The 144,179-nt window shown below is 37.0% G+C and overlaps 1 protein-coding gene, 1 non-coding gene and 1 pseudogene across 2 annotated transcripts; all 3 read right to left on the bottom strand.

Moving 5' to 3' along the window:
• Positions 1 to 33,303: 33,303 nt before the first annotated feature.
• LOC147828793 (U6 spliceosomal RNA) lies at positions 33,304 to 33,405 on the bottom strand. Its single transcript, XR_015450122.1, has one exon. It is a non-coding gene; the product is annotated as a U6 spliceosomal RNA (small nuclear RNA).
• Positions 33,406 to 37,706: 4,301 nt separating this feature from the next.
• On the bottom strand, positions 37,707 to 99,862 carry Nbdy (negative regulator of P-body association). Its single transcript, XM_021251255.2, has 3 exons — positions 99,499 to 99,862; positions 97,668 to 97,804; positions 37,707 to 37,962 (listed from the first exon to the last, which is right to left on the bottom strand). Exon 1 carries the CDS (start codon positions 99,735 to 99,737, stop codon positions 99,531 to 99,533), a length of 207 nt encoding a protein of 68 aa, XP_021106914.1. The 5' UTR covers positions 99,738 to 99,862; the 3' UTR covers positions 37,707 to 37,962; positions 97,668 to 97,804; positions 99,499 to 99,530.
• Positions 99,863 to 115,698: 15,836 nt separating this feature from the next.
• Positions 115,699 to 116,907, bottom strand: LOC101712995 (phosphatidylinositol 3,4,5-trisphosphate 3-phosphatase and dual-specificity protein phosphatase PTEN pseudogene; annotated as a pseudogene).
• Positions 116,908 to 144,179: the final 27,272 nt, after the last annotated feature.

Here is a 144,179-nt window from a genome sequence, read left to right as displayed (position 1 = left end):
ATCATGTAAGCTGAAGAAGTTAGCAGAATATGACAGATAAAGAAATACAGAAAGACCTTGCTTTAGTTGAATTAGAAAACAGTAATGTAGGTTAATGTAAGTAAATGTTTGACTAGTCAAAATGCTACAAAATGGTCATGTATACCTGAACAATCCAATGTTAGAGCTAGGTCAGAAAAAGTTATTAGGTTCTTGCCATAGGTAAAAACTATTAGACAGAATGCCAACACTGTGATCCAGTGTTGGAAATTGTTTGTAATGGATGATATGCTACATGATGTTTCGAAGTATTCTACTAATAAAATACAAGTAAAACATTCTATATGCAACAATAGTAATACTCAAAAATATATTTATCATGACACCTCACTATCTGAACTAAAAGCCTTCATAGTGGTACTTTATCATTCTAATTTTCAGAATCTAAAGGATTTATGGAGAAGTGACGGATGTGGCATTGAGATTTTTAGAACAATAATCACACTCAAGAAATTTTGTTTCTTTTTGAAATAGGTGCAAATAGTCTGTTCACAAAACCAAAATGTCACATTTGACAATTGGTTCACTAGTTACCCATTGATGTGACATTTGCTAGAAGAACACTGATGACTGACACAGGAACTATTTGCAAGAACAAAGGAGAGATTATGCCCCAAAGTGTTGCAAGTTCACAATAGAAAAATATATTACAATTTTTGAATTTCAGAAAGTAGTAACATTGGCCTCCTATATGGGGAAGAAAAACAAAGTAGTATTGATGCTGTCAATATAACATCATGATGATAAGATTGATAGTGAAGCTAGGCATGATAATACATGCCTATAATCCCAGCACTTCAGAGGCTGAGGGAGGAGGATCCTGTGAGTTCAAGGTCAGCTTGTGCTACACAATGAGTTCCAGGGTAGCCTGGACTACATTATGGCAAAGAAAAATGAAATAATATTGATACTGTCAATGTTACACAATGATGATAAGATTGATAGTGAAGCTGGGGGTTGTGGTGCATTTCTGTGATCCCAGCACTCAAGAGCCTGAGGCAAGAGTGTATTTAAAGTCAACCTGTGCTACATAGTGACATCAAGGCTAGACTGGACTAGGTAGGGAGATCTTGTCTTAAAAAACAAACAGTGCTTGCTTCAGCAGCACATATACTAAACAAACAAACAAAAAAGATTGATAGTGAATTCCCAACACAAATGAAGTCAGAAATGATCACATTATACAATGAAACAAAAGGTGGAGTAGATGTTGATGAGTAATGCAACAACTATGATGTCACAAAGAATTGGTGAATGGTTGTGTTTTACTTGATCCTAAACATGTCAGGCATAAATAGTTTCATACTTTACAAAGAAAATAAGCACAAAATATCACGGAGAAATTTTCTTAGAGGATTGGGAATGGAATTGATAAATGATCAATAACAACAGAGGAAGGACAATATGAATCTGCCCAAAGAACTCCACAGATGAATTCTAGAACAAACTGGTGAACAGACAGGTGAAGCATCACAAGAACTTCCAAAGAAAACAGAAAGACTAGCAATATGTCAAGTATGTCCTACCAAAGAAGACAGGAAAACCAAACACATGCTATCAGTGTAAGTGATACTTGTGTATGGAAAATACCGTTCTCATGTGTGAAAACTGCCTTAGGTGTGATAACTGAAATGAAGATTATTTTGTGGTAGTTTTATTTATATTTTCATTGCAGTTCCAATAGGAATTTATTTCTGCTGTTATTTTTTAGAGTTATTAAGTAAACAAACAGCTGATATAGAAAATGTTGATGTTTGTTCTAAACACTGTATATATTTAATATTTTATATATCTCCTTTTCTATATATTTTATTTTATTGATATTTCATTTTTCTATTAAGTACATATCAATATAAAACTCATAAAATTAAAATTAATAAAATATACATAGAAATGCTTCTAAAAATAAACATGAGCATTATATACCCCCCCATAATGTGCCTTTCAAAAAAGTTCCCTTCCCTCAAGATGTCACGTTGATCCATTTTATTGATGACATTATACTGATTGGACCCTGTGAACCAGAAGTAGGAAACAAATCTGGATATATTTGCAGTAAGTGTACGTGTGGAAACTCTCTAATTGTGGATTAGATCTAGCAACATAACTGAGACGCACAGAGAATGTTCACCAGATTCTGCAGATACTCAGAAACTGGGGCAAATAAAAAACCTAAGCATGGAAAGACAACTTGAAGGAGAACCCCTCAGTTGATATCCAGTATCAGGGGTGTTTAGGGGGAAAAAGGATCACCCTTCAATCCTGGCACAGTTCAGAGATCAGTTATGGTGAATATGCTATGTTGGGAAAATATTTAAAACCCTGAGGGAAGCTGAAGGAAGAATCCAAGAAAAATAACATCAGGCAGATATCTGTGATCTGTCCCCACCTCAGCACTCACTGTCCAGTGTCCACTTTTCTTAGCTCTCTTTCCACTAGGAGACAGAGTCTAGTGACTGGAATATTTACCAGAGAGTGATCCCTTAGATTAGCACACTAAGGAAGGCTCTGACTAGAAAATCAGAGGGCAATGATTAAGTTAGTATCAATGAGCCTAGTACAGAAAGAAACAGCAGCTTGATCTAGATAGGTGTTATGGTTTATATCTAGATTTCCCCCCCAAAGAGTCATGTGCTTGAGCTTTTGGGACATAATTGAATGATGGTTCTATGATATTGGATCATGGGTGTGTGATACTGGATTATTCTACTGATTGGTTTAGCATAGTGATGGACGTGGATGATGGACTTATTGCAGAGGTAGACCCACCCTGGGTATGGGTGGCACCAACAAATAATCTTGTAGCCTGGTTGGAATAAAAGAAGGAAGCTCAATGTTTCCTGCCTCTCATGCCATAGACTGTGCTCCACCCTGCCTTGGAGCCAGCCAAATGTGAACTGAAACCTGTACAAACTGTGAGCCGAAATAAACCTTTTCTCCTTTAACTCATGGATGTTAGTTATTTTGGCTCCTAGATGCTACTGTGGTCCAAGCACAAGCGCTTTCCCCATGAGCTCTCAAGATACTGCTGAGGTCCAAGCAGATGAATCTTACCCTGAAGATCTCCAGACAATATTGAATTTCCATGTTGATTAGTGAATCTATGATAGGCACCAAAAGAGAGATTGGAACAAGTGGAATGACAGAAAGTAGTGGCTGAGTCAGAGAGAGATGCATGGTATTCTCTCCTGGAGTGAAACAGAGAGAGCAGACATAAACAGCTGCAAGCATTGCCATAGAGGGAAGGGAATAGGGATTGAAGAAACCTTTCCCCACTCCAGAAATCACTTGGAGAAGTGGGAGCTTGACAAATTCTACTTCAACCTCTGAAAAAATAGTGTCTGATCAAAGAAAGAAAAAAAGCACCTAACTAGTCAAACTCACAGGAGTGCAGCTGAAACCCACCCAAGCTCTGCCTCCAAAAGGAAATAGAAGCAGGCTCATCTGTCCAATGGAAGAAGACTCTGCCTTTGTGACTTGGTGTGTGGTTTTCTTTCTTTATCTTCTCTTTCTTTTTCTTTTCCTGTTCTTTCAGCCGTGAGATGTTTGCATATGTGAACTGTAGAATAGAAACTAATTAGTCCTTTACTTTAAATATTATTATTCATGGTCATAATATGTTTATGCCCACCAAACTTTGTGTATGAAGAATTCTTAGAGCATTTTCAAATCTACAATTATTCTTCCATTCCTCTTCTTCCTTTTTCTTACTCATGCAGAAACCCTCTCAAAACCACTCTCCCACCCTCAATCAAGATACAAAATTAACATCAACAAAGGCCTATCTTTTTCCTACTTTTATTTCTGTTAACTCTGTTTTCTTCTTTTCTTTCAGAATTATTTTCTTCCTTACTATTTCCTTCATCCTCTATCTCTCAATCAACTCTTCATCACTACTAATTTACTGTTTTCCTGGGTTATAGAAAACAAAAAAATATGAAACTGTTGAAAGAACTTTTAAATTACATGAATAGTACATGCTTGATTCTGTAGACTTTGATATAACAATAGTTGTTCTCTCCTTATAATGGAATGACATAGAGTGACCTTATTGTCTTGAGTAACTCAAAGAGGTATATAAACACCAAAACACAACCAAAGGGGTCATATAATAGGGAGACATACACTAACAGAAGAGATCACCAGAGTAGCAATAGAGCTTTTCTACTCTAAAGGATCTTTGACACTCAGTATGAAAACCACAGAAACGTGTAAAACAATGCTAATAGGTGCTTTCAAAATCCCTTAACTTCTCAAAAGCTGTTCTCTTGGGACTGCAGTGGAGGAAATTTCAGGCAAATATTTGAAAAACAAAATGTTTAAAATGATACAAGAGATAAAAAGAAACAAATAACTTCATAACAATTTAGTGAGCTTAAAGAAAATTAAATAAACAGATAAAAGAGTTAATAAAATGTTAAGCAGGTTTTAAAACTACAGAAGAAGCTGATAGTGATAAGAAAATACAAAAAATGACAGGAAAAATTGGAAATCATAGAAAGAAATTAAGCAGAAATACAGGATACAAGAAAATTCATTGAAAGTGTGGGTAGGAGGTATAAACCAATGTGAGGAGAATGTGTCAGAACTTGAAGACTAGATGGATGAAGTATGTCTTGTACTTACTGATACCCTAAAAACAAGACACAATGGAAGCTGGAAACAACAACTGTTATATGACTGAAAAAAAAAACCCAAGAATGACAGAAATAAAATTATAAGATTACTCAATAGGTATGAAAATTTATTCACCAAAATGAGAGCAGAAAATTTGTGAAATCTGGGGAAAACCCACTTTTCAGGTAAATGAGCAATATAAAATTTGAAATAGACATGATCAAAAAAGAGCATCTCCATAACTCAAAATCCCAGAAATTCAGGACAAAGAGAGAATGCTAAAAGCTGTTAATGGTGAAAACAAGCAATCTCTAAAGGTAAGCCTATATGAATAACAGCAGACTTCTCAGCACAAATCTTTTTTATTTATTTACTTTTTTTCCTTTTTTTTGCTTAAATTTTTTATTGGTACATTTCAGGTATACAATACATTTACATTTATCATTGAGTACTTGAAACTGTAAATGATGTATATTGGTTCTTATTTTCGCAGCATTCCCTGTGGTCCCTTCACCACCTCCACCCTTCCCTATTTACAATGACTTTGTTTCCATTTTTTCCTTTTCTCATAATTTTTCCTTTCCCTTCTTTCCTTTCCCCTTCCCCTGCCACTTCCCTTACCCCTTTGGACCCCTTCTTCCTATTTTAAATTTTCAATTATTTGTTTTAATCATTTTAATCCTTATTTACATCTTCAGTTTCTCACACTAGAGAAACTATTCAGTATTTACATGTGTTTCCTATTTATTTCACTTAAGAGTATGTCCTCAATATGCATCCATTTAGCTATAAATGTCTCTAGTTTCTCATTCCTCATGGCTGTGTAGTACTCCATTTTATAAAAAACCTACATCTTCTTTATCCAGTTTCCAGTAGATGGACACTTGGGCTGTTTCCAAGCTTTAGCTGTTATAGACTGTGCTGGTATAAACATGGGTGCACATATATCACTGTGGTATGATTCTTTTAATTCTTTTGGGAAGATACCCAGCAGAGGAATAGCTGGATCAAATGGGACCTCTAGCCCTAGTTTTTTGAGGTATCTCCATACTGATTTCCACAGTGGTTGCAGCAGTCTGCATTCCCACCAACAAGGGAGAAGGGTTCCTTTCTCTCCACACCCCAGCCAGCATTTGCTATTGGTTGATTTCTTGATAGCAGCAATTCTTTCTGGAGTGAGGTGATATCTCAGTGTTGTCTTCATTTGCAACTCTTGAATGACCAGTGATGTTGAACATTTTTTCATATTCTTATTTGCTGCTTTCACTTCTTTGTCTGAGAAATGTCTGTTCATTTCAGGTGCCCATTTTTGAATTGGGCCTTTGAATTTGGGAGATCTGATTTTTTCAGTTCTTTATATATTCTAGATAGTAGTCCTTTGTCTGAAGTACAGCTGCCAATTCTTTTTTCTTACATTGTAGGTTGTCTCTTAACTCTTTTGGTTACTCTTGCAATGCAGAAGCTTTTTATTTTTATTTTTATTTTTTTTTTGAAGGAAGGAAGGTTTATTTGGCTCACAGTTGGTAGAGGATTCAGTCCATAGTAGGCTGGCTCCAAGGCAGGATGGCTTGGTAGAGGGGCATTGCAGAGGGGAAATAGTCTATGGTAAGCAGGCAGGCTTGCATTGCATAAGCTTTTTAATAAGATGAGATCCCAGTTATTGATTCTTTGTGCTAGATCCCATGCTACTAAGGTTTTGTTCATAAAGTCTTTTCCTATGCCAATGTCTTCAAGAGCTCTACCTAACATAACTTCCAACAAGTTTAGGGTTTCTGTTTTAATATTTAGATCTTTAATCCACTTTGATCTTAGTTTAGTGCATGGTGTTAGATATGGGTATAGTTTTAATCTTTGGCAGATTGAAATCCAGTTTTTCCAACACCATTAATTAAATAGGCTATCTTTCCTCCAATGAGGGTGGTTGGCTCTTTTGTCAAAGATGAGGTGGCTGAGTATGTCTAGAGCTGTTTCTGCATCTTCTAATCTATTCCACTGATCCTCAAGTCTGTTTCTTTGCCAGTACCATGCTGTTTTTATCACAGTAACTTTGTAGTATAGTTTCAAGATAGGGATTGTGATACCCCCTGCTATGTCTCTGTTGCCTAGAATTGCTTTTACTATTCTATGTCTCTTCTGGTTCCAAATGAATTTTTGGATTGTTTTCTGTAGTTCTGTGAAATATATTGTTTGAATTTCAATCAGCATTGCATTAAACCTGTATAGCAGTTATGGAAGTCTGACCATTTTCATTATATTAGTTCTTCCTATGCAGGAACAAGGGATGGCTTTCCATGTTCTTATATCCTCTTGGATCTCTTTTTTCAGAATTCAGCACAAATCTTAAGGGCTAGGATCGCTTTTAGCAAAGATACTCAGGCACTAAAAGAAAAGAATTGTCATCCTGACTATTCCACCAGTCCCAGCCCAGAGAAATGGGCTTCAAGGCTGCCTTTGCACCACTCCCAGCCCATAGGAAGTGGCTTCTGGGCCACTGTTCCACTGCTTGCAGCCCAGAGGAAGGGGCTTCCAGGCCACCTTTCCACCTCTCCAAGCCCAGAAGTAGGGGCTTCTGGGTAACTGTTGCACTGCTCACAGCCCAGAGAGGGTTAGCCACGTGGGTGCCAATAGCACCACCCACCATGGTCAAAATAGGAAGACACGTAAACAAGTCTCAAAACCAGACTTCCAGATCACCTACAGGAACCCCAAAGAGAAACGAGACAGAACATTCTGATACTCAACCACCTGGACTCCCTGAACTGGCAACAAAAGAGGACTTGGAAAAAATAAAATAAATAATTTCTCAGATAACAGCAGAGATTTTTCCCATAGTGCAATACATGATTAATAAATCTAGAGAGCAGACAGATTTAAAAAAATGGAGTTGAGAACATGAAAGAATCCCAACATAGGAGACAAATGGAATCCATAAAACAGATACAAACAGATTTCCAAGAGATTAAAAACTCCATTGAAAGTCTATACAGCAGAATGAGTAAACATGAGGACAGAATTTCAGATATAGAAGATAAGATTGCAATTAGTGACCAGGAAAAGAAAAATTGCTTCAAAATTGTAAGGGACCATGAGAAATCAGTCCAGCAGCTCCTCGATGATGCAAAGAATAACATTAGACTGATTGGAGTCCACGAAGAAACAAGAGCGAGACAGATGACATAAAAAAATTGTTCACAGAAGTAATGGCAGAAAACTTTCCCAGCAGGGGAAAAGAATTTCACAAACAGATAAGTGAGGCATATAGGAACTCCAACTAGCCTTGATCAAAATAAATCTACAAACAGGCATATAATTGTTAAGATTCCAGTAACGCAACAGAAGAACAAAGTTCTAGAAGCAGTTAGAGGAAAGAAACAAATCACAAACAAAGCAAAGCCCATTAGAATCACAGCAGACTTCTCAACACAAACCCACAAGGCAAGAAGAGCTTGGAGTGAGGTATTTCATGCCCTAAAGGAAAACAGCCTCCCACCCAGATTGATGTACTCTGCAAAACTATCTTGCAAAATTGATGGAGAAATAAGATACTTTCATGACAAAGAGCACCTTAGGAACTTCGCCAATACCAAACCAGTACTCCAAAAAATTTTAAACAATATCCTAGGTAAGATAATGAGGATCACAACCCCAGGAAGCATAGCAGAATTAATCCATTGGGCATAACAAGAAATTAAATGTAAAGGGGGAGAATCCAATAAAAAGAATAAGTCATGACAAGGATAAGTCAATAGGTATCAGTTATAACCATCAATGTTAATGGTCTCAATTCACCAATCAAAAGAAATAGACTGGCAGAATGTGTGAAGAAGCAAGATCCAACAATATGCTGCATACAAGAAACACACTTAATTCAAAAAGAAACTCATAGATTGAAAGGTAATTGGTGGAAAACAATACTCTACATGATGGGAACCCGAATAAAAGCAAGAGTAGCTATGTTCTTTGGAGATCAAGTGGATTTCAAACCAACACTGATTAAGAGAGACAAAGAAGGACACTACATCCTTGTTAAGGGAAAAATCTATCAGGAAGAAATGAAAATCATAAACATATATGCACCATACACTAGTGCAGCCAATTATATAAAACAAATAATAATGGACATGAAAAGTCATATATGCACTAATACAATAGTAGTGGGGGATGTCAATACCCCACTGTCACAAATAGATGATCAACTTGACAAAAAATAATTATGGAAATACTAGAACTCAATCAAAACCTTGAACAAATGAACTTAACAGGTGTTTACAGAGTGTTTGACCCCACAAAATCAGAACACACATTATTTTCAGCTGCACATGGGCTGTCCTTCAAAATACACCACATACTCACTCATAGAACATGTTTAAGGAAGAATAAAGGAATTGCAGTTATTCCTTGTATATTATCAGCCAATAGTGCAATGAAATTGGAGATCAATAGCAAATGAAACTAGAAAAATTTCCTAAACACTTGGAAATTGAACAACACACTTCTGAATAACCAAGGGGTCACAGAGGAAATTAAAGAAGAAATCAGACAGTTCCTTCAATTAAATGACAGTGACAATGCAACATATTGGAATCTATGGGACACAATGAAACCAGTCTTATGATGGAAATTCATAGCAGTGAATACACATATTAGAAAAACAGAGCGAGCCCAATTAAACAACCTGATGCTGAACCTCAAGCTTCTAGAAAAAGAAGAGCAGGATAAACCCAAAGCTCACGCAAGGGAGGAAATTATAAAGATCAGAGTGGAAATCAATTCCATGGAGACTAAGAGAATGATACAAAAAATCAATGCAGCCAAGAGTTGGTTCTTCAAAAGAATCAACAAAATTGACAAACCTTTAGCCAACCTTGTCAGAAAAAGGAAAAAAAAAGCCCACATCCATGCAATTAGGAATAAAATGGGTGAAATTACAACAGCCCTACCAGAAATCCAGAGGATCATCAATACCTCCTTTGAGAACCTATATGCCAATAAGATGGAAAACACAGAAGAAATGGACAGATTCCTAGATATGTATGAATTACCAAAATTGAACGAAGAAGACCTAAAAATTCTGAAAAACCCAATATCAATCAAAGAAATTGGAAACGTAATTGAAAACTTACCATCTAAGAAAACCCCAGGTCCTGATGCCATCAATGCTGAATTCTTCAAGATATTTAGAGAGGAACTACTGCCATTCCTTTTTAATGCTTCAGTGAAATTGAAAGGGAAGCAATACTCCCAAATTCATTCCTGGAAGCAAGCATCACCTTGTTCCCCAAAGCAGAGAAAGACTCAGCCAAAAAAGAGAACTATAGGCCAATCTCACTAAGGAACATAGATGCAAAAATTCTTAATAAGATACTGGCAAATAGAATGCAGAAGATCAAAACGAAGATCATGTAACCTGAAGAAGTGGGATTCATCCTAGGGATGCAGGGATGGTTCAACATATGCAAATCAACAAATGTAGTACACTGTATTAATAGAACCAAGAACAAACACCATATGATCATGTCAGTAGATGCAGAAAAAGCATTTGACAAAATCCATCATGCCTTTATAATAAAAACCCTACATAAAATTGGAATAGATGGTCGCTAGATCAAAACACAAAAAAAGGTCAAAACACAAAAGTCAATACTTTTCCTCTACATGAACGACAGACTCACTGAGAGAGAAATAGGGCAAACAATTCCTTTCACAATAGCATCAAAGTACTGAAATACCTAGGAGTCAACCTAATGAAAGAAATCAAAGATCTCTTTTCTGAAATCTATAGCACTCTGAAAAGAAAGATTGAAGATGATATCAGAAAATGGAAAGACATCCCCTGCTCCTGGTTAGGAAGGATCAATATCGTGAAAATGGCCATATTTTCAAAACTGCTATATAGAGTCAATGCAATCCCAATTGAAAGCCCAGCAGCATACTTCATGGGCCTGGAGAAGACAATCCAACAATCATTTGGAACAAGAAGAGACCCAGAATAGCAAAAGCAGTACTAGGTAGCACAGTCATGGTAGGGGTATCACAACCCCCAACTTGAAACTATACTACAAAGCTACTGTGAAAGAAACAGCATGGTACTGGCAAAGAAACAGACCTGAGGACCAGTGGAACAGATTAGAAGATGCCGAAATAACTCCAGACACACTCAGTCATCTCATCTTCCATAAAGGAGTCAAACACCCTCAATGGAGGAAAGATAGCGTCTTCAATAAATGGTGCTGGAAAAATTGGGTTTCAACTTGCCAAAGGTTAAATCTAGACCTATATCTCTCACCCTGCACTAAACTGAAATGGAAATAGATTAAAAATCTAAATATTAAAATAGAAACTCTAAATCAGCTGGAAGAGAGGTTAGGTGGAACTCTTGAAGACATCGGTGTAGGAAAAGATTTTATGAACAAAACCTCAGTTGCCCATGAACTAGCACAAACAATCAATAAGTGGGATCTCTTTTTATTAAAAAGCTTCTGCACAGCCAGAGCAACCAACAGTGTGAAGAGACAACCCCAATGTGGGAAAAAAATCTTCACCTGCTGTTCCTCAGACAAAGGTTTACTATCTGGACTCTATAAAGAACTTTAAAAAAATCAGACCTCCCAAATTTAAAGACCCAGTCTGAAAATTGGCATCTGAAATGAGCAGACATTTCTTAGACAAAGAAGCAAAAATACAAATAAACATATGAAAAAGTGGTGACCATCACTGGTCATTCAAGAGATTCAAATGAAAACAATGCTGAGATTCCACCCCACTCCAGAAAGAATGGCTGTCACCATGAACTCAACCAATAACAAATGCTGGTGGGGCTGTGGGGAAAGAGGAACCCTGCTCCACTGCTGGTGGGAGTGTAGACTGGTGCAACCACTGTGGAAATCAGTATGGAGATAGCTCAAAGAACTAGGACTGGAGGTCCCATTTAACCTAGCTATTCCCCTGCTGGGTATCTTCCCCAAAGCATTAAAAGAATCATACCACAGTGATATATGTGCACCCATGTTCATAGCAGTACAATTTGTGATAGCTAAAACTTGGAAGCAGCCCAAATGCCGATCAACTGGAGACTGGATAAAGAAAATATGGGGTTTTTTTTAATAAAAGGGAGTACTACTCAGCCAATAAAAATGAGAAATTTGTTATTTATAGCTAAATGGATGCAAATTGAGGTGATACTCTTAAGTGAATTAAGTAGGACACACCTGTGTAAATACCAAATAGTTTCTCTAGTGTGAGAAACTGAAAGTGTAAATAAGGACTAAAAGGTATAATAGATAATGTGAAATAGGAAGAAAGGGGGCAAAGGGGAAGGAGAAGTGGAAGGGGTAGGGGAAAGGAAAGAAGGGAATGGAATTAATATGAGAAAATTTAAAAATGGAAACAAAGTCTTTGTAAATATAGAGGGATAGAGGGGTTGAAGGGAGGGCTGAGCAAGGGTGAAAAATAAGAAGCAAGAGAGATTATGTAAACGTGCAAATTTCCAATGATGAATGTCATTATATTGTAGACCTAAAATGTACTGTTAAAATAATATTAAAAAAAGAATAGTCATATTAAACTTTTGTATCCTAAAAAAAGATCCTTCAAAACTGAATGAAAATTACTTTTTATGACCATAAACATAATAATATTCATGATCAGCAAACTAATATTGGAGAAAATAGTTAAGCTGATTATAGACAGAAACAGAGAGAATACCATCACTAAAAAGCCCAAAGCAATGTACATTTCTAACTGGGAAAGTAGATAAAAGAAAAAGCAAAAAAATAAGCACTGAGAAGAATGATATTTTAAAATAATGACACTCAGTTCCATATTTTTCATTCTGTAATCAAGACACAGATGGGTGTGTTGTATAAAACATATCTTGCCTGCAAGGGATATGTTCCATTAGCAAAATCAAATAAAATCATATAGAATAAAAGTAGTAGAGAAAATCTAATAACTATGAATATTAAGAAGGACCAACAATATTAAGTTTAGGCAAAGCACACTTCAAAGCAAAACTTATCAGAAGAGATGAAGAAGACTGTATGTAACTAGTACAGAAGAGATAAATCTTTTAAATATATATGCACCAAATATTAGTGCATCCATTTTCTTAAAACAAAAACTATGAAACCGAAAAAAGATAGATACTTATATATTCATAACCAAGGTGTTCATTACACTTCTTTAATAGTGTTTAAAGAGACAAAAAATTAAATTAAAAAATCAGAGTTAAACAAACTCATTAAAAATGGTTCAAAATATAGCTATAAAATATTTCATCCATAAAGAATGGAACCGATTTGTGGGAAGGGGAAGAATTAGAAAAGATTTTGAGTTGCTGGCTTAAAAACTAGAGTTGGAATATCTTAAGCTGTACTCTATGTGAGATTCTAGACAGAGCTCAGAAAACCAGAAAGAGTAAATACCAGGCTCAGGAGGTTTCTGCTAGAAGAAGAACTGCATTGGATGCTAGACTACAGATGATGTGTGTTACACCTCAGCAGAAAGTTTTCACAGAAGAGCAAAATACCACCATGTTTCAGAATATTGGTGGCCTTGGGAATTTGTTTCTTAGGTTTGGGTTCAGAATGCTCAAGGATCAATGCACTAGACCTCCACAAGAGAAGGAAGCCTGACTATTCTTCTACCTGGCAGCAGACTTTGGCATCATCCATGTGGTGCTAGTGTTAGATGCATGCAGAATGCAAGAGTTGTGGATTCAGGAAGGCTTCCACCAAGATATAAGAAGTCCATGGATATCAGGCAGTGTCCTCTGGAAAGGACAGTTTGTGAAGCTATGAATGTGAAGCAGAAGTTGGAGTGGCGACCCCTAACATTTGCAGAAGCCAGGAACATGGATCATCTGAGGAAAGGAGCAAAGATTGAGCAAGACCAACTGAAGAGAGAAGCCATGGTGGCTAAAACCATCTGTAGTGCCACAGGTGTGGAGCCACAAAAACCGTTTGGAGTTCACATCTTGCCTTAGACTGCCATGGATGCTAGACATGAAACTATAGGATTTTTGACTTGCTTTAGTCACATTCCTTTCTGTTCTTCTATTTGGAATAGGAATATTTATCTTGTACCATTGTATGTTAGAAGTATTTAATTTTCTTTCTTTTTTCTTTTGTACAGGGGATTGCAGCTAAGAGTTTGGTTGAATCTCGAAAGAGAATTTAGAGTTGGACTTTTCAGCAATGCTAAAACTGTTCATATTTTGGCAACTCTTGGAGATGGACTAAATGTCTTTTGCATAAATGGATGTACATGAGTCTTTGGGGGCCCAGGGGAAGAATGTTATAGCTTGTGTCTAGATGGCACCAAAGCCTCATGCAGTCACAGTGTGTGTGTGTGTGTGGTCTTTTCACTGGTGGCTGGATCTACTGTGTAATGCTGGGATCAAGGGTGTGTGATTAGTAAATTAGACCACTGATTTGTTTCGCATTGTTCTGTGTGTGGATAATGGGAAGGCCCACCCTGGCTGTGAGTGCTACCTGCCCTAAATGTCTGTAGCCTGGATAGAGTATAAGGGACAGAAAGTGGGCTGCTGCCATCTGTTGCTGCTCATTGCTTTGCTACCTTCTGCCTGTCGTGAACTATTTATCCTCTGTGATGTCCCTGTGTCATGCCACCCTGCCTTTGAGCCAGCCAGCTATGAACTGAAATTTCTAAAACCTGTGGGCTACAATAAGCCTTGCCTCATTTAACTTTGAGTGTCAGGTATTTTGTCTCATGAGAGAAGTAACTAAGACACTCCCTATTATCTATTATCTATCTTTAATTTGGCTCTGTATTTATATTTTAAGTTACTCAAATAAAATAAACCATCTAATATTTAAGCTTATATGTCTGATTTATTTCATTTATTGTGTTTTCAAGGTGTATCCATTTTCCTAGAAATGATTCAAGTTTATCCTCCTTTATGGCAGAGTAGTACACCGTTGTGTAGAGATACCATGATTTCATTATCCATTCATCGATTGATGGACATATAAGCTACTTCCATTATTTAGGAATTATGAACAGTCCTGCAATAAAACATGGGTAAGCATATATCAATGAAATATGATGTCTTTAACTCTTTTGGGAAGATACCTAGAAAGTAGAAAGCTGGGTCAAATAGAATTTCTAAGTTAAGTTTTTGGAGGAATCTCGATACTGATTTCCATAATGGTTGTGCTAGTTTAGATTCTTATGAACAATATACAAGGGTTACTTTTTTCCTGTAGCTTCAGCAGAATTTTCTGCTTTTGATTTCTTTATATATATATATTTATATATATATTTATATATATATATTTATATATATATTTATATATATATATTTATATATATATTTATATATATATATGTATGTATTGGTACATTTTAGGTATACAATATGTTTGCATTCATCATTGGGTGCTTGTACCTGAACACGATGTATCTTAGTTCTATTTTTTTCCCCATTACCTGTGCAACCTTCACCCCCTCCACGCTTCCCTATTTACATAGACTTTGTTTCCATTTTTTTTCTTTCTCATAATTTTTCCTCTCCCTTCTTCCCTTTCCCCTTCACCTCCCACCACCCCTACACTTTGGACCTTTTTCTATTTCAAATTATCCATTATTCATTTTAATCATTTTCATCCTTATTTACACTTTCAGTTTCTCACACTAGAGAAACTATTCGGTATTTACACAGGTGTGTCCTATTTATTTCACTTAAGAGTATCGCCTCAATATGCATCCATTTAACTATAAATGTCTCTAGTTTCTCATTCCTTATGGCTGAGTAGTATTCCATTTTATAAAAAAACCACATCTTTTTTTTCCAGTTTCAATTTGATGGGCACTTGGGCTGTTTCCAAGCTTTAGATATTACAAACTGTGTTGCTATAAACATAGGTGCACATATATTGCTGTGGTATGATTCCTTTAATTCTTTGGGGAAGATACCCAGTAGGGGAATAGCTGGGTCAAATGGGACCTGCAGTCCTAGTTCTTTGAGGTAGCTCCATATTGATTTCCACAGTGGTTGCAGCAGTCTGCACTCCCACCAACAATGGAGAAGGGTTCCTTTCTCTCCACACCCCAGGCAGCATTTGTTATTGGTTGATTTCCTGATAGCAGCCTTTCTTTGTGGGGTAAGGTGGAATCTCAGTATTGTTTTCATCTGCATCTCACGAATGACCAGTGATCTTGAACATTTTTTCATATGTTTATTTCCTGCCTTTACTTCTTTGTCTGAGAAATGTCTGTTCATTTCAGATGCCCATTTTTGAATTGGGTCTTTGAATTTGGGGGTTCTAATTGTTTTCAATTCTTTATATATTCTCAATAGTAGACCTTTGTCTGAGGTACAGAAGCTAAAAATTTCTTCTCACATTGTAGGTTGTCTCTTAGCTCTGTTGGTACTTTTTCTTGCAGTGCAGACACTTTTCATTTTTTTAATTTAATTTAATTTAATTTTTTTGTATTAAATTCTTTTATTGGTACATTGTAGGTATACAACACAATTACATTTCTCATTGGGAATTGTACCTTTACATAATGCATCTTGGTTCTTATTTTTTCCCCATTCCTAGCCCTCCCTTCACCCCCTCCACCCTTCCCTATTTACAAAGACTTTATTTCCATTTTTTCCATTTCTCAGCATTTTTCCTTTCCCTACTTTCCTTTCCCTTGCCCCTCACACTAACCCTACCCCTTTGGACCTTTTCTTCCTATTTTACATTATTGATTATTCATTCTAATCATTGGTACATTTTAGGTATACAATACAATGACATTCTTCATTGGAAATTTGCACCTTTACATATTCTCTCTTGGTTTTTATTTTTCACCCTTGCCCAGCCCTCCCTTCAACCACTCCAGTGCTCCCTATTTACAAAGATTTTGATCCTATTTTTCCATTTTCTCATATTAATCCCATTCCCTTCTATCCTTTCCCCTAGCCCTCCGACTTTCTTCTCCTTTGCCCCTTTTCTTCCTATTTCACATGACCTATTATACATTTAGTCCTTATTTACACTTTCAGTTTCTCACACCAGAGAAACTATTCGGTATTTACACATGTTTGTCCTATTTATTTCACTTAAGAGTATTGCCTCAATGTGCATCCACTTAGCTATAAATGTCTCTAATTTCTCATTATTTATGGCTGAGTAGTACTCCATTTTATAAATAAACCATATTTTCTTTATCCAGTCTCCAATTGATGGGCATTTGGGCTGTTTCCAAGTTTTAGCTATTACAAACTGTGCTGCTATGAACATGGATGCACATATATCACTGGGGTATGATTCTTTTAATTTTGGGGGGAAGATTCCCAGCAGTGGAATAGCGGGATCAAATGGGAATTCCAGTCCTAGTTCTTTGAGGTATCTCCACACTGATTTCCACAGTGGTTGCACCAGTCTACACTCCCACCAGCAGTGGAGCAGGGTTCCTCTTTCCCCACAGCCCTGCCAGCATTTGTTATTGGTTCATTTCATGATAGCAGCCATTCTTTCTGGAGTGAAGTGGAATCTCAGTGTTGTTTTCATTTGCATCTCTCGAATGACCAGTGATGTTGAACATTTTTTCATGTATTCATTTGCTATTTCTACTTCTTTGTCTGAGAAATGTCTGTTCATTTCAGCTGCCTATTTTTCAATTGGGTCTTTAAATTTGGGAGGTCTGATATTTTTCAGATCTTTATAGATTCGAGATAGTAGACCTTTGTCTGAAGAAGAGCAAGTGAAGGTTTTTTCCCACATTGTGGATTGTCTCTTCACACTGCTGGTGGTTTCCCTTGCTGTGCAGAAGCCTTTTAGTAAGAAGAGATCCCATTTGTTGATTGTTTGTGCTAGATCACGAGCAACTGAGGTTTTGTTCATAAAATCTTTTCCTACACCGATGTCTTCAAGGGTTCTACCTAACCTCTGTTCCAACTGGTCAAGAGGTTCTATTTTAATATTTAGATCTTTAATCCATTTTGATTTTAGTTTAGTGCATGGTGAGAGATACAGGTCTAGTTTTAATCTTTGGCAAGTTAAAGCCCAATTTTTCCAGCACCATTTATTAAAGAGGCTATCTTTCCTCCAGTGAGGGTGTTTGGCTCCTTTGTCAAAGAGGAGATGGCTGAGTGTGTCTGGTGTTGTGTCTGCATCTTCGAATCTGTCCCACTGGTCCTCAAGTCTGTTCCTTTGCCAGTACCATGCTGTTTTTATCACAGTAGCTTTGTAGTAGAGTTGCAGGTTGGGGATTGTGATACCCCCTGCCATGTCTCTGTTACCTAGAATTGCTTTTGCTATTCTGGGTCTCTTCTTGTTCCAAATGAATTTTTGGATTGTTTTTTCGAGGTCTCTGAAGCATGCTGCTGGGATGTCAGTTGGAATTGCATTAAATCTATATAGCAGTTTTGGAAGTATTGGCCATTTTCACTATATTAATCCTTCCTACTCAGGAGCAGGGGATGTCTGTCCATTTTCTGATATCATCTTCAATCTCTCTTTTCAGAGGGCCATAGTTTTCAGAGAAGAGGTCTTTGAATTCTTTTGTTAGGATGATTCCTAGGTATTTCAGTTTTTTTGGAAGCTCTTGTGAAAGGAATTATTTGCCCTTTTTCTCTCTCAGTGAGTCTGTCATTGGTGTAGAGGAAAGCTATTGATTTTTGTGTGTTGACCTTGTAACCAGATAATTGACTGAATTTGGTTATTAAGTCTAGAAGACTTTTGGTGGAGGTCTTGGGGTCTTCTATATAGAATATCATGTCATCTGCAAATAATGACAATTTGACTTCTTCATTACCTATCTGTATTCCTTTTATTTCTTTCTCTTGTCTAATTGCCTTGGCTAAGGTTGCCAGAACTATATTGAACAAGAGTGGTGATAGCGGACATCCTTGTCTTGTTCCTGAATTTAGTGTGAAGGATTTCAGTTTTTGACCATTTAGTATGATATTGGCTGTTGGTTTTTCATAGATGGCTTCTATCAGCTTGAGGTAGAGACCATCTATTCCAATTTTTGTAGGGTTTTTATCATAAATGCATTTTGGATTTTGTCAAATGTTTTTTCTGCATCTATGGAGATAATCATATGGTTTTTGTCCTTGGCTCTATTGATATAGTGTATTATATTGACTGATTTGCATATATTGAACCATCCCTGCATCCCTGGGATGAATCCCACTTGATCAGGGTGTATGATCTTCTTGATCATCTTCTGCATTCTGTTTGCCAGTATCTTATTAAGGATTTTTGCATCTATGTTCATTAGTGAGATTGGTCTATAGTTCTCTTTTTCAGTTGGGTCTTTCTCTGCTTTGGGGATCAAGATGATGCTTGCTTCCAGGAATGAATTTGGGAGTATTGCTTCCCTTTCAATTTCATTGAAGAGTTTAAACAGTAGTGGCAGCAGTTCCTCTCTAAATGTCTTGTAGAATTCAGCAGTGAAGCCATCAGGGCCTGGGGTTTTCTTAGTTGATAAATATTTAATAACATTTTCAATTTCATTGGTTGATAGTGGGTTGTTCAGAATTTTTAGGTCATCTTCGTTCAACTTTGGTAATTCATATGTATCTAGGAATCTGTCCATTTCTTCTGTGTTGTCCATCTTATTGGTGTATAGGTTCTGGAAGTAGGTATTGATGATCATCTGGATTTCTGCTGGGTCTGTTGTAATTTCACCCTTTTCATTCCTAATTGCATGGATTTGGGCCTTTTCTTTCCTTTTTCTGACAAGGTTGGCTAAAGGTTTGTCAATTTTGTTGATTCTTTTGAAGAACCAACTCTTGGCTTCATTGATTTTTTGTATCATTCTCTTAGTCTCCATTGCATTGATTTCTCCTCTGATCTTTATAATTTTCTCCCTTCTATGAGCTTTGGGGTTGTCCTGCTTTTCTTTTTCTAGAAGCTTGAGGTTCAGCATCAGGTTGTTTAATTGGGCTCCTTCTGTTTTCCTAATATGCTTATTCACTGCTATGAATTTCCCTCATAAGACTGCTTTCATTGTATCCCATAGATTCCGATATGTTGTATTGTCATTCAATTGAAGGAACTGGCTGATTTCTCCTTCAATTTCCTCTGTGACCCATTGGTTATTCAGAAGTGTGTTGTTCAATTTTCTCGAGTTTATGAAATTTTTCAAGTTTCTTTTGCTATAGATCTCCAGTTTCATCGCACTATGGTCTGATAATACACAGGGGATAACTTCAATTCCTTTGCACTTACTTAAACATGTTCTAAGTGTGAGTATGTGGTCTATTTTTGAGAATGTCCCATGTGCAGCTGAAAAGAATGTGTATTCTGATTTTGTAGGGTGGAAGACTCTGTAAACATCTGTTAAGTTCATTTGTTCAAGAGTTTGATTGAGTTCTAGTATTTCATTACTTATTTTTAGTCTAGTTGATCTATCTATTTGTGACAGTGGGGTGTTGAGGTCCCCCACTACAATTGTATTAGTGCATATATGACTTTTCATGTCCGTTAGTATTTGTTTTATATAGTTGGGTGCACTAGTGTTTGGTGCATAGATATTTGTGATTGTCATCTCTTCCTCTTGGATTCTTCCCTTTACAAGGATGTAGTGTCCTTCTTCGTCTCTTTTAATCAGTGTTCGTTTGAAATCTACTTGATCTGCCAAGAGGATAGCTACTCCTGCTTTTTTTCGGGCTCCCATTGCATGGAGTATTGTTTTCCACCCTTTAACTTTCAGTCTATGAGTTTCCTTTTGAATTAAGTGTGTTTCTTGTATGAAGCATATTGTTGGATTTTGCTTCTTGATCCGTTCTGCCAGTCTATTTCTTTTGATTGTTGAATTGAGACCATTAACATTGATGGTTCTAACTGAAATGTATTGACTTGTCATTGCCATGACTTTTTCTTTTTGTTGGGTTCTCCCCCTTTACATTTAATTTCTTGTCATGCCAGATGGGTTCATTCTGCTTTGCTTCCTGGGGTTGTGATCCTCAATGTCTTTTCCTAGGATATTGTGTCAAATTCTTTGGAGTGCTGGTTTGGTATTCACAAAGTTCCTAAGGTGCTCTTTGTCATGAAAGTATCTTATTTCTCCATCCATTTTGAAAGATAGTTTTGCTGGGTACCTCAATCTGGATTGGAGGCTGTTTTCTTTTAGGGCTTGGAATATGTCACTCCAAGCTCTTCTTGCCTTGATGGTTTGTGTTGAGAAATGTGCTGTGATTCTGATGGGCTTTCCTTTGTATGTGATTTGTTTCTTTTCTCTGACTGCTTGCAGAACTTTGTTCTTCTGTTGTGTTTCTGGAATCTTAATAATTATATGCCTATGTGTAGATTTTTTTTTTATCAAGACTATTTAGAGTCCTATATGCCTCACTTATCTGTATGTCAAGCTGTTTTCTCATGATTGGGACATTTTCTTCCATTATTTCTGTGAAGAGATTTTTTTATGTCATCTGCACTCTCTCCTGTTTCTTCATTGAGCCCAATCAGTCTTATGTTATTCTCCTTTGCATCACCAATAGCTGCTGGATTGATTTCTCATGTTCTCTTATAATTTTGAACTAATTTTTCTTTTCCTGGTCACTAATTGCAATCTTATCTTCCATATCTGAAATTCTGTCCTCACATTGGCTCATTCTGCTGTGTAGACTTTCAATGGAGTTTTCATCTATTTGCATCTGTTTTATGGGTTCCATTTGTTTCTTATGTTGGGATTCCATCATGTTCCTGATCTCCTCTCTAGATTTATTAATCATGTCTTGCATTAGGGGCACAATTTCTCCTGTTATCTGAGAAATCATTTCTGATTTCATTTTTTCCAGATCCCCTTTTGTTGCCAGTTCAGTGGGTCCAGGTGTTTGAGTATCAGAGTGTTCCATCTCATTTCTCTTGGGGTTTCTGTAGGTGATCTGGAAGTCTGGATTGGAGACTTATTTACATGTTTTCTCATTTCAACTAGGGTGGGGGCTGTTAGCTCCTGGCCCAGGAGCAGTGGAATGGTGGCTCAGAAGCCCCTCCCTCTGGGCCGGGAGTGGTAGGAGGGATGATGGCCTGGAACCCCCTTCCTCTAGGCCAGGAGCAGCAGAACAGAAAGTGACCCAAAAGCCCTTTCCTCTGGGCTGGGAACAGCAGGAGGGATGGTGACCGGGGAGCCCCTTCCTCTGGATCAGGAGCAGTGAGACAACGGCTCAGAAGCCCTTACCTCTGGGCCAGGAACAGCGGGACTCAGTACCTTTTTCTGGTTGTCTGGTGTCCTCTGCATCTTTGTAGTGTGGAACCAGGTGGCTGCCTGTTTGCAGCAGGGTGATTCGGTGTCTTCTGCATGACTCAGGACCTCGGTAGGGGATGCACAGACCTTCCTGTGTGCAGCAGGCTCTACACTTTTTAATATGATGAGATCCCAGGTGTTGATTCTTTGTGGTACCTCCTGTGCTACTGAAGATTTGTTCATGAAGTCTTTTCCTATGCCAATGTCATTAAGAGTTCTACCTAACTTATCTTCCAGCAGGTTTAGTGTTTCTGTCTTAATATTTAGATATTTAATCCACTTCAGTCTTAGTTTAGTGCATGGTGATAGGTATGCATATAGTTTTAATCTTTGACAGCTTAAAATCCAGTTTTTCCAACACCATTTATTAAATAGGCTATCTTTTCTCCAATGAGGGTGGTTGGCACCTTTGTCAAAGATGAGGTTGCTGAATATGTCTGGAGTTGTTCTGCATCTTCTAATCTAGTCCACTTATCTTCAGGTCAGTTTCTTTGTCAGTACAATGCTGTTTTTATCATAGAAGTTTGCAGTATAGTTTCAAGTTGGGGATTGTGATACCCCCAGGCATGTCTCTGTTGCCTAGAAATGCTTTTGCTATTCTAGGTTTCTTCTGTTTCCAAATGAATTTTTGGATTGTTTTCTCTAGTTCTGTGAAGTATATTGATAGAATTTCAATTGGCATTGCATAACATCTATACAGTAGTTTTGGAAGTATGGCCATTTTCACTATATTGGTTCTTCCTACCCAGGAAGAAGGAATACCTTTCCATTTTCTTATATCCTCTTTGATCTCCTTTCTCAGAATGTTGTAGTTTTCAGTGTATAGGTCTTTTGCTTCCTTTGATAGATTGATTCCTAGATATTTCATTTTTTAGATGCTATTGTAAAAGGAATTATTTCCTGAATTTCCCTCTCAATGGGTCTGCTATTTGTGTATGAGAAGGCTGTTGTTTTCTGAGTGTTGACTTTGTATCCAGCTACTCTACTGAATCTTTCAATTAGGTCTAGAAGGCTTTTGGCTGAGTTATTTGGATCTTCAATGTAAAGCTTCATATCACCAGCAAATAATGACCATTTCAATTCTTCCTTTCCTATCTTTATTTCTTTTATTTCTTTCTCTTGTCTAATTTCTATGGCTAATGTTTCCAGAACAATATTGAACAGGAGTATTGATAGTGGGCATCCTTGTCTTGTTCCTGATTTTAGCATGAAAGTTTTCAGTTTTTGACCATTTGGTATGATGTTGGCTGTTGTTTTTTCATAGATAGCCTTAATCAGGTTGACATAAAGAACTTCTATTCCAATTTTCTGCAGATTTTTTATCATGAATGAGTGTTGGATTTTGTCAAATGCCTTTTCTGCATCTATTGAGATGACCATATGGTTTTTGTCCTTGACTCTGTTAATATAGTGTATTACATTTATTGATTTATGGATGTCGAACCATCCTTGCAACCCTGGGATAAACCTGATTTGGTCAGGGTGTATGATCTTCTTGATCACCCTCTGTATTGTTTGCCAGTATCTTGTTGAGGATTTTTGCATCTATGTTCATTAGGGAGATTGATCTGTAGTTCTCTTTTTGGTTGGGTCTTTCCCTGGTTTTGGAATGAAAGTAACACTTGCTTCCAGGAATGAATTTGGAAGCCTTGCTTCCCTTTCAATTTCCTTGATGAGTTTAAAGAGTAATGGCAATAGTTCTTCTTTGAATGTCTTGCAGAATTCTGCCATGAAGCCATAAGGACCTGGTCTTTTTTTGTTGGTAAATTTTTTATTACATTTTCAATTTCACTCATTGTTATTGGGGTGTGTAGAATTTCTATATCTTCTTTTTCTAGGAGCTTGAGGTTCTGCATTAGTTTATTTAACTGAGTTCTCTCTGTTTTCCTAATATGGGCATTCACTGCTTTGAATTTCCCATGTAGAACTGCTTTCATTGTGTCCCACAGATTCCTGTATGTTGTACTGGCATTATCATTTACTTATAGAAACTGTCTTATTTCTTCTTTAATTTCCTCTGTGACCTGTTGGTTATTTGGGAGATTGTTATTCAATTTCCATGTGTTTGTCAGAGTTTTGCAGTTTCTTATGTTATTGATCTCCAATTTTATTGCACTACGGTCTGATAATATACAGGGGATAACTTCAATTCTTTTACATTTACTTCGATATGTCCTATGAGCTAGCATGTGATCTATTTTGGTGAATGACCCGTATGCAGCTGAAAAGAATGTGCATTCCAATTTTGTGGTGTGGAACACTCTGTAAACATCTATTAAGTCCATTTGTTCAGTAGCTGGGTTCAGTTCTAGAATTTCATTGTTAATTTTTTTTCTAGATGATCTATTTGTGATAGAGCGGTGTTGAGGTCCCCTGCTACAATTGTATTAGTGCTTATTTGGTTTTTCATGTCCAATAATATTTGTTTTGTATAATTGGGGGCATTCGTATTTGGTGCATATATATTTAGGATTGTCATCTCTTCCTCTTGGATTGTTCCCTTCACAGGGATGTAGTGCCCATCTTTATCTCTCTTAATTAGTTTTGGTTTGAAATCTACTTTGTCTGCAAATAAGATTGCTACACCTGCTTTTTTCTGGGTTCCTGTTACATGGAGAACTGTTTTCCATCCTTTTACTTTTAGTCTATGAATTTCCTTTTGGGTTTGGTGTGTTTCTTGTATACAGCATATTGCTGGATTTTGCTTCTTCATCTATTCTGTCAGTCTATTTCTTTTGATTGGTGAATTGAGGCCATTAACATTGATAGTTAAAATTGAAAGATATTGATTCATCCTTGTCATGATGTTTTACTGTTGTTGGCTCTTTTATTTCTTATTTTCCCCCCTTTCCCTTTAGTGTCTTACCTTGTCTCTGTTGGGCCTCATGGAGTTGTGACCTTCATTGTCTTTTTTTAGGATATTGCTTAGAATTGTTTGGAGTGTTGGTTTGGTGTTCATGAAATTTCTCAGGTGTTCTTTGTCATGAAAGTATCTAATTTCCCCATTAATTTTGAAAGATAATTTTGCAGGATATGACAGTCTAGGTTGGAAGTTATTTTCTTTTAGGGCTTGAAATACTTCACTCAAGGCTCTCCTTGATTTGAGGGTTTGTGTTGAGAAATCTGCCATGATTCTGATGGCCTTTCCTTTGTTTCTTTTCTCTCCCTGCCGGTAGAATTTTGTTCTTCTGTTGGGTTTCTGGGATCTTGACTATTATATGTCTTGGTGCAGGTTTTTTTGGTTATGGCTAGTTGGAATTCTATATGCCTCATTTATGTGTATGTCCAATTCTTTACCTCTGTCTCGGAAGTTTTCTGCTGTTACTTCTGTGAACAGTTTTTTATGTCAATTGTACTTTCTCCTGTTTTTTCTTGGACTCCTGTCAGTCTTATGTTATTCTTCTTTACATCATCTAGCAGCCGTTGGATTGATTTCTCATGCTCCCTTACTATCTTTAAGAAATCACTGTTTTCATGGTCCTTAACCACAAGCCTGTCTTCTATATCTGATATTCTGTCTTCAGATTCTCTTAGTCTGCTCTGCATGCTTTCAGTGGAGTTTTTAATCTCCTGAATATCTGTTTGAATCTGTTTCATGGATTCCATTTCTTTCTTATGTTGGGAGATCATAGTTTCCATTTCTTTCTTATGCTGGGCATTCATGACTTCCAGCATGTTTCTGATCTCATCTATTTTCTTACCTGTTTCTGATCTAGAGCCTCTAATGATGTCTTTCATTCTGCTCACCATGTCTGTATTTATCTGGCAGATTATTTCTGCTTTGAATTTTTCTAGAGCCTCATGCATGTGCTTTGTTACTTCCTGTGCTATGAATTCAGGGTGTCCAGGTGGCTGATTATCAATCTTTTCCACCTCATTTCTCCCAGAATTGCCCTTTTGTGGCACAGAAGCCTGCATTTGTGGCTTACTTAAATGTCTTCTCATTTTTTTTTGTTTGGTACTGTCCTTGGTTTAATTCTGGGTTGACATTTCAAAATTGCTTATTGTAGGTATCTTTTTTGCTTGTGTTTACAACCCTTGTGGAATGATTGCTTTTCAGAAATGTCTTCCAGATATAGCTTGTGTTTAGGTTTTGAGACTCAAATGACTCTGTCACTATTTTATTTTCCCTATACCAGGAAGAAAAGCTGATTAGATCAGTCACAACATGTTAGCCCAAATAATGCCATCAGCAATACCATAGCCTCAAGTACAGCTTAGAAAATGACAATTTGTGGTAGTTATTAATCTGTAACATTTAACTATGTGAATTAAATTAAAACCAAGGACTGACCCAACATTTGTGTATCATGAATAAACTCTTCAATATAGCATCTTTCCCCTTTGGGGTGGGGAGTTAGAAGGAGTTGTGGAGGGAGGGACAGGTGGAAAGGTCAGGAAAGATTAGCGGTAAGCCCAGAAGACACAGGAAAATCACACAAATTTTAAGAAGTTGTTAAAGGCAGGAGGAATAGGCAGAATGAACGAACAAAGATGTGAACAGAATCACCTAACAGCAACAGGGAGGCTAGATACCATATTTACTTTCCTTTAAAACTAATGATAATCAAGAGAAGGAAATAGAGAAGAAAAGAAAAATAAAGGAGAAATCTGAATTCAGTGTGGAAAGGCACAAATGGGGAGATGAAGAGCAATGTAGGACAGCAAGAGAATGAGAGAGTGAGTGAGAAAAAGTAAAGATAAAAGAAAGAAAAGAAAGAAAAGTAAAAATTTGAAAAGAGTAGAAAAAAGTAAAAATTAAGAATTAAAAATAAGAGAAAAAAAATTTTCTTCTTTTTTGCAAATAGCAAAAAATAAAAATGATGGGCCTCTTTCAGGATATGTCTCTGCTGTCACAGTAGGCAATGTAGGCATCCATGTGTATATACGAGTCAATGAGTCTCAGCAAGCCAGCAGCAGACCTGTGAGATTCAGGCAGATTTCTGACTGCTATTCCCAAGTTTAGCTCCCTGTCCTCCTGCAGGGTTGAACCCTGCAAAGTTCTAGTACAGGTTCCAGTTGCCCTTCCCCTGAAAATAGTGCAGGTTTTGATCGGAAGAAATGGTCCTAGGTGATGATCCCTCCAACTTACCAAATACGGTGGTCTGGTGTGCCTTTATTGTAGAGATTCTCTTTACTTTTCCTCTGAGCTTCAGTTTTCATTGAGGAGCCTGAGAAGCCCTCTTTCTGTTACTAACTTCTGCTCTATCTTGTGGCGCTCAGGACAAGGGCCTTCATAATCCCCTGTGCCTCTGTAGTGTGGGACCAGGTAGCAGAACAGCTGGAAGGCCAGAGGCAGGGGTGGCAGGGGGTGGGACTGGCACTGCTAGGTGGAGCATCGGATGGGAGCAGGGCTCCAAGCCGCACCTGGGAACTCACCATGGCATGGGCGGGGCCTGGAATGAAGCCGGGGAGCTTCACACTGCTTGTGTCACCTGCTTATGCTGGCGCCCCTGGCTAGTCACACAGAGAAGTGCTTATGATTTCTTGATAGCCATACTTTCTAGATTAAGTTTGAATCTCAGTTTTGTTTTAATTTACATTTCTCTAATTGTCAGAGATGGTGAACTTTCTTTCATCCATACTTCCTCTTCTGAGAAGTGTGTATTCATTTCCGTCGTCAATTTTTAAATGTTGTCTTTAATGTTAGCAGGTCTAATTTTTCTGAGTTCTTTATATATTCTAGATATTAGTTCTCTATTCATGTAATAGCTGGCAAAACATTGTTCCCATTCTATACATATTCTCTTCACTCTGCTGATTGTTTCATTTGCTTTGCAGAAGCTTTTGCCTTTGATATGATAACATTGGTCAATTCTTTATGTCATTTATTGTAGAATTGGGATTTTTTTTCCAGAAAGGCCATGCTTATGCCAGTGTCTTAAAGAGTTTTATGTAATTTATCTCCCAGTAGAATGTTTCTTTTAATATTTATATATTTGATGCATTTTAGTTTTACTTTAGTATATGTTGACAATTATAGGTCTAGATATGTTCTTTGCAGATGCTTAGCCCATTTTCCCAGCACAATTTGCTAAAGAGGCTATCTTCTCCAGCATATGTTTTTGTCCCTTTTGTCAAATATAAGATAGCCAAATGTATTTGGGCTTTTTTTCTGCATTCTCTATTCTATTTCATTGACCCACATGTCTGTTTTTGTGATAGTACCACGCTGTTTTTATTGCCAGAACTTTATAGTATAAATTGAAGTCTGTGATTGTGATGTCTCCTGCTTTGCTCTTATTTACCAGGATTGCTTTTATTATTCTGCGTTTCTTGTTGTTCCATATAAATTTTAGGTTTGTTTCATCTAGTTCTCTGAGGAAGGAAACTGGTATTTGGATTGGGATTGTGCTAAATTTGTGGACAAATTTTGGCAATATGATCATTTGTCAGTATTGGTCCTACATATCCAGGAACAGAATGTATCTTTTTGTTTTCTAATGTCCTTTTCTATCTCCTTTCTCAGAGCATCATAGTTTTTATTGTAGAGGTCTTTTTAATCTCTTGGGTTGGTTAATTACTAGGTATTTAGTTTTTCTTAGTTGTATTGTGAATAGTATTATTTACCTAATTCCTTTCTTGGTGATTTCATTATTGGTGTACAGGAATGCTATTGATTTTTATGTGTTGATTTCATATCCTGCTATAGTACTGAATTTGTTTATTAATTAAAGTGATCTTTTGGTTGAATTTTTTGGTTCTTTTATGTAGAAGATCATATCTTCTGCAAATGATGATAATTTGTTTTCTTCCTTTCCTACACATATCCCTTCTATTTTTTCCCTTTCCTGATTGCTCTGCCTAATTATTTGAATACTGTATTGAACAGGAGTAGTGACAGTGGAAATCATGCTTTGTTCCCAATTTTAGAGGGAAAGTTTTTAGTTTTGCACCATTTAATATGATGTTTGCTATAAATGGCCTTTATCAGATTGAGATAAAGTTCCTATTTTCTTCAGAATTTTTATCTTGAATTGACATTAGCTTTTATCAAAGACCTTTTCTGCAACTATTGAGATGATCCTTTGATTTGTATCATTGCTCTTATTTATGTGATGTATTGCATTGATTGATTTGCATAGGTTAAACTATACTTGCATCCCTGGGAAAAAGCACACTTGGTCTTGAAGTATGATCTTTTGGGTGATATTTTTGCATTCTGTTTGTTACTATTTTATTGAGGATTTTTGTGTCTATGTTCAATAAAGAGATTGGCCTATAGTTTTCTTCTTTATTTTTCCTCTGATTTTGAAATCAGGGTACTGCTAGCATCCAGGAATCAATTTAGGAATATTCCTGTTGGGAGCAATGCTACATAATTCTAGGGAAAAATCATTTGAGTAGGCCTAGTTCTCCTGCCTACAGCCCAGCTAGGACATTCCAGACATAACTGCATTTTGGCCTCTGGTCACAACTGAGACCTCAGTGATCCCCGGATGCTGTAATCTCCAGGACAAGACCACACCTTCGGGAGATGCCAGGGAGGAACCAAATCTCCATCTGCATAGTTCCTCATTGTTCTTAGATTTCCACTGCCCCCCAGGCTTTTGTTACACCTTGTTTATCCCAATGTGAACTATTGAACTCTATATTTCACTTGTTACATTTGTTTCCCCATGTACTGAATAAAAGGTGCTGCAAGCTAGGGGGGCATTCTTCTTTGCTGCCCAGAGCAGCACTGATCAGACCCAAAGCTCAGCTTCTTCTCAGTCTCATTTTTCTACCTTTCCTGTAATTCACTGTGTGCTGCTGTGGCTCGCAGGAGACCAGGACTCACTGCAGAGGTTCTGATAATGTCCCCTTCCCCTGTTCCCTACATATTCCTTCCTACTGAATTTAATTAAAGAGTTGAGGAATATTGGTATTAGATTTTCCTTGAAGTTCTTGTACTGTAAGACCAAGGGCCTTACCAAACACTCTGAGGAGCTGACTGCAGCGACGAACACCCGGCAAGGAACACACTGGACAAGTTGGAAAATAAAACAGACCTTTATTAGTCTGGCCAGATGGCACTCCCAAAGCAAAGTAGCTAAGAGAGGCAACTGGCTCAGAGTCCGAGGCTGTTTTATAGGAGGTTGAGGGGGAGTTTAACATGTAGATGTACGAGAAAAAAGGAACAAAGGTTAGTGGTCGACTGTCACGTACTGATGGTCAGCAGACATATTGATGGATTGCTCTACTGACAGTGGGTCCGGGAACATTCGTTCTCTGGACAAACTAGGGGTTGAATAATTTACTTAGGGACTTTGTTTTGCTACAGATTTTATCTACTATCCCAGAACTAACAAGCACATTTTAACCATTAATTTTTAAACACAACAGAGGCTAGGGGAGTAATTGAATTTTGAATCATACAGTCCCACAGTACAATTCAGTGATGAATCAGTTAGGGCCTGGACTTGTCTTAGTTGGCAGGCTTTTTATTTCTGCTTCAATTTCATTGTCTGTTATTGATTTATTCATTGTTTTCATGGCTTCTTGGTTCAGTTTTGGTAATTCATGTGTATCTAGGAATCTGTTTATTTCTTCTTGATTCTCCATCTTATTGGAGTACAGGTTTTCAAAGTAGTTACAAATAATCCTAATTTCCTCAGTGTCTTCTTGGATTTTTCTCTTTTGCATTTTTAATTGCATTGGTATAGATGTGTTCTTTCATTTTTTTGTAAGTTTGGCTAGGGTTTATCTACTTTGTTCAGTCTTTCAAAAACCCAGCTCTATGATTCTTTGTTTCTTTGTATTGCTAATTTAGCCTCAATTTCATTAACTTTTGTTCAGATGTTTATAATTTCTTCCTTTGTACTAACTTGGATTTGTATTGCTCTTTTTATTCTAGGATCTTGAAGTACATCATTAGGGTATTTATTTGTACACACTCTTTTTCTGATGTGGGCATTCAAAGCCACAATCTTCTCTCATAAGGCTGCCTTAATTGTGTCCCACAGGTACTAGTGTGCTAAATTAGTATTATCATTTGATTCAAGGGACTGTAAGACCGAGGGCCTTACCAAATGCTCCAAGGAGCTGACTGCAGCGACGAACACCCGGGAAGGAACACACCGGACAAGTTGGAAAATAAAACAGACCTTTATTAGTCTGGCCAGATGGCACTCCCAAAGCAAAGTAGCTAAGAGAGGCAACTGGCTCAGAGTCCGAGGCTGTTTTTATAGGGGGTTGAGGGGGAGGTTAACATGTAGATTCATGGAAAAAAAGGAACAAAGGTTGGTGGTCGACTGTCACGTACTGATGGTCAGCAGACACACACAGTAATGGTCACGACCATATGGTCACGATCGTCACGTACTGATGGTCAGCAGACTCAGTGATGGATTGTTCTACTGATAGTGGGTCCGGGAATTTTCATTCTCCGGACAAACAAGGGGTTGAATGATTTACTTAGGAACTTTGCTTTGTTACAGATTTTATCTACTATCTCAAGACTAACAAGCACATTCTAACCATTAAATTTTAAACACAACAGAGGCTAGGGGAATAATTGAATTTTGAATCATACAGTCCCACAGGACTATCTAATTTCTTTATTGATTTCTTCTGTTATGCACTGATTATTAAGGAGTGTATTTATTTTCATAATTTTTATTATTTCTTTTGCCATATTTCTAGTTTACTCATGCTATATTTTGATAACATCCACAGGACAATTTCAATTGTTTTGCATTTATTAATACATGCCTTGGGATTACTATGGGGTCTATTCTGGAGCAAGTTCCATATGCTACTGAGAACAACACATATTCTGTGGTTGCTTGGTGGGACAAGATATTAAGTTCATTTTTTAAAAATGTTTTGTTCAAAATCTTCAGTAGCATGGGAGCTAGCACAAAGAATCAACAACTGGGATCTCATCTTATTAAAAAGCTTCCGGACTGCAAGAGAAACTACCAACAGAGCTAAGAGACAACCTACAATGTGGGAAGAAATTTTTAGCAGCTGCACTTTAGACAAAGGTCTACTATCAAGAATATATAAAGAACTGAAAAAAAATCAGACCCCCCAAATTCAAAGACCCAATTCAAAAATGGGCATCCAAAATGAACAGACATTTCTCAGACAAAGAAGTAAAAACAGCAAATAAATATATGAAAAAATGTTCAAGATCACTGGTCATTCGTGAGATGCAGATGAAAACAATACTGAGATTCCACCTCACCCCACAAAGAATGGCTGCTATCAAGAAATCAACCAGTAACAAATGCTGGCTGGGGTGTGGAGAGAAAGGAACCCTTCTCCATTGTTGATGGGAATGTATATTGGTGCAACCACTGTGGAAATCAGTATGGAGATACCTCAAAGAACTAGGACTGCAGGTCCCATTTGACCCAGCTATTCCCCTACTGGGAATCTTCCCCAAAGAATTAAAAAGAATCATGTCACAGTGATATATGTGCACCTACATTTATAGCGACACAGTTTGTAATAGCTAAAGCTTGGAAACAGCCTAAGTGCCCATCAACTGGAAACTGGATAAAGAAGATGTGGTTTTTTTATAAAATGGATTAAAGAATGAGAAACTAGAGACATTTATAGCTAAATGGATGCATATTGAGGCCATACTCTTAAGTGAAATAAATAGGACACACCTGTGTAAATACTGAATAGTTTCTCTAGTGTGAGAAATTGAAAGTGTATATAAGGATGAAAATGATTAAAATGAATAATTGATAATTTGATATAAGAAAAGGTCCAAGGGTTTGTGTATGGTGGGAGGTGAAGGGGAAAGGGAAGAAGAGAAAGGAAAACTTATGAGAAAGAAAAAAAAATGGAATCAAACTCTGTAAATAGGAAAGCGTGGAGTGAGTGAAGGGTGCACAGGTAATGGGAGAAAAAATAAGAACTAAGATACATCATGTTCTGGTACAAACACCCAATGATAAATGTAAATGTATTTTATACCTAAAATGTACCAATAAATATATATAAATAAAAAATGTTTTGTTCAGCTCTGATATTTCTTTGTTGATTTTTTTCTAGATAGGGTCTTGCTATGTAGTTCAGGCTGGCCTCAAACTCATGGCCATCCACTTGCCTCAAATTCCTGATGCTGGGATCACTGGTGTGAGCCACTACCCTTGGCCTCTTTGTTGATTTTTTGTCTAGTTTATCTCTGTATTTGTGGCTATGTGGTATTGAGTTACCTTACTATAATTGTTTTGATGTTTATCTGGTCTTTTTTGCCCAGTATGGTTTGTTTTATGAAGTTGAATGCAAACAGTGTATGGTGCATATGTTTATAATTGTTATCGCTTCCTATGAATTGTTCAGTTAGCCAATATGTAGTGAGCTTCTTTCCATCTTCTGATCAGTTTTTGGCTTGAAGTCCAATTTGTTTGAAAATAAAATAGCTATTGCTGTAAGTTTAGGGATTTCTGTTGCATGGAATATTGTTTTTATCCTTTGATTTTTAATGTATAAACATTTTAAAAAATGAAATGCTTCACAATTTGCATGTCATTCTTGCACAGAGGCCATGCAAATTTTCTCTGTATCATTCAAATTTTCATATATTTGCTGCTGAAGCAAACAAGAGTTTATAAATTTTTTGTGGGTTAAATGTGTTTCTTGCATACAGCATATATTTGGATTTTGTTTCATGATTCATTAGACCAATTTTTGTCTTTTGGTTGAAGAACTGAATTGATTCACATAGATAGTTATTACTGAAGTGCATTGTCTTAGTTACTTTTCTTCTTCCTGGGACAAAATACTCAAAACTCACAAGTTAAAGAAGAAAAGGTTTATTTTAGCTCACAGTTTGTAGAGATTTCAGTCCATAGTTGGCTAGCTCCAAGACAGGATGACATGGTGAGGGGCATCACAGAGGAGAAAGTCCACACCAGAGGAGGCAGGAGGCAGTGATGTGAAACAGGAGCAGCAAGCCTCCCTTTCTCTTTTATCTCATATAGTCAACAAGCCTTTTGTGTGCTGGAACTGACACTCAGGATGATGGTGTTATTATTCACATCCAGAACTATGATAAACCAATTACTGGACTAATACAGTACCACAAATCCTTAGTTTCAGTATCATACACCCATAATCTAGTCACGTTCCAAAAGCCTCATCTAAGAGCAAATGGGGATTTGGGGGGGCATCTTTATACGAGCCATAACATGTATTGACTTATTTCTGCCACTTAATTACTTTTCTGTTGCTGATTCTTTCTCCTCCTTCTGGTTAGCTGCTTTCTTGCCTGGTATACTGAGTCTACTATACATTCTGGGATTATTGAGTTCATTTTTTCTTTTTAGAATGCCCTTGGGAATATTTTCAAGTGCTGTCTTGGTGGTCATGAATTCCCTAAGATGTTCTTTATCTTGGAAATGTCCTTATTTTTCCATCAATTCTGAAGGATAGCTTTTCAGGATATATCAATCTGTGTTGGTAGTTGTGTTGTTGCTGTATTTGTTTGTTTTTTTTTAGAATTAGAAAGCTTTGGCTGCAAGCTTTAATGGTCTATAAGGTTTGTTTTGAGTATCTTTGTGATTCATTGCTTCATTCTAACAGCTTGTAAGATTCTGTCTTTGTATTGGATTTCTCAGATTTGATCTGTGATGCATTGTGTAGAGGTTCTATGGTTGTGTATGCCTCACTTAACTGCATGCTAAATTCTCCATATTTGGAAAGTTTTCTGATATTTCTCTAAACAGGTCTTTTACACCATTTGTGCTCTTTTTAAATTTTTCACTAATTCCAGTTAATCCTAGATTAGTTCTTTTTGGCATCATCTAGAAGCTATTGGATTTTTATGTTGTTTTCAAGATGTCTCCTAGTAATTGGTAACCATTAGCCTTACTTTTTAGTTGTAACTCTGTTCTCACATTGATCACTTCTGCTTCCCATACTTTCAACAGAATTTCAATTTCCTAGATTTCAATTTCATAGACTGCAATTCTTTGCTAAACTAGTCATTCATGTTTTGTACCTGATTTTTAAGCTCAGCTATCTTTTCAACTATTATCTTCTTTAAACTCAGTAAATAATTGTTTAAATTAATTAACTTTTAAGTTATGACTTCAAGCTCACCAATTATCTTAGTTACTTTTTTTTTTGTCAATGAGACATAGTACTAGACATCCACAATTTAAAGGAGGAAAGGCTTATTTTAGCTCACAGTTTGTATAGTTCAGTTCAGTCAGCTTGCTACAAAGCAGGGTGGCATGGCAGGGGGTCTCAAAGAGGAGAATCAAAAATTCATAGCATGGCAGATGGGAGGCAGCAAAAGCCATAGCCTACCTTCTTTCTATCCATTTACATTCCATCCAGGCTACAAGCTTATTGATTGGTGCTACTCACACACAGGGTAGGTCTCCATTATCCACAACCTTACTCCCAGTATCACATTCTTAATCTACATTCACACACCCTGAATACAGCCACTTCTGAAAAGCCCTGCCTATGAGTCCAAGAAATTGTGGGGGGATATCTAGATACAAGCCATAACACCAGATCATGTCATTGATCCATTTTTAATCTCTTTTATTATTTAAGTGATTCAGCATGTGGGTTTTTTTTTTTATTTGGTACTGGGGATCAAACTCTGGTCCTTGTGCTTACACAGCAGGCAGTGAGACCACTGAGCTAAATCCCCAGCTGCAGACTGCTTTTTAAGGGGATTTTTAAAATTAGGAATCAAACTCAGAGACTCATGCTTTCTAGGTAGGTGCTGCACTGCTGAGCTATATCCTTGGCCTCACACACTGTTTTTGTAGTTTACAATAACCATGGGCTTTTCTTCAGACTAGCATGCTGGTCCAATCTATTGTTTCTCAATGGAGCTGCCAACCATCTGGACTTACCTTCTGTCCTTAGGCCCTGGACTCATTCATTTGTACTTCTTGTGGGCAAATTAATATTAGATATTATTAATATATATTTTGTTTTTCATTTATCAATTGATGGGTACTTGGATTATATCCACACTTGGCTGTATGAATGTCAGTATAAACACCCCTGTGCAGTTGCTCTTTGACTCTTATTTTTTTTGGGGGGGGGGGTATACATCAGATTGTGGTTTCAACTTGCATTTCCCTAATGATTAAGGGTCTTGAATATCTTTTAGTATTTTACATATGCAAGTCTTTTCAGTATAAGTCTATTTAGATTCTCTCATTATTTTTAAATTGGGTTATTTTCCTTTTCATTATTAAGATATAAATATTCTTTATATATTCTATATGTAAGTCCTTCATGAGATATATTACTTGAAAAAATATTCTTACATTCCATGTGTTTTTTCATTATTTTGGTGGAGTTGTTTGAAGTAAAATGTTTCATTTCAATCAAGTCCAATTTATCTATTTTTTTCTTTTTTTCACTTGTGCCTTTGGAGTCATTTCTGAAAAGACAGTGACTTACTTGAGCTCACTAAGATTTATTCTTGTGTTTCCTTTTAAGATTTTTATACTTCTTATATGTAGGTCTTTGATAAATTTTTCAGTTCCTTTTTGTATTTTGTGTGAAGGAGTCTAATGTCATTTGCATTTGGATATCTAGTTGTCCTGACACCATTTGTTGGAAATATTGCTCTCTTTCCCCATCAATCTCAACTCACTTCTCAAAAATTTTCTATAAGAAGTGGTTTATTTCTAGATTTTTAATTCTACTTAACTAATGTCTATTGTTATGATAGTACCCCACAATTTTGTTCCTTGTACCTCAGTCATGAGTGTTGAAATTTGGAAATATAAGTTCTCCAATTTTGTATAGTTCAAAATTATTTTGGCTATTTTGCCCCTACTGCCTTACTATATGACTTTTCAAACCAGCTTGAAAATTTCTACAATGAAAGTAACTTGAATTTGCAAAGGAACTGCAATGAATATTTAGGGGACTTGTCATCTTTACAATGTTGAGACTTCTGATCTAAGAAATCACTTTCACCAAATGTCATTTTGAGCAAGAAATCTGTGATTACTTTTTATGATGTTTGGGTGGGCTCAATAGTCTTAAAACAGTGAAGTGTAACTATAGTATCATGCTATCTTTAAAGTAATTGATTACAACATATTAATTATGTATAATATTATTTTGGAATATACATGATTGTCATATGTCAGTTTATGATTTTCCAGATCCTTTGATTCTAAGGCCAGTAATGAAATTCTGTGAATTGAGTCAAATATTTACATTTTACCACCTATCTAAATATTTATTTTATAAAGTCAGATTTAGTTATTTGAACAAATCACATATTTATTTTGTATTTTAATATGTAGGCCCATTATACGACATTTTCAGATGCACTATATGCTTATGAAACATTTATCTTTTATTGTCATTCACAAGTAAAAGTTCTTTTTTAAAGTCATTGACAGGCAGTTAATATAGCTTATATGCAATTTTCTTATAAATCTCTTAATTTCTGTACAATTCATGAACTATGTGTAATGTTAAAAAATTGACTAAATTTTTAGCATTCTTATAGTTTTTCACTGTAATTATTATAAATGATTTAATTAGGGTACTGAATTTAATATTGAGCATTTTAGATGGAAGGTAGAAAGTTTTAAGAAAACAACACACAAAACCATCTGGACCAGGAAAATTATTAAGATGTAAATAAATGAGATGAAGATTATAATAGGATGTAGATAACAGAAAAATTAAAGTGAATTAAAGAAAATGTATAGAAAATTTAATTTAATTCCTTTTAAAAGAATTTATCTCTACCTTTTCTTATATGTTCACACTACAATGAATGAGTAGATGGTCATGTGTACAAAGGTCATATTTTGATACTAAGTTTAGTAATGTTTGGTATATGGAAATCTTAAGAAATTTTTACTTAAAATTCACAATTTACAAGAAAATAGTCATATACATCTAACACAGCAATGAGAGACACAATTTATTGGGAAGTTAATGGATTTATGGAATCTTAAATTATACAGCAAGGACTTGGTGTCACCGAGAAATATCACTGGTTGGCTGCTGCAGGACCATCACATGAACACTATTTGCTTTGGTGAGCTCACCATGATACAGGTCATGGCCTTCAATCTTAGAAGTCTACAACCTGATCTGCCCATGTCCTAGAATTCATCCAAATTCAGAAGAAGAAATCATGCTGATTAGAACCTAAGATGAAAAGATATAAAAATAGGACAACTTATTAATTTATAATGAAAATGCAATTATCTTACAAGATATGAAAGCAACTTTTTTATTCAATTAAGAAATTATTTTCATATCAAAATATTTTAACTTCATCTCAAAATATTAGATTATATGAGAGCTTGATATTAAATCATTTCTCTGTTGCATTGAGAATGACTCAACTTTTCTTGAAAATGAAAAATTAACTTGCTTATATGTAAGACTATTCTTAAATTCTAAAAATGGTATACAACTCAAAAAGCATGCATTAAAATTTTTTTATTGGTAAAAGAAAGCAAAATTCTGCAATTTTACAGAGAATGTGTATTTCACACTATCATTTATGAAACTAGAGATTATGGAGACTTCATTGAAAATATGATTGCTCAGTAATGCAGTCAAGCAAACTTACTGCTATCAGCCATGTATAATTCATATTTTCTGATCTGCCTGTTATTTAATCACTTCAATTTAATCCCTATTAAGTTGGATTACAATACGTACAGTAACTTACATACTGCTTTGCTTAAAATGCACAATAACAGACAATATTTATTCTATAGTAAGATTAGAATAGAAAAGGAACTTTTTTGTCAGATGGACAAATTCACTGAAGTTGGCCTATGAGCAGGCCTGACTTACAGAGGGGCTGATGTAGACCACCAACCATTTTAGAGATTTGTGGTCTCTTGGTAGAGAGCTCTCTACTATGTTCCTACTCCAACTAAGGGTTCTCTCCTTATCCAGGGTTTTGCAGGATTCTACTTTCAAAATTGTTCCTTGGGCCTACCCCATACCAAACTTACTCTTTTCATTTTCAAGAGGGCAGAGTTGTCAAATTAGTTAGGTGGTGGCCAAGACTTGGAAGAATCACAGAACAGTTGCCTTACTCTTTATTATACCAGGTTGGGAGACTGGGCCTAATAAGGTGTGTGCAGGGTACATATGCCAGTGGAGAGGGAGAGACAAGAAGAGTGGAGTGCCTGAGCTTTAGTTTTTCTATGTGTCCTTATGGGTATGTGTCTCAGTGTACAAGATGGAATCTGTGGAGGTTCAGTCACTGCTGGTGTATGTGTGGGTATCTGCTTCTGTGGTACCTACCAGTGTGAGTTAAGTCATGCAGAAATGGTAGTGACAGAACGCACATACATACACATGGTACTCCATACTGTCTTGTGTACACAACTGGATGGGAGAAAAAGACACAAGGACATCTTCAAAAAGTGCTTCCTGAACAGGGTGTGGTGGCACATGCCTGTTATTCCAGTTCTATAGGAGGCAGAGGAGGGAGAATTGCAAGTTTGAGGCGACCTATACAAATTAGTGACTTACAAAGACCCTATGTCTAAATAAAAATAACAAAAGTGCTAGGGATGTAGCTCTATCTAAAGTTCCATATCTTATTCCCCACTACCAAAAAAAGTACTCTTTGTTGAACTTTGAAAATGTTCTGCTTGCACAGGGAACTTTCCACTTGTACTGAATGGAAGGCCTTGAGGTCTTTTTGGCTTTAAATTTTTATTTATTAGTACATGTTGGGCTAGGGATAAAGCTCAATGGTAGAGTGCTTGCCTATTATGTGCAAGGTTCTGGGTTCTCCAGTTTAGCCAAGAAAAAAAAAAGATAAAGTAAAGATTACCTGGGAGTGGTGGCACATGTCTGTAATCACCATGAGTTTGAGGCCATTCTGGGATACATAGCAAGTTCAAGGCCAGCCTGAGCTACACATCTAGAAAGACCCTATCTCAAAAAACAAACAAAAAAGTATATGCTTGCAATATATGATTACATTCCTCATGGGAAATCAGTACATGTACATAATACATCTTAATTCTTTTTTAAATTCCTTTCCCTTTATCTCCTTTCCCCCTCCCTCCATCTCCTCCTCCCCTTTCCCTTTGGAAAAGATCTATCTCATCTCCTTATTTCCTATTATTTAGCTTCTTTTGCTCCTGGTTTATATTTTGGGTTTCTCATATAAGAGAATCTGTGGTACTTAAACTTGTGTGGCAATTTATTTCACTTAATATTATGATCTCAAAGTGAATTCATTTGGAGTCACTGCATTCATGATCACAACTAATTCACAACTAACATTTGGCTAGACTTTGGGAACATTAAAAGAACTCTACTGATGACCCTCAACAGTACTCAACTATAGAAAAGGATGGAGAGGCCTCCATGGCCTTGTACTACAAATATGATCTCCTAAAACCAAGATGAGGAAGGAGCTATGTCCATAGAACATGGTCATTCTAGCAGCTAAAAGAAAAATTAAAAAGTGGAATTGGATGGATAGGTGGAGAAGGAAGGAGGAAGATAAAAATAGAGGATGGAGGGGCAGGAGTTCCAGGATAAACAAGAGAAAGAGAAAAAAGGGAAAAATAGGCACCCTCATGCTACTAAGGATGCTTTTTATGGTTGTAATAAAGGGATCCTTCACAGAGTGTTAGCCTAAACAAACAGCGAGAGGACCACACAAGGACTTTGGGAAAGGATACAAACCCGAGAAGCCTCTTTTGCATGATTATCTCTTAAGTGCAATCAGGATCCTAATCTACCTTAAGTAGGAACTATAGATGGTAAAGGCACTGTCTGAACCATAATATTGCAAAGTCATCAGCATACTCAAACGAACATGTGTGCCTCTCTCACAAACACAGAAACACATAGAAACACACACACACACACACACACACACACACACACACCAGTTTGTGGAGCAAGAAAAGGATGAAAGCAGTGTTGTGAAGTGGAGGTAAAATATGAACTGGACAAGAAAGGGATGAAAATGACTCAGATGGTCCTTAAGGCTAGTAGTCATGGGATGGTTCTTCATTTTTCCAGTTCACAGAGATCATTTTAATTCCCACAGATATAAATTCACCCCCTGTACAGATCCTCCTACATACCCCCAAACCCCTGATTACCAAAAAGCAAGAGTTAGAAGGAAAGTAGTGACAGGAAGTTAAAGATTAAAGATAGTGTTGCTTTCTAGATATGAGGTGTACTCTAAAAGCCTCATGTGTTTGGAAGGTCATTGGATCATGAGGACACTGTGTTCAATGTATGAATCCACTGATGAGTTTATAACCAAATGTGCTGTTAGGAGTCAGTCTGGTTGGAAGATTGTGGTTACTGGGAGGTGTAACCTGGAAGTGTGTATCTCCCTCCCCAAATATGTCTAACTCTCTGCTTTCTGAAGCCATGATATGAGCAGCTTTTCTTTGGCCATTTCCCTTAGCCATGTTATTTCTGACTTGGAGCTAGCCAATCATGATCTGAGGCTGGGAGCCAAAATAAACCTCTCCTCCTTTATGTTGGTTGTGTCAGATATTTGCCACAGTAATGAGAAAGTAACTAAGACAGATTTTGGTAGCAGAGGTGTGGGGCAATTGCCATGACTATACCTGACTGACCATGTGGCTGAGAATATTTGGAATTGGCTTGTGGGTGGAATTTGTAAATGTTTGGTTATGCTGGCTAGAAAAGTCATAGAAGGCTGTAAGCAGAGTGACCAGATGGATGTGAGATTCTGGTTGGAGCTCAGATCAGAATGGTGACAGAAATGTGCACAGGTTTCAGTTGTGAACAAGGACTTCATTCACAGTTGTATCAAAGGCCATGTGTGTTATGTTCTACAAGAAAATGTATCTACACTTTCTGCTAGGAGACACTGAAGGAGACTAAAATTCAGGGAGGTGAACTAATTTATGTGGCATTTAAAATTTCTTAGAAGCCCAGTGTTCAACCTGTGGCATAGACACTTCTGGCTGCTTTCAGCCAGTGAGAATCAGAAGCAAAACACCCATTTGAAGAATTTGGAGTTTCCCAAGAAAGGAAGCACTTGAAAGTTGAGCAAAGGAAAGTAAGATTGTTAAAAAGACTAGCATTAATAAGACGAGTACTTTGTATCAGGATAATAGGAGACATGGCTTGAAGACATGTCATGAATCAGCAAAACATCCATTCACTGGTCAAAGCATGTAAAAAGGTAAAGGCAACTCCTTTGGAAGATATTGCTTTGAGAAGAGAGTTCCAGAGTACCCTACTCTAGAAGATCCACCAAGGGAATTTGTTCCCTGGGAATGTTTTTCACTGTGTTTGGCAATCTGAGCACTGAAAAAACCTTGTAGCCTGATACAATGGGGGCTGGCTGATGCTCAAGCTGATGGCAGACTTTGAAATTAACCACATAGTTCTGGACATGCAGAAAAATGTAAGAATTGTTGGGGTAGGGAGACTTCCACCAAATTTCATAAGGTCTGGCAGACTAAGTAGTGTGCCTCTGAGAGAGCAGTTTATGAAACTGTGAAAATAAAACTGAAAGTGCACTCTAAGGACTCTAGGAAGTTGCAGATGCCAGGAATGTGGAATATTAGTGTTGATTAAAAATCACAGGCCATGATTGGAGCCAACCCAAGATAGAAGGCGTGAGGGATTCAACAAGCAATGCTGTAGTGGTCAGGCAACACAAGCACTTGGTAGCTCATATATCACCACAATTTGCCTCAGATGCTGGACATGGAACTACAAGATTCAACATTTCCTCTGTTGAGTTTTGGTCTTGCTTTGATGCCATTCCTATCTCCCTATTTTTCTCTTCTGCAATGAGAATGTTTACCCTGTGTCGTTGTATGTTGGCAGTGTTTAATTTTCTTTTTTATTTAAACAGGAACTCACAGATAAAGAGTTTGCTTTAGTCTCAGAGGACACTTTGGACTTAGGATTTTTAAGCACTAATGAAACTGGTAAGATTTTGGTGACTCAGAGAATAAAACAAATTATTGTAAAGATATACATCAATCGTTTGGGGATCTAAGGGCAGGAAGTTATGGAAATCTGGTATGCTAACCAAAAGCTTCATGTGTTTGGTAAGTGTTTGGATCCTAGAAAACTCTACCTATCAGTAAATTGATCCTCTCTTGTATTTATAACTAAATGTACTTAGGAGATGGGACCTGGTTGGAAGAAGCAAGTCATAGAGAACATGATATGGAAGGGTATTATTTCCTTTCCTGGTTCCTCACTTTGGTCTCTGAGTCTTGGCTATCATGAAACAGGCAAACTTCCTTTGCCAGATCATTATACCATGATCTTCCTGGCTTGGAGCTACTTATTGAATCCTCCAAAAACCATAAGCCTAAATAAACCTATCTTCCATTAAGTTGTGGGTGTCCAGTACTGTATCTCAGCAACTTCACAGTGACTAAAAAGGAAAGGTAGTGAAAGCAAAAAGAGGAACATGTACAAAACAATAAATTTATTGGAGTGAAGCAGAAAGCAGGAGTGAAACCTGGAGTGTATTCTGTCCCATGCAGACAGATGGAACACTAAATGGCATCCTGTCCCCTGACAGGGACAAATGAAAAGCCAGGACAAAGTTGTCAGCACTGGAAAGCAGGGTTAAACCTTGTCTACACTGAAGGCTGCTGTGCCAGAACTGCTACTGCCTAAGGATATAACCCTCAGACTGGGAAATCCAGAAAGCAAACAGACAGGAGCAATGGGGGATGTTGGAAGGAATAAGAAAGGAAGTAGTAAAGTGAGCATCAGGCCCACTAAACTTCGTGTATTACACATACACGATGTGGAAGTGTGAAATGTGCATGCACAGATGTGCTTCCATCAGTATAAATGGGCATTCATGAGCCTTAAGGACATGGCATCCCAAGACAGAATGCCAGAAAAGGTGAGAAATAAAAGCAGCCTGCATTAAAGGCTCTATTCTTTGAATCACCCTATGTACAGCAAAACACTTACATAAAAGGGACTAATTTGTCCTTCAATTTCTTTATTATTTTTCCAGTGTGGTTATCCCATAGCGTACTCATCAGGATTCCTGATGTCTTAGTTAATTTTCTCCTTGCAGAGACAAAATAACTGACACCCAAAGTTAAAGGAGGAAAGGTTTGTATGGCTCAGTTTGTAGAAGTTTCAGTCCATAATTGACTGGCTCCAAGGCAGGGTGGCATGGCAGACAGGCAGCACAGAGGAGAAACAGTTCATGACAGGCAGAAGGGAGCAAAACAAGTAAGGGGGATGACAACATTTCTCCCCATCCCTCATATCTTATCTAGGCTACTTAGGGTGGGTAGCACCCAGACCCTTAATCCTAGTGCCCTTGATCTTAGCATTACAACTTAATTCCAGTGTCACACATTTTAGATCCAGCCACCTCTGAAAAAGTCCCACTTATGACTGCATGAGGCTTTGGGGTGACATCTAGACACAAGCCATAACACTTGCATTTCTTTCTTCCCAACTCTTTAAACAATGCTGGAGGTGGTCTTGTGGTTAATGAAGATCTTGCAAAGTTCTACAATACTTGATATATGAAAGAGTGACAGGACTTGGGTGTCTCTGGTTTACTAGCCTGTGGTTTCAGGTTTCTTTTCTGTTTTCTCACCAGATTTAAATGTAAGCATAAAGTGGAAAAAGTGATGAATTACTGATTCATCACTTGGAAGAGTTCATAAAATAGTTCCAAGTGCTGCCATGCAAGAAGGAAAACTATTCTCCAAATACTGAATGGTGATGTATGACATGGAACTCATAGCAAGGTGAGGACCAATTTCCATTAGAATCATCCTTGATGCTTTAGTTGGTCTGTGTACAGGGGTATATTTTCAGTGGTTGGCCTAACTTGTATTCAAAATTGGGACTTTAATTTTCAGGGTGAATAATGAGCAAGCGCCAGGGCTAAGGTTGAGAAAAAGATGAATGTAATCCACTAACTCAATACCCATTTTTCTCAACATACCACTTACAAAGCAATAGGCTGTTTCTTCTGGTCTCTGCCTGCAACCCCACACAAAGGCTAACAACATAGAGTGGATCTGGAAACCTGAACATCTTAGAACCTGGTGCCTCCTGGTATTGAAGTGAAGCCTGCCAGCCTGGCTATTAATGGCTGTGAAGAGGGAGACAAACATCTCAACTTGTGAAGCAATTCATTTTCTAGTGAGCACACCAGTGGTCATACTTAGGGAACCCTTTGGGAAACACATCCCTTGAGACCAACACACATTGGCGGAAACAAGTGTCCTAGGCTCTGTAAGTAAGGTGACAGGAGGACTTGTCAGTCTTTCCTGACCTCCATGGACTGCTTCTTTCTGCAGGAAGCTGAAAACATTTCTGCAGGCTTGTTACAACTGAATGCTTTGGTACCTTCACAAGAAGGAAGTTTCCTGTTCAGAGACAAGTGAAGCCACTCAGACCAGATGTTTAGGTTCTACTCAAGGAAACAAATGGCATTGTAAAGGAATGTGCAAGACCTCCACCTTTACCCATCAGGGGGATGAGACTGCTTGCAGGGTCTATGTGGTCTGTATTCACAAAGACCCACATGAAAAGAATCCAGCAGCAAGTGGAATGGGGAGAGCCTGAAGAGGTTTTATGCATGTCACCAATGTTATCTATTGGGTGGAAAAATCTATCTGAAGACAAGATAAATGACTAATGTTTGGTTTTTTTGAAGCCACAAAAGGAGGTATGAGAAAGATATGATTGTTGTTTGTGTCTGAAAGGGTAATGCAGCAAGGAAAAATGCCACTTTTAGTTTTTAGTACGTTTGATGTAGATATTAAATACATTCATCATGGTCATTGTTACATGTAGGTAATATATTTTACCTTTTTTACATCTCCTTGACTGCCCTTCACTCTCCCGTTGCTCCATCTCTAGATGCAGTTCCTTTGAAGGAGATCTTTCTATCTTGTGTTATCTCTCTTCTGTTGTCCTCTTTATTTTTTCTCAAATTTCACAAGTATATATTTGTAGTACATAATGTTAACACTCAGAAAGTAGGGATATGTACTTAACATATCTTAGTTCTATTTATGACTCCTCTACTCATCTCCCCCAGCCTTGTCCATCTTGAAATACCCTTCCCATTTGTGAAAGGTCTATATCCCTGCTTCCTATTGACTAGCTTTCCTTTTTATTGTTTTTCATATAAAAAAGTCATGCTATATTGAAGCTTATGTGTCTGATTATTTCAGACCATATATTATAGTTTCAAGGTGTATCCACTTCCTCAAAAATGGCTCAAATTTATCCTTTAGGGCAGAGGCACAACATTATGTATAGTTACCACATCTTCAGTCTGAACTCATCTTTTGATGGATAGTACATTGCTTCTAAGATTTAGCTATTATGTGTTATGCTGCTGCAGACACGAATATAAATGTATCATTGTGGTATGAAGATGCTAGTATTCCTGAAGATACTTATAAAGAGAATAGCTGAGCTGAATGTGGGCATTATAATTTAGTTTTCTGAAGAATCTCTGTATTGATTTACCAAATAGTTTCTAAGTGGTACTAGTTTCTATTCTCACAAAAAATATATAAATTTCATTTTTCTCAGCAGCCTTGCTGACATCTGTTATTTGATTTTTTGATGGTAGCTATTCTTTCTGGAGTAACACGGAATCTCAGTGCTGTTTTAAGTCACAATTCTTGGATGATCAACAATGTTGAGCATTTCTTTATGTATTTATTGGTCACCTGTCTTTCTTCTTCTGAGAAGTGTGTATACATTTCAGATGCACATTTCTTTATTCAGTCTTTTATACTAGGGAACCCAATTTTCTTGAATTCTTTGTAAATTCTAGATATTAGTCCTTTGTCAGATGAGTAAGTTAGGAAATACTTTTCTTGTTCTGTATGCAGTCTATTTATTCCATTTATTGTTTATTCTCCTGTGGAAAAGCTTTTAAGTAGATAAAATCTCATTTTTTTTTTATTCCTGATGCTATTTCTTGTGAAATTGGGGTTCTGTTCAGAAAATCGTCTTCTGTGCCTAAGTCTTCAAGTACTGTGTCTATTTTATCTTCAGGCAGATCAAGCATGTCTGTTTTAATATTTATGTCTTTGAGTCACTTTGACTTTTTCTGGTGCACAGTGATACATATGGGTCTAGATTCAATTTTATGCATGTGGATAGCCACTTTTCCCAGAACCACTTATTAAAGAGGCCTTCTTTCAACATGATTATTCTTTCCTTCTTCAAAGATCAGAAGACAATGTGCCGAGGTGTTTTCAACTTCTGTTGTTTTCCTTTGATGGATAAGTCTGTCTTTGTGCCAGTTCTATGCTGTCTTTATCACTCTAGCTTTGTACTGTAACTTGAAATCCAAGATTGTAATGTCTGTGCTTTGTTTTTGTTGCCCAGGATTGCATTTCTTATTCTGGCCCTCTTCTGGTACCATATAAATCATAAAACTGTTTTGTTCTAGTTCTGCAAGGAATGCTGTTTGTGCTTATATTGCTATTGCATCACATCTACATATCAGTTTTGGTAGTGTGACTGTTTTGACAATATTAGTTTTACTATCCAGGAACAGGGAATATCTTTCCATTTTCTGATGTCACTAATTTTTTTCAGAGTATGATAATTTCATTATAGAATTCTCTCATATCCTGTTATGTTAATTTCTAAGTATTTAATTTTTTATGGTATTGTGAATAGTAGTTTTCCTTATTTCTTTTTCAGCAAGTTCATTACTGGTGTACAGGAAAGCTGTTTACTTGTGAGTGTTGTATTTCCATCCTGCTATGTTGCTAAATTTAGTTATTAGTTCTAGGTGTCTTTTTGAATTTCCTGAGTCTTCTATATGCAAATATAGTATTTTTATGCAAATAATGACAATTTGACTTCCTCTTTTCCTATGTATATCCATTTTTTCCTTTCTCTTTCCTGTTCTGGCTAATATTTCAAGTACTATAGTGGGCAGGACTGATGATAGGACTATTGAAAACTCTTGTTTTTTTGATTCTAAAGGAAAAGCTTTTTGCTTTTCCTCAATCAATATGATATAGGCAGTAGGTCTGTGATCAATGTCTTTTATCACATTGAGAAAAGGTCTTTCTATATTTTCTTCAGGGTTTTTATCAGTGGATATTGGAATTTTCTCAAAAGCTTTTTTCTGCATGTATTAAAATGATCATATGAATTTCATTCCTCCTTCTGTCTATGAGATGCATTATTTGTTGATACATAAGCCTAGTTGGTCATGATGTGTGATCTTTTTGTGATTTATTGCATTTTTTTGTTAAAATCTTGTTGAGGATTTTATACAAAAATCTATGTTCATTAAAAATATTGGCCTACTGTTTTCTTTATTATTGAAGTCCTTTCCTCATTTAGAAACTAGGGTAATGCTAACTTTCTGCAGTGAGTTTTGAAGCACTCCCCTTTCAACCTCATTAAAGAAATTAAGGAGTACTGGTGCTAGGTCTTCCCTGAATTTGTTATGGATTTCTGTGGTCAGTCCATCAGGCCCAACAATTTCCTTATTTGGTAGGTTATTACTGCCTCAGTTTCATTGCCTGTTGTGGAATTGTTCAGTGATTTTATGTCTTCTTGGTACAGTTTTGGTAATTCATATATGTCTAGAAATCTGTCCATTTCTTCTAGTTATTCTAGTATGTTGGAGTACAATTTTTCATAATAGTTACTAATGACATTTTAGATTTTTGTCAGTGTCTGTCATCATATTGCCTTTTTAATATCTAATTGCATTGATATGAATCTTTTCTTTCTTCCTTTGGTAAGTTCTACTAAGATTATATTTTGTTTATTTTTTCAAAAATCAATTTGTTGACAGTATTTTTTTCAGTCTGGATTTCATTAGTATTCTCTTTGCTCTTTATGATTACCTTCTATGTACTGTTTGGGTTTAGACTGTTCTTATTTTTCTATGATGTTGGGGTTGTATGATTGTGTCATTTATTTGATCTTGTTCTTTCTAGTGTGAATATTCACCTTCTGATTCCAAGCCATAAACTTCCCTCTTAGGACAACTTTCATTGGGTCCCACAGCTTCTGATATGCTGTACTGGCATTATCATTTGACTTTAGGAATTGCTAAATATCTTCCTTGATTTCTTCTACATCACATTGAGTATTCAGGAATGTGTTATTTAATGTCCAGTTGTTTCCAAAATTTCTGTGATTTCTTTCACAACTGATATCTAGTATCAATGTACTATGATCTGATACGAGTATATATGAGGTACTTTTGATTTTTTTGTATTTATTTAAGCAAGTTTTATGGGTCAGAACTGATCAATTTTGAAAAAAGTTCCATGTGCTGCTGAGAATGTATTCTTTGGTAGTAGGGTGGAATAATCTGTTGATATCCTTTAAATCAAAGGTTTGGTACAGCTTTCATATCTCTTTGCTGACTTTTTGTCTAGTTTATCTACTAGTGAATATTGGGTGTTGAGTTCACCCATGAGAACTGTACATTGTACCCATCTTCATAAAACACACTACTAGACCTAAAAGATCAAATGAGCAGCAACACTATATATATATATATATATATATATATATATATATATATATATATATTTATTTACAATTATTATCCCTTCCTGTTGAATTGTTCCATTAATATGTAGTGACCTCCTTTGCCCTTTGTCCTTGATTTTACCTTGAAGTCCACTTTTCTGAGAATAAGATTGTTACACTTGGTTGGTTTAGGTGTGCTCATGCATGGAATATTGTTTTCTATCTCTTGATTTTTAATGTTTGAATTTCTCTTTGGATTTGATATAATCTGTTGAATGCAGCAAATCATCAGTTTTGTGTGATGCAGTCTTTCAGTATGTATATTTTATTTTTATTTTTTATTTTTTAATTTTTTTGGTACTGGGGATCAAACTCGGGTTCTTGTGCTTGCGCAGCAGGCAGCAAAACCACTGAGCTAAATCCCCAGGCTCATTATGTATATTTTAATTTTAGAGTTGAGGCCTTTTAGTTTGAGAGTTATTTCTGAAAGGTATAGATTTATTCTTTTCACCATGTTATTTTTCAATTGTTGTCTCCTATATTTTTCATTTACTAACTTCTCATCCTTCTTTGTATTCATTAAGTTTATTGGTACATTTTGGGTACACAATAGTTACATTCATCATTGGGATCTTGTACCTTTACATGATGTATCTTAGTTCTTATTTTTTCCCCATTCCCCTGCCCTCCCTTTCACCCCCTCCACCCTTCCCTATTACTTCTCATCCTTCTTGATGTATTCCATCAGATAATTTAGCTTTATTGGCTTCATTGTCTCTGTCCAGGATATTCTTCAGAACTTTTTAGAGTGCTCGTCTGATGATCATAAATTTCTTATGGTGTTATTCCTCATGGAATGCCCTTATTTCTCCATCAATTTTGAGAAATAGTTTTGAAAATATATTATTCTGGGTTGAATTTTTTTTTTTTTTTTTTTTTTTGCTTTTGGGGCTTTGCAGGAGGGCCTGAAACACTTCAGGCTCATCTGGCATTTAAAATTTGTGTTGATAACTCTGGTTTAATGTTAAAGGGTTTACCTGTATAGGTAATTTTTTTTATTTTTTTAATGAGAGCTTTTAACATTTTGTCCAGATGTTGGAATTTTGGAATTTTTCTCTTTATAATTATTTGAGGTTCTATAAGCCTAGCTTACCTGTGTGTTGATTTATTTACCCATGTCTTGAATGTTTTCTGCTATGATTTCTGTAACTAAATTCTTTTTATTCCATGTGTGCTCAATTCTAATATTTCTTTAACTCCAATTGGTCTTAAGTAGGTCTTCTTTGCATCATCCAGTAGGTGCTGGATCAATTTTTCTTTCTTTTATGCTGTTTGTAAAGTATCTCTGAGTATATCTATACTCAACGTCTTAACATTCTCTTCTTACATTTTTCATTTTTTCAGTTTATATTTCCTAAAGAAATTTTAATTTCCAGATTTTCTATTTGACAATATTTGTGACTCTGTTTCTTTGATAAATCTGTCATTCATATTTTTAATGGTTTTGATCAGATCTCATTTTTTAATTTGAATCAACTATACTGGTCAATCTTTTAATTCCTCTATCTGGTTATGCCTCTTTCAGTTCACTGAGTTTCTTTGCTTCTTCAAATTCATACACCTCAATTATTTTGTGTTTTTGTCTTCAATAGGGCCCCTTTGATCTGCCAACTTCTATCGACTTCTGCCAGTGGTCTCCCAGTCCCTTTCACCTTTCTGCAGGGGAAATCCCATGGGTGTTTCCAACCTCTACCTCTAGAGGCCTTCTGCCTCGTAATCACTAGAATCCCTCTGCCCCAGGATACTTTTACTATACCTTACCACTCTGACCTTTAACAGAGTGTGCTTTGCTTCCTGCATTGCTCTTATTGCACATAAATGGTTTCCTTATTCTGGTTCTCTTCCAGTTCAATGTAAATTTAAGAATTTTTTCTTTGCTAGTTTTGTGAAGAGTATCATTGTTAGATTGGTTTTGCATTAAATCTATATCAGTTTTCAGAGTTTGGAAATTTTGGCAGTATTGATTCTGCTATTTGGGCTTCTATATATCTTGTTTTCCTGCTTTATTTTTTCCCATAGTTCAAAAATTTTTTGCTATGGTTTCTGTAAGTCTTCTACATCCTTCATGCTCTCTTGTGACTTTTCTCTAATTTCAATTAGTTTTCTTTGTGTCATCTAGCAGCTGTTGGATACATTTTCCTTACTCTCATTTTTAATGTATTTAGTAAATGGTTATATGCATCCAACTGATATTCTAGTTCTGACATTCTCTCTTCACATTTGTTATTTCTGCTGTCCATACTTTCAATGGAGTTCTTCATCTCCTGGATTTCTATGTAGAGTCTTTTCATGAATTCTAATTCTTTGCTAAATTTTTCATTAATTTTGTTTCATTAATTTTGGTTAGTTATTCTAATTGTTTTTATTTTAATCTTCTTTAAGCTCACTGATCATTTAGTTTAAATCCACCATCTGCTTAGCTACTGCATCTTTGAGGTGGTCAAGTTTCAGCATCCTCTTTGATCATTTTGTACAATTCAACCATTCATTTTTTAAAATTTCCTATTAATGCTCACTCACTGTATCAGCTTTGGGAGAGGTAGGAGTTTTGGGAGGCATTTTGTTCCTTTGTTTTCTTATAATTTCTATTGGGTTTGTGTGGGTACTGACATAGGAGATTGGGGTGTGGCAAAGCTGGCTGGGGAAGTATGCATGACCTGTCAATTACAAGACCTCAGAATACATGCACAGAACAGTTTCCAAAGCCTTGCACATGGATTTCTCCTAAGAACTCTAGAAGGTTTTCAATAGGATGGCTTAGACTTTACATAAGCTTGAGATGTGGCATTGCAACATCAGGTCTCGAGCTGTATGTAGAAGTTCTTATGGCTTTTCTTGAGATTTGGACATTATAAAAGGAAACAAATGCCAAAAAATACTTCCTATAGTAGCTTTCCTCAGGATAGCCTGGACTGCTTTCTCCAGTGTACTTTTATCTTGCTTTTTCCTCTTCTACTCTGCCCAAGCTCACTCTGCAGAGCCAGTTTCTCTCTCACTGTTCACTTTTACTTTCTCAAATAAACTTTGCCACTGCTTTTTGCTCATTTCATTCAATTCTTTGTTTGAGATGAGAAGAACTTGGAATAAAACTCCAGAAGGAGAGGTGAGCAACCCAGAATGCAGTAATGTTTATTTGTTAAGCCACTTTTAAAGGAGCTACCCAATAACATTTTGGTGTAGCCAGCCAGGAGATTCTGCTAACAGTACATGAGTCAGTGTGCTGAAGACTGGAGATATCAATTAGAGTAGAGCAATTCTGTTGCTAGTATGAAGATCTCTTTAATGTCTGCTTTCCAATGATGTGTTTTTGGCTTTGGTTTCTTTCTGTTGTTCATCTACCTGTCTTCTTTTTTTCTCAATTTAGCTATCTCTGTGTTGTAAGGAAGAGCCCTATAGATTATATCAACTTCAACAGATCTATATGCATTAAAACTTGGTTTAACTATTTCATCTTTTTACCTATGACCCATACAGGTTGTAGTATACCACAACCTGTAAAACAAAAAGATAGAAACTAGAGGTTTGAAGTTGGGCTAGTTATCTTTTGCTGTTACAGGCCACTGGCAGTGGCAGCCATCCTGGGCTGGCACTGCCCCAAGTTTCTTTCCAATGTGTGTACCCAGAATAGGACTCATTGGTCTTAATAATGAACACAGAGGAAGTGTCAGCAAGGAGGTAGCTCTATGGCTTCAAGATCTGAACAGGGTGGGTGTATGGAAAGGGCGTGCCACTACTTGCCACTGTCCACTGGCCCAGCTCTTGTGGTCAGCTAACTCTCTTCAAAAGAAAGACTTTATACTTGATGGCAGTATACCTCCAGAAATGGCAACTACAATGCTCTCCTTGCCCCTCCATTGCTTTGTCTTCCATACAGTCCATCAAAAAAAAAATGAAAAAGAAAAAAGTCACAAATCTGCAAAAAGAAAAACAAAGCAAAAATACCTAAAACCAATTTAGGCTACCAAATCACAGGAACATCTAGCACTGGCCAAGGAAGAGGAGGTCAGAGAACCTGCAAGACCAATGCATAGGTGGCAGCTTGCCTGGATTTCACTTTGGTTCAGCCCTCTACATTTCTCTGAGCTCCTGCCTTGCAATAAGAAAAAAACAAAACACAAGTCATTATGGTCAGTGTGACTCCACTGGGAGAATTAAATCACAGGCATGATGGAAACAGTGTTTAAAATGATGATCTCCATGTCTGGTTAAGTCAGTGGTATACAACTGTACTTCCTGACAAGGCCTGGGGATTCACATGGGAATCACTCAAACTTGTACTCACATAAAAAGGGCCCACATAAGGTCAGCCCAACCAATACACATAATGTGGTAACAAGAAATATCAATCAGTAGAGGTGCCAAAATACACATTCAAATAGCCTCTATGTATATGGCTTTCAGAAGGGGGCTTACAGGCTCGTGGTCTCCAACAAGGGTGTCCTTCTTCATCCAGAGTTCTGCATAACTCTCCACTGTCAACACTATTTCTTTGCCTGTCCCACAAGAGAATCACTTCTTACATGTTCAAGAGGCCAGAGTTGTCACATTAGTTAGCTGGTGGCCAATATTTGGATGAATCAAGGAATAGTTGTCTAACTTTGACATTCAGGTTTTAAGAATCTGTGGGCCTAATCAAATGTGTATAAAAGAGGCATATGTGCTTGTTTGTGGTGGATGGAGGTAGGTGATTGGGGAGCATAGAGACTGTGTTTTCTGCTCCCATATGCTGTTGAATGTGTACTTAACAGAGTATGAGAGAAATTCTGGGAATGTGAGTCTATTCTTGCCCTGGTATATCTGGGGGCAATCTGCTACTGTGGTAGCTCCCCATGTGAGTGGGATAGGATAGGTCATGCACAAAAGTTACAAACAGCATGCATATATGTGCACATTGAAACACATAATGCCTTTGTGCTCATGATTGGACTGGAAGAGAAGGCCATGTGGAACAAGTACAAACAATGCTTCCTGAGCAAGGTGAGGTGAGGTGGTTCACTCCTGTAACCCCAGAAGTGTAGGAGGCAGAGGGAGAAAAATCCCAAATTTGAGCCCAACCTGGGTAACTTAGCAAATAAGGAAAGCCTTGTCACAAAACAAAAGCAAAAGGGCTAGGCATGTAGCTCACTGCAAAGCCTAAGGGTTCAATCCTTAGGGGGAAAAAACTAAAAATAAAACTAAAACAAAACAAAGCAGAAGCAGCAACAACAAAGTGTTCCTGTCTTGACTGTGAAATTTTCCTGCTTCCATAGGCCAATGATCTGTAAGGAATGGAAAGCTTGGTGGTCATCTGTAGCAATTTCCTCATGATTATAATTCATTCACATGTAACCTTGGGATGGAAATTGGGAGTCCCCTAGTGACTCTACTGGTAACTATTTATTATAGAAAATAGGGAAAACTGTTATCACTGAGTCACACAGAACACGCCGAACCAGCCCACTGCCAACAGGCAGGTCTGTGCACGTGCTACCGAGATCCAGAGTCGTGTGGAAGACTCTGAATAACCCCAGTGCAGACAGGCAGGTTTGCACAAGCCCTACCGAGGTCTGAGTCATGCAGGAAATGCCGAATCACCCCGCTGCAGACAGGCAGGTCTGCCCATGCCCTACTGAGGTCCTGAGTCCCAGGGAACATGTTGAATCAGCTTGCTGCAGATAGGCAGGTCTGTGCAAGCCCTACCGAGGTCCCCAGTCTAGTGGAACACGCCGAATCACCCCACTGAAGACAGGCAGGTCTGCCCATGCCCTACCGAGGTCCCTAGTGGCACAAAACATGCTGAATCAGCCCGCTGCAGACAAGCAGGGCTGTGCACACCCTACCGAGGTCCCGAGTCCTGCAGAAGAGGTCAAATCACCCCGCTACAGACAGGCAGCCATGTGGTTACACACTACAAAGGCACAGAGGACACCAGACCACCAGACCAAGGTACTGAGTCCTGCTGCTCCCGGCCCAGAGGGAGGGGCTTCTGAGCCACCGTCCCACTGCTCCTGGTCCAGAGGAAGGGTCTTCCCAGTCACCAACCCTCCCACTGCTCCCAGCCCAGAGGAAAGGGCTTTTGGGCTACCTTCTGTCCTGCTGCTCCTGGCCCAGAGGAGGGGGCTTCTGAGCTGCCATCACACTGCTCCTGGTCCAGAGGAAGGGGCTTCCTGGGACCATCCCTCCCACTGCTCCCAGCCCACAGGAAAGGGCTTTTGGGTCACCATCCCTACCTCTGCTCCAGGGCCCTGTCCCACCTCTCCAAGCTCAGAGGAGGTAATCCGTGCAGGTGCTAACAGCCCCCCGCCCAGGTTGAAATGAGAAAACACGGAAATAAGTCTGAAAAACCAGACTTCCAGATCATCTACAGCAACCCCAAAGGGAAATGAGATGGAACACTCTGATACTCAACCACCTGGACCCACTGAACTGGCAACAAAAGGGGATCTGGAAAAAATGAAATCAGAAATAATTTCTCAGATAAAAGGAGAAATTGTGCCCCTAGTGCAAGACATGATTAATAAATCTAGAGAGGAGCTGAGGAACATGACGGAATCCCAACATAAGAAACAAATGGAATCCATAAAACAGGTGCAGATACATTCTGAGGACATGAAAAACTCCATTAAAAGTCTACACAGCAGAATAAGCGAATGTGAGGACAGAATTTCAGATATAGAAGATAAGATTGCAATTAGTGACCAGGAAAAGAAAAATTGCTTCAAAATTATAAGGGAACATGAGAAATCAATCCAGCAGCTGCTAGATGATGCAAAGAAGAATAACATAAGACTGATTGGAGTCAATGAGGAAACAGGAGAGAGCGCAGATGACATAAAAAACCTCTTCACAGAAGTAATGGCAGAAAACTTCCCAAGCAGGGGAAAAGAGCTTGACATACAGATGAGTGAGGCATATAGGACTCCAAATAGCCTTGATCAAAAAAAAATCTACACATAGGCATATAATTGTTAAGATTCCAGGAACTCAACAGAAGAACAAAGTTCTACAAGCAGTCAGAGAAAAGAAATCACATACGAAGGAAAGCCCATCAGAATCACAGCACACTTCTCAACACAAACCTTCAAGGCAAGAAGAGCTTGGAATGACATATTCCAAGCCCTAAAGGAAAACAGCCTCCAACCCAGATTGATGTAGCCTGCAAAACAATCTTTGAAAATTGATGGAGAAATAAGATATTTTCATGACAAAGAGCACCTTAGGAACTTCGTGAATGCCAAACCAGCACTCCAAAGAATTTTACACAGTAGCCTAGGAACAGACATTGAGGATCACAACCCCAGGAAGCAAAGCAGAATGAACCCATCTAGCATGACAAGAAATTAAATGTAAAGGGGGAAAACCCAACAAAAACAAAAAGTCATGGCAATGACAAGTCAATACATTTCAGTTATAACCATCAATGTTAATGGTCTCAATTCACCAATCAAAAGAAATAGACTGGCAGAATGGGTCAAGAAGCAAAATCCAACAATATGCTTCATACAAGAAACACACTTAATTCAAAAGGAAACTCATAGACTGAAAGTTAAAGGGTGGAAAACAATACTGCATGTGACAGGAACCCGAAAAAAAGCAGGAGTAGCTATCCTCTTTGCAGATCAAGTAGATTTCAAACCATCACTGATGAAGAGAGATGAAGAAGGACACTACATTCTTGTAAAGGGAGCAATCCAAGAGACAGAGATGACAATCACAAATATCTATGCACCAAACACTGGTGCACCCAACTATATAAAACAAATACTAACGGACATGAAAAGTCATATATGCACTAATACAATTGTAGTGGGGGACCTCAACACCCCACTGTCACAAATAGACAGATCAAGTAGACTAAAAATGAATAATGCAATATTAGAACTCAATCGAACTCCTGAACAAATGAACTTAACAGATGTTTACAGAGTCTTCCACCCCACAAAATCAGAATACACATTCTTCTCAGCTGCCCATGGGTCATTCTCCAAAATAGACCACATACTCACACACAGAACATGTTTAAGTAAGTGCAAAGGAATTGAAGTTATCCCCTGTATAGTATCAGATCATAGTGTGATGAAATTGGAGATCCATAGCAAATGAAACTCAAAAAATTTCATAAACATGTGGAAATTGAACAACACACTTCTGAATAACCAATGGGTCACGGAGGAAATTAAAGAAGAAATCAGACAGTTCCTTCAATTAAATGACAATGACAATACAACATATCGGAAACTATAGGACACAAGGAAAGTAGTCTTACGAGGGAAATTCATAGCAGTGAATACGCATATTAGGAAAACAGAATGAGCCCAATTAAACAACCTGATGCTGAACCTCAAGCTTCTAGAAGAAGAAGAGCAGGACAACCCCAAAGCTCATACAAGGGAGGAAATTACAAAGATCAGAGGAGAAATCAATGCAATGGAGAGTAAGAGAACAATACAAAAAAAATCAATGAAGCCAAGAGTTGGTTCTTCAAAAGAATCAACAAAATTGACAAACCTTTAGCCAACCTTGTCAGAAAAAGGAAAGAAAAGGCCCAAATCCATGCAATTAGGAATGAAAAGGGTGAAATTACAACAGACCCAGCAGAAATCCAGAGGATCATCAATACCTACTTCCAGAACCTATACACCAATAAGATGGACAATACAGAAGAAATGGACAGATTCTTAGATATAAATGAATTACCAAAGTTGAACGAAGAAGACCTAAAAATTCTGAACAACCCAATATCAACCAATGAAATTGAAAATGTAATTAAAAACTTATCAAGTAAGAAAAGCACGGGCCCTGATGGCTTCACTGCTGAATTCTACAAGACATTTAGAGAGGAACTGCTGCCACTACTGTTTAAACTCTTCAAAGAAATTGAAAGGGAAGCAATACTCCCAAATTCATTCCTGCAAGCAAGCATCACCTTGATCCCCAAAGCAGAGAAAGACCCAACTGAAAAGGAGAACTATAGGCCAATCTCACTAATGAACATAGATGCAAAAATCCTTAATAAGATACTGTCAAACAGAATGCAGAAGATCATCAAGAACATCATACACCCTGATCAAGTGGGATTCATCCCAGGGATGCAGGGATGATTCAATATATGCAAATCAATCAATGTAATACATTATATCAATAGAGCCAAGGACAAAAACCATATGATTATCTCCATAGACACAGAAAAAGCATTTGACAAAATCCAACATGCATTTATGATAAAAACCCTACAAAAAATTGGAATAGATGGTCTCTACCTCCAACTGATAGAGGTCATCTATGAAAAACCAACAGCCAATATCATACTAAATGGTCAAAATCTGAAATCCTTCACACTAAAATCAGGAACAGGACAAGGATGGCCACTATCACTACTCTTGTTCAATATAGTTCTGGAAACATTAGCCACGGCAATTAGACAAGAGAAAGAAATAAAAGGAATACAGATAGGTAATGAAGAAGTCAAATTGTCATTATTTGCAGATGACATGATACTCTATATAGAAGACCACAAGACCTCCACCAAAAGTATTCTAGACTTAATAACCAAGTTCAGTCAAGTAGCTGGTTCCAAGGTCAACACACAAAAATCAATAGCTTTCCTCTACACAAATGACAGACTCACTGAGAGAGAAATAGGGCAAATAATTCCTTTCACAAGAGCATCCAAAAAAACTGAACTACCTAGGAATCATCCTAACGAAAGAAATCAAAGACCTCTTCTCTGAAAACTATGGCACTCTGAAAAGAGAGATTGAAGATGATATCAGAAAATGGACAGACATCCCCTGCTCCAGAGTAGGAAGGATTAATATAGGGAAAATGGCTATACTTCCAAAACTGCTACATAGATTTAATGCAATTCCAATTGAGATCCCAGCAGCACACTTCATGGACCTTGAGAAAACAATCCAAAAATTCATTTGGAACAAGAAGAGACCCAGAATAGCAAAAGCAATTCTAGGTAACAGAGACATGGCAGGGGGTATCACAATCCCCAACCTGCAACTCTACTACAAAGGTACTGTGATAAAAACAGCATGGTACTGGCAAAGGAACAGACTTGAGGACCAGTGGAACAGATTAGACGATACAGAAACAACGCCAGACATACTCAGCCATCACATCTTCGATAAAGGAGCCAAACACCCTCACTGGAGGAAAGATAGCTTCTTTAATAACTGGTGCTGGAAAAATTGGGTTTTATCTTTCCAAAGATTAAAACTAGCCCTGTATCTCTCACCATGCACTAAACTAAAATCAAAATGGATTAAAGATCTAAATATTAAAATAGAAACTCTGAACCAGTTGGAACAGAGGTTGGGTAGAACCCTTGAAGACATCAGTGTAGGAAAAGATTTTATGAACAAAACCTCAGTTGTCCATGAACTAGCACAAACAATCAACAAGTGGGATCTCTTCTTATTAAAAGGCTTCTGCACGGCAAGAGAAACCACCAGCAGTGTGAAGAGACAACCCACAATGTGGGAAAAAATCTTCACCTGCTCTTCCTCAGACAAAGGTCTGCTATCTCGAATCTATAAAGAACTTAAAAATATCAGACCTCCCAAATTTGAAGACCCAATCCAAAAATGGTCATCTGAAATGAACAGACATTTCTCAGACAAAGAAGTAGAAATAGCAAATAAATACATGAAAAAATGTCCAACATCACTGGTCATTCGAGAGATGTAAATGAAAACACTGCTGAGATTCCACTTCACTCCAGAAAGAATGGCTGCTATCATGAAATCAACCAATAACAAATGATGGCGGGGATGTGGGGAAAGAGGAACCCTACTCCACTGCTGGTGGGAGTGTAGACTGCTGCGAGCACTGTGGGAATCAGTATGGAGATACCTCAAAGAAGTAGGACTGGAAGTCCCATTTGACCCTGCTATTCCACTGCTGGGGATCTCCCCCAAAGAATTAAAAGAATCATACCACAGTGATATATGTGCACCCATGTTCATAGCAGCACAGATTGTAATAGCTAAAACTTGGAAACAGCCCAAATGCCCATCAACTGGAGACTGGATAAAATAAATGTGTGTGTGTTTTTTTTTATAAAATGGAGTACTACTCAGCCATAAAAAATTATAAATTAGAGACATTTATAGCTAAGTGGATGCACAGTGAGGCGATACTCTTTAAGTGAAATAAATAGGACACACATGAATAAATACTGAATAGTTTCTCTGGTGTGAGAAACTGAAAGTGTAAATAAGGATGAAATGTATAATAGGTAATGTGAAATAGGAAGAAAAGGGGCAAAGGGGAAGGAAGTGGGAGGGCTAGGAGAAAGGATAGAAGGGCATGGGATTAATATGAGAAAATGAAAAATTAGGTACAAAATCTTTGTAAATAGGGAGGAATGGAGGGGTTGAAGGGAGGGCTGGGCAAGGGTGAAAAATAAGAACCAAGAGAGACTATGTAAAGGTGCAAATTTCCAATGATGAATGTCATTATATTGTATACCTAAAATGTACCAATTATTAGAATGAATAATTGATAATGTAAAATAGGACGAAAAGGTCCAAAGGGGTAGAGGTAGTGGGAGGGGCAGGGGAAAGGAAAGAAGGGAAAGGAAAAATGATGAGAAATGGAAAAAATGGAAATAAAGTCTTTGTAAATAGGGAAGGGGGGGTGAAGGGAGGGCTAGGAATGGGCCAAAAATAAGAACCAAGATGCTTATGTAATGGTACAATTCCCAATGAGAAATGTAATTGTGTTGTATACCTACAATGTACCAATAAAACAATTTAACAAAAAGAAAAAAAAAAGAAAATAGAAGAGAGCCTCCCAAAGCCTTGTTCTATAAAAATGCATCCCAATAACCAACAAGCTGCAGAAGGAGCTGTGTTCACAGAACATGGGTCCCACTAAAAAATGAGTCAAGGTGAAAAGAAGTAAAAGTGGAGTGATAAGGTAGAAGAAAATTACCATGAAGTGGTGAATGACAACCACTTGACTTTTCTGAGATTTGGAATCCAGACTCGCAAAAAACAACTTGGAGAAGAAAAAAAGAGATGTAGTTCCCCAGGAAACAGAAGAGATCTGAAAGGAAAATTAAAAGTTCCAGAGAAATTGAAGAAATATAACACAATGTGTAGAAGGTAAGAGACCATTTCTGCACTTTCTCCAGGTTCCTGATTCATGGCTTGTGGCCCATGGTGTGGGATGGCAAGGGTATGGCAAACCTACAGAGACAAAATTAATGCCAGGATCTCCAGGGAGCCTCAGAGATAAATGAGCCAGCACAATAAAATGGACAGGTTGTTGCAGTGATCTTCAGGGAGAGCATGAGACATTGCACCCAATGAGTCTTTCTATAGGGGACAGCTGGTGAGGGACTAGTATAAGAACCTACCATATCCCAGGAGAAAGTGCTTGGTCAGACACCATTCTGGGGAAAGTTTGACCGTTTGAACCCGGGAGCCAGATAGCCACATGGCTGCACTTTAAAGCTCACAGTATTATGTTCCCAGAGTGCTTGGATGAGAGATAGACATAGGAGACAGCTGTAGTCAGGGTACAAGCAGGAAAGAGACACCATGAGGGGTATGATCTAAAGGACATAGGTCCTCCTCCTGTGGCCAGAGGGTAGGGCCTGCCTGAGTAGCTGTATATATGAAAGTAATAAAATTGGTGTCATTCCCCTACTGTTTGCTGATGCCTGCATCCAGCATAGATCTGGGGCCTAACTACCTTTTATAGCTACCACCATGAGCGGGAATATGTCTTGACTTGGACACTGCTCAAAAATTGTAGATTCTGGAAGAAAGCCATGTATTCAAAATGACAGAAAAAAATTTTTTTTTCTTTCACATTTTTTTTTGGTGAGTGTAGATTCTTTTTTCCATTCTCTTCCTCATTAGATTATTAAAGTATCAAGAATTTTCTTTTACTATTTTCCTTGCTTATTTCCCCTCTTTTTCTTTCTTCCCCCCCTTGTTTTATTTTTAATTTTGTCCCTCTTCTCCCTTTTAATTTTTCTTCCTTTAATTTTTTCTCTCTTATTTCTATTCTTTATACATTTTTTCTTCCTCTTGTTTTTATCATCTATTTTTCAACAGTGTTTTTTCTGTTACTTTTACTTAATTCTATAAACATGTTTCTACTCCAATAGGATCCTTTGCCCAACTTTACTGTTTTCCTTCTCATACCATATTATTCAAGATTTCATTTTTTTCTTCTTGCGTTACCCTATTCCCAATGTCCTATATCTTCAACAGAATAATCATAAAGCATTATTGGTATTTAGATAATTGACTCTACAAAATTACTGTTGAAATCTTTTCTACCATTAGTGGACATATACCTGTCACATATAGTGCATACAGCTGTGGGTTAATACCTGGGTTTTCTTGATATTTGCACCAAAAATGTGTAGTTCTTCTCTAGGGATAAGGGTGGTACATAATTGTTTCTTATGGTGTATTAATATCCAGTTTGTCTTGGATGATAGTACTGTAGTTGACTTGCTTGATTTTATCTGTGTCCTGGGTCACATAATTGTTGCTATTAATGGGTTTTCTATGTAAGCTAATACATAGATTATATTTGTGACATTAAAATACACTTTCAGAGAAATCAACATTTGACCCATTACACTGCATCCTCCCCTACCAAATTAACTGAGGTGCTCAAATCCTGAGACAGAGGCCAAGAAGTATAGTTAACTACACCAAAATCCATCACTGAAAAGCAGCTAAAAGAGATCTCTAGTCTAATAAAAAAGTTTTTATACTATAAGCATTCACAAACCTCAGCACAAAACAAAACAAAACAATAGTAACATAAAAAGACAAGGTATGGCTGGGGATTTAGTTCAGTGGTTCTGCCATCTGCCTTGCAAGTGCAAGGTCCTGAGTTCGATCACCGGTACCAAAAAAACAACAAAAAAACCCCCCAAACCAACCAAACAAAAAACTTTAAAGCAGATATTTTGGACTGGAGATTTAGCTCAGTGGTTCCGCCACCTACCTCGGAAGCACAAGGTCCTGAGTTCAATCCCAGGTACCAAAAAAAAAGAAGAAGACAAAAAGACAAGTTAACAAATTACTTCACCAAACTCTAACTTCCACAAAGCCAATCCAGGGAAGATCAAAGGGAAAATAGCATAAACTACACATATGAATTACTGAAAATGATAACAAAGGAGCTTAGAAAACATATCAAAGAAGTACTCACCAGTATCACAGAAGACATAACAGGTAATGGAAGTAATAACCAAAATGATCCAGGAGCTTTCAGAAGACAGTAATAAAAAAGCTAGATGAACTAACAAAATGAAAACATGAATGACCAGTTTAGCAAAGAATTAAAAATGCATTAAAAAGTTTCAATCAGAAATTCAGTAGATTAAAAATGATACTGAAAGTGTCAGCATCAGAAGTGATGAATGTAAGAACAGAATTTTAGAACTAGAAGACAATGATTTCTGCAAAGACCAACTATTCAAAACCACCTTAAAGGCAATAAAAGAATAAGAAAAGTAGATCCAACAGCTGATAGATAATGCAAGGAAGACTAATCTAAGAGTAAATGGAATAAGTGAAAAATCAGAAGACAAGACAAATGGAATGAAAACTGTTCAAAGAAATAATGGCAGAAAATTTTCCATACTAGGGAAAACAGTAAAGATACAGATGAATGAGGCTTATAGACCTCAAATAGCCAAGATTAAAACTTCTCCACATCACATAATACTCAAAGTACCAGAAGTCCGTCACAGGGACAAAAGTCTTAAAAGTTGTTAGAGAAAGGCAAAGAATCACATATAAATTTAAACCCATGAGAATTATAGTAGACTTCTCAATGCAAATATTGAAGGCAAAGGTTAGGAGTAAAGTGTTTCAAGCCCTAAAAAGATAACAATTTTCAACCCCATGTAATGTAAGCTGCAAAACATTCCTCAAAAATTGGTGGAAAAATAAGGTATTTCCATGACAAGGAGCATGTCAAGAATTCCAAACCAGCATTCCAAAAATCTCAAGGACATCCTAGAAAGACAATGAAGCCAGCAATGCCAACAAATCAAAAAGAAGGAATACACCTGGTAGGACGAGCAAATCAGCAAAAGAAAAAAATGAGGGGAGCCAATCCCAGTGCCCAGGAGGAGGCTACCTGGCTGCCATTTCACTGCTCCCAGGGCAGAGGAGGTGAGCCAATCCCAGTGCCCAGGAAGAGGCTCCCCAGCCACCATTCCACTGCTCCCAGGGCAGAGGAGGTGAGCCATGCAGGCACCAGCAGCACCCCCCTCCCATCAGTCATTTTGAGGTGGGTCAATAAGCCACAGACTACTGACTGCAGGCACTAAGGCCATTCTTTCTGGTTTTCTCTGTGAGGCACTGCTGGTTGCCCCTACTTGAAGGGGTTGCCACTGTCATACAGGCACCAAAGGCCCATTTGCACACTGTAATATAGAAGCTAGAGGTTATCTAGACTGGGATATGTACCCTTGGCAGTTCCAGGTTACTGTCAATTGCAAAATTTTGGTCTATCCTTCCCTGACATTTCTTTCCCATTATTGCTCCCCAGTGTGGGAGTCTAGGTGCAATTTCTTCTCAAAATGACCATGAATAAAGTGTGAGCAAGCAAGCAGCTCTTCTACGCCATATTTAGGTATGGAGGGGTGTGTGGGTGGGGGAAGAGAGCTTCTTCTGTTTGCTACTCTTTGCTGGCCCCAGCTTTTGTGCATAGCTGTCTCCCCTCACCAGAAACACTTTATGCTTGATTGCTGTATGCCTCCACAAATGGCAAATAGAATGTTTTCAGTGCAGTTCCACAGCTTGGTTCTCCATCCTTTTTATTTAAAAAAGAGGGTGAGAAAAAGAAAGGTGTCACAAGCCACCAGAAAAGAAAAGAAAAGTAAAGAAACCTGTCACCAGACAGCTACCAAAACACAGGACCATCTGGCCAATTCAGAAGAGGAGCTGGAGACTGCAGAAAAAAATGTTTGATGGCAGCTTTCCTGACTTTCACTTTCCTTCAGCCCTTTCCATTTTTCTGGGCTTCTGTTCTTGCTTGAAGGAAAACTCAAAGCATGTAATTATCCTCACTTTGATTCTGCTGGGAGCATTCAAATTATAGGCTCCAACAGTGCAAAATGCAAAGTGCTATTCATAGTGCTGACTTGCTTGGTAGTTGCAGGACTATGGTTCATGATTCAGTTGGAGCCATGCCACATTGGGCTGGCCTAACAAACCAATAGGAAAGGCCAGCCCAACCTGAATCCAGTGTATTTGGTACCAGTGCTCTTTTGTGGAGGCCCTAAGCAACTCGTTCACTTCTGCCACTCTGCAGAAAACTTCATCTGTCTCTACTTAAAATACAAGGTCCTTCTTTATCCCAAACTACACAGAATCCTATACTTTAAACTCACCCCTTGTGCCTGTTCCATAGCCAACTCCTTTCATTATGAAGAGAAAGCCAAAGTTTCCATATCAGGTGATGCCCAAGACTCAGATGGAGAAGAAGATGGCAGCATAAAATCTAGCAGCATATCACATTCTCTCCAGGACCTAGAGTTGCAAAACCTGGAAAACAACAACTTAGGAAACAGAAAAGGACAAAAAGCTCCAGGAATTAAGAAAGAGACAATAGGAAAACCAGAAATCAAAAAAGAAGGAAAAGGAGGAGTAAGAAGAGGAATAGGAAGAGGAGGAGGAGGAAGAGGAGGAGGAGGAGGAGGAGGAGGAGGAGGAGGAGGAGGAGGAGGAGGAGGAGGAGGAGGCTGCAACACAGGAAAAGAAGGAAACATTCTTGAATGCTAACTCTGCCTCTTGGGGAGAGAGACCTCTCTGGAGAAGAAATCTATTACAGTGCTCAACATATTTGAAAGTGATTCATCAGTAGCCATTTGGGAAAAGGGGTTAATTATTTAAATGACAGAACTGCACTTTAAGATTTCTGAAGTCACTTTACCACAATGAATGTGTTGGAGATAGCCACAAAAGACATGCATGGTGAAGGTACAGACTACGTATAGACCTCCTGAAAGGTTTAAGCAGAGATGAGCTCAAGCCAGGAAGTACAGTGAATGGCTCCACCCTATATGATAAAAGTTCTGGTATTGAGTCCAGTGGACTGCTTGACTCCTTCTCACCCCCACTGCACTGCCTACATCCAGCACAGAGGTCATTGGTTTGCTTGCTTTCCCCATTTGCCAATGTGATCAGAGATCTGCCTCAGCTTGGATGATTGCCACAGCCTGGGGTACACAAAAAGAGGGACCTCTGGAACAGAGGAGGCACCTCACAAACCCACAAGCCATAAAGCTAACTACAGAAAGCAGTGAGCTGGTGTGCACAGAGGGACACAGAAATTGGGAACAGGTGGAATGAGTACAACCCTACGGCAGTAGGAAAGGCAGAGCATGATTCTATACTCATACACAAAAAATGAGTGTGTAAACAAAATAAGATTCAGAAGTGACTTTATCTCATCTCTCCCACATATCTTGTAAATTCCAATACTCCAGGTCCTGGAAATGACCCACTCATCCAAACACATGGAGGAATATTTTGGACTCATTTTTCTTTTTTTTCCATTGTTGGCTTTTTTTCTTGTTTTTTCTTCTTTTTATCTGTTCTTTTGCTCTTTCTTTTCTATTTCTTGTTGTTCTTTTCTGTGACATTTATGTAATTCTATTAATTTTCTTTTACTCTTTAATTGGATCTGTTATGTCACTTTTTCTCCTCCTGTAATATTTCTCTATTTTTATTTTCAAATTTCACTTCTATCATTTTCCCCTTCCCTACCTCTTTCACTTTTATTAGTACCACTATTAAGATTTCTTAATATTTTAGATATATAGCTAATTCTATGGTATTATTGTTAAATTCTTTCCTATTGTTAATGTTAGTATAGTCGTTGCATTTAGTAGATATTTACTGTATGTCGATATTTGGTTTGTCTTTGTGTATAAATTATTATCCCAGATTTCTTTTCTATTAAGGCAAGTACAGTTGTATCTTTTATAGGTTCTTATGGTATATTCATATCCATTTTGTTTTGAATCTATTATTTTTGCTGATTTCTTTGCTATTACCAGTGGTAACATAGTTGTTGCTATTATTTCATTTTTACTATATACCAACTGTCTTAGTTACTTTCTCATCACTGAGACACAATCCTGACACTCACAGTTTAAAGGAGGAAAGGTTTATTATGGCTGAAAGTTTGTTGACGTTTCAGTCTATAGTCATGTGTCTCCATCTGCATGGTAGATGGGCATGGCAGTGTAGAAGCAGTTCATAGCATGGCAGTGGAAAGTAGAGAGAATGAAGGAGGAACAGGGAAGAGATAAACCCTTCCAGGCCATCATCCAGTTACTCATCTCTTCTGATCAGATCCCATCTCCTAACAGAAACTCAGCTCTAAACTCAACAATGAACTGATCCATTTATGATTATCACACATCCATGATCCAATCAACTCCCCAAAGCCCACCTTAAGAGCACCTGAGGTTTTGGGGGGATATAAACCATAACACCAATATATTGTCTGCCTTTTGTGTCACCAAAATTACTCCGGTTCATTTTTGAAGAAATGGATGCTAGGCCAATTACACGACATCCTCCCCTACCCAGTAACTAAGGTATCTGTATCTTAGGACAGAGACAACAGCCTATAGTTTGCTACATGAAGAACACATTCCTAGAAAAGACACTAAATCATACTAGCAACAATGCCTGCTATAATTTGTGTAAACAGGTTTGGATGGTATTCATGTTCTTTTCTAATTTTTCACTAGTTTCAATTAATCTAGGTTAGTTTTGCATCATTTACCAAAGACTCTTAACTCTCAACACAGAAAAATAGAAACATGAGAAAATAATGCTACAGAATCCTTTCATAAATTCCCAAAGCTGATCCATGGGGCATTAATTAGGAGGAAATTAAAGGTAAAATTCCTGAATTATATGAAGTAATAAAAGAAGAAATAAAAGATCAATAAGATGCTCATAAAGCTCAAAGATAATGTAGATAATGGATTTACTAAGTAAATAAAATGATCAGTGAGATTAAAGAAGCCTAATAAAAAGCTAGGTGAGTTAAATAAAATGATAAAAAACATAAATGACCAGTTCAGCAAAGAATTAGAGTCCAGGAAAAGGTAAAAAACAGAAGTCCAGGAGGTAAAAAAAATTTACATTGAAACTATGAAGTGACGAATGTGAGAATACGTCAGAAGTAGAAGATAGAGCTGATATAGGTGACCGTACACTCATAAATAACTTAGAAACAATATGAAAGCAGAGTAAATGGATCCAACAGCTGCTAGAGGATGCAAATAACACAAACAAAATTAATTCAACTTAGTAAAAAATCAGAAAATGGCATTTAAAAAAATCTGCTTACACAAACTATAGTAGAAAACATTCCTATCATGGGAAATGAATTCAAGACACAGGTAAGCAAGACATGTGACACTCCAAATAGTCACTCTCAGAAAAAGGCTTCCCCATGAGGCATCATAGTCAAAATCCCAGAAATTCAACAGGAAGACAGACACTTAAAAGCTGTTATAGAAAAATAATAGTCATTTATAAAGGTAAACTCATTAGATTTACAGCAGACTTCTTAACACAAATATTAAGAGAGATTGAAACAAAGTGATTTAAGCTCTAAAAGAATACAACTTCCAACCCAGACTAATATATCCTGCAAAATTATTTATGAAAATTGAGACAGAAATAAGGTCTACGAAAAAGGGCAACTTATGAAGTTCATATTCACTGAGCAAGCTCTCCAAAAAATTCTTGAGGAGACAATGAATCTAACAATGCCAGAAAGTCTAGTGCTATGATACGCAGTTGAGCAGAAGTGGAAAAAAGGGAATCAACACCGAGAAAATAATGTAATGATGGGAATAAATCAGTATCTTTCAATAGTCACTCTCAGTGTGAATAGTCTCAATTGTCCCAACCAAAAGACATAGATTGGCAGAATAGATCAAAAATAAAACCCAATGGTACGACGTATACAAGAAACATATTTAACCCAAAAAGAAATCCATAAACTGATGATTAAAGAATGGAAAGCAATATACCATAGAGCAAGAGCCACAACCCCCCCCCCCCCAAAACAGGAGTAACTTTCCTATTTTCAGACAGAGAACTTCAAGCCAAAACTGGTAAGAAGCAGCAACGAGAGTCACTACATATTGGTTAAGGTAAAACCTTGAAGACATAGGTATAGGCAAGGACTTTCTGAGAAGAATTGCAATTGCAAATGAAATACAGAAAGAGTTAACAAATTAAATTATATCAAATTAAAAAGCTTCTTTACAAAAAAGGAAACAACCAAAAGTGTGAGACACAAGCTACAGAATGGGAAAAAATTTCCAGCTACTACTTGGACAGAGGACTAATATCTAGAATATGTAAAACTCAAAAACATTAGATGCCCCCAAGTGAAAGACCCAATCAAAAAATGGGCAACTGAAATGAGCAGACATTTATTGCAAGTATAAATGGCCAATAAATACATGAATACATGTTCAACATTTCTAGCCGTTAGAGAAATGCAAATTAAAACAACACTGATTTCTTCTTACTCCAGAAAGAATAGCTGTCACCAACAAGTCAAATAATAACAAGTTTTGGTGTGACTGAAGGAAAAAAGTAACACTTCTACATTGTTGGTGGAAGTGTAAACTAGTATAACCACTATGAAAATCAGTATGGAGAGTCCTCGACAAAACTTAAAATACAATTTCTACTCAACCCATCTAAGTATCTCCTTATAAGTATCTTTCCAAAACAGCTAAGGACATATTGCAGTGACAAGTGTATACCCATGTTTATAGCAGCACAACTCATAATAGCTAAATCTTGGAAGCAATCCCTATGTTCATCAACTGATGAATGGATAAAGAAAATGTGGCATTTATACACAACAGAGTACTACTCTGCCGTTAATAGAGATAAATTTGAGTCTTCCGTCAGAAAATGTATGCACACTGAGACAATGTTAAGTGAAATAAATCAGACACACAAGCTTAAATATTGCATGATTTCTCTTATATAAGAAACCCAATGTATAAATATAGAACAAAATAAAATATAACAAGTAACAAGGAGATAGATCTTTTACAAATAGGAAGAGAACCAAGAGATGGAGGAGGTAGAGGAGGAGAAGGGAAGTAAAAAGAATTAAGATGTGTTATGTACATGTTCCAACTCCTCATGATAAATGTAATCATGTACCATAAACATACAAAAATAAATAAAATGGAGTACTATTCAGCCATAAAGAATGAGAAACTAGAGACATTTATAGCGAAGTGGATGCACATTGAGGCCATACTCAAGTAAAATAAATAGGACACACATGTGTAAATACTGAATAATTTCTCTGGTGTGAAAAACTAAAAGTGTAAATAAGGTTAAAAATGTATAATTGATATTATGAAATAGTAAGAAAAGGTCTAAAAGAGTAGGAGAAGTGGGAGGGGTAGAGGAAAGGAAAGAAGAGAAAAGAAAAAATATGAGAAAAGGAAAAAAATGGAAGCAAAGTCTTTGCAAATAGGGAAGGGTAGGGGGGTGAAAGGAGGGCAGGGGAATGGGGAAAAATAAGAACCACAATATATCATGTAAAGGTACACGATCCCAATGATGATTGTAACTGTATTGTATACCTAAAATGCACCAATAAATGTAATGGAAGAAAAAAAAAGACCTGGAGGAAGCATGAAATTATTGCCTTACCCTTTTTCACATCCAGAATGAGAGACTATGTGGGTATTAATCCAGTGTGTGCAAGGGTGCTCCTCGGGGGTGAGAGGATTTCCTGGGGGTGGGGCCCCTGTGTTTTTGTGTTCATATGTCCTTGTGTGTATGCATGCTGGAATATGTGAGAGATGAGTCTTTCTGTGTATTGACTGATCTGTGGATGTCTGCTTCTGTGTTACCTGCCCATGAGTGGGACCAATCCTGAAGAAAATGGAAAGTGTCCATTTATTTACACACTGATATCCATACTGCCTTGTGCAGATGATTGGATGGGGAGAAAGGGGCACATGAGACCCACCAAAATGTGCCTCTTCATTTGACTTTGGAAATTTTGCTTTCCAGAGGGAGAAGTTTTGAAAGGAATGTCTTTCAGCCTTTTGGGATCAGTGAACTAGTGATCATAATTCATTCATAAGTAATGTAGGGATGGACTTTTAGAGCAGGAGACAGAGTCTCTTGGTGACTTCCAACTCTATTCAATTACAAGAAAGGGTAGAGAGGCTCCAGTAGCCTCGTGGTAGAAAAGTGCATGCCCTATAAAAAACAAGCTGAAGAAAGAGTTATCTGCATAGAACAGGGTCCTGCTAGTAGCAGTAAATGTAAGGGAAACTAAAAAAAGAAGCAGAAATAGTGTGAAAGGTAGGGAAAGAAGATGAGGTAAAGAGGATGCAGATGGGATTGTGCAGAGAATGAGGAGAGGAAGCAGAGAAGGAGCAAGAAGTCAAAGAAAACAGAAGGAGGAGGATAAAGAAAAGAGGTGGCACTCTTATGACATGGGGTATATTTTCTTTGATCTAGTTTAGGGATCCTTCACTGAGTGGTAGCCTACAAAAGGAACAAGTAGATGAAACAAACTGCTTCCTTTCATGGGGGAAGGCATACTGCCTGAACTCTTTTTGATGGAATGTCTCATGAGTGGTAGCAAGGAATTTGATCCAGCTATAGGTTTGTTTTAGGTATAGAGGAGGAGGTTGAAACCTTGTCCTTACTGTCATTAGCACACTGTAATGCACTGAACATATCAATATCCCCAACTATGTTCTTTCCTACACTCTATTTCTCTTTTGAATATTCATAATCAACCTGATGTAATTATGTTACACTAAGATTCCAATGTGCATCTACCTTTGTGTTATTTGATATGTGAAAATATAATCAAATTCCAGAAGAGAAATAAGGATTTTGTTGTTATTTACAGAGGCAGAAGAATATAAATGAAGAAAAAATTCTCAGTTTACAGGGGACAATCAGGAATTTTTAAAATGAAGTTCATGAGGTAGACAAAAGTCTAAACATTTCTGGAACCAAATATTGAAACAGGTATAAATATTAGCAAAAGAAAATTCCAGAAATATTTGAATAAAAATCTTATATACTCTTGAGATCATGTATATGGACTAATGGTAATATACAAGTCTTGAGATAAGAGACATGCCATAGAATATATTTTAGGTTATGCTAGAATTTATCATTGACAGAGGAAATGATTTTAAATTTTTAAGTAGAGAGGTGAAACTTCTGGGCTGCTGTAACACCTCCCTAGGGCCGAGGAGCAGAGCTGCCCCCATTGGAGAGGAGGTGAAACTTCTGGGCTACCATTTGACTGCCCCCAGCATGGAGAAGGTGAGCTGTGCAGGGGCCAGCAACACACATCCCTCACCCCACCACAATGAAAGGAGAAGACATGTAAACAAGTTTCAAAATCAGACTTCCAGATCATCTAAAACAACCCCAAAGGGAAATGAGATAAAATAATCTGATACTCAATCATCTGGACTCCTTGAACTGTCAATGACACGGGATCTGGAAAAAATGAAATCAGAAATAATTTCTCAGATAACAGCAGAGATTGTGCCCATAGTGCAAGACATGATTAATAACTCCAGAGCAGACACAGATTAAAAAAAAATAGAGGAGCCAAGGAAAATGATGGAATCCCAACATAGGGAACAAATGGAATCTATAAAACAGATGCAAAGAGATTTCCAAGAGATTAAAAACTTCATTGAAAGTTTATGCAACAGAATGAGCCAATGTGAGGACAGAATTTCAGATATAGAAGATAAGATTGCAATTAATGACCAGGAAAAGAAAAATTTCTTTAAAATAGTAAGGTACTATGAGAAATCAATCCAGCAACTGCTAGATGATGCAAAGAAAAATAACAAAAGCCTGATAGGAGTCAATGAAGAAACAGCAGACAGTGAAGATGACACAAAAAATTTGTTCAGAGAAGTGATGACAAAAAGCTTCCCAAGCAAGGGAAAAAACTTGACATACAGATAAGCGAGGCATATAGGACTTCAACTAGTCTTGATCAAAAAAATCTATACATAGGCATATTATAGCTGATTCCAGAAACCTAACAGAAGAACAAAATTCTGCAAGCAGTTAGAGAAAAGAAATCACATACAAAAGGAAGCCCATCAGAACCATAGCAGACTTCTCAATGCAAAAGCTCAAGGTAAACAGAGTTAGGAGTGACCAATTTCAAGCCCTAAAGGAAAACAGCCTCCAACCCAGACTGATGTACCCAGCAAAACTATCTTTCAAAATTGACGGAGAAATAAGATACTTTCATGACAAAGAGCACCTTAGGAACTTCACCAAAAACAAACTAGCACTCCAAAAATGTTTAAACAATATCATAGGAAAAGACAATTAGGATTACAAACCCAGGAAGCCCAGCAGAATTAATCCATTCGGCACAACAAGAAATTAAGCACAAAGGGGGAGAATTCAACAAAAAGAAAACGTCACGGCAATAAAATGTAAATACATATCATTTATAACCATCAACGTTAATGGTCTCAATTCACCAATCAAAAGAAATACATGGGCAGAATGTGTGAAGAAGCAAGATCCAACAATATACTACATAAAAGAAACATACTTAATTCAAAAAGAAACTCATAGACTGAAAGTTAATGGGTGGAAAGCAATACTCCACAGGAAAGGAACCTGAAAAGAAGCAGGAGTAGCGATTCTCTTTGCAGATCAAGTGGATTTCAAAACAAGACATTAAGAGAGACAAAGAAGGACACAATCTAAGAGGAAGAGATGACAATCATAAACATATATGCATCAAACAATAGCACACCCAACTATATAAAACAAATAATAACGGACATGAAAAATCAAATAAGCACTAATACAGTGGTAGTGGAGGACCTCAATACCCCACTCTCATATATAGATAGATCAACTAGACAAAAAATAAGCAATGAAATATTAGAACTCAATCAAACTCTTGGACAAATGAACTTAGATGTTTACTGAGTGTTCCATCCCACAAAATCAGAATACACATTCTTTTCAGCTGCATACCAGTCATACTCCAAAATACACCACAAACTCACTCATAGAACATGTTTAAGTAAGTTAGTGCAAAGGAATTGAAGTTATCACCTGTATATTATCAGACCATAGTATGATGAAATTGGAGATCAATAGCAAAAGAAACTGCAAAAATTTCATAAACACATGGAAATTGAACAACAAACTTCTGAATAACGAATGGGTCACAGAGGAAATTAAAGAAGAAAGCAGACAGTTCCTTCAAATAAATGACAAGGACAATACAACATATCAGTATATATGGGACACAATGAAAACAGTCTTACAAGGGAAATTCATAGCAGTGAATACTCATATTAGGAAAACAGAGAGAGTCTAATGAAACAACCTGATGCTGAATGTCAAGCTTCTAGAAAAAGAAGAGTAGGACAAACGTATAGGTCATACAAGGGAGGAAATTATAAAGATCAGAGGATAAATCAATGCAATGGAGACTAAGAGAACAATACAAAAAACCAATGAGAAAGGAGTTCATTGTTCGAAAGAATAAACAAAATTAACAAACCCTTCACCATACTTATCAAAAAAAGGAAACAAAAGGCCCAAATCCATGCAATTAGGAATGAAAAGGGTGAAATTATAATAGACCCAACAGAAATCCAGAGGATCACCAATACCTACTTCAAGAACCTATAAGCCAATAAGATGGAAAACACAAAAGAAATGGACAGATTCCTGGATACATATGAATTACCAAAGTTGAAGGAAGAAGATTAAAAATTCTACACAACCCAATATCAATCGATGAAATTAAAAACATAATTAAAAATTTACCAACTAAGAAAGCCCAGGTCCTGATGGCTTCACTGGTGAATTCTGCAAGTCGTTTAAAGAGGAACTACTGCCACTACTGTTTAAACTCTTCAATGAAATTGAAAGGGAAGCAATAACCCCAAATTCATTCCTGGAAGCAAGCACCATCTTGATCCCCAAAGCAGAGAAAGACCCAAATGAAAAAGAGAACTATAGGTCAATCACACTACTGAACATACATGCAAAAATATTTAATAAGATACTGGCATATAGAATGCAGAAGATCATCAAGAAGACCATACACCCTGACCAAGTGGGATTAATTTCAGGGATGCAGGGATGGTTCAACATATGGAAATCAATAAATATATTGCACTATATCAACAGAGGTAAGGACAAAAACCATATGATCATCTCCATAGATGCAGAAAAAGCATTTGACAAAATCCAACATGCATTTATGATAAAAACCCTACAAAAAATTGGAATAGATGGTCTCTACTTAATCTGATAAAAGCCATCTATGAAGAACCAAGAGCAGATAGCATATTAAATGGTCAAAAACTGAAAACCTTCAAAGGAAAATCAGGAACAAGACAAGAATGTCCACTATCACCACTCTTGTTCAATATAGTTTGGAAACATTAGCCATGGCAATTAGACAAGAGAAAGAAATAAAAGGAATAAAGATAGGAAATGAAGAAGTCAAATTCTCATTATTTGCAGATGACATGATACTCTATATAGAAGACACTAGGAATGCCAACAAAAGTCTTCTAGACTTAATAACCAAATTCAGTAGAGTAGCTGGATTCAAGATGAGCACACAAAAATCAATAGCTTTCCTCTCCATGAGCAATAGAGTCACTTAGACAGAAATAGGGCAAACAATTCCTTTCACAATAGCATCCAAAACACTGAAATACCTAGGAATCAACCTAAAAAAGGAAATCAAAGACCTCTTCTCTGAAAACAATAGCACTCTGAAAAGAGAGATTGAAGATGATATCAGAAAATGGAAAGACACCCCTTGCTCCTGGGTAGGCAGGATCAACATAGTGAAAATGGCCATAATTCCAAAACTGCTGTATAGATTCAAGGCAATCCGAACTGAAATCCCAGCACTGTACTCCATAGACCTGGAGAAAACAATCCAAAAATTCATTTGGAACAAGAAGAGACCCAGAATAGCAAAAGCAATTGTAAGTAACAGAGACATGGGCAGGGGGTATCAAAATCCCAAACTTGAAACTATACTACAAAGCTACTGTGATATAAATAGCATGGTCCTGGCAAAGAAACAGACCTGAGGACCAGTGGAACAGATTAGAAGATGCAGAACAACTCCAGATACACTCAGCCACCTCATCTCCAACAAAGGATCCAAACACCATCAATGAAGGAGAGATAGCCTCTTTAATTAATGATGCTGGAAAAATTAGGTTTCAACTTGCCAAAGATTAAAACTAGGCAATATCTCTCACCATGCACTGAACTAAAATCAAAATGGATTAAAGATCTAAATATTAAAACAGCAATGCTGAATTGGCTGGAACAGAGTTTAGGTAGAACTCTTGAAGACATTGGTAGGAAAAGATTTTATGAATAAAAGCTCAGTGGCCTGTGAACTAGTACAAACAATCAACAATTGGGATCTCTTCTTACTAAAAAGCTTCTGCACAGCAAGAGAAACCAGCAACAGTGAGAAGAGATGATCCACAATGTGGGAAAAGAATTTTCACCTGCTGTTCCTCAGATAAAGGTCTACTATCTCGAATCTATAAAGAAGTTAAAAAGATAAGACCTCCCAAATTTAAAGATGGAATCCCAAAATGGGCATCTGAAATGAACAGATATTTCTCAGACAAAGAAGTAGAAATAGCAAATGAACATATGAAAAAATATTCAACATCACTGGTCATTTGAGAGATGCAAATGAAAACAACACTGAGATTCCACCTCACCCCAGAAAGAATGGTTACTATCATGAAATCAACCAATAACAAATGTTTGCAGGGCTGTGGGTAAAGAGGAACTCTGCTCCACTGCTAGTGGGAGTGTAGACTGGTGCAACCACTGTGGAAATCAGTATGGAGATACCTCAAAGAATTAGGAATGGAAGTCCTATTTGACCCAGCTATTCTCCTGCTGGGTATCCTCCCAAAGGAATTAAAAGAATCATACTACAGTGATATATGTCCACCTATGTTCATAGCAGCACAATCTGTAATAGCTAGAACTTGGAACCAGCCCAATTGCCCATCAACTGGAGACTAGATAAATAAAATGTTTTTTAAAAAATGGAGTACTATTCAGCCATAAAAAATGAGAAATTAGTGCCATTTCTAGTGCTGTTTGGTGAAAACACTATCTCTTCCTCGGCTCTTGAATTGAGTCTATATTCTATAAAGTGGTTCTATTTCTAGATACTCTGTTTTATTCCAATGATCTATATGTCTTTTCTTACACCAACACTGCCTTGATTACTGTAGCTTTAGAAGAAGTCTTAAAATTAGGTACTAAACATCTTCCAATGCTGTTTTTTGTCTTTTTTTTTCTAACTTCTCTAGGTCCTTTGTACTCCTACATAACTTTTAAATTTCAATATCCAATTCCTCATTTATAGCAAGTATACACAGACCTGAATTTTTATATATACCTTGTGTTTTCTAATCCTGCTAAATTCAAATACAAGTTCTGGGGGCTCCTAGAGATTTCTTAGTATTTTCTCTGTAGATGATTATTTCATCTACATATAAAAATTTTACTTCTACCTTGCCAATCCTATCCTAATTGTGTCATTTTATTGCTAGACTATTTTGGTTGGGCCTAGGTTTCAAAGTTTAATGGACAGATAAAGAGTAAGCATATCTGCCCTTGTTCCCCACCTTACGGAAAAGCATTGTATCTTCTCCAATCATACAAGGTGTTCTCACTGGAAGTATGGAGTACATGTCTTTAACGTGTTGAGAAGGTTCTGTTCTACTTCTAGTCTCCTGATAGCTTTTACCATGAACAGCTGTAGAATTTAGTCCAATACTTTTTCTCCAACTAATGACAGGATCATATGGCTTTTTCCTTTCCTCTGTTAAAATGATGACTTTTGGGGGTGGATCTTCCAATGCTGAACCAACACTGCCATCCCTATAACAAAACCACTTTCTACATACTGGCAGATCTGATTTCTAATAGTTTGTTTTGTTAAACAAATTTCTATCTATGTTCATACTTTTTTCTTCTATTATCTTTATCCAGTTTTAGGATTAGCACAATGTTGAGTTCCTAAAATGAGGGAAGAAGTGTTCCTTCTTCTTTTCTGCTTTAATTGCTTGATATAATTTATCAGTTAAAATGTATATGAGCCTGCTCTTGTCATATAGGTAGGTTTTCAAGCTAGGAATATACTTTCTTTAATAGGTGCTATTCAAATTTTATATTTCCTCCAGAGTTAGTTTCATTAATTTGTCTTCCAAGGTACTTCTTAGAAGTTGTCAAATTTATTTCAAAACAGATTTTTGAAATATGCTTTCTATATCCTTTTAAATTCTGTAAAATCTGTGGTAATGTCTCCTAGATCTTGATATTGTAATTTAAAAAATGTATAATTGATATTGTGTAATATGAAGAAAAGGTCTGTAGGAGCAGGGGAAGTTGGAGGGGTAGGGGAAAGGGAAAAGAAAAAATATGAGAAAAGGAAAAAAATGGATACAAAGTCTTTGCAAATAGGGAAGGGTGGGCAGGGGAAGGGGAAAAAAAATAAGAATCAAGATACTCATGTAATGGTACAAGATCCCAATGATGAATGTAACTGTATTTTATACCTAAAATGTACCAATAAACAATGAGAGGAAAAAAATGAAAAATTAGAGACACTGATAGCTAAATGGATGCATACTGAGGCAATACTCAAGTGAAATAAATAGGACACACATGTGGAAATATGGAATAGTTTCTCTGGTGTGAGAAATGAAAGTATAAATAAGGATTAAATGGTGTAATAGATAATGTGAAATAGGAAGAAAAGGGGCAAAGAGGAAGGGGAAGTGGGAGGGATTGGGAAAAGGAAAAAAGGGAATGGAATTAATATGAGAAAATGAAAAAATGGAAATGAAATCTTTGTAAATAGGGAGGGATGGAGTGGTTGAAGGGAGGGCAGGGGAATGGGGAAAAAATAAGAACCAAGAGAGATTATGTAAAGGTGCAAATTTCCAATGATGAATGTCAATATATTGTATACCTAAAATGTACCAGTAAAGTTAAATTTTTTTAAGTAGAGAAACAAAAGAGTTAGGACATTTATTTGTAGAAGTAATTCTAGAAGCTGTAGTGGACAAGAGATCAGTTTAAAAACTATTATTGGATCGTGATGTTGAGGCAAATAAGCTACAATCAGAAAAAATATGTTTCTCAGGTTTTCCTTTAATATAAAGAGTCCAGAGCTTTGGGTTCATCCTGCTCTTCTTTTTCTAGAAGCTTGAGGTACAGCATCAGATTAGAAGATGCAGAAACAACTCCAGACTCACTTAGCCACCCCATCTTCGACAAAGGAGTCAAACCCCCTCACTGGAGGAAAGATAGCCTCTTTAATAAATGGTGCTGGCAAAACTGGGTTTCAACTTGCCAAAGATTTAAAACTAGACCTATATCTCTCACCATACACTAAACTAAAAATAAAATGGATCAAAGATATAAATATTAAAAGAGTAACACTAAGCTGGCTGGAAGTGAAGTTAGTTAGAACTCCTGAAGACACTGGTATAGGAAAAGATTTTATGAACAAAACCTCAGTTGCACATGAACTAGCACAAAGAACCAATGAGTGGGGGGCAATCCACTTTACAGTCCCCCTTCTGTCTCTCTTAAGTAGAAGCTTTCTTTCTCTCAATAAATTTTTCCTACTCTTACCCTCCATTTTTCCTAGAATTCATTCTTCAATTTTAGAGAACACAAACTTTCCTTTCGGATATCTAGTTGGTTTTAGAGTTACCTCTCTTCCCCCTATATCATTTTTGGAGGTCTTCCACCAAGATTACCAAGAGGTAAGAGTTTTCTTTCATAGGTTATAACTTTGGTCTTTTTGCTTTATAGATTATAACTTTTGGTTTCATAGGCTCTTGACATTTGTTTCATAGATTCTGGTTTTTGCTTCATATAAATTCTGGCCTTTGTTTTGGCTTTTGTTTCAAATGTGTCTTAATTTTAAATTGTGTGTTTTAAATGTTTGCATTTCTTCTTTTTCTTATGCATTGTCTTTTGTTAAAATTATGTCTTATTCTTGTTTTGTATATGTTGCATTTGGACTTAGTTGCTTAAAAATACTGTAAAATGTATCTCTTATGAAATTGTCTCAGATAAGACAGCTCAGGCTTTTATTTGTCCCTTGTAGAGTACCAAACAGTGGTTACTCTGCCAGCTAGTAATTGCCTTTAGGGCAGCTGCCACTCTCAAAGCAGAGGACAGGTTTCTCCAGTTGCCCTCTGGTGAATCCCCACTCCCATTGACACCAATGGTGGGTGGAACATTAACCAGATAGGCAATTGTGTTCCTTTCAGAGACAGACCTCTGATTATGTGGAAGTAGCAGAAACTGAGGTGACAACTGAGGAGTCATGGTTAGGGCCACTCTGTGGCAGATACCCAAAAGCCCCTCAGAAGAAAATAGCTCCTGACAGCCCATCTGGGTAATCAGCCGAAAATCTTCACATTTTGTCCCTATCTGGACTCCGCAGTGAGGTGAAAGGGGAACTCTGTTAGTGATCATCAGACATCCTCTGTCTCAGAGTGATCTGAAACGATGCCATCAGAGCCCTTTCTTAAGCCTCCATTAAGGGTTGAGCTACAGGTTTGGACTACTTTCTCTACTACTAGTAAGACAAACCTCTAGACAAATGTAAAAGAAAAAAACACAAATCTTTCATAGAGTAAAAACTACCTGAACCTTCTCTCCCACTCCTAGGCATGGTCTTCATCATTTAGGTGTATAGGGGAGAATAATACCTTTGCTGATAGGTTGTGGACTTTGGAACTTTCACTATGGAATTATAAAATGCTATATGATGATTTTTGGATGTTTAATCAGCTTGAGCTTTATTTGGACTTTTTGCCTCTGCTGGTGAGTTAAAAACTCCTCTTTTCTCCAACTTGTTGGGAGTTCATTTGAGAATTCCTTGTAGTCAGACCACTACTCCTTCCAGAAAGTCTGACTAAGGCAACTCGAAATAACTGTTTTGTCTTACACGTAGGGAAGATAGCAATCAGTAACTTGCATTTGTGTTTTTAGTTCTTAACTAGAATATGGGACTGTCTTAGCCAGCCTTTCTCTTCATTCATGTGTGAGTAGGAAGTTGATAAGAGTGCCTTTACTATGTAGATTGTGGCTGCAAGGAGGACCTATGAGTTTCAAATATTTAATTTAAAATGGACCTTAAAGGAGTAGCCTTGTCTTGCTGCTAATAAAAGTTGCCTAGATGACTGGATAGACAACAGAAATTTGTCAGAGTTTTCTCTACCCTAGGGCCCAGGGCAGAATCTCTGACTTACCATCTCTGGTGGTGATCTCTTTTCCAGGAAAAGTGCCCTAATTTGACTGTTGACCTATTTTCCTCTCTCTTTCAAGGAACTAGAAAGCAGTGGTTTAAATCTCTTGGTTTGCAAGCAATGCTTCCTTCTCTAAACATTATTGTTATGGCTGAAGTCAATTGTAACTTGCACTTTGAGAGTACCTACTGGAGTAAGGATATTAGTTACCTAAGGAAGAATAGATTGCATGCTGGTAAAGGGTAGATAGTCCAGTCTTGTTTTATTTTCTAGATCTCTCTCCAGATGGTAGCTACCTACCCTGGAGTGGTATAAACCTTGGAGCACATCCTGGGGAACCGTTAGGGGGCACAGGAATCAAGCAGACTTATGGGAAATCATATTTGTTTCTCTTGTTTCAGATTAGGAACTCTGTATCTGAACCTCTTACTAATTTGGAATACATTAAGGGGCAATTTAGCATTTCTCTACACCCACGCATGGTTTGCCTACCTCCTAAAGCCAACTACACAGAGGAAAGTACTATGATGCTATCTCACAATTAAAATTATACTGTAAAAGAGAGAAAATGGTCAAGTCATCTTATATTGAGATTTTCTTTACATTAAGAAGTAATTCTTGGGCCGGGGATTTAGCTCAGTGGTTTTGTTGCCTGCTGTGCAAGCGCAAGGACCCGAGTTCGATCCCCTGTACCAAAAAAAAAAGGAGAAGTAATTCTTGCTTGTGTTCAAATGTAAATGTGGGCAATAGAAAAATGAGAGACACCTCACCCTTAAGACATGCAGTACCTCTAAGACTGAGGCTACTCCTTGCCTTTTAGAACCTGAGAACAAAATTTCCAAGACAACTGTAAGCCCTGACCACCAGGTGCTGTGGGTGGAGTTTCTAGCCAGCCATAATTAATCTCTATGAGGTTATATTCATCCTTAGCTAAGTTGTACAGGCCCCTCAAAGACAATATCCCCTGCAGGAAATAAATGGCAAGTATGGGATTACCTGTGTTCATGTGTTTTTTTTCTCTCAGTGATCTAAGACAGATCAAATGAGACCTAAAAAAGTTTTCAGATGATCCTGATATGTACATTGAAGTCTTTGGAAAACTTACTCTGACCTATGGACTAGATTAGAAAGATATAATGTTGCTCTTAAATCAAACATTGATTTCTAATGAGAGACAAGTAGTATTACAAGATGCTACTACACATATGATAAATATTATCTTAATTTTGGAAGCTCAAAAGACAGGCAGCCAGGGGAATAACTGGTTCCTACTGGAACACAAGCAGTTCCTATACAAGATACCCATTGGCCTGCCAATCAGATAGGTGATTAAAATAGAAGACATTTTCAGGCATGTATTCTTAAAGGTCTAAGAAACATGAGAACTAAGCCCTTCAGTTATTTTAAATTGTCAACTATTTATCAGAAAAAAGATGAGGACATCCCTAGATCCTGATTTGATAAAAAAAAAAAACTATAGTTTTTCCCAAGTCACAGTCTTGCAATATGTGGATTGTATAGTGTTATGTGTCTCCTCAGAAGAGTTTTCTAGCCAAGACACCTGTGTTCTGCTAAATTTTCTAACGGGGGTAATAATGTTTCTAGATCTAAGGCACAACTTTGCAGCCTTGAGGTAAAATATTTAGGCCTTACTATAGCTAAGGGAACCCAAAGACTGGGGAAAGAAAAAATTAAAACAATTCTTTCCTTTCCACTGCCCATGACTCTGAAACAGCTAAGGACATTCCTAGAAATTATAGGCTTTTGTGGCCTTCACATAGCAGGATATAGTGAGATTGCATGACCCCTCTATGGAGAAACCCATTAGATGGACACCCATATTTTAACCTGGGAACCTGGTTCTGAAACCACATTCAAGAAGTTCAAGCAAGCTCTTCTAAGGGCCTACCTACAGGACACCATTTCAGTTTGTATGTTAATAAAGGGTGAGATATGGCTTTGGGAGTGTTTCGACAAGATCAGGGAGCTACTCAACAGCCTGTAGGGTATTTAAGTCATAAGTTAGATATTATAGAGTCAAAATAATTTATTTTTTAAAAAGAAACCTAAACAATATAGTTAGAACACTTTTATTCTCTTCCAAGGGGCAAAAACCAACAATTTGAGTTCTTTGATTATTGGTTTGATTTTCTGCTTGGCAGTACAGTTGGAGTCAATCATAGCTTTTGTGTCAAGAGACATGTTTTGCTAAGGATTACAGATCCACTCTGGAAAAGCTCCTGATCTTAATTGTCCTTCTACACCTGAGATGGTTAAGATTTTGTTCTTGTGCCATACTTAAAGGCTCTCTGTCCCTTCTCCACTACCCTGACCCTGAGAAATAATGCAGTTCTCAGCAGTGTTTGGTTCAAGGTAATTCTCTCCTCTGTGGCTGCTGGATTTCAAGTCAAAGCTTCCAGAATGGTGAGTTCCTCCTCCCCAGAACCCTTCTAGAGTAAAACTGACCTTCACTTATCTCTGGGCCACATGTAAAAATGGTCTAGGTTTAATCCTGAAACAAAAAATAAATGTAAAAGTTTTAGTTTAGATTTATCTGTCTTTCAGCCCTCAGGCAAAACTAGAGAAATGTAAGAACAGCTAACCTGGCTTTGGCCACTTCCTTGTACCTCTAGTCTGCCATGACTGGACAAGATAAAGGATAAGGGACACCTTAGATTGGGCACAGAACAAGAGGGGTAGATGGGGATGCTTTCTTTTCCTTTGTTTTTTTTTTTTCAAAATGGAAAAACTGTTATAGGTAGACATCTGCAGCACAGCGGTTGGAACCTCGACAGGCCTTCCTCCCTCACTGTTTAAAATTCATACTAAGCTCCAGAGTGTCATCTAGTCCCTTCTACATGCAAACCTGGCCTGAGCAGAACCCCCTAGAGATAGTTAAAATTACCTTCAACAGTCTGTCCCTTTAGAGGAAATAATTAAGTGTGGCTATCGAACAACTATGGCTATCAAGCAACAATGAGAAGCTCATATAGCTGCGTATTCCATTCAGAGAAACCATCAGCTTAAGGCCCATTTTAAAATGGTCTTTGCTTTCCCAGGTGTAGAAGATTTTTATTCCTTTTGATTCTTATTACAAGAGATCTCTGTTAATTGATCTACAAAGTTCTGACTAGTCTTTTTTATAATTATAAAATTATTATAATTCAACTTGGCCAAATACATCTGAGTACACTCTGGTTTATAAAAAAGTTGTCTTATGTGTGTGTGTCTGTCGGTTCAATTTGTTACAACACATACAGCTGTTGTGTTTGAGCTTTTTCTTTTTGCATTTTGGATTTTTTAAGGTGTTTACCTATAACTATAGATAAATATCACTAAAAACTACTTCTCTCAGGTTGCCAGATTATCCAAATAATCCAACTGGTTTTAAAAATACAGTACATATTGTTGTCTATATATATCTCGGGAATTTTTCATTGGTCAAAAGTAATGTGTTAATTGTTATGATCTGGCTCTCACAGGTCATCTAAAGATTTCTTAAGATAATTAAAGACTCTTGGGCTTAGGAAAACCATTGGACAGGACTCCCCTTGGTAAATAAAGGAGTGGCTGCCTGGAAAAAAATTATTACAGCCTTTGTTCACAAAGGGAACCCCAATAATTTCCATAGCCTTGTGGGAAATACATTGCTAAACATATTAATTATGATATGTACACATTGGTCATGGTCAAATGGCTAAGATTTCTGTGGGAAGACAATAAAGTTTTATTTAAAATGCTCTTGGTACAAAACAAAATTAAATGACAAGGGGTTTCACGTAATTGATACTCATTGCTATTTTATGGTGTACTAAATATCATTCATGACTTTTGGGTGTACAGGTCTTCTAAGATATTGTTTATGGTAATGATCTTTTTTGACTCAGGTATCTGCCTTTTTCTTGTGCTCTAGCTACTTGTGATAAGAGGTACCTATCAAGCCAACATGAAGTAACCAATAAAATGATAACTTTTTCTTAAGAACTTATGTGATAGATATGTTATATGTCACCACACTTTAGGATGCTCAGATGCCAAACAATCCAAACAATGTCACACACTAAAATTAGAAGCTAGACATTATGAAATACTAAGGTACATTTATAGGCCAGTATGTATGTTCTCTTTAGATGGCGACCTACTAAACGATAACAAATAAGAGTTTTCTTTATGTCATTTAATTTCTTGTGATTAGACGGAGGTGTTTGTCTGAAAGACTATTCCATACTAAGATGGACATATAAGTGTTATGAAGAAAATGTCATGATTTTTATGCTAGACATGTGTTACAAAAAAGTCCCCATGACTGTCATGCTAAAATACTATGTGTGACCTTTAAAAAATACTATGTGAGGCTTTTGATCTTAAATTTTTCTATATAATGTATAACTGCTATCTGTTAACATTCTGCAGGAATTCAACTAAATGACCATGGTTGGTAAAATAACAGCTTGCTTTATACTTCAAAAGTGCTTGATATTTTATCTATTAAAATAGTTAAGCTCACTGCTCCTCTTGAAATACTTATGTCACTTCTCTTCTGGGTGTTCAATTACTAAAGTTTGGAGACCAAAACTAGAAAGCAACTGGGCTATGAGGACAGGCAATATTTTGTCCCTGGTCCCTCAAGGTCAACAAAGATCTAGGACACAAAGGAACCTTTCCTACAGGATCCTACATCTTTGGTAAGTCACTCAACCTCCTGAGCAGGGAGATTGCTGGGCACCAGAGCACAAATGACCCTCTGTGTGTCAAAAGATGGTCACAAAGAGGGAAAAATCTCCCACATTGCCACTGAAAACAATATGGTCAAGCAAGGCCATGAACCATCCTGATGACTGACACTGACAGAGGTACAGAGAGGCTCTATGCATGGTTCCAAAATGATACCTGAGGAGACTTAACTGACCTTGATAGATAGCAAGAAGTTCATACTGATTGACACAGGTCTCACTTTAACTTGGTCTTAAACACCCAGCAGAAAAGAATAATCAAAAGAGGTATAAAATAATGTCATAGTAATAAAGCTAGATATAAAAAGGGGCTCCACTAACCCCTTCTGGCAGTTTCTAGCTACACTAGTAGCTGACCACAATTATGGATCTTTAGGCAAAAACTATGGTAAAATCTGTAAGAGCTCAGCTAGAGTTTTAAATTTTTTAAGGAAGATTTGTTCTTCAAATTATCCCATCTTCTTATAGCTAAAACTAGAGGGATTTATGACAAAGTATCAGACTTATACATAACCTTTATCAATGAAAGAATCTAAGAGCCAGAAGGTTACATTCACTATTTCAATTTCTAAGTGTGACTTTCTCCCCAACCTGCCCTTCCATTCTAGTGTGCTCATGCTTAGATTATACATGCTCTAATTTCTTAGAGGTTTTGTTTATTCTTGCCTAGAGGCTGCCAAATTCCAAACAGTCATACAAATGGAACCAATGACAAATGTGCTAGACTTCTTTTACCGGGATTTCCCAGATTGACCTTGAAAACAGCTCATAACTGCTAAACTCTACAATATGACTTTTATGTTGGATTCTGAAGTTCCCTGGACCTTCTCCTTATCTTCTTTGTGGGAAGCTATTACTAGTTTCTCCTGGTGGAGACTCTTGTTGACTATATTCATAGCAATCCTGGTGACCTTATAATTTGGCCCATGCATTAAGTGTTTCTTTGGCTTTGTCTCCTCCAGACTCAAACCTATATGGCTACCAAGATGACAGTGCCTGACACCTATCAAGGGCCTTTAGATAGACTCTCTGTGGAGTAACTCTAACTGTTGATGACAATTATGACCCTCTTCAGCTGGAAGTAGCCAGAAAGGTCTTTGGCCTTTGTCCCCTCACAGCAGTTAGGGGTACTTCTTCAGAGTGGGGAATATTGCAGATAGGTAAGTTAATTAGGTATCTTGTATGCAGTTAGACAGGGCCAGCCCTCCAGGAGCCAATACAGCAAGGAGCCAACATGGACAAGAACTGAGGCACATTCTCAGGTTAGCATTATAAAAAGAGGAGTTACTACTTCCCCTGGGGATAGATAGCAGTGATTGATATTCTAAATGGAAAAATTCCTTATACGTGACTTGTTTTCCCATTTGATCCTCCATTTAATCAATATTACCTGGGTGACTTTACTTGTAATCTTATTGGTTGGTCATGGTTTTGTCCCACCTAATATCCACCTTGTAAATTTCACTTGAGTCTTATAGTTTTGTCCCACTTTGTACCTGTCTCACCACATGGTATGGCTGTATAAAACATCTTTGAAAAGAGGACTGAGCGGGCAACCCACTTTCCAGTTACCCTTCTGTCTCTCTTAGAAGCTTTCTTTCCCTCAATAAATCTTTCCTACTCTTAAAAAATAAAAAAAGAATCAACAAGTGGGATCTCTCCTTATTAAAAAGCTTCTGCACAGCAAGAGAAAGCACCAACAGTGAGAAGAGACAACCCACAGCATGGGAAAATATTTTGTGCAGCAGTTCCTCAGACAAAGGTCTACTATCTATAATATATAAAGAAATTAAAAAATCAGATGCCCACAATTTAAATACCTAATCCAAAAATGGGCGTCTGAAATGAACAGAGACTTCTCAGATAAAGAAGTAGAAATAGCAAATAAAGATATGAAAAAATGTTCAACATCACTGGTCACTCGAGAGATGCAAATGAAAACAACACTGAGATTCCAGCTCACCCCCGAAAGAATGGTTGCTATCATGAAATCAACCAATAACAAATGCTGGCAGGGCTGTGAGGAGAAAGGAACCCTACTCCACTCCTGGTGGGAGTGTAGACAGGTGCAACCGCTGTGGAAATCAGTATGGAGATACCTCAAAGAACTAGGAGTGGAAGTCCCATTTGACCCAGCTATTCCCCTGCTGGGTATCTTCCCAAAGAATTAAAAAGAATCACACCACAGCAATATATGTGCACCCATGTTCATAGCAGCACAGTTTGTGATAGTTAAAACTTGGAAGCAGCCCTACTGCCTATCAACTGGAGACTGGATAAAGAAAATGTGGTTTTTCTATAAAATGGAGTACTACTCAGCCATAAAAAATGAGAAATTAGAGATATTTACAGCTAAATGGATGCACATTGAGGTGATACTCTTAAGTGAAATAAATAGGACACATATGTGTAAATACCAAATAGTTTCTTTGGTGTGAGAAACTGAAGGTGTAAATAAGGACTAAAAGGTAAAATAGATAATGTGAAATAGTAAGAAAAAGTGCAAAGGGGAAGGGGAAGTGGGAGGGGTAGGGGAAAGGAAAGAAGGGAATGGAATTAATATGAGAAAATGAAAAAATGGAAACAAAATCTTTGTAAATAGGGAGGGATGGAGGGGTTGAAGGGAGGGCAGGGGAAGGGGGAAAAAATAAGATCCAAGAGAGTATGTAAAGGTGCAAATTCTCAATGATGAATGTCATATTGTATACCTAAAATGTACCAATAAAATTAATAATATAAAAAAAAGTCCAGAAAGGAAAAGAAAAATAAACAATAAAAAAATAGAAAACTGTTAGATCAGAGGAAGATGATCAGGGCAGGGAGAGCAACAAGAGGGTAAACAGAGTAATAGAGAGGATACATGCTATCACATTGTGTTTTATACATGAATGAAAATGTTACCATGAAACCCAAGTATCTGTATAATTAATATTAACTAATAAAAATATCTTATTGATATTTAGAGAGAAATGGTGACAGTCTAAACCAGGGTATGGGGATAGGGTTTTTGGAATGAAAAGGAAGATACTTTCATGAGGTATTTTAAAGGAATATTCATCATACCTTCATGACAGATTGAATAGTGGAGATGAGTGAGAGGAAGGATATAACATGATGCCCTAGCCAACAAGAATAAGGAAGAGTTTTATGGTGCTGTTGGTGGAGTGATGGAGAATTTAGTTTTGGCCATGTTCAATTTGAGGTACTAATAAGGCATGCACAGAGGGTCAGTAGACTACATGAGTGTGAAGTTTGGCAGAAAGTCTTCTGCTTTAGATATAGATCTGGAAGTCATCTCCACTCAACCTACTTCTCCTTTATCTGTTCTTTCTCTATTTTTTTAATAACAAGGATTAAACCTAGGGCTTTCACCCTGAGCTATATCACAATCTGTTTTTATTTTATTTTTTTTGTTTTGAGAATGGGTTTCTGGAAGTCACTAATTTATGCAGGCTGGGCCCGAATTTGTGATCCTCTTGCTTCAGCCTCTCTGAGTACTTGGATGCATCATTTCTAGGTATGCATCATTTCTAGATAATCTAAATATTAGTGGTCCCCAGAATTTTCTCCATAAACCATAAATTTTTCTATGTATGCTCTTTTGGAGTATCACTTTACTTCCTTATTTTCACCAATCATTTTTATACTTTTCTGTTGGTTTTCTTTTCAGTAGTAGGGCATGGACCCATTGACTGGAGCATGGTAGGCAATGCACTAACAATGAGCCATACTTTAAGCTCTGATTATTTCTTAATCTATTTATCTGGTCAAATCTGTTGCAATCTCTGACCCTTACTTGCCTGCCAGAAATCTCCATCTAGCTCTTACTAAAAATATTGAAAATCTACTCCTTGTCTTGTATTCTATACCTCAGATAGTAATTTCACCTCATACTGAAGCAAGAAACTTGAGAATTATTTCCTATTATTTTGTCTCCCTTAGAAGTCCTATCTATGATGGTCTTTTGGGATGTCAACTGGGCTAGGCTAGAATTCTCTGTTATTCAATCAAACAGTATGCTAGGTGTTGCTGTGAAGCTATTTTGTAGATGTGGGTAATATCTATAATTAGTTGACTTTAAGTAAGGGATATTCTTCTAGATAATATAGGTATAGCTGATGCAGTCAGTTGATAGACTTAAGGACAGAACTAAGGCTTTTGTGAAAAAAGAAATTCTGATTATAAGCATCACCTTCAACCTGTGTCTGAGATGTCCAGCCTGCCCTTCCTGAAAGACTACTCTGTGGATTTTGGACTTGTGTACTCAATCCCCACAAGTCAATATACTGCAATATTGTGTCTTAATATGTGTCTCCTACTGGTTTCTTTGTTTGAACCATGCTTTATATCCCATCTAATTAATGATATTTCACAAACTTTTCTAAATCTACTTCTCTGTGCTCCATCCCAACTATCATTACCTAAACTCAAGCTTTTATCACTTCTGTCAGAGTTTTCATACAACATCTTAATTGTCTTATTATCCCAATCTCTACACTATCTTCCCCATGGCCACTAGTACAATCTATATAAAGTATAAATGTGAACACAATAGTCTCTTTACAAATCTTAAATGGTTGCCCATTTCATACAGATTGATCTTAAGCCTACTTAGTATAGCACAAAAAATGTTCATGTTCATGCTCCAATTTGCTGATCCGGCTTCATCTGTCCACTCCAGAAAAACTATTTGATTGCCAAATCTACCTACATTTCCTTGAAGAAGAGCCTGTCTTAAATTCTATAACTTTGGTCATTATATCCTCACTACTTGAAATTCTATTTATCCCTCTACCATTACTCATCCTAACCAGATACTTAGGCTCCTTTTTTTAAGACTCGGGTAAGATACTCACCCATACAAGAAGCCATCCTTGGCACTTCAATTTACTTGGTATGGCTTATTGTGCTCTTAACACTGCACCAATCTCTATCCACAGATCTTACCAAATAAGTTTATGAACTTATTTAATGAGTTAAGAATCTTATTTTTATAACCTATTTTATAGCCTTGGTGCCTGAAATTTAATAGATGTTCAATTTAATAGATGCTCTTTAATAATTTGTTGGTTGAAGAATGGATGGATTATACACTGAGTGTAGGTAATGGCTAGCTGCTAATAATGATATCCATGGAAAGTAGGAAAATGGCTATCCAAATATGTAAACACCATAATTCCAACAATTTGTGAGTATGCTGCTTTTCAAGGGGAAAAGAACTTCACTGATGGGAATAGGTTAGGAAATTTGATGTACAGATTTTTCTGGATTATGTAGGAGGTACACTCTAATTACACGTATACTTAAAAGAAGAAGATCTCTCACTAGCTGAGTCTAAGAGATATTATTATAAGCAAGAAAATGGAGATATTCTGTCTGAGAGGGATTAAATCTGTCATTGTTGACTTTGAGCATGATGGAAACAAACCACAAATCAAGGAATACAAATGACACCTAGAAGCTGGGAATAGCCTTCAGCTGACAGCAAGGAAACAGAGATAACAGACCTTCAGTTGAAAAGAACTGAATCCTGCCAACAATTGAATGAATAGAATTCAGATTCTCCCCTATAACCTCCAGAAAGGAATGCAGCTGGCCAACACCTTGATTTTAGTCTGAAATGAGACTTACATCAGACTTCTGAACTACAGCACTATAAGATAATAAATGTATTAAGCCCCTAATTTTGTGATAAATTATGGGATTCATCATGGCAGCAACAGAAAACTGATATAGAATCCATGCAAGATAACCTGGCGTACTTCTCAAGAGAGAAAAAAGATTAGATGATATGCTAGCAGATAAGGAAATAAGGTTACTAGGAAAGGAATTTGCTCATATTTGTGACTTTGTTCTTTTTCCCTTTTTAATTCCTCTTTTTATTAGTTTGAGACAAAGTGTTGCTAAATTGCACAGGGTAGACTCAAACTTGTGAGTCCTCCTACCTCAGCCTCCCAGAGTACAGAGATTAAAGGTGTGTGTAACCACATCTGGCCTCTTAAAAATTGATCAATCTAAAGTAGCAGGAGAATGTCCTTATGTAATGAGAGAAAGAAAATGTGGCCAAGCTCATAGAAAAAAAGAAATGTTTAAGGAGACTCTGCACATGAAGCTGTTTAGAAAAATATAACACTTTTGTGAGGCAGATAGACAAGAAGCCAGGCTAAACAGATACCCTGAAGCAGGAAAATATGATGGGAGAATAAATATGAGAACTCCCTATAAGAACTCCCTTTAATGAACTCCCTTTAATGCTAGACACTTCTGCAAACAGGTAACCTAAAGGAGGAATGTGACACCAATTATAAACTGTTATTCCAAGTATAATTATAAACTATAATTCCAATTCTAAACTATAATTCCAGCTATAAACTATAATTCCAGAGACAAAAACCAGAACTATGTGTTAAAGTGGAAGCAAAAAGTACCCACCTAGCCATCCATAAAAATCATCAAAAAACACCAATACCTTTGGGATAAACCAGCAATTGTTGCTTCCTAATGTGATTCAATAGTAATGGTAGTACATTACCTATGTAGTGTTCTTGCTAAAACTGCTTCAATTAGTCATGAGGAAACACATCAATCAGACAAGTTTATATTGTGAATGTATACAAGATAGCTCCTGGAATCATCAGAAATGTCAATATCATGAAAAATTAAAAGCTTAGCATGTTATTATACATTTAAAAAGATTAAAAGATCAGGATAACTAAACACAATGTATGACCCTTGACTGGAATAAACAAATAAAAAGGTATAAAGGATGTTGCTAGGAAAATTGGAAAAATTTGGTATGGACATTATATTACATAGTGTTATCAATGTTAAATTTCTCTTGCTGTAATAATACCCTTGTTCTTAAGGGATGCATGATAAAAGTGTTTAGGGATGAAATGTCATGTTATCTGCAAGTTATTTTCAAATAGTTCAGCCAAAAAAAGTGTGTATGTATGTGGTTTTTATTTGAGAAAGTGAAAAACCATATACATACCAAAGTATGTATTGATGAATACAAATTGATGAATCTGCTGGAAAGACATCTTTTCATTTTTCCATATGGTTGAAGTTTTATAAAATAAAATATTAATGAAGAAAAATAATATTTAGATACATAAGGTTTATCTTTACTGCTAGTTATAAATCTGATAAATTCGGAGACAAATCAATACATTCACATTTTCTGAAAAATATAATGAAGATAAAAAAGTGAGTAAAAAAAAATACCATTCGGACAAAAGAAAAAGAAAGCTTGTGTGACTATTTTAATAGCAAACAAAATGAATTTCAAATGCCAAAAGATAAAGAAAGGTTACTAAAAATGAAAAATGTACTTGTTCTAGACTTCTATGCACATAATTACAAAGCCTCAATTTTACAAAACAAAAAATGATAGAAATGCAAGAATTTGAAAAATCCACAATCACTGTGGGAGATTTTAAATTTACCTCTCTCAGTAACTAATAGATTTGGCAAAAAAGTATTAGGGATATAGAAGATTTAAACACCACAATTTACATGTTGAATGGATATTCACAGAACCCTGCATACACACATGAAACACTATTTTTTTATCATTGTTCTCTAGGACCGAAGACAAATATTTCAACAAAGAGTAAGTAATTAGTATCATATAAAAAAGCTGTACTCAATGAAATTAAATGAGAATCAATAACAGTGTTAAGATAAAAAAGATCCATATGGCCAAGCCCAAGTTTCTAAATACCAACAATCAGTTCCACAGTCCCACAGAGAAATGTTTAATGGAGTGAAAAATACAAGATGAGCATTAAATTAAGGAAGAAAAGAAATGTTAAAGTAAGTCAAAGTATCTGTCAAGAATAGCACATATCAAAAGGACAGAAAAAAACAACTTGAATGAGCAGCCCTGGCTAAATCTGAGCCAATTTGAGCATTAAAATAAGTATTAATGGCAACAGGTTATTTGTGAAATAAAGTAAAAGGTTTATGTCCAAATAAATACATAGAGAAAAACCTTTTCCTGAAAGTACAATGTAAACTATTATATGTAGTAAAAATGATGATGTTTGAGAATTATTATTTTGTACTCATCATAGTAATAATTCAGTCAAGAATTTTCAAGGGATGCAAAAACTATGGAAAATAGTTTGATGAAAAATAAGACATTTACATAGTTTCAAATTATTTACAGTAAAATTAGTAATTGCATAGACAAAAATAATAACCTAAGAATGGGTTGATCCAGATAATACCCACCATTTCAACCAAGCAATCAAAGTTAACATTATTCCTAATGGACCAAACCACCAGGTGGCACCAATGCAATACCCTGTAAACACCTCAACATTGCTTCTGTGATATTTCTTTCAATAAGCATAAGCAAAATATGAAAATAAGGAAATGGCACAAAAAGTTGAGGCACATTCCAAAAAATAATTGGCCTAGAAATATTTATCAATGTCATGAAAGCAAAAGAAGAGTAGAAGAAATGTTCAAGACTAAGGACTGGAAAAATATAAAAACTAAATGTAATGTATCATCTTGGACCATAACTTCAATCAAGAACAGAAAATAGATATAAAAGACACTGGAACAATTGGTGAAAATACATTATGACATAGATAATAATATCACAACAATGTAAAATGTCTTGATTTTCATACTTGTACTAAGGTTATGCAAGAGAAAGTCATCATTCTGAGAAAACACACAATGAAGAATTAGAAGATAATATTAATACCTGTAAATTACTGTCAAATGGGTGAACAAATGAGGGAGAAAAAAAGACAGTGATAAAGCAAATGTGTCAAAATGTTCATGGGCAAACCCGAGTAAAGTGTATCTGTGAGTTTTTTTAACTATGCTCACAATTCTTTAAGTGAAGAATTAAATCAAAACAAAATGTATAAAGACACAAGCATAAAAATCAGCAATGTTGTTATCAATAAATACCATAACCATGCATTTGCTATGTATTTAATGAAATTAAAAGTTTTATATTGTCAAATTCTATTGGGAGTAGCAGCCAATATGTAATTTTTTATTATGGTGAAAGATTAAAAAGTATTTTAAAGTAGAAATAAGATGAAGTTTAATTCTAATTTGGTTAATGATTTTATAATGTGATTTTTTTAAAAGGAGGCTTACAGGTTTGGACATTCAAAAAGTAACTCGGAAGTCAAAGAAGAAATCATAAGAAAAATTAGAAAGTAATAAACATTGAATGATAATAAAAATATTACATATAAAAACATGTAAGAGACAACCTACAGAATAGGAAAAAAAACCTTTGCCAGCTCTTCCTCAGACACAGGATTAATATCTAGAATATATAAAGAACTCAAAAATATTACACCTCCAAAATAAAAGACCCAATCAAAAAATGGGCAAGTGAAGTGAACAGACATTTCTCAGAAAAATATAATTGATCCATAAACATATGAAAAAATGCACATCCCCCGCCATTAGAGAAATGTAAATTAAAATGACAGTAAGACTTCATCTTATACCAGAAACAATGGCAATCATCAAGAAATCAAATAATAACAAATGCTAGTGTGGCTGTGCTGAAAAAGGAACCCTTTTATATTGTTGGTGGTAATATAAACTAGTATGACTGTTATGGAAATCATTACGGTGAATTCTCCAAAAACTAAAACTAGAAGTTCCATTTGACCCAGCTATTCCTCTTCTAGCTGTCTTCAAAAATGAGCTAAAGATATCATATTACAGCAATACATGCATACCAATGTTTATAACAGCACAATTCATAATAGCTAAATCATGGAAACATGCTATATGTCCATCAACAGTTAAATGAATAAAAAAAGTAGTATCTATACATAATGGACTACTACTTGGCTATAAAGGATAAATTCAAAACATTTGTAGGAAAATGGATACAACTTGAAAACATAATGTTAAGTACAATATATCAGACACACAAGCTTAAATACTGTATGGTTTCTCACATTTGAATTATCCAAAGTACAAATGAATAGCAAAATAAAACACTGATGAAAGGAAACAAAGAGATGTATCTTTTCAAATGGGAAGGTGACCAAGAGACCAAGGTTGGGGAGGTGTATAAAGATTTAAGAAGCATCATGTACATGTACCAACTATTCACAATGAATGTAGTCAATATATGCTGCAAACATGAACTAAAAAAATAGAAATAATCATGAAAATGCAGCAAGGGGATTTAGAGATGGAGGGAGGGAAGTGGGTGATGAGGGGAAAGGGAATTTTTAAAAAACCAAGATATGTGAAGTACATATCCCTACTTCCGAAGATGAATGTAAACATCATGTACTGCAAACGTGTATAGTACTAATAAAATAAATTTTTTTTTAAATGTGAAATTCTTCTAAACTGGTAAAGAAAAATTTATAGTCCCAAATTCTTATTTTTAAAAAGAAGATAGAAAGTTAATGAACTAAGTTAGAAACAAGAAGAAACCAAGAAGAGAAATATAAAAGTAATTGGAAAAATTATTAAAATGGAAAACAAAGTGTTCAATAGTAAGGCCTGACAAAAGCAAAAGCAAGAAATATATTAGAAAATTGATTATTGTAACTTATTAAACTCTCACACTGTTATAGTAAATTAAAGGAGAAAAAAATATGATCATGAAAGTAGATATAAAGAATTTTGTGAAAAAAATCCTATACCTATTCACAATAAAAACTCAGACCAGGAATACAAAGGCACTTTCTTAACCTAAAAAAGAAAATCTAATTAAACAGAAGGCGAAACTCAAAAAATTCAAGATCAACACAAGTAAATGCTCTACTATTTTTATTTCTCCTTGTACTGAAAATCTTAGCTAGCACAGCAAGATATGCTTTTAAAAAGTAATAGAAAGGAAATAAAGGCTATTATTCACAATGCAATTAGCAGATAATCCAAAATAATGTATAAATTATAAGAGTGAATAAAATTCAAAAAGCTACAATATATAAAATCAATATATAAAAGTACCAATCATGTTCCAACTAAACAGCAACAATTTTTAAATGTGGTTACAAAGAGTCATTTTACAGTGGCATCAAAACCTAAAAAAATACCTTGCAGATTACATTAATATTATTAGGTGTATATGGTTTTCTATAATGTAGAAAATGGTTTTGATTTTATCAATGATGCTAGCTTTCTGTTTTTTTACTTTGCAACCTGCTTTAATGTGTCACAATCAACTGTCATTCCTCTTCTTAATAAAATTTTAATAAAGAGATTACCTTTAAAATCACATCTTCTAGGTGCTGGACATCAGAAAAAGCAGGGTAGCAGTGTAATTTATCCTTATTGTCTTTACTGGATGAACTACTTTACCAATGCACCAAGGAAATGGAATCATACTGCAATCCCTTGAATACTGAAAAATAGTAAAATAAAGAAAAATCATTTCTTCTGTTATTGTAGATCCCTACTCTCTTCAATTCCTTATTCTTCATTCTGCTCTCATGTCAATGACATAGTCCTACAACAGTTGTATGCATGGTATTAGAAGGAATTTTTGGCATAGCAATTTAAACTATAGACTCTGGAACCAATTGTTCTGAGTTCAAATCCCAGCATAACCACTTACTGCCACATAACTTGTAGCAAGTTAAACTTCCCTCACCCTATATAAAACTCTTCAGTGGAATTTTGTGATTAAATAAACTAAAACCTACAAAACCCTTTAGAACAGTGTCTGGCACATAAAAATATTCTCAGTAAAAATTTGAATCACTAAAATGAAATTATGTAGCTCCCCCACTTCTTTCCCTACATAACCTTCTTCATTTTCTAGCTGAACATTGTTCTCACTAAGACCTATAGCTCCACATTTCATTACTCTCATTAGAGGTAAAAATGAGGGAAGTAAGGCTTTATGGAATGACAAGGAGATGCTTTCAAGTGAAATGGAGTTTCTTCTTTTTCTTTGCACTACCACCAAACCTGATGTTCAGAATGCCCATGGTTTTCAGTGTTATCCCTGCCTTCAGTAAGTCATTTAGATAAATATATTTTATTCCTGTTATGTACTAGCCATATGTCTTGGTCATACATTCCCTGCAATTCCCAGCACTATACTTTCCCATTGCAAGGGCTCCATAAAAGTTTGTTGTTACGAATGAAGAAAGGATGCCTTTCTACAACATTTGGGTAAAATTTGTTTTTATTTCTTGCATTCTATAAATTTCATTTAAATGGATGATTGCTTTTCTAATAGTGAGAATTGATTCCTAAAATAAAATTAATATCACTTGCTTGAAAATCTTCTTTGGCTTCCAGTTTATGGTATAAACTGCATAACATTTAAGGCTGTATGACATTCTATCTTCACCTTAGTCCTTTGGACAGAGTCACAATTATAGCAGACTGTTCCCATAAAAAGTCTTACTATGGGGCTTTTGTTCTGGAAACCTAGACCTAAAAAAGCATTCCACCTCTCTCCATTTGGCAGATGTCACTCATGCTTTAAAATCAACCCAAAGTTCCCTCTTCCTGTTTAATGATTCATTATGGCACTTGAATTTGATTATCATGTGTAACTTTTCCTAAACTTATTAAATTCTCTCACCTTACACAGAGGTACTTCTGAAGGCTCACCTTACAATCCTCTCCATTAGCAGTGTTGGGCCTAGGCAGCCGGCCTTCAATACATTCTTGTTATTTTTTTTGAACGAGGCATTTTTAAATGGAACAATTTCAAACATATATGTAATTAGAGAGCAATATAATAAACCTCCACTCATACATCACTCAGTTTTAATTTATGAACTGATGAATATTCAACCATGGCCCCATAGTACTTTCAAGTAAATCAAAATATTTAATTCTATTGATTAAAAAATATAACATTTGCAGCATTTGAAATATTAAAATAAATACTTAATTCTCTTAAATATCCATCATGTCATCCAAACATGTTCTGTGAAAGAGCTGTTTAATGCTCATATGTTCTTTCTTCTATTTTGAAATTGTGGAAAGAACAGGGAAATGGGGAAGATGAGATCTGGAAAAAATGTATAATTAAGTTTCAGAGACCTTTATTTCCTGTTGAGAAAGAAAGAATCTGACCTGGTTTAGGACAGGAAACTCCACGTATTTCACTACTTTTCCGGAGGAGGAGGGTGCGACTTCAGACCGGCTGATGCAGGAGGAGGTGCAGGGGGGAGAGTGGCATTACTGCCGTTAGGAGTTCCTTCTGGATAATCCCACCGCGGAGCAAGGAGGCAGCGCTTTTTTGGAGGCTTGGCTTCTCGCGTGCTTCCAGGTGGAAGCGTAGATCTCCCGGAGGGACAGGCTTGGTCTTCCATAAGTATGATAGGACCTAGGAGTCAGTTTTCTCCACTGGGCCCCAGAAAATCAGAGACCTGAGATGGCGGCGGATCCCCTCCAGGCACAGAGCAGGCTTCCTCCGGGTTTCTCTCTTACCGTATTTCCTGTATCCAGAGATGTATATCCCCTAGCTGCCTCCACCCTCTACATACCGTACCACGCCCACCAGCGCCCCTCATACCCCGTCCCATTTTAACGTTTCTACGAGAATACTTTTAAAAAACAATGCGTATATTTAATATAATGTTCTTCATAGCGTCCCGCCCACCAAGTGTAATTAAATTCATCGCAAGTATTATACAATCTGTGCAACAAATGTTTGGGAGGATCAGGTGGGTAAGGTAACCAAAGAAATTATTTAAGATCATTGCAACCCAGTTGCAGATGCACATTATGGAGCCATAAAACTAGCTACAACCACTTAAAAAGCAATATACAAACCTGTTGACTAGCGGCCTAGAGTGCAAAATAGCGCCACTGACCATGGAAAATTGAGTATGTAAAATAAATTCACCATGTCATAGAATACAAAATCACTTTTTGCATCATATTTTAAAATTTTGTAATAATTTAGATAACTATTTTTTTTCACATTTCAACATCTAGGAACTCTCTGAAACCTGACAATTGATACCACTGGGTACTTTGACTGGCAACTTTTTTTTTCTTAGAATTATGGAAAATAATGATTCATTAACTATTGCTGGTATGTTATATTCTATGGTATATGGTAAGTAACCGGAACAAAGTGCAATGTAACTTATAAGAAAACGCTTCTGGTCACTATCATTATTCAAATCGCCTTAATATTTATGCACCTTTGGCTGTTGGGACAATCTAGACCACACTTTTTCAGCACTACCCTCAGTGTTTCTTAATTTAGAGAGTTCAGTCCTTAATATCAAAAGAGAACTGGTTTTCAAGAAGGTGTGCTATGTAAAGCTCTGTGGTCTTTAAGTAATTAATTAAATTCTTAGCACTTGGGTTTCTGGAGCTTAATTTCTTCTTTGTGAAGAAATTGCCATAATTAGGGGTAATATGCTTAAATCAATTACTATCATAACAACTTCTCATCTCCACCATCACTATCCTCCTTCAAGTACAGAGCACATACAGCCTTTTACACAAATTAGATACTCCACAAATATTTGGGAAATAATGGGAAGTAAATGACTTTGTGGTTTTGTTTCAGATACTAATAATAACAACTGAAAATTCAGGTGTAGCAGCAGCTTAATGAAAAGATGTGAAGAAATATTGAGAGAATACTTTCAGAACTAGAAAAACAGTTATTACTAGATATAATGACATGTAAATCAGCAACATAGAGGTAATAGCTGAAGTCATGAGTATGGATAATATTTCCAAGAGAAAATGTAAAGATAAATGGGATAAAAACAGAATCTTGAGTAAGGGCCAAAGAGAAGGCTGTGGCAAAGGTTCTGTAAGAGGAGGATCACAAGTTTGAGCCCAGCCTGGAAAACTTAGCAAGATCCTGTATCAGTATAAAATGAGCTGGAGACACAGCTCCACGCACAACCCTGAGTTCAGTCCCCAGCACTAGGGAAAACAGAAGTGCCATGTGGATCTACATTGGAAATTTCCTGCTTCCATGGGGAGGAGACTTGTAATGAAATGAAGGCCTTGTGGTCTTTTGGGAGCAGCGCACTCATGGTTATAAATTAACTCACAAGTATCCTTTGCATGGACTTTTGGAGCACCAGAGAGTCTCCGCTGGTAACCCTCAACTCTACTGAATTATAAGAAATGGTGGAGCCCCTCATGGACCCATGCTACAAAGGTGTATCCCCATAACTAACAAACCAGGGAAGGTGGTGTGTCCACAGAACACTGATCCCACCAATAGCGATCAGTGAAAGAAAAGGAGAAGAAGTGGAGTAATAGGAGGGGAAGGAAGAAGAGAAGGAAGAGATAAAAGAGTGGGAGAACAAGGAGTTTCACGTCAAACAGGATAAGGACAAAGAGAAGTGGCACCCTCATGATACCAGGGATGTATTTATGGATCTAGTTTAGGGGTCTTTCAGTGAGTGGTAGCCTACCGAAGAAATGAGAGGGTCACACAAGAGGAAAAGGGTGCTATCATCTGCCTCCCTCCCTGGGAAAGGACACAATACTGAGAAGTTTCTTTTGAATGGGATGTCTCTTGAATGAGATCAAGGGTTCTAATCTACCCAGAGACCTTTAGGAACTACAAAATGCAAAGGCAAGGTCTGAACCATAATCTTGCAAGGCCTCCAGCTCACTGCAAACACCACAGTGTCCCACTCCCACAAATACACACAAACACACACACACACACACATACACACACCTATACCCCAAGGGGAAGAAACAAATGGACACAGGGATGGGAGGTGAAGGTGAAATGGGCAGGAATGGGACTCAAAGGTGATGAGAATGACACAGATTATGTTTAAGGCCCTATAGGAATTGGGGTATGGCTTCTCACCTGCCCAGTCCACAGAGGTCATTTTAATTCCCACAGATGTAAGTTCATCTTCCTCACTGATAATGTTGCATCTCCCACCCCACCTTGCTACACCAGACCATCATAAAATAAGAATTGGAAGAAAAGAGTGGCAGTCAGGAAGTGAAAGCAAGGATAGGAACAGGTGGAAAATAAACAAATTACTGCAGTGAAACAGAAAGCAGGAACAAAAACTGGAATGTTCCATCTCCCTAACAGATAGGTGGTACACCAAGTGGTACTCTATTCCCTTACAGGAAGAAACCCACCAGCCAAGGTGAATTTGTCAGCCCTGGAGGCAAAGTTTGAAACTTCATACAGAGACCTCTTGTGCCAGGACTTCTGCTGCTTAGCTATCTCAACCCCAACTCCAGGATAGGGAAGTGGGTCAGAAAAAGGCTAGTGGGGTGGGGAAGGATTGAGTGTGATAAATACAGAAGGGGGAAGGTGAGTGTCAGGTAGTTTGTGAGTGTGGGTGCATTCATGCTAAGATGTGTTCTCCTCAGTATAAATGGGCATACAGGAGCTTGAGGACATGAGGTCACAAAGGTGAACTCTAGAAAGGGTATGAAATGAGTGCAGCCTGTATTAAATGGTCTGCTGCTTGAATTGGACTGTGTGCTGTGGTAATCTGTAATAAGGCAGTGGCCTAACTCGTCTTCCAATTTGTATTCTCAGTTTCCAAGGTGTATAATGCACAGAAGACAGAATGCATTTTGAAAACAAGATAGATGTACTTATGGCACTAATTCACTTTCCCTTCCCCCTACATACCACTTCCAATGCTAAAGCCCCTTTTTTCTAGCCTCTAACAGTACCTCCATCCCAATGGTGACATTACCCAATGGACCTGCACTAACTGAGCATGACAGAAGAACTTGATTCTTCTGTCTACCAATGGCTGTCCACAGGGAGACCAGTGTCTCAACTTGTGAGCCAGTGTATTTTTTTGGTGAGCATACCAGTAGTTTTTCTTGAAAAGACCCCCTGCAAAATCCAAACCCAAAGTCCACCCACAGTGGAGCACACAAAGGAGTGCCCATGTTTCAGTGAGGGAGGTAGCTGCAGGCCTTGAGCACCCTTCCTGATCTCTGTGGCCTATTTCCTTCTGCTGTATGTTTCAACAATTTCTGCAACTCTGTTACAACTGGATTCTTTCACTCCTTCACAGCAAAAGAGTTTCTTGCCCAGAGGCAAGTGAAGTGTCTACAAACCTGAGGCCAAGTGACATATGGCTTTCTAGGGGAATGGGCAAATCCCTCTCCTCCACAACAACCAAGTGAGTGAGACTGTTTGCAACATTCTGGTGGTCTGTCTCCACAGAAGAAATATCAAGAGGAATCCAGAAGGAAAGGGTGGTGCATCTTGCAGGCATGCTCCCAATGTGGTTCTCTGAGTGGGAAATCTGTCTGAAAATAAGATGGGTACTCCAGTGGCTGTTAATGTTTTTGTTTTTGTTTTTGTTTGTTTTTGTTTTGGGAAGCTATCAAAGGAGATGTAAGGAAAGAGGTGAATGTTGTATGCAGAGCCACACTGCCATCTAGTGGAAATAGTGTCTGAAATTGCTATGCAGCAGAACCATTTGCCTTCTGCCACGTGTGCGACATGAGTTGCCAGGCATTGCTGGGCTAAGAGGACTGTGTACAAAGCAGGGTTGTCCCCATGAAGGTTCAGAGGGTCAAAGGAAATTCTGTCTGCCCATGAGATCCCCAGGAGGATTTGGAGACTCCATGATCCCTGGAACAAAGAAGATAGCAATACCAATACTAGTCAGCCTAAGAGGCGGAACTTACCCATCAGTCATTTTGTGGTAGGTGGCCAAGGACTGGCCAAGGACTGCAGGCTCTGGAGCCTTTCTTTCTGGTGTCCTCTATAAGGAGTTGCCAGTTGCCCCTGGCTGAATGAGGGGATGCCATTGGCATGCTGGTACCAATATTATAGGCAGCTTAGTGTGAAATTAACACTCAGAAGAGAGACTTGGCACTCAAGGAAGTCAGCACAAAAATAAACACATCACAACTGTGGCTGAAGGAACATCTGAAGAAGGCCAGGCCTCAAGATGAAGATTCAATGGCCAGCCTACATGCCTCCCTAAGGGATAAACAGTAATTTGGAATTATGCTGTAATTAGCACTACATGGTCCAGTAAGTCCAGATAGCCATCAGTCACCCAGTTGGGTGACCAAAGCATCTGGACCCATCCCTTCTCAAAAATGTCTTTGTTCTTTCCATGTACCCTTGCTATGTCATTCATTTGCCTATTAGGTGAATACTGGATAAGTGGCTATACTTGTAATCCTATAGCTTGATTGTAGTTTGACCCACATTGTACCCATATTGTGACTTTGGTTTATAAATTACCCCTGACAAATGGCCTCAGTGGCTACCCATTCAGGATACCTTCTGGAAATCAAGGAGCTATTCTTCTTTTCTTATTTTCAATAAAACTCTCCTAATATCTTCCTTTGGTTCATTACTTCATGCCTCAATGTTGCAGGACCATGAACTCAGCACATTTCACATTAACAGGTCAGGAGTTTTATTTCTCCTATATCATCAACACTTGGAATATAGCAGCTGTTGTGCCCAAATCGTGAAGTCCCCAAAGACCACCAACGAGCTGATTCCAATGCAAACACACGAGGGTCCTTTATTCAAGCTTGAGCAGGGACTCACAACCGTCACCGGCGCAGCAGATCAGGATTGAGAGCCCCGAGTTTTAAATCAGCAGGGTTTTTATTGTGGCTACAACAAGGTTTGGGGATTTTCCATTTAGCAGTTACATGATTGGTTGATATTTAGCAAGTATGGGGTGTACGGGGTGGGGGTGAGGGGCGGCTACATGTAGATTTTATAAAAAAGGAACAATCAGCTCATTGACAGAATGTTCATGGTCAGCACATAGATAATGGGCCCGGGAGCATCTGTTTTCTGGGCAAACAGAGGATTGAGTTAGGAGCTGTGTCCTTTTTTTATCTGTTGTCCCAGAGCAAGGACATTTTATCATTACTTTATGGGCACAAAGGAGACTAGGGGAATAGTTGACTTCAGTGAAGTGGAATTTATGTCTAGGCCACTTTACTGCCTTATTCTAAGATGGAGTCAAATTTTAAAATGGAGTTATTTAGGTCTCACAGCAGCTAGAAGTTCTGGGTGGTGGGACTATTTACCCATAGCAGTTTCTGGCCACTGCCACTGGTAGCCATCTTGGGCCAGCCTTACCTGATATTTCTTTGCCATAAGTTCCCCAGCATGGGAAGATGGGCATCCTTTCCTCTTAGAACAAGCATAGGCCATATGTCAGCGAGGAGGTAGCTCTCTGGCTTTGAGATCTGGCTAGCAGGTGTAGAGGTGGGGAAGCACCTTGCCACTGTTGTCCTTGCCCCTTCTCTTGTGCTCAGCTGGCTCTCTTCACCAGGAACACTTTGTGCTGGATGACAGTATGCCTCCACAATTGCCAACTACAAACTACCAAATTCTCATTCCCTGCCTCTTTGTAGGTTGGTCCTCCACCCTTTCCATGAAAAAGAAAAAAGAAAAAAGAAAAAAGAAAGAAAGAAAGAAAGAAAGAAAGAAAGAAAGAAAGAAAGAAAGAAAATATTCCAAAACCAGAAAGGGACTAACCTATTTTTTCTCATTCTTAGTGTTATTGACATTTGAACATTAGAGCTTTCTTTGTACTGTAGTGGTGGCCTGTACTGTGAGACCAAAGTGAAACTAAAAAATGCCATCTTGGCCTGTGAATAAACTCCCCTCATACCCCTCCCCTTATAGAGTGCTGAAATTCCCCACAAGGTAGCCACTTGCTCTGCTTCTGTAAACATGCTTTATTGCTCCCTGGGAACAGATGGTGCCCAGTGCCTCCCTGTAACCACCGAACCCTGTAGCCACAGAATGCCCTATCTTGACAAGATAGGTGGGATGAAAAATAACTGGGTTGTGAAAGATTTTCACAGCTGGCTGAAGGACATGTTGACCTCTCCCTGAACTTCTTTGTATGACTTACCTATAAACCTGTACTGTCCCCTGAATCAGGGCTTCACTTCACTTAGGGAGTGGAGTCGATGCGCATGAATAAACTCCTTTCAGTTTAATTTTGTCATTGGTCCCAGTGTTTGGTGATTTATCGGCTCACTTGGCACAACGTGTACAATGCATTGTATGATGTTTAACATTATCCTAAGCCAGGATTCTATCATGTATATGCCAATAGTACACAGGTGTAATAACCAAAATTATCTCCTGATCATGTTTCCAAACATCTTCCTGGAGGCCAAAACCCCTCCTTGAGAGCAATATGTCTTTCCCAATCCTCCAAACATACTGATTTTCTTTTTTTAAAGTAAAACATTTATTGGTATATTTTAGATAGACATAATGATATCATTCATCATAGGCAATATATCATGTACAGATACAAATTCCCTACTTGCTTCTTTTTTAGTCTTCATCACAAAGAATGATTTGTTATTCAAATCAAACATTGTAGTCTTTATTTTTGAAATTGAAGAATATTTTATTATTTATCAAAGTAAATGAAGTAACATCTTCATAATCTTTTAACAGAGTCTAAATATTTTAGACTAATGACATTAAGAGTAAAAAATGAAATTAAATGGTTCCATAGCTATAATTTTAGTAAATCAAGAGAAATGTTTACTTGCTGTGGTGAAATGACAGAAATTGTAATTTATATCAAATCCAAGATTTCTGATAAACTTTTGATGTTAAAACAGTCCTGCTAAGGATGCTGCTATTAAACTGGGCTATTTACTTTGCAAGTAGATTTTTAAAATTGTGTTACAATATACAAAACACAAATTTTCCATCTTAAACATTTTTAAGTATACAGTTTAGTAATGTTAACTATATTCACCTTGTATTACAACTAATCTCCAAAAATTTTACAAATCAATTAAACACAAGTTCTAATTTTCATTTTCCCACCAGCTCATGGCATCATTACATTCATGTCTGATTTTTTGTTTGCTTTTGTTTTATTATAAAGGATAACTAATGCCTTTTTCCTTCCAACTTGCAAAATGTGTTTTTCTCATCATCTCCAGATTAAGCTTTTTTACATTAGTGAACCAGCTGTATGTGAATCATGGAACCAGAAGAGGGCACTATTAGACTGAAGAAATGTCAAGCCAGGTGTGAGAAATGTTCTGGATACAAATTCTTTTCATAATTTTTAGTGCTCAAAATATGGCAAAAGAAAACAAAATGAAACTTACCTCCAGGTGATAGTCACCTGTCTTTATTCACTTATTTATTGAGAAAATGACTAATTGTGATATCTTTTGGAAATTAGCTTTTTCATCTCAAGCCAAGTTTTCTCTTACATATACATATCTTAAGGTTATCTGCCTATGTTCATTTGGGGTTTTTGTTTATTTGTTTTTATTTTTTATTTTTTTTTATACTGGGGATCGAACTTGGGTCCTTGCGCTTGTGAGGCAGGTGGTGGAACCACTGAGCTAAATCCCCGACCAATTGTTTGTTTTTATTTTTAATTAAGATTATTGGTACAATTTAGACATACATAATGATCACATTCATTATATGGAATTTGTACCTGTCCAGGATATATCTTAATTCGTTTTTTTTTTTTGTACCTAGGATTGAACTCAGTACTTTGCACTTGCAAGGCAGGCAGTGGAACAACTGAGCTAAATCCCTGGCCTAACTTAACTCTTATTTTTCCCATTCCCCTCCCCTCTCTTCAATCCTTCTTCACCTCCTTATTTACAAAAGGTTTGATCCTATTTTATATTTCATTTCTACTTTTTTCCTTTTTCACTTTCCCTGATAGTGCTTGTACCAATTTGCACTCCCACCAACAGTGGAGAAAGGTTCCTTTTTCCCCACAGTCATGCCAGCATTTGTTATTAGTTGATTTCTTGACAGTGAGCATTTTTTCTGGAGTGAGATGGAACTTCAGTGTGGTTTTAATTTGCATCCCTGCAAAAACTAGTGATGTTGAACATTTTTTTCTATATTTATTTGCCATTTCTACTTCTTCATCTGAGAAGTGCATACTCAAATGCCCATTTGGGGATTGGGTCTTTACATTTGGGGGGGTTGATTGTTTTCTGTTCTTTAGATGTTCTAGATATCAGTCTTTTGTCTGAGGAACATCTGGCAAAAATGTTTTCCCACTCTGTTGGTTGTCTCTTCACTCTGTTGGTGATTTCTTTTCCTATACAAAACATTTTTAATAAGATGAGATCCCACATTTTGCATGCAAGCAGGTTTTGTTCATAAAGTCTTTGCCTATACTTATGTTTTCAAGAGTTCTACCTGTTTGCTCTTTCAGCATATTTACTGGTTATGATTTAATATTTATATCTTTGATAATTTTGATTTTAGTTTAGTGTACGGTGAGAGACATGGGTTTAGTTTTAGTCTTTGGCATGTGGAAAGCCAGTTTTTACAGCACCATTTATTAAAGAGGCTAGCTTTCCTCTAGTGAAGGTGTTTATCCCCTTTGTCAAAGTTAAGGTGGCTGAATGTGTTTGGAGTTACTTCTGCATCTTCTAATCTGTTCCGTTGATCCTCAGGTATGTTTTTTTGCCAGTACCATGCTGTTTTTATCACAGAAGCTCTGCAGTATAATTTCAGGGACTGTGATGCCCCCTGCCTTGTCTTTGCTGTCCAGAATTGTTTTTACTATACTGGGCCTCTTCTGGTTCCAAATGAATTTTAAGAATGTTTTATTTAGCTCTGTGAACTATGCTATTGGTATTTCAATTGGGATTACATGAAATCTGTATACCAATTTTGGGAGTGTGGGCATTTTTACTACATTAGTTCTTTCTATCCACAAGCAAAGGATGTCTTCTCATTTTCTGATATCCTCTTCAATCACCTTTTTCAGAGTACTGTAGCTTCAAATGTAAAGATCTTTTACTTCCTTTGATAGATTGATTCCTAAGTATTTCATTTTTTCAATGTTATTGTAAAAGTCATGGTTTTCTTAATTTCTCTATCATTTAGTTGTTATTTGTGTACAGAAGTGCTATTAATTTTTGAGTGTTGACTTTGTATCCAGCTATGAGACTGAATTTGGTTATTAATTCAAAAAGTCTTCTGGTGGAGTTTTTGGGGTCTTCTATGTGGAATATCATGTCACCTGCAAATAATAATGATTTAACTTCTTCCTTTCCTATCTTTATTCCTTTTATTGCTTTCTCTTTTTTAATTGCTCTTGCTAATGTTTCCAGAATTATACTGAATAGGAGTGTTGATAGTGGACATCTTTGTGTTCTTCCTGATATTAGAATGAAAACAATCAGTTTTTGAATATTTAGTATGATGTTGGTCATTGGTTTGTCATAAATGGCTTTTATCAGATTGAGGTAAAGATCATTTTTTCCAAATTTCTATAGGACTTTTATCATGAATGGGTGTTGGACCTTGTCAAATGCTTTTTCTGCATCTGTTGAGATGATCATATGATTTTTGTCTTTGACCCTGTTGATATAGTGTATTACACATATTGCTTTGTGTGTGTTGAACCATCTCTGCTTCCCTGGGATTAATCCTACTTGGTTGTGGTATATAATCTTCTTGATGATTTGCTGCATTCTCTTCACCAGTATCTTGTTGAGCATTTTTGCATCAATATTCATTAGGGAGATGGGCCTGTAGTTCTCCTTTTTGGTTGGGTCTTCCTTTGGTTTTGGTATCAGGGTATTACTTGCTTCCAGGAATGACTTGGGGAGTATTTCTTCCCTTTCAATTTCATTAAAGAGTTTGAGGAGTAGTGGCATTATATCTTCTCTAAATTTCTTGTAGAATTCAGTAGTGAAATTGTCACAACTGGAGCTTTTCTCTGTTGGTAAGTTTTCAAGTACATTTTCAATTTCATTGACTGATATTGGGTTACTTAGAATTCTTATATGTTTTTGATTCAGTTTTGTTCATTCATGTGAATCTAGGAATCTGTCCATGTCTTCTGTGTTTTCCATATTTTTAGAGTACAGGTTCTTGAAGTAGGTATTAATTATCCTCTGGATTTCCACAGAAACCATTGGGTTTCACTCTTTTCATTCCTAATTGCATGAATTTGAGTTTTTTCTTTCCTTTTTTGATAAGGTTGGCTAAAGATTTATGGATTTCTTTTAATCTTTCAAAATAGCCAACTCTTTAGTTTACTGATTCTTTGTATTGATTTCTTAGTCTCCATTGCATTCATTTCTGCTCTAACCTTTATAATTTCCTTCTTTGTATGAGTGTTGGCTTGACTTGTTCTTCTTTTTCTAGAAGCTTTAGATTCAACATTAGATTGTTTATTTGAGCTCATTCTATTTTCCTGACATGAGAATTCACTGCTATAAATTCCTCTCTTGGGACTGCTTTTATTGTGTTCCATAAGTTCTGGTATGTTGTATTGGTATTATCATTTATTTGTGGAAAGTGTCTAGATTCTTCTTCAATTTTATCTGTGACACTCTGGTTGTTCAAGAGGGTGTCATTTAATTCCCATGTGCTTATGGAGTTTTTGTGGTTTCTTTTGCTATTGATTGTACTTTAAAGTACAATTTAAAAAATTTTTATTTCCTTGTCTCCATTTTACCTAACTTTATTTCTTCTATCCTACTTACCATAAACTTTTCATAACAAAGCTCACAGATTGTTATATTTTTAAATTTGACTGGTTGTCAGCAGACTTTAAGTAATGTTGAATATGTATGCTTAACACCACAGAAAGTGGAGAAGAGCTGAAATTATAGTTTAAGAACTTACAATCCATAAGAAATGTTTTAAGCATACTAATTAAACAAAATTACCAACTTAAATTGGAAGCCAAAAGTAAATTTATCAATTAGCTAAGATTCATAACAATAGGCTCTTATTGTGACCCTAGATTGGAGCTCATGCCAGAGCATAAGCACTTTATGATTTTTATTGGGGCAGCAGGAGTCATATTTTTACATTTCTTTCTGAGCCAAGGATAAGGGAGGTATTATATTCCCTGTGTGGCTGCAGCTGCCGCACCAGGGGCTGGGGCCTCCTTGGCCAATGCTGGCTCTGGTAAAGATGGAACCATCAGCCTGGGGTGTTGGGGATAATAGGCTGAGGGTAGGGATTCCAGAGGGTTCCATATGGAGGAGGGAACCAGAGCGTAAATCTTCCCCTTTCTTTTCAAGTCCCCAAGTGTTTTAGAGGAAAGAGGACAATTGGTCCTTCCTGCCAACACAGTGCATAATCTATCTCCTCTTGAGACCCCAGTCTTTATTATTATGAAATTCAACTGACAATTGATATACCCAGTTCTCCCCTGATCTGAAACTTGGTTGGAAGACAGATGAGGCAAGGATGCAGGTTTATGTCCAAATGAAACAGTAACATTTTATTCTTTGAGCTTTGTCTTTGTTTTTCATCTGTGGGCTGTCATCTTAAGTCCTTAACTTTGGTTTGAGGGGTATTTTGTTCTCTGATCCCCTTGATTCCCTAACCTGTCCTAACTGGGAGGTACATTTATTTCCCATTCTGTTTGCCCCATCACCTAAGTATCAATCTCCAGCATGTGCTGAGATGTCTTGCTATCTGATACTTTTGATTTCATTCAAAATCTCAGGTCTCACCTGAGATCATTCTGATTCACTCAATGGGGATCTTCCTGCCCTCACCCAATGTTGTACTCAGGGTTTGCAAGAGAAATAGATTTAATACAGAACACATAATTTATAGGATTATTTTATAATAGTCACCTAAAAAGTCAAATGCAGAGTAGTGTAAGAGATCTAGTGGCACACTGGAGACCCAAAGAATCCAGCCAAGGGCCCCAAAACCACAGTAATTCCCTGCACATGTCCAATTGAAGGCCTAGAGTCCAAGGCAATGTCCTCCATGAGTTGAGCCAGTGGCCTAACGCCCATGGCAATTCTCATGCTTTTCTGTATTGAGGATCTGCACCCAGAAGGTCCAAAGGCCAGTAGTGAAAGCCAGAAAACCTGCACTGGTGGGGTTAAAGATTTGTGCTGCCAGGCTGAGAGATTTTCATTGAAGCTGGGAAGTGATGCTTATGATAAAGATCTGGGCTCCTCTGACAGAACAGGAGCCATTTTCAGAAACAGAAAAGACCCAAGCTCCTCCTCTGATCAGAATAGCCAAGTTCACATGAAGAAAACCAACAGCAGCCAGCTTCTCTTAGAAAATCAATACCCAATGATCTTCCCCTCCCATTCACTTTTATGCCACTGGCAACAGTTGTCAGGTGGGTCTTCCATGCCCAAACCACCCTGATTCAGTTCAGGTGGGCAATCCAAGTTGAACATTAGTTAATCCACCACACCAGGGTTCACTGGCCCTCACTCAAGACCCTCCTTGTCTCACCTGAGACTGTCCCGACCTCAGCCAATGTCACCGTATCTCACCTGAGACCCTCCAGATCTCACCCAAGACCATCCTGTGACAGGGATAGAAAAAATGACCAACAAAGTAGCAATCAGTTGCTCCTGCAACTTTTCTTACCTTGGTTCATGTACCAAGTTGCCTGGTCACTGTACTCCTCTTTGCCTTCCTTTGGGCTTTTTTTACAGTCAAGATATCTTTTTTGGGTTCTCAGTCCACAGGCATGGACTCTCTTCCCAGAGCCCACCACAACTAGGCTGTGGGATGCATCAACTCTTGGTGAAAGTCCTCATATCCTCATGGGCTGGGGCCCCATGCTGGGATCCCAAATTGTTAGAAATGAGTCCCCAGACTCAAATTGTAAGTGCTGGGAAGAATGCACTCAGATAGCAAGCAAGAGAATTCAACAAAGCAAAGTTTAAAGTTTACTTCTGCAGAAGGACACACATGCACACAAACACGAGGCAGCAGGCAAGCTGAGCAGTGCGGAAGTGGGTTTTTTAAGCCCTCATGCATGGGAACCAGCTATCCTTTAAATTCATTGGCAGAATTCAAATGCTTACAATCTATTGCAGTTGACTAGTTGAAGCAGCATGGGGGGAGGATCTACAGAGTTGCTGAGGGAAAGGAAGAGTGGGAGAGCAGAAGGTTGGGGGAATAGAAAGTCTTTGGCTATTGATAAGCTACCTTGGTCTGTAGCTATGTTTCCATAATTTAAACTGAGCAGGAATTTCCTGTATTTCAGTATGTTTGGGAGGGGCTGCCTAGGACGGACTAGATTCTAAGATGGAGGCACTTCAGTTTATAGACTTTTATAGAAAAGACAGGACCACAGTTTCTCATACTTATGAGTCTATAGCATTAAATAAGAGAAAAGGTACTGAAAATAGCTTAAAGTATTAAAATAAATACTGCTATGACTTACATCATCAAGTTGAGCAAATTGATAAATTGATAACTTTTAAAAATTTCAACAGATTAGTCAATTTGTAGTTATAAATCTACAACTATAAAATGATTATTGTAATTTAGCCAGGCCAATATACATAAGACTGTACATTAAATTAATACACTTATTTTATGTGTTCTATAGTTTATCTTGTCTGTTCATCTGCCTGTTAATCTGTTTCAATAATTGTTTAAAGTAACTATACCTGCTTTATTTAAACATTTTTTTCAGTTTAAGAATTTCTTTTTATTTTTGTTTTTTGCCATTATAACCTTCCAGCCCTGTTAAGACCTTCCAAAAAATAATCAATTGTACAGATTTTTGGGTTAGCAAAATTCAAAACATTACGGGATGAGGACTAATAGGCTCAAGGCTTATATAGTACTTACAAAGAAATTTGATAAAGGTTTTTGATATGTATGCTTCTGTATGTTAACATTCAGGTATATTTCATCTTCCAAATGTTCTATTTAAATTGGGTAATAAAGGAACTCTTATATTTGCCCAAATATTTTTATTCAAATTGCTTATCAGTGAGTTAATGAGATAAAAGGAAAAATGTCTTTAAATTTGGTGACCTATTTTCATCCTGATTGTTAGTTGATCAAGAAAATATTTATCAAATATTTGGTTTTATAAATGAAATGTTCATTATTTTCTGTGGATAATAACATCCAAGAGATTGTCCTTAAAGATAAAAATTATAATGTGTACATTATAATTTTATATATATAATCTATATATATAACAAAATGGTAACCATGCTATACTTTGATTCTTATGGGTCAGGTAAAATAATAGTTAAAATGAAAAAGTAAATATAAATGCTACTAAATATGAATTAACATTAGTAATTAAATGTAAACAATATTAATGCTTCATAGCAATATGTAAGTCAACAATTGCTAAATGCAAATTCAAGTGTTCTTGGCTTCTTAAGACATAAAAAGAAAATAATTTTGTTTCATTAAATGTGTTTAAATAAATTATTTATATAAAGTTTTAAGGTTTCTTTCTTGAGTTGACAAAAAGTTAAATTTCTAATATTAAAATAATACTATTTAAAAACATGTTTCCTTAAATGGAGGCCCTTGGGTCTGAAAAACTGCTGGACAAAACTCCCCTCTGTGGATAACAAAAAATTGCCTGAAACAATTTGCCTGTTTTCTCCACTAATATGTCACATTTGTGGTTTTTTCTCAAGTCTTATTGAGCCAATCCTCATCAAATTTTATTAAAAATTATATGTATGTACTATATATATTATATACATACATAGTTTTAATGGAAAGAGTAAGATTTCTATGTCTAAAGCGATAAGGTTTTCTTTAGATATTAAAATGCTCTTGGTTAAACCAAATTGAAAAACAAAGGATTTATATTTAACTAAGATAAATTGTTGTGTTTTTCATTGGTATAGTTTGGATACTTTAAAAACTAAGTTTTTAAGTTAAAGATTATTCAAACATTAACTTGTAAAATGTTTTCAATAATTGATTAATAACTGGTTAACTGAGCAACTATTATCTTTGCATACAACATACCCTATATCTGGAACTAGAGCTGTGTATACATCTAAAGCTAATGTATATACATCTATCTATAAAATTTGTTGCAATTCTAATCTTTAAAGTTAAATTTAATAAATAAAAATTCAATATGAATGCTCTGTTTTATACAATATACATTACATCTATACCTTTGACATAAAAAAACCAGTTTTTGACATCTCCTTAAATGTGGACCTGCCATTTAAAACTTAAGCTATATTTATTGGCTTTCATTAAACAAATATTTTGTATTATATACATGAGATACACTTATATGGAGTAAAAATTTATTGTCACTGTTTCTTATTCTTGTAAACAGTGTACAGATTTTTTTATTTTGTCAGTAAACAAATCTAAATTTTGTCTTAAAAGTAAAAACTAAGAAAATATATGTAAAGAATTTTTCATAACATTTGTGTTTTGCAAGTGTAAAGGCCTCCTAGGATGCAAAAATTTAAAAAGAATCAAACTGATAATTTATAGACTAGTTTCTTTTGATGACAAACTTTTTCAGATATATATATATATATATATACACATATATATGTATACATATTGTTTTCATGATTTTTACCCTCTTGATAAAAACATCAGACTTTTGTAATTTGTGTGTGCTGATCTTCATTAAAAGGCTTGTTCTCTGGGTCAGAGTCAGTGGTGTCAGAATATCTATAATGATCAGGTTCTTTGTCACTAACATCTGGCATTACAGAAGTTGAAGTGCTAGACTCTGGATTTGATGGCTCTTCTACTATTTTGGTAAATTACATCTTCAACTTAAAATTTGGAGAAAAATATTGTTTGACTTTATTTGCTTTGTTGAGATAATTTTTTGTTAAAGTAAGTACTAGATATTCTTTATCTTTATCTGCTCACTCTATACTGCAAATACTATCGATTTCTTGATCACATAGACTTCCATTTTGTACTTTTTCTGAGGTTTCCTCTGGTCCTGGTATGAAGAATATACTTACTCAAAAGTTAAACAATTTGTTCTTTTTTAGCATTTAGTTCTGTTTGTGGAAGAACTCTACTTTGATGTCACCACACACAGGCAATGGGTAAGGGAATTCAAAGCACATGAACTTGTCTTCCTGTCTTGTGGGGTCCTGAATTGGAGGAATATATCTTCACCTTTAGCTGGCAGACCACAAACTGAGGATTGCAAGTTCTGCCACTGAACATTGGAATAGTTTCAAGCATCATCTTGTGAAACAACAGTGCCAGTGGTCTATAATCCAGATGATTCTTTAACATGTAGCTATAATAATACACATAGTACCTCTGCCTGGGAATAGTTACTCCCTTTTTGTCTCTGGTCATTACTTCTCCATAGAAATTTAGGGCCTCATGTGCCTTTAAAAATTTGCCCTGATGTAATAAATATGCACAAATCATTACACCAGTCCATCCCTTTCCAGCTGTACAGTGAATTGCTGCAACATGATTGTCATCTTCACCTAGCCATTGGTCAAGATCTATACAAAAAGGTTTGATAAGTTCTAGTTGTGGTGGGTTATGGTATTCAAAAGGATACTGTGCAACTCTGCAGTTAAATTTGGTGGTGTCATGGTGTCTATCAGCACATAGATTGTATGTCTTGTAATGGTTTTTATGCTTTGAATCCAAAAACCTTACTACATCATCAATATTGTTCCTGCATATGCCTTCAAGTCTTTCTGCAGGAAATCCCATAGCAATAATGTTTGGATAAATATACGTCAAGTCTAAGTCAAATCCATCCTCTTGATATCTCCTTTTGTTTCTGCTAATAATGTCTTTGATGATGGCTATCAGGTATGGAAGCATGTGGCTGAAGAATTTCAGGATCATATTTATATAATTGTTATGTAATTGTGTTATGATAGTTAGATATGCTTAAGCATTATACAGTGCATTAGTTACTTTTCTCATTGCTGAGACAAAATACCCAACACCCACATGTTAAAGGAGGAAAGGTTTATTTTGGCTCACAGTCTGTAGAGGTTTCAGTCCATAGTCAGCTAGCTCCAAGGCAGGAAGGCATGCCAAAGGACATCACAGAAGAGAAAAACTTCATGGCAGGTATGCAGGATGTAGCAAGTGGCAAGTAGTAACAGCACATTTCCTCACCCTTTTATCCCTTCCAGGCTGCTTCCCCTTTAGGTGGTGCCACAGACACCAAGGGTGTATCTTCCCATTATCAAAACCCAGGACTATGTGAAATCAATCAGTGTACTAATTTAATTACCATCCACCCTTAATCTCAGTATCATGTACTTAATCACAGCATCTCACTGTTGATCCCAGCATCACACACCCTTAGTCCAGCTACCTCCAAAAAGCCCCAGATATGACCACATGAGGCTTTGGGGTGATATTTAGATACAAACCCTAGGATACATTTGAGACAATGTCATTATAATGATTAAGGATTAAATATTAGTAAAATGTCAATTACGTCCATAAATAAGCACATTTTATTTAAAAAGTCACTGTTTAGAAATAACAGATTTAGTTAAAAGTTGCTTTATGTCATTTAATAATTTATAATTAGATAGAGGTAACCAATTATGAAGTTATTTTTTACTAAAAAAATTTAAGGCATTTTGAAGATAAAAAATACCATATAGCTCTAGTGTAATAATGTCATCATAATTTTTAAGCCAAGATGCAATTTGTTTTTGATTTTTAATTTTCATACTAAAATTTTATAAGCATTACTTGTTAATACTTTACTGTGGTTTCTACTGCTCCCCACCCAGAGGAAGGGGCTTCTGGGCCACTGTTCCACCACTTCCAGCAAAGAGGAAGGGCCTTGCAGGCAGCCATTCCACTGCTCCCAGTCTAGAGGAAGGGGCTTCCAGGCCATCATTCCACCTCTCCCAGCCCAGAGGAGGTGAGCTACGTGGGCATCAATAGCACTCCCCTCCACATCAAAATGAGAACACACATAAACAAGTCTCAAAACCAAACTTTCAGATCACCTACAGCAACCCCAAAGGAAAATGAGATGGAACACTCTGATACTCAACCACCTGGAATCCTTGAATGGGCAAAGAAAGAGGATCTGGAAAAAATGAAATCAGAAATAATTTCTAAGATAACAGCAGAGATTGTGCTCATAGTGCAAGACATGATTAATAAATCTAGAGAGGACCTGAGGAACATGATGAAATCACAACATAGGAAACAAATGGAATCCATACAACAGATGCAAATAGATTTCCAAGAGATGAAAAACTCCATTGAAAGTCTACACAGCAGAATGAGCCATTGTGAGGAAAGAATTTCAGATATAGAAGATAAGATTGCAATTAGTGACCAGGAAAACACAAATTGCTTCAAAATTGTAAGGGGCCATGAGAAATCAATCTAGCAGCTGCTAGATGATGCAAAGAAGAATAACATAAGACTGATTGGAGGTAATGAAGGACAGGAGAGAGTGCAGATGACATAAAAAAAATCTTCACAGAAATAATGACAGAAAACTTCCCAAGCAGGGGAAAAGAGCTTGACATACAGATAAGTGAGGCATATACAACTCCAAATAGCCTTGATCAAAAAAATCTACACATAGGCATATAATTGTTAAGATTCCAGAAAACCAACAGAAGAACAAAGTTCTACAAGCAGTGAGAGAAAAGAAACTAATCATATACAAAGGAAAGCCCATCAGAATCACAGCAGACTACTCAGTGCAAACCCTCAAGGCAAGTAGAACTTGGAGTGACATATTCCAAGCCCTAAAAGAAAACAGCCACCAACCCAGATTGAAATATTTTGCAAAACTACCCTTCAAAATTGATGGAGAAATAAGATACTTTCATGATAAAGAGCACCTTAGAAACTTCATGAATCCAAACCAGTACTCCAAAAAATTTTAGACAATGTCCTAGGAAAAGACAATGAGGATCAGAACCCCAGGAAGCACAGCAGAGTGAACCTCTCAGGCATGACAAGAAATTAAATGTAAAAGGGGAGAATCCAACAAAAAGAAGAAGTCATGACAATGATAACTCAAGATGTATCAGTTATAACCATCAATGTTAATGGTCTCAATTCACCAATCAAAAGAAATAGACTGGCAGAATGGGTCAAGAAGCAAAATCCAACAATATGCTACATACAAGAAACACACTTAATTCAAAATGAAACTCATAGACTGAAAGATAAAGGGTGAAATACAATACTCCATGAGAGGGGAACTTGAAAAAAGGCAGGAGTAGCTATCCTTTTGGCAGATCAAGTAGATTTCAAATTCATTCTTTTTTTTTTTTTTTTTAGTACATGGGATCTAACTCTCTTCCTTGCGCTTGTGAGGCAAGTGACAGAACCAGTGAGATAAATCCCTAGGCTGGCAAACAAGTAGGTTTCAAACCAACACTGATTAAGAGACACAAAGAAGGACAGTACATCATTCTAAAGGTAACAATCCAACATTAAGAGATGATAATCATAAATATCTATGCAAAAAATGCTAGTGCACCCAACTATATAAAACAATTACTAACGAATATGAAAAATCATATATGTACAAATACAATTGTAGGAGGGGACCTCAATACCCCACTGTCACAAATAGATAGATCAACTGGACAAAAAATCAGTAATGAAACACTATAACTCAATCAAACTCTGGCAAATAGAATGCAGAAGATCATCAAGAAGATCATATAGGAATCAGCCCTCTGCAGAAGGCAGGTCTGCGGACATGGCCCAGAGGTGGCTAGTCATGGTGAAAACACTGAATCAGCCTGCTGCAGACAGGCAGGTCTGTAGGCTTTGTTACAAGGTTGCCAGTTGTGCTGAAAACACCAAATCACCCTGAACCCCGGTAGCAATCCACTGGAACACCTAGCCCCGCTCCTTTGGCCTCTTCTCTGTACAGTCACCTGGTTCCACACTACAAAGACGCAGAAGACACCGAACCACCAGACCACTGTACTGGAGCTAACCAAGTTCTCAGCATTTAAGGAATTCCTGTCCAGAATTAGGGGTTTCTGAGCCGCTGTCCCACTGCTCCTGGTCCAGAGGAAGGAGCTTCTGGGCCACCAACCATCCCACTGCTCCTGGCTCAGAGGAGGGGGCTTTTGGACAACCATCCCTGTGGCCACTCACAGCCCCTGGCCCACCTCACCCAGATCAGAGGAGATGAGCCATGTAGGCGCCAACAGTACCTCCCCGCCCCCTCAGTTGAAATAAGAAAACACATAAATAAGCTCAAAACCAGACTTCCAGATCACCTACAGAAACCCCAAAGGAAAATGAGATGGAACACTCTGATACTCAACCACCTGGACCCACTGAACTGGCAACAAAAGGGGATCTGGAAAAAATGAAATCAGAAATAATTTCTCAGATAAAAGGAGAAATTGTGCCCCTAGTGTAAGACATGATTCATAAATCCAGAGAGGAGCTCTGGAACATGATGGAATCCCAACAAAAGAAACAAATAGAATCCATAAAACAGATGCAAATAGATTTCCAGGAGATGAAAAACTCCATTGAAAGTCTACACAGCAGAATGAGCCAATGTGAGGAAGGAATTTCAGATATATAAGATAAGATTGCAATTAGTGACCAGGAAAAGAAAAATTGCTTCAAAATTATAAGGGAACATGAGAAATCAATCCAGCAGCTGCTAGATGATGCAAAAAAGAATAACAAGACTGATTGGGCTCAATGAAGAAACAGGAGAGAGTGCAGATGACATAAAAAATCTCTTCACAGAAATACTGGCATAAATCTTCCCAAGCAGGGGAAAAGAGCTTGACATGCAGATAAGTGAGGCATATAGGACTCCAAATAGCCTTGATCAAAAAAAATCTACAAATAGGCATATAATTGTTAAGATTCCAGAAACTCAACAGAAGAACAAAGTTCTCCAAGCAGTCAGAGTAAAGAAACTAATCACATACAAAGGAAAGCCCATCAGAATCACAGCAGACTTCTCAACACAAACCATCAAGGCAAGAAGAGCTTGGAGTGACATATTCCAAGCCCTAAAAGAAAACAGTCTCCAACCGAGATTGATGTACCCTGCAAAACTATCTTTCAAAATGGATGGAGAAATAAGATACTTTCATGACAAAGAGCACCTTAGGAACTTCGTGAATACCAAACTGACATGGAGTTAAGGGAAGATCCTCTTGGCAAAGAGTCAGGCATTCAAGCTTACTAATCTTGCAGGCCCAGCAGGCTGTGGCCAAAGGGGATGAAAGGCCATTCCCAACATAGTTTGCTTGTGCTGCTGACTCTGCTCCAAGAAGAGATCACACCCCCTGTCATACTTCCCATAGCTGCAATCCTGTTTTTCTTGCCTTGGTTCCCTTGAAGGAATAGTTCAAGGATGAGAACATCCTGAGAAGTGTCTCAGCCCGTTTCTGTAGAGATCAGAGTGCATTCATAGAGAAGAAAACATTAAACAACACCTGCTGTTTATGCATTCACCTTAAATAACCGCTGTAAGTACTATATGCGAGATGTATGAACCAAGAATAAACGTCCTGATTCTCTTCAGGACCCCCTGTGTCCTGCTTCTGTTTCTTTGTGGCCCTCTACTCTCGGCCTCTATCTTCTTGAGGCCGAACAACACCAAACCAGCACTCCAAAGAATTTTACACAATATCTGAAGAACAGACATTGAGGATCACAACCCCAGGAAGCAAAGAAGAATGAACCCATCTGGCATGACAAGAAATTAAATGTAAAGGGGGAGTACCCAACAAAATGAAAAAGTCATGGCAATGACAAGTCAATACGTTTCAGTTATAACCATCAATGTTAATGGTTTCAATTCACCAATCAAAAGGAATACACTGGAAGAATGGGTCAAGAAGCAAAAGCAAACAATATGCTTCATACAAGAAACACACTTAATTCAAAAGGAAACTCATAGACTGAAAGTTAAAGGGTGGAAAACAATACTCCATGTGACGGGAACCCGAAAAAAAGCAAGAGTAGCTGTCCTCTGTGCAGATCAAGTAGATTTCAAACCAACACTGATTAAGAGAGATGAAGAAGGACACTACATCCTTGTAAAGGGAAGAATCCAAGAAGAAGAGATGACAATCATAAATATCTATGCACCAAACACTAGTGCACCCACCTATATAAAACAAACACTAATGGACATGAAAAGTCATATATGCGCTAATACAATTGAAGTGGGGGAGCTCAACACCTCACTGTCACAAATAGATAGATCAACTAGACAAAAAATAAGTAATGAAATACTAGAACTCAATCGAACTCTTGAACAAATGAATTTAACAGATGTTTACAGAGTCTTCCACCCTACAAAATCAGAATACACATTCTTCTCAGCTGCACATGGGTCATTCTCCAAAATAGACCACATACTCACACATAGAATATGTTTAAGTAAGTGCAAAGGAATTGAAGTTATCCCCTGTATAGTATCAGACCATAGTGGGATGAAATTGGAGATCCATAGCAAAAGAAACTGGAAAAGTTTCATAAACACGTGGAAATTGAACAAGAGACTTCTGAATAACCAATGGGTCACGGAGGAAATTAAAGAAGAAATCAGACAGTTCCTTCAATTAAATGACAATGACAATACAACATATCGGAATCTATGGGACACAATGAAAGCAGTCTTACAAGGGAAATTCATAGCAGTGAATACATGTATTAGGAAAACTGAATGAACCCAAATGACATTGGCATAGGAAAAGACTTCATGAACAAAACCTCAGTAGCATGGGAACTAGCACAAAGAATCAACAACTGGGATCTCATCTTATTAAAAAGATTCTGCACTGCAAAAGAAACCACCAACAGAGCTAAGAGAAAAACTACAATGTGCGAAATAATTTTTAGCAGCTGTAACTCAAACAAAGGACTACTATCTAGAATATATAAAGAACTGAAAAAAATCAGACCCCCCAAATTCAAAGACCCAATTCAAAAATGGGCATCTGAAATGAACAGACATTTCTCAGACAAAGAAGTAAAAGCAGCAAACAAATGTATGAAAAAATGTTCAACATCACTGGTCATTTGAGAGATGCAGATAAAAACAACACTGAGATTCCACCTCACCCCAGAAAGAATGGCTGCTATCAAGAAATCAACCAATAACAAATGCTGGTGGGGGTGTGGCGAGAAAGGAACCCTTCTCTATTGCTGGTGGGAGTTTAGACTGGTGCAACTACTGTGGAAATCAGTATGGAGATACCTCAAAGAACTAGGAGTAGAGGTCCCATTTGACCCAGCTATTCCCCTGCTGGGTATCTTCCCAAGAGAATTTAAAGAATCATACCACAGTGATATATGTGCACCCATGTTCATAGCGGCACAGTTTGTAATAGCTAAAGCTTGGAAGCAGCCAAAGTGCCCATCAATTGGAAACTGGATAAAGAAGATGTGTGTTTTTTTTATAAAATGGAGTACTACTCAGCCATAAAGAATGAAAAACTAGAGTAATTTATAGCTAAATTAATGCATATAGAGGCCATCCTTTTAAGTGAGATGAACAGGACACACATGGGTAAATGCCAAATAATTTCACTAGTGTGAGAAAGTGATAGTGAAAACAAGTTTTAAAATGATTAAAATAAATAATTGGCAATTTGAAATATGAAAAAAATGTCCAAAGATGAATGGGTGAACGGAAGTGAAAGGGAAGGGAAAGTAGGAAAAGGAAATACTATGAGAAAAGAAAAAAAAAGGAAATGATGTCTGTTTAGATAGGGAAGGGTGGAGGGGGTGAACGGTGCACAGGTAATGGGGAAAACAGTAAGAACCAAGATGCATCATACACAGGTACAAACACCCAATGATAAATGTAAATGAATTGTACACATAAAATGTACCAATAAAAGAACTTAAAAATTTTTTTGAGGCTAGGAAATTTGGAATTTATTTTTTATTTGAAATTCTCATATAAAATAAAAGCACTGAATAAACCATTTTTTAATATTCAGTGTGTTGTATTTATTGTTTCTGGTATCCCTGGAAAACATGTGCGAAGCATAAGTTTCTATGGAGCATGGTTTGAGAAATAATTGCTCTGAAGTCAGACATTAGTGCTCTAAGTGGGCAGAGGTGGAGAATTTGAGTCCAGTTTAATGAAAAACCTTGATTTTAAGTCCCTGAAATGGGAGAGAACTTTATGGTTCATGCAATTTTTATTGTTTTAGAGTTTCAAGGAGGAAAAAATCAGTTTTACAGATAGTAGTTTTATCTGACTTTTAATTAATATCAACTCATATGTCAAACACTGTCCTGGGTACTTTACTTATGCTGTTTCATTTAATTCCCCAAAAGAGTCTTGAGAAGTTAGGACTATTCCATCATTTATTCTGTAAAAACAAAATGAGTAGTAGAAGGTATTATTATTTATTGAACACAAATTGCATAGTATATGCTTTTGAATCCATTATTTTTATTTTAATCTTTACCAAAAATCTTGTTATTGAGGTTTGAAGTGCCATCACATCTCAGGATTCTAATGTGAACTGAGAACTTGTTGAAACATAAACATGAGTTAGAAAAAATTCAGTTTTATTATTGTTTGTTTGCTTCTTCATTTTTTCTGGAGAGAGGGTCAAGACTAGTTGAAAAGTAATCACGGTAGGTCAAATGAAAAAACTCAGTTTTATTATTTTTTGTTTACTTGAGACAGGGTCTCACTCTGTTGACCTTGATTTCACTATGTAGCCCAGGCTGTCCTCAAACATGTGGTGATTCTTTGGCCTTAGTATCCTGAGTGCTGGGATTACAGGCTTAATTTTATTATTGGTAGAATTTAACACGAGAATGTAAATGGGGACAGGTAATTAGAGGCAGAAGCAAGGGAGAAAAATGGATGGAAAGGCAAAAGGGTTTAAAACAAACTGACTTTGAGTATACATCTTGAATCTGAGACCACAATATATCTTTCAGATTCTTCCTTCCAAAATTACATGCTTATGATCAGATTTAGGTAGATTAACTATATCTGTAGTCTGCACTCTACATGGGCAGGTTGATTACTCTAGCATTATGTGTACAAACTACTTAATAAAAGAAGGTAGGTCATATTTGTGAGGCCATTTTCTCAAATATTACCAAATAGATACCCACTTTTTGTCTCACGAGGAAGAGTGAGTGAGGTTATGGAATGAAACCCTTAGAAAATTTTTTTTTTGTTTTAAAGTTCCGGACAGAAGCCCTGACATAAATATGGAAAGAGATTGAAATATAGAGAGTTTTCCCATTACAGAGACAAAAAAGCTGCCACTTGCAATGTAAAGGAAGAGAGATTCATTTTTGACTCATTGGTTTAGATAATTTAGTTAATATTTGGCTATCTCCAAGGCAGAAATTGCATGGCAGAAGCGGTTGGCAGAGGAAAGCTGCTCAACTCATGGCAGCCAGGAAGCAAAGAAAGCAAGAAGATCTAGAGAGAGAAGGGGGAAGCCAGCGTCAAGACTACAACTGTTCAGGTCATGATCCAGTGACAAATCCCCAAGGTCTCACCCCCTGGCAGCACATTCAGTTATAAACTCATCAATGGATTAATTCACAGATGAGTATAATGCCTCCATGATCCATGTACTTTTCAAAAGCCCCACCTCTGAACACAAGACACTTTTGGGGACATTTTAGATTTAAGCCACAACACCTCATACTTATGAATAATGTTGTATCCATTTTATAAATGAGGTCACTGAGGCTTATGGAAGAGGAGTTACTTTTTGAAGATCACTGAATTTCTAATTAGGGGAGGTAAGATTAGAACTATGTCTTTCTGACTCAAAAGCTGCAATTCTTCACAGTGTACTCTGAGAGAAGATAGAAGGGTTCACTATAACAATTATAGGCTCATGATAAAGTTTCAGGTGCATATGAGAAAAAAATAGGGGCTCAATTAAGGTAAAGTATCTCTCACTTGTAAAAATTCCAAATAAATTCAAAGCTACAATGTCACTTACTTTTGCAAAGATGCCAAAGGCCCAGTATTATGGCCCTGCTGAATTCATGGTATTATCTTCATAACCATACCATAATTAAAGCAAATAGGAAAAAGAATGGAAGAGTGCACCTTAAGAACATGACAAATTCTACACATTACTTTTGCTTCACATTATTTGTAAAAAAAAAACATTTGTCTAACAAACATCTTTAATCTGAGTTACCATATAGCTAGTTAAAATATCTACTTCTATAGATGTACAGACTATTTATTGAGAGACATGTACAGTCTCTACTACACTTTTGTAGACTCTGAATCTAAAGAAGCTCTAGGGACTTCTGGGAAGATGGTGGAGTGGTGAGCAGCAGAGAAAGAGCTTGTTCACGATTTGGTGTCCTAAGGAGGAAAAGGAGGAGGGAAGTGGGTCCCCAGGACCCAGGAAGGATCTGAGATGAGAACTGAAGTCTTCAGGGAGAGTGAATAGAGAGAGTTTAACAAAAAGAAGGGAGGTAACAAGCAGTGGTCTCTCCCAGAGCCCAGACTCTCCATGAGGGAACAGTGGGCCAAACCTGCAGACACACAGTGACTACTGACAACCACAAGAGGCCTCCACTGAGAAATGTACGAGTGGAACAGAGCCATGGACACACCAGAATGCAGTGGCTGGTGAGTTGTCTGGGTTCAGACCTCATTCAGGAGAGGGTGATTGGCTGGTAGCCATTTTGGAGAGGGGCCAACTGAGCTTGGAACTCAGAACAGCTGCAGGCAGACTCCATCTGGTGGCTTCTGGTGCATTGGTGTGAGCTGAGTTCAAGTCAGCAGGAGGTCAGGGAATGGAGTTCAAGCAGGCAGGAGACACATAGACTGTTGTAAGCTCAAGGAATCCAGTTCCAGCCTCATAGCTAGAAATCACCTGAACTTCAGAGGAACTAAAGGGACAGGCTGGCTGGAATTATCCACTACCCCATCATGTAGCTGCAGCTACCTTGCTGGAATTAATTAATTTGGTTCTGTATTCTGTTTGTTCACACTGCCTAACAGTGACAGAAGAGACACACCTTGAATTGGAAGTTTTTGTGCATTTTTAAAATCGTTTTTCTTTTTTACCTTTCCTTTTTCATTTTTTCTTCATTCTAGCTCTTGTTTTGTTTTTTCTTGATTGTTTGAACAGTTTCTAGTTTTTTGTTATTGTTGTTGTTCTGTTCTGTTCTTGTTTTTAGTTTTTCCTTGTCTCTTTCCCACTTGTCTTTTTCACCAGTTTCCTAAAGTTTGTCCTTCAGCCTTGCTTCTGATTTCTTCTTCTTTTATTTCTCTTTTTTTAACCCCCTAACCCCTTTTAAATCTTTTCCCGTAATAGGAAAAATCCATATTAAGGTCTACAATTTCTCATTTTCTAGGCTGTATTTGATATTATTATTGTTGATTGTATTATTTTAGCCAAGGTACTAATTGTGTTAATAATCAGTTATTCCCCTGGTATACCAAGACTGAGATTTCCTAAGGGTCTTTAAAATAAACCTATAGGCTAGTGCCAAAAAACTGGCAGCTGGGCCAAGTAGGTAGAAACTTCTCATCCCCAATAAATTGAAGAGGTAGGCTCTTGTAACAGACTCAAAACTCAAAAGCTAGCTACACCTGGAAGATGCTTCTGAGAAGCAGTCATTTTCTAAGGGTTCTGAATACTGACAATAAAGCTACTTGCCATAAGCAATTTATAAGCATCAACTCAGGAATCAAACTGAAAAAAAAAAAGAAAATGAGAACACACTTAAACAAGATGCAACCCCCACAGACTTTCAGATCACCAAAGGCAAACTCAGGGAGAAACGAGGTGGAATAATCTGAAAGCCACCCACCTGGATTCTCTGAACTGGTAACAGCCAAGGTAGCAATGGAGATGAATGTGGCTCTAGAAAAAGTCAAAGCAGAAATACTTTTCCAGATAACTACAGAAATGGTGACCAGAATGAAAAATACAGATAAAAAAAAATAGAGGAGCTCAGGAAAATGATGGAAACCATGAATACCCAGCATATGAAAGAAATAGAATCCATGAAAAAGATTCAAACAGACATCCAGGAGAGTAAACCTCCATATACAGCAGAATGAGCCAATGTGTGGACAGAATATCAGATATAGAAGGCAGGATTGTGGTTAGCGATCCGGAAAAGAGAGATTTCTTAAAAATAAAAAGGGACCATAAGAAATCAATCCATCACATGCTAAATGATGCTAAGAAGTATAACATAAGATTGACTGGAGTCAATGAAAAAGCAGGAGATAGTGCAAATGACATTAAAAAAAAACCTGTTCTCAGAAGTAATCGCAGAAAACTTCACAAGCAGGGAAAAATAACTTGACATACAGATAACTGAAGCATATAGAACTCTAATTAGCCATGATAAAAAAAAAACTTCCCCAAGGCATATAACATTCAAGATTCCAGAATTCAACACAAGGACACAATATTAAAAGCTGTTAGAGAAAAGAAACAAATCACCTATAAAGGAAAGCCCAACAGAATCGCAGCAAACTTTTCAACACAAACTCTTAAATAAAGAAAAGTGAAGTATTTCAAGGCCTCAAGGAAAACAACTTCCAACCCAAATTGATGTACCCTGCAAAACTGTCCTTCAAAATTGATGGAAAAATAAGATACTTCCATGACAAAGAACACCTGAAGAAATTCATGACCACCAAGCCAGCACTCCAAAGTGTTGTGAAGGATATTCTAGAAAGAGGCAATAAGCATTACAACTCCATGAATCCCAACAGAATGAATCCACCAGGCAAGTCAGGAAATTAAACAGAAAAGGAAAGAAGGAAGTCAACAGCAAGAAAATAACATGACAGAGATAAGAAAATACATATCAGTTATAACCATCAATGTTAATGGTTTCAGTTCACTGATCAAAAGAAACAGACTACCAGAATGGATCAAGAAGAAAGACACAAGAAGCATATTTAATTCAACATATTTAATTCAAAAACAAATTCATAGAGTGAAAGTCAGGAGATGAAAAATAATATTCCATATAACAGGAACTCGGAAAAAAGCAGGAGTAGCTATTCTATTTTCAGGAAAAGTGGATTTCAAGCCAAGATTGATTAAGAGAGACAAAGAAGGTTAATACATCCTCGTAAAGGGAATTATCCAAGAGGAAGCAATAAGAATCATAAATATAGACCAGCTTGCCACCAGCCACCAGGACAGGCTTTCCACCAACCACCAGGACAAGGTGAGGAGGAACCCCCTGGGGAAGGCCCACCAGCTGACAGCTGGGCTGAACGGAGCCAGCCGGTGGGGCCGAGTGGGGCTGAGGGGTTGCAGGCTGACCAGGACCTGCTTGCTCCAGCTTGCTCCACCAGCTTCCCACCAGCCACCAAGACAGGCTTTCCACCAGCCACCAGAACAGGGTGAGGAGGACCCCCCGCCAGGGCAGGCCCACCAGCTGATGGCTGGGCAGCGCAGGTGCCTCCAACAATACTCCACCCCCACTCCCCGGCCTCTGGCCTTTTGGCTGCTCAGCTACTTGGTTACACACTGCAGAGGCACAGGGGGACAAAAGACATTGTCCTGAGCCAGGACTAAACAACAGAGAGAGTGCCTGTCTCAGGCTTCCTGATGAAAACAAGCCCACTGGAAAAGTGAAGGGAATCTCTGCAATGAAGGCACACCAGACCTCTGTGATTGGTAAGTTGGAGGGATTATCAGCTCCCATCAGAAACTGGACTTTCTTCAAGGGAAAAGCAGCTGAAACCTGCAGTAGAAACATGCAGAGTGCAACCCTGCAGGAGGACAGGAAGCTCAACTTGGGACTTGCAACCAGAAATCTGCCTGAATCTCATGGCTCTGGGACTAGCTTACTAAGACTCATTGACTTATAACTGCACACTGCTGCCCATGTTGTCTATTGTGACAGCAGAGACACACCTTGGAGGAGGCCCCTTATTTTATTAAAGGTGATAGCTTAATAACTACCACAAATTGTCATTCTTTAAGAGGTATTTGATGCTATGGTGTTGCTGATTGTATAACTTGGGCTAAGGTGTCATGATTGATCTAAGCAGTTTTCCTTTCTGGTATAATGAAAATGAGATAGCATCAGAGTCATTAGATACTCAAAACTGAAAGACCAGCTATATCTGGTAGACACCTCTGAGAAGCGATCATTCCATAAGAGTTTTAAATAGACTAACAAAGATACTTACAGTAAACAACTTCATAATATCAACCCAGGAACTAAACCAGGGACAGTACCAAAAAAAAAAAAATGAGAAGGCACTTAAGTAAGTCACAAACCCAGACTTCCACCCCACAAAAGGCAATTTCTGGGGGAAATGAGGTGCAAAAGTCTGATAATCAACCCCCTGGACACCCTGAACTGATAGCACAGGAAGTAACAAAACAGATGAATGAGGCTCTAGAAAAATTCAAAGAAGAAATAATCTCCCAGATAAATACAGAGATGGTGAGCAGAATGAAAGACATGATTAGAGGCTCTAGAACAGAAACTGATAAAAAAAAATAGATGAGCTCAGAAACATGTTGGAAGCCAGGAATGCCCAGCATAAGAAAGAAATGGAAACCATGATAGCCCAACATAAGAAAGAAATGGAATCCATGAAACAGATTAAAACAGATATTCAGGAGATTAAAAACTCCATTGAAAGCATGCAGAGCAGATTAAGAGAATCTGAAGATAGAATATCAGATATAGAAGACAGGATTGCGGTGAAGGACCATGAAAACAGGGATTTCTTAAAAATAGTAGGGGACCATGAGAAATCAATTCAACAGCTGCTAGATGATGGAAAGAAGAATAACATAAGACTGATAGGAGTCCATGAAAAAACAGGGGAAAGCACAATAGACATAAAAAACTGTTCACAGAAGTAATAGTAGAAAGCTACACAGAGGAGGAGAATTGGACACACAGATAAGCCAGGCATATAGAACTCCACCAAGTCATGATCAAAAATAATCTACATCTACACATATAATAGTCAAGATCCCAGAAACCCAACAGAAGAACAAAATCCTACAGGCAGTCAGAGGAAAGAAACAAATCACATACAAAGGAAAGCCCATCAGAATCACAGCAGACTTCTCAACACAAACCCTCAAATCAAAAAAGCCTTGAGTGAAGTATTTCAAGCCCTAAAAGAAAATAACTTCCAACCTAGACTGTTGGATCCTGCAAAATTATCTTTCAAAATTGATAGGGAAATTAGATACTTCCATGATAAAGAACACTTGAGAAATTTCATTAGCACCAAACCAGCACTCCAAACAATTCTAAGCAATATCCTAGAAAAAGGCAACAAATATCACAACTCCATGAGGCTCAACAGAGGGAAGCCACCAGACAAGGTAAGAAACTAAAGGGAAAGGGGGAAAAAGAAATAAGAGCCTACAACAGTAAAACATCATGACAAGGATGAGTCAATATGTCTCAATTATAACTATTAATGTTAATGGCCTCAATTCACCAATCAAAAGAAGTAGACTGACAGAATGGATTAAGAAGCAAAATCCAGCAATATGCTGTATGCAAGAAACACACCTAACTCAAAAAGTAATTCATGGACTGAAAGTAAAAGGATGGAAAATGGCTCTCCATGTGACAAGAACCCAGAAAAAAGCAGGGGTAGCCATCTTATTTGCAGACAAAGTAGATTTCAAACCAAAACTAATTAAGAGAGACAAAGATGGTCATTACATCCTTGTGAAGGGAACAATCCAAGAGGAAGAGATGAAAATCCTAAATATATATGCACCAAATTCAAATGCCCCCAACTATACAAAACAAATATTAATGGACATGAAAAACCAAATAAGCGCTAATGCAGTTGTAGTGAGGGACCTCAATACCCCACTATCACAAATAGATCACCTAGACACAAAATTAAAAATGAAATTCTAGAACTGAACCAAGCTATTGAACAAATGGACTTAATAGATATTTATAGAGTGTTCCACCCCACAAAATCTGAATACACATTTTTTTTCAGCTGCACTCCAAAACAGACCACATGCTAGCTGACAGGACATGTCTGAGTCAATGTAAAAGAACTGAAATTACCTTCTGTATATTATCAGACCATAGTGCAATAAAATTGGAGATCAATAACATGAGAAACTGCAAAACTCCCACAAACACCTGGAAAATGAATAACACCCTCCTGAACAACCAATGAGTCACAGAGGAAATTAACAAAGAAATTAGACAGTTTCTACAAGTAAATGATGATGCCAGGACAACATTTAGGAATCTGTGGGACACAATGAAAGCAGTTCTACACGGAAAATTCATAGCAGTGAATGCTTATATTAGGAAAACAGAGAGAACTCAGATAAATAATCTAATGCAGAACCTCAAACTCCTAGAAAAAGAAAAGAATAACAAACCCAAAGCCCGCACAAGAGAGGAAATTATAAAGATCAGAGCAGAAATCAATGCAATGGAAACTAAGAGAACAATACAAAAAATTAATGAATCAAAGAGTTTGTTTTTTGAAAGAATAAATAAAATCAATAAACCTTTAGCCAACCTTATCAGAAAGGAAAGAAAAGACTCAAATCCATGCAATTAAGAATGAAAAGGGGAAGTCACAACAGAACCAGCAGAAATCCAGAGGATCATCAATATCTACTTCGAGAACCTGTACTGCAATAAAAAAGGAAAACACAGAAGAAATTGCCAGGTTCCTAGATACATATGAATTTCCAAATTTAAATAAAGAATACATATAAATTCTAAACAGTCCAATTACAATGAGTGAAATTGAAAATGTAATAAAAAATTTAACAACAAAGAAAAGCCCAGGTCCTGATGGCTTCACTGCTGAATTCTCCAAGACATTTAAAGAACTATTGCCATTACTCTTTAAACTCATCAAGGAAATTGAAGGGAAGCAAGGCTTCCAAATTCATTCCTGGAAGCAAGTGGTACTTTCATTCCAAAACCAGAGAAAGACCCAACCCAAAAAGAGAACTACAGGCCAATCTCCCTAATGAACATAGATGCATAAATCCTCAACAAGATTCTGGCAAACAGAATACAGAGGGTCATCAAGAAGATCATACACCCTGACCAAGTCGGATTTATCCCAGGGATGCAAGGATGATTCAACATCAGTAAATCAATAAATGTAATACACTATATTAACAGAGTCAAGGACAAAAACAGTATGATCATCTCAATAGATGCAGAAAAAGCATTTGACAAAATCCAACATCCATTTATGATAAAAACCCTACAGAAAATTGGAATAGAAGGTCTTTATCTCAACCTAATTAAGGCTGTCTATGAAAAACCAACAGCCAGCATCATGCTAAATGGTCAAAAACTGAAAACTTTCATGCTAAAATCAGGAACAAGACAAGGATGCCCACTATCACCACTCCTGCTCAATATTGTTCTGGAAACATTAGCCACAGGAATTAGAAAAGAGAAAGAAATAAAAGGAATAAAGATAGGAAAGGAATAAGTGAAACTCTCATTATTTGCTGATGATATGATACTTTACACAGAAGATCCAAAAAACTCTACCAAAAGACTTCTGGACTTAATTGACAGATTCAGTAGAGTAGCTGGATACAAGGTCAACACTCAAAAAACAATAGCCTTCTTTTACACAAATAGCAGACTCACTGAGAGAGAAATTAGTGAAACAATTCCTTTTACAGTAGCATCCAAAAAAATGAAATATCTAGGAATCAATCTAACAAAGGAAGCAAAAGGCCTCTACACTGAAAACTACAGCACCCTGAAAAAGGAGATCAAGGACGATATAAGAAAATGGAAAGACATCCCTTGTTCCTGGGTAGGAAGAATCAACATACTGAAAATGGCCATACTTCCAAAACTGCTGTATAGATTTAATGCAATGCCAATTGAAATTCCAACAATATTCCTCACAGAGCTAGAGAAAACAATCCAAAAACTCATTTGGAACCAGAAGAGACCTAGAATAGCAAAAGCAATTCTGGGCAACAGAGACATGGCTGGGGGTATCACAATACCCAACTTGAAGCTATACTACCAAGCTACTATGATAAAAACAGCATGGTACTGACAAAAAAAAAAAACAGACCCAAGGATCAGTGGAATAGATTAGAAGATGCAGAAACAACTTCAGACACACTTATCAACCTCATCTTTGACAAATGAACCAACCACCCGCATTGGGGGAAAGATAGCCTATTTAATAAATGGTTTTGGAAAAACTGGATTTCAACCTGTCAGAGATTAAAACTAGACCCATGTTTATCACCAGGGACTAAAGTGAGATCTAAGTGGATTAAAGATCTAAATATTAAGACAGAAACACTAAACTGGCTGGAAGATAAGTTAGGTAGAACTCTTGAAGATATTGGCACAGGAAAAGACTTTAAGAACAAAACCTCAGTAGCATGGGAACTACCAGAAAGAATCAACAACTTGGATTTCATCCTATTGAAAAGCTTTCACACTGCAAGAGAAACAACCAACAGAGCTAAGAGACAACCTACAATGTGGGAAAAAATTTTTAGCAGCTGTAATTCAGACAAAGGGCTACTATCTAGATTATATAAAGAACTGAAAAAAATCAGACCCCCCAAATTCAAAGACTCAGTTCAAAAATGGGCATCTGAAATGAACAGACATTTCTCAGACAAAGAAGGAAAAGCAGCAAATAAACATACGAAAAAATTTTCAACATCACTAGTCATTCGGGAGATGCAGATGAAGACAACCCTGAGATTCCACCTCACCCCAGAAAGAATGGCTGCTATCAAGAAATCAACCAATAACAAATGCTGGCAGGGGTGTGCACAGAAAGGAACCCTTCTCCATTGTTGGTGGGAGTGCAGACTGGTGCAACCACTGTGGAAATCAGTGTGGAGATACCTCAAAGAACTAGGGCTAGAGGTCCCATTTGACCCAGCTATTTCCCTGCTGGGTATTTTCCCAAAAGAATTAAAAGAATCATACCACAGAGATATATGTGTACCCATGTTTATTGCAGCACAGTTTGTAATAGCTAAAGCTTGGAAACAGCCCAAGTGCCCATCAACTGGAAACTGGATAAAGAAGATGTGTGTTTTTTTTTTTTTTATAAAAGGAGGTACTATTCAGCCATAAAGAATGAGAAACTAGAGTCATTTATAGATGAGTGGATGCATATTGAGGCCATACTCTTAAGTGAAATAAATAGGACACACATGTGTAAATACCAAATAGTTTCCCTAGTGTGAGAAACTGAGAGTGTAAATAAGGACTAAAAGGGTTAATAACTAATAATTTATACTTTGAAATAGGAAAAGGTCCAAAGGAATAGGGGTGGTGGGAGGGGAAGGGGAAAGGGAAGAACAGAAAGGAAAAATTATGAGAAAAGAAAAAAATGGAAACAAAATCTATGTAAATAGGGAAGGGTTTAGCGGTGAAGGGCGCACAAGTAATGGGGAAAAATGAGAACAAAGATACATCATGTACAGGTACAAGCACCCAAAGATACATGTAAATGTATTGTATACCTAAAATGTACCAATAAAAGAATTTAAGAAAAAAAAAGAATTATAACTATATATGCGCTAAATAGCAGTGTAGTCAACTATACAAAACAAATATTAATGAACATGAAAAATTTTATAAGCACTAATATAGTTGTAATGGAGGACCTCACTAACCCACTGTCACAAATAGATAGATCAACTAGACAAAAAAACAACATTGAAATATTATTATTGAACCAAAACTTTTGAACAAACGGACTTAGGAGATGTCTACAGAATGTTCCATCCCACAACATGAGAATATACAGTCTTCTCATCTGTGGACTAGACTTTCTCCAAAATAGACTGCATACTAGCTCATATAATATGTTTAAATAAATGCAAAGGAATTGAAATTATCCCATGCATATTATCACACCACAGAGCAATGAAATTGGAAATCAACAGCAAAAGAAACTACAAGAACTTCATAAACACATGGAAATTAAATAACCCCCTCCTGAACAATCAATGGGTAATAGATGAAATTAAAGAAGAAATCAGACAATATCAACAATTAAATGATAATGACAATACAACATGCTGGCACTTATGAGATGCAATGAAAGTGGCCCTACAAGAAAAATTTATAGCGGTAAATTCCAATATCTGAAAAACAGAGCAGGCTCAATAAACCACCTAATTTTGAACCTCAAGCTTCTAGAAAAAAGTCAAGCCCAAAGCTCATACAAGGAAGGAATTTATAAGGAGCAGAGCTGAAATTAATGCAATGGAGATGAAGAAAATGATACAAAGAATCAAGGAATCAAAGAGTTGATTCTTTGAAAGACTAAATAAAATTGACAAACTCTTACTCAACCTTATCCCCCAAAAAGGAAAGAAAATATATTTATGTAATTAGGAATGAAAAGGGTAAAATCACAACCCACATGCAGTGATCAAGAAGATCATCAATAGCTACTTTGAGAACCTTTATTCTTTTTTTTCCCCATTAATTTTGTTGGTACATTTTAGGTATACAATACAGTTACATTCATCATTGGGATCTTGTACCTTTACATGATGTATCTCTGTTCTAATTTTTTCCCCACTCCCCTGCCCGCCTTTCACCCCCTCCACCCCTTCCTATTTACAATGTTTTTACCAGCTATTCAGATAAAGGACTATGATCTAGAATATATAAGGAACTCAAAAAAATCAGACCCCTAAATTTAAAGACCCAATGCAAAAATAGACATCTGAAATGGAAAGACACTTCTCAAATGAAGAATTAGAAATAAATATATGAAATGCTCAGCACCACTGGTCATTCATGAAATGTAAATTAAAACAATGCTGAGATTCCATCTCACTCCAAAATGAATGGCTGCTATCAAGAAATCAACAAAGAACAAATGCTGGAGGGCCAAATGTGGGGGAAAAGGAACACTTCTCCCCTGTTGGTGGGGGTGTAGACTGGTGCAACCACTGTGGATATCACTGTGGAGATTCCTCAAAAATTTAAAACTAGAAGTTCCATTTGACCCAGCTATACCTCTTCTTGGTATCTTCCTGAAAGAATTAAAAGCATCATACCACAGCAATATATTCACACCCATGTTTATAGCAGCACAGTTTAAATAACTAAATCTTGGAAACAGCCCAAATGCTCATCAACTGATGAGTGAATAAAGAAGATGTGGTTTTTTATGCAATGGAGTACTACTCTGGTATAAAGAAGGATGAGCTTCAGACATTTATAGCTAAATGGATGGACTTTGAGACAATACTATTAAGTGAAATAAATTGGACTCACATGTTTAAATACTGTATTTTTTCTCTGGTGTGAGAAACCAAAAGTGGAAATATGGACTGAAATGTATAATGGATGTTGGGAAATGAGAAGAAAATGTTCAAAAAGGAAGGGGCACCAGGGAGGAGGAAGGGAGAAAGGAAGGGACAAGAAAAAAGTTAAAATAGAAGGAAAAGTGGAAACAAAGCTTTTATATATAGGAAGGGGAGGGATCTTGAGGGGGGAATGGGATAAAATTTAAAAATATAAAAATAAAAAAGAAGCTCTAATCATGTAATTATCCATTTATTCACTCTTTAAAAAAATCCATAAATTACATAAAACCCTATCAACTACAGCAGATCAAAACCTCTTGATCCACTGCTACAACTTCTAGTAGTTTTGTTAATAATGTTAATCAGTTAATAATGATATATTTTTTAAAATTTACTGAAGTTTATCTCTCCCACAAGATTGTAGATCCCCATGAGAGTAGGGACTGTTCACTGTGCTCATGATTTTACTTGTAATGAGTGGTACATAATAGGTGATAAATATACATATATTTCATAACTAAACAATCAACTATGAGCGTGTGAGTATTATGCACTAGGACAAGGAGCTATGTGGCAAGGAATACAAAGCATTAAGTATGTGCTGCATGTTGATGTCATCCTATACTTGGCAATATCTGACACTGGCCCTAAGCTTCTGTACAACACAACATGTTGGTCTGAATAACTTCTTCATGGTAAAAACAGATCTAAGTACTTATATTATCTAGAAGGAAACACACAGACCATGCATTGATCAAACATGAAGCTTGGAGTTGCTCTAACAAATTAAAACAGTACCTACAAATAAAAACTACCAGAAACTTATAAACAAAGTGAGAGCCAAATATAAAATTGTATATATCCTTGTGTGAAGTATGTTGAATCTAATCTTATTATGGCCCCATATAATCATTTTTAAGGAATAATTATTTTTGTGACTCAGTTTAGTATATAGTGATTGACACTTTAAAGGAAAGTATGTGTCAGAGTTAGGATGTAAACAGGAGAATCATACTCACTGCTAAGAGCCTTATAAGTGGCATTTATCTTAATGAATTCATTATAATGTAAGATCTTGCCTTCAGCTGAGTTAGCTCAGAAACATTTTGATTCCTAGAAAACAAGCTCACCGATGAATATATGCATTCATACATCTGTGAAAATTCCTAGGCATTAATATATCAATGAATAATGAGATATAACTTGTTACACCAGAAGACTGTATTATCTAAATGAAAAACAAGATTATAATGCAAAGATTGCTTTGTTATCCTGGAATTGGAACTTGGCATCAGAATTTGCTGTGGTTTAGAAGTTACTGGATCTTTAAGCTGACTTTGCACAGCTCCAGTCTGATTGTGTGTAATTTCATAACTTACCCTGCAAAGGGCCCTGTTATTTCCCATTCTTTTATATTTGTTTCTGGCTCTGAATGCAGTCTTTGCTATTTTTGTTCTTCCTTTCCTACTCCATACATAATCTGAACCCCAGAAGTGAATTTTTAATCTTCTGATGCCACCATATAAATCTAAAAATACAATCCTGAAACTGTCAGTGTGCTGTGAATGCTATGCAGAGCCAAGACTGTAGGGTATGATGTGATAGAAATTACATATGTGGAATGAAAATAATGCCATGGCAGGTTCACAGCATTTTTAAATATTTACCTGATTTGAATTTATAAGAGACAGGATTCAATTTAGTTCAGAAGGTAGGATTGATCCAAGTGGATTAAGAAATTTATTAAGTGGATAGAATTCATTCATAATAGATTATGGAATTTAGGCTAAAGTTGGATCTGAGTCAAAGAAACAAAGAAAGAAAGAAAAATGGAGGAAGGAACTCAACATACTTTGAGTTTGTATTATAGAGTTTGTATTACATTTTAGGCACTGCTAGGTGATTTTAATATATTACTCCATTTGATCCCCAAAATCATTCTCTGTGGTGGGTATTATTTTCTTTTTACATATGATCAACTAGATACCCTGAAAGATCAAGTGTTTTATAGTCAAATAGTTAGTAGTAACATAATTAGAATTTAATCCTAAACATTTCTGACCTCAGAATGGAGAATAGATAGCATGGACAGTAAATAGAAAAGAGTTAATTCCTAGCTACAAACTCAGAGAACATAGCTAAAATCTTGTTTCAACCTGGCTGAAGGAAAGAATTGTTCAAATAGAAAGGGGAACAAAAGATAGGTAGGGGGAAGGGAATGAATGTAAAAGGGACTTAAGAAAAGAGAATGGAAGGAGAAAATGGAAACAAAGCTTTTGTCAATGGAGACGGGAATGGGAAAAAAAAGAATTACAATATATTATGCACAGGTACAAATTCCTCATGATGAATGTGATCAGGATGTATAGCAAACATGTACTAATAAAAAATTAAATTAAATTTTAAAAAGAGCATTCCTAATTGAAAACATGTAAAAGGAAAGAAATTATAAAGAGCAGGGCAGAAATTTAAAAAATTGAGATAAAAACTACACAGGATAAATGAGTCAGAGGTGGTTCTTTCAAAGCATAAGCAAGATTAATAAATCCGTAGCCAAAGTTATGAAAGAAAAGCAAGAATCATATCAATGCATTAAGAAATGAAAAAGAAGCCCAGCTCAGAGGAAAGGGCTTTGGGGCTGCCATCCATCCTGCTGCTCCCGGCCCAGAGGAAGGGACTTCCGGGCTGCCATCCGTCCCGCTGATCCCGGCCCAGAGGTACGGGCTTCTGAGCCGCTGTCGCACTGCTCCTGGTCCAGAGGAAGGGGCTTCCCGGCCTCCATTCCTCCTGCGGCTCCCAGCAAAGGGGAAAGAGCTTTTGGGCTGCCTTCTGTCCCACCACTCCCGGCCCAGAGGAAGGGGCTTTCAGGCCACTATCCCTACACCTGCTCCTGGCCCCTGTCCCACTGCTCCCAGCTCAGAGGAGGTGAGCAACGCAGGCGCCAACAGCACCACCCTGCCCCTCCAGTCAAAATGAGAAAACACGGAAATAAGTCTCAAAACCAGACTTCCAGATCACCTACAGCAACCCCAAAGGAAAAGGAGATGGAACACTCTGACACTCAAACACCTGGACCCACTGAACTGGCAAAAAAAGGGGATCTGGAAAAAATGAAATCAGAAATAATTTCTCAGATAACAGGAGGAATTGGGCTCCTAGTGCAAGACATGATTCATAAATCTAGAGAGGAGCTGAGGAACATGAAGGAATCCCAACATAGGAAACAAATGGAATCCATAAAACAGATGAAAATAGATTTCCAGGAGATGAAAATCTCCACTGAAAGTCTACACAGCAGAATGAGCCAATGTGAGGAAGGAATTTCAGATATAGAAGATAAGATTGCAATGAATGACAAGGAAAAGAAGAATTGTTTCAAAATTATAAGGGAACATGAGAAATCAATCCAGCAGGTGCTAGACAATGCAAAGAAGAATAACATAAGACTGATTGGAGTCAATGAAGAAACAGGTGAGAGTGCAGATGACATAAAAAAACTTTTCACGAAAGTAATGGCAGTAAACTTCCCAAGCAGAGGAAAAGAGCTTGACATACAGATAAGTGAGGAATATAGGACTCCAAATAGCCTTGATCAAAAAGAATCTACACATAGGCATATAATTGTTAAGATTCCAGAAAATCAACAGAAGAACAAAGTTCTCCAAGCAGTTAGAGAAAAGAAACAAATCACATACAAAGGAAAGCCCATCAAAATAACAGCAGACGTCTCAAGACAAACCATCGAGGCAAGAAGAGCTTGGAGTGACATATTCCAAGCCCTAAAAGAAAACAGCCTCCAACCCAGATTGATGTACCTTGCAAAACTATCTTTCAAAATGGATGGAGAAATAAGATACTTTCATGACAAAGAGCACCTTAGGAACTTCGTGAATACCTAACCAGCACCCCAAAAATTTTACACAATATACTATGAACAGACATTGAGGTTCACAACCCCAGGAAGCAAAGAAGAATGAACCCATCTGGCACAACAAGAAATTAAATACAAAGGGTGAGAACCCAACAAAAAGTAAAATTCATGGCAATGACAAGTCAATACGTTTCAGTTATAACCAGCAATGTTAATGGCCTCAATTCACCAATCAAAAGAAATAGACTGGCAGAATGGGTCAAGAAGCAAAATCCAACAATATGCTGCATACAAGAAACACACTTAATTCAAAAGGAAACTCATAGACTGAAAGGTAAAGGGTGGAAAACAATACTGCATGTGACAGGAACCCGAAAAAAAGCAGGAGTAGCTAACCTTTTGGCAGATCAAGTAGATTTCAAACCAACACTGATTAAGCGAGATGAAGAAGGACACTACATCCTTGTAAAGGGAACAATTCAAGAGGAAGAGGTGACAATTATAAATATCTATGCACCAAACACTAGTGCACCCAACTATATAAAACAAATACTAACGGACATGAAAAGTCATATATGCACTAATACAATTGTAGTGGGGGTCCACAACACCCCACTGTCACAAATAGATAGATCAACTAGACCAAAAGTAAGTAATGAAATACTAGAACTCAATCGAACTCTTGAACAAATGAACTTAACAGATGATTACAGAGTTTTCCACCCCACAAAATCAGAATACACATTCTTCTTAGCTGCACATGAGTCATTCTCCAAAATAGGCCACATACTCATACATAGAACAAGTTCAAGTGCAAACAAATTGAAGTTATCCCCTGTATATTATCAGACCATAGTGCCATGAAATTGGAGATTCATAGCAAAAGAAACTCAAAAATTATCATAAACATGTGTAAATTGAACAACACACTTCTGAATAACCAATGGGTCACAGAGGAAATTAAAGAAGAAATCAGACAGCTCCTTCAATTAAATGACAATGACAATACAACATATCGGAATCTATGGGAAACAATGAAAGCAGTCTTACGAGGGAAATTCATAGCAGTGAATACACATATTAGGAAAACAGAACAAGCCCAATTCAGCAACCTGATGCTGAACCTCAAGCTTCTAGAAAAAGAAGAGCAGGACAACCCCAAAGCTCATACAAGGGAGGAAATTATAAAGATCAGAGGAGAAATCAATGCAATGGAGACTAAGAGAATGATACAAAAAATCAATGAAGCCAAGAGTTGGTTCTTCAAAAGAATCAACAAAATTTACAAACTCTTAGGCAACCTTATCAGAAAAAGGAAAGAAAAGGCCCAAATCCATGCAATTAGGAAGGAAAAGGGTGAAATTACAACAGACCCAGCAGAAATCCAGAGGATCATCAATACCTACTTCCAGAACCTACATGCCAATAAGATGGAAAACGCAGAAGAAATGGACAGATTCCTAGATACATATGAATTACCAAAGTTGACTGAAGAAGACCTAAAAATTGTAAACAACCCAATATCAACCAATGAAATTGAAAATGTAATCAAAAACTTACCAACTAAGAAAAGCCCGGGCCCTGATGGATTCACTGCTGAATTCTACAAGACATTTAGAGAGGAACTACTGGCACTACTGTTTAAAGTCTTCAAGGAAATAGAAAGGGATGCAATACTCCTAAATTCATGCCTGCAAGCAAGCATGACCTTGATCCCCAAATCAGAGAAGGACCCAAGTGAAAAGGAGAACTGTAGGCCAATCTCACTAATGAACATAGATGCAAAAATCCTTAATAAGATAATGGCAAACAGAATGCAGAAGATCATCAAGAAGATCATACACCCTGATCAAGTGGGATTCATCCCAGGGATGCAGGGATGGTACAATATACGAAAATCAATCAATATAATACACTATATCAATAGAGAAAAGGACAAAAACCATATGGTTATCTCCATGGACACAGAAAAAGCATTTGACAAAATCCAACATGCATTTATGATAATAACCCTACAAAAAATTGGAATAGATGGTCTCTACCTCAAACTGACAAAAGCCACCTATGAAAAACCAACAACCAACATCATGCTAAATGGTCAAAAACTGAAACCCTTCACACTCAAATCAGGAACAAGACAAGGATGTCCACTATCACCACTCTTGTTCAATATAGTTCTAGAAACATTAGCCACGGCAATTAGACAAGAGAAAGAAATGAAAGGAATAAAGATAGGAAATGAAGAAGTCAAATTATCATTATTTGCAGATGACATGATGCTGTATATAGAAGACCCCAAGACCTCCACCAAAAGTCTTCTAGACCTAATAACCAAATTCAGTCAAGTAGTTGGTTACAAGGTCAACACACAAAAATCATTAGCTTTCCTCTACATGAATGACAGACTCACTGAGAGAGAAATAGGGCAAATAATTCCTTTCACAATAGCATCCAAAAACTGAAATACCAAGGAATCAACCTAACGAAAGAAATCAAAGACCTCTTCTCTGAAAACTATAGCACTCTGAAAAGAGAGACTGAAGATGATATCACAAAGTGGAGAGACATTCCCCTGTTCCTGGGTAGGAAGGATTAATATAGTGAAAATGGCCCTACTTCCAAAACTGCTATATAGATTCAATGCAATTCCAATTGAGATCCCAGCAGCATACTTCATGGACCTTGAGAAAACAATCCAAAAATTCATTTGGAACAAGAAGAGGCACAGAATATCAAAATCAATTCTATGTAACAGAGACATGGAAGGGGGTATCACAATCCTCAACCTGCATGTATACTGCAAATCTACTGTGATAAAAACAGCATGGTACTGGCAAAGAAACAGACCTGAGGACCAGTGGAACAGATTAGACTATGCAGAAACGCCAGACACACTCAGCCTGAAGGAGTCAAACACGCTCACTGGAGGAAAGATAGCCTCTTTAATAAATGGTGCTGGAAAAAT

This window comes from Heterocephalus glaber, unplaced genomic scaffold (assembly GCF_053883595.1).
Source record: "Heterocephalus glaber isolate CG9 unplaced genomic scaffold, H.glaber_assembly_v1.0 deba00000936, whole genome shotgun sequence".
NCBI classification, from domain to species: Eukaryota; Metazoa; Chordata; class Mammalia; order Rodentia; family Bathyergidae; genus Heterocephalus; species Heterocephalus glaber.
This window is presented reverse-complemented; position numbering and strand designations above follow the sequence as displayed.

What these genes read in the sequence shown, in the direction of transcription:
- Nbdy (XM_021251255.2), bottom strand. Translation starts at nt 99,737, where the DNA reads ATGGAAGACCAAGCCTGTCCCTCCGGGAGATCTACGCTTCCACCTGGA.